Raw genomic sequence first — 108,459 nt, forward strand, 5'->3', positions numbered from 1 at the left:
CATTTCAAAAGAGTGCTAATGAGCCAACTCTTTATGTTAAAATTCATGGGGACGATATCTTAGTTGTTTGTTTATATGTGGATGATATGATATACATTGGGAGTTTTCTTGATATGATTAAGAAATTTAAAGAAAGCATGTTGAAAAATTTTTAAATGTCAGACTTGGGTCTATAGCATTATTTCCCTTGGAATTGAAGTAATTCAAGGATCTAATGGGATTTTCATATGTTAGAAAAAGTATGCTTTGGATTTATTGAAAAAATTTAGAATGGAAAATTGTGCACCTACAAAAACACCTATGAATACTAATGAGAAACTTACTTTGCAAGATGGAGTTGAAAAGACAGGTGAGAAGAATTTTAGAAGCATTGTTGGTGGTTTGATTTATCTAACTCGTACAAGGCCAGATATTATGTTTGCAGTTAACATTATTTTCAGGTTTATGCACTGTCCAATCAAGCATTATTTTGGGGCGGGAAAGAGAATTATGAGATTCATCCAAGGCACAATCAATTTTGGTAATGTGTACACAAAAGTCACTAACTCTAAATTGGTTTGTGATGCAACCCCAACTCATGTGACCGACAAATTTGAAGCACACATGAACCATCCCAAGCAAGTGAGAAGATCAGCCTGCATTCAAGCCCAACACAAGGCCCAAGCCCAACTTGAATCCACAAAGCATAAAGGCCAATTCCAGCCCAAGATCATGGACACTCCAATTCAGGCCTAATCCAGTTGTATTTCCATCATAATGATTCTGGTCATTTTTGAAACACATTTTTGGACCTCTAGATGGACGAATCAGAGAAAATGCTTAACGAAAAAGTTGTCGGTCTTTGAATTATCTTTCCAATGGATATTCATGGTATTAATTTGGCCCAGTGGTTGAAGAGTTATGGCTATTTTGGTAGACTGTGTTTGCTAGCTTTGACTAGTTAATGTGTTTAGAGTTCCTAAGCTATTAATGATGTATGTGAGTCCCTAAACTAGTTAGTGGACTAGTTTGAACAAATTTTCTCATGTATTTCTCTACTTAAAGAGTATCAAACATATGTAATGGAGTTAGTTGAATATTTGAATGAAAATTTGCTTAGTGCATTTTCCCTTGAACCTTGAAGAGTTCTTCCTTGAAACCTAGAAGAGACTCACTCCTTCCTTGAAGAGTATGAGCTTTTACCTATTGTTTGCATCCTTGAAGAGTTGCAACCATCAATCTAGAAGAATTGATGTTACCTATCTTCCTTGGCAACCTAGAAGAGTAGCCATTGAAGTTATCTTTCCCTATTTTGCCCCACTCTATTTCCAGAAACCTGTCCATTCGCTTTCATCCACTTCCATCACCATTTCGAGCTATTTCTAGTATTTTTCTAAGCAAACTTTTGTAGCAAAGTTTTAGATCTTTGAGTCCTTGAAATTTTGGCTTTTGAATCAAGTCATTCCGACTTATGTCGTGGGAGATACGCTCATTTTACCGAGCTTGCGCAAATCTGTTTTCTTGATTCCGAATTCTTGAGCAATTGAGTGTTTGTTTGTCACTCTCCCGATCCTTAGTCCAAGAAGTCTAGGAGAGGCTTGCATCATTTTGGTAACAAAGCTTTGGAGGAGAGGACAATGCCTCCAAGACAAACACGACGTCGAGGTGGTAGAACAATCCCCTTGGATGAAGTACACACACTTGCTGAAAACTTGTAGCAGCATATGCAACAACAAATCAATGATTTGACTCTAAAAGTTGAACGTCTTTGTGCTGAAGCAAACAATCCTCCACCCCATTCCAGATCCGGAAGAACCAATGGTGATTCTTCTTCTTTAGAAAGTGTTCAATCTTTGCGACAAGGAAGGCGCCCCCAACTCCACACACAAGGTGTTCGAGAATCGGATTGGGAAAAGGAAATCAAGAGAGACATTCCAGAATTTCTAGGATCTGATTCCCCTGATGAAATCATTGATTGGTTAACACTTGTGAATGAAGTTTTTTATCATAGAAATGTCACAGAAGAGCGTCGTGTTGGCATCATTGCCATGCGATTCCGAGACAAGGCCATAGCTTGGTGGAGACGTGAGAAGCAAACCCGCCACTCCGCCGGTAAGGATCCTATCACTCGATGGAGAAAGATGGAGGACAAGATCCGCAAGTACTTCCTTCCATAAGAGGGATCTGTATCAACGGTACCAAAATTTGAGGCTAAGTACACGATCGGTGGAACAATACACTAATGAATTCAATGAGTTGGTAATTCGCAACAATATTCAAGATCCGGAGGAGATGCTCGTGAACAAGTATTTGGGAGGCCTTGAACTTCATATCCAAGACACCCTTCATGTTCCTGACATCTGGGATTTGGGAGATGCACACCAAAGAGCTCTCAAGGTGGAGCGTTCACGCTCTCGAAAGCAACAATCCACATCCTTCACAAATCGAGCAGTTCAAAGTTCGGTTGGCACCACCAAAGCTGGAAACACAAGTGCATAGACCAATAGCATCAACAAAGCCTCTGCCCCGCCCAAGGGTTCTAATCAGCCCCCTCCTAGCGGTCAAAGCTCTACAACCGGTATGCGTTGTCATTCATGTGGTGAGATAGGACATCGTGCTAGCAATTGTCGGAAGAGACAAGCGGGTAAAGCATTACTTGTGAAAAATGAATCTGATGATCCGGGTGAGGAAGACACTGATATTGACCCAAAGGATGATGAAAGTAACTTGAAGAATGAGCAAGTGCTTAATGCCGATATGGGTGAGTTCTTTATGATGCGAAAAAAATTTCTAACTCCAAAACAAGAAGCTGGAAATCGTTGGTTGCGCAACAACATTTTCCACTCGACATGCACCGTTTCTGGAAAGGTATGTCGATTAATCATTGATTCCGGATGTTATGAAAATGTAATTGCTGAGGCGGCGGCAAGCAAGCTGAAATTGGAGTTGAAAGAACATCCAACCCCTTACAAGATGTCTTGGTTAAAGCGAGGTATGGAGGTAACCGTTTCCAAACGTTGTCTTGTCAATCTTTCTATTCCTTCCATCTACTTTGAGAAGATATGGTGTGATGTTATACCTATGGATTGTAGTCATATCATCCTTGGCCGTCCATGGCAATTTGATAAGAAAACAATCCATGATGGGTATCACAACACTTACTCTTTTGACTATGGAGGAAAGAAGATTACTTTAGCACCTATTAAAGAGCCAATTCAAACTCCTTTGGTTGAAAACTCCCCATCCTCTAATTTTCTTGTGATGAAAGATGTAAAGAGTGCTATGGTAGGGGTTAGTGTTATATACATCTTACTTAACAAGTCCGATATTGGAGATGTGGTTGCACCAATCATTCTGAACCAAGTCAAGCCTCTTTTGGAAGAATTTAAAGATATATTTCCATTAGACCTTCCTTCTGGCCTTCCCTCCATGAGAGACATTCAGCACCAAATTGAGTTGCTGCCCGGTGCATCTTTACCCAACCTAGCTCACTATCGGATGAGTCCGGTGGAGCATGAAGAACTACAACGGCAAATCATGGAACTATTGAATAAAGGTTTCATAAGGGAGAACCTCAGCCCATGTGCCATTCCAGCCCTTTTGGTGCTGAAGAAAAATGGCACTTGGAGAATGTGTGTTGATAGTAGAGCCATAAACAAAATCACCATCAAATACCGCTTTCCGATCCCTCGTCTTGATGATCTATTGGACCAACTTTCCGGTGCCACCATCTTCTCAAAGTTGGACTTAAAGAGTGGATATCATCAAATCCGAATCAAGCCCGGAGATGAATGGAAGACGGCGTTCAAGACCAAAGATGGACTATTTGAGTGGCTAGTCATGCCATTTGGATTGTCTAATGCACCTTCCACCTTCATGAGGTTCATGACACAAGTTCTAAAGCCATATCTTGGACGTTTTGTGGTTGTTTATTTTGATGATATTTTGATTTTTAGTAAGACTACTAATGAGCACTTGCAGCACCTTCAAGATGTGTTACGCTTGCTAAGGCAAGCACGCTTATTTGCAGCCCCTGAAAAGTGATACTTCATGGTGCCACAAATCCTATTCCTTGGATTTAACATTTCAAGAGAAGGGATTTCAGTTGATGATGCCAAGATCCAAGAATGGCCAACCCCAACAAATGTGCATGAAGTTCGAAGTTTTCATGGCCTAGCTTCCTTCTACGGACGATTCATTGCACACTTCAGTTCTATTGCTGCCCCTCTCACTTCTTGTATGAAGATTGGTGTTTTTTAGTGGACTATTGAAGCCCAAAGAAGCTTTGAGCAGCTCAAGGAGGAGTTCTAAGTCAAGGAGGACGTCCCATTGCATTCTTTAGTGAGAAGTTGAATGGTGCCAAACTCAAATATAGTACCTATGATTTGGAGTTTTATGCCTTGTTTCGCACACTTGAGCAATGGAGGCAATACCTAATCCATAGAGAATTTATTTTGTACACTGACCATGAAGCATTGAAGTACATTTCAGGTCAACAAAAGCCAAATTCTCGGCATGCAAAATGGGCAGAATATCTTCAAGATTTCACCTTCAACATCAAGCACAAAGCGGGTGTACAAAATCAGGTTGTCGATGCTCTTAGCCGAAAGAAAAGCTTGCTCAATACCATGCGTACTACTGTGCTCGGCTTTGACTCCTTCCAACAACTATACATGGAGGATGAATACTTTTCCAAACTCATATCAGATGCTCAAGATAAGAAGCTTGCTGATTTCACATTATGTGATGGTTTTCTCTTCAAAGGAAATCGCTTATGTGTACCGGATTGCTCTCTTCGGCAAAAGGTGATTGGTGAGATACATAATGAAGGTCATTTCGGTCGTGACAAAACTCTCGAACTTGTTTCAGCAAAGTACTTTTGGCCACATCAGAAACGGGATGTACATCGTTATGTTATGAGATGCAGAAATTGCCAAATTTGTAAGGGACAAACTACAAATGCCGGTCTCTACTTGCCCTTGCCTATACCACATGCACCATGGGAGGATATATCTATGGATTTTGTCCTTGGACTGCTCCGGACCCACAGATGAATGGATTCCATATTTGTGGTCGTTGATAGATTTTTCAAAATGGCACATTTCATACCTTGTCGAAAGACTATGGATGCCTCGCGCATTGCTAGCTTATTTTTCAAAGAAATCTTCAGAATGCATGGAGTACCAAATACCATCATTTTCGACAGAGACACGAAGTTCCTTAGCCCTTTTGGCATCAATTATGGAAGAGTATTGGGACCACACTGCAGTATAGTACTGTGTTCCACCCTCAAGCTGATGGGCAAACCGAAGTTGTAAACCGATCATTGGGAAATTTGTTGAGAACCTTGATCGATGACAATCCCTGTTCTTGGGAAGATCGCCTATCACTTGGAGAATTTGCTTACAACAGTTCGATGAACCATTCTACAGGTTGCAGCCCTTTCTTGGTTATCTATGGGCGACAACCCAAGTCAACACTAGATCTTGCACCTATTCCATTTGCTGAAAAGCCCATTACTCAAGTTGAAGATTTTGTATCTCAAATGAAGCTTATACATGAAGATGTTCATCGTAAGCTGGAAAGTAAATCTGAGACCTATAAGAAGGTTGTTGATAAGAAGCATCGTGAACTCATATTTGAACCCGGAGAGTTTGTTTGGGCGTACTTGCCACAGGAACGTCACCCCGTTGGAAGCTACAACAAGCTTAGTGATAGAAAGCTTGGTCCACTTGAAGTACTTGAACGCATCAATCCCAATACGTATCGTCTCAAGCTTCCTTCCCAAATGAAGATACATGAAGTGTTTAACGTCCGCCATTTGACACCTTATATGGGAGATTCCACTGATGATGATACCTCGAATTCAGAGATGAATTCTTTCAAACAAGGGGGGATGATGCAACCCCAACTCATGTGATCGACAAATTTGAAGCACACATGAACCATCCCAAGCAAGTGAGAAGATCAGCCCGCATTCAAGCCAAACACAAGACCCAAGCCCAACTTGAATACACAAAGCATAAAGGCCAATTCCAGCCCAAGATCATGGACACTCCAATTCAAGCCTAATCCAATTGTATTTTCGTCATAATGATTCTGGTCAGTTTTGAAGCACATTTTTGGACCTCTAGATGGACGAATCAGAGAAAATGCATAACTAAGAAGTTGTAGGTCTTTGAATTATCTTTCCAATGGATATTCATGGTCTTAATTTGGCCTAGTGGTTGAACCGTTATGGCTATTTTGGTAGACTGTATTTGCTAGCTTTGACTAGTTAATGTGTTTAGAATTCCTAAGCTATTAATGATGTATGTGAGTCTCTAAACTAGTTAGTGGACTAGTTTGAACGAATTTTCTCATGTATTTCTCTACTTAAAGTGTATCAAACATATGTAATGGAGTTAGTTGAATATTTGAATGAAACTTTGCTTAGTGCATTTTTCCTTGAACCTTGAAGAGTTCTTCCTTGAAACCTAGAAGAGTTCCACTCCTTCCTTGAAGAGTAGGAGCTTTTTCCTATTGTTTGCATCCTTGAAGAGTTGCAACCATCAATCTAGAAGAATTGACGTTACCTATCTTCCTTGGGAACCTAGAAGAGTAGCCATTGAAGCTATCTTTCCCTATTTTGCCCCACTCTATTTTTAGAAACCTGTCCATTCGCTTTCATCCACTTCCATCACCATTTCGAGCTATTTCCAGTATTTTTCTGAGCAAACTTTTGTCAGCAAAGTTGTAGATCTCTGAGTCCTTGAAAGTTTGGCTTTTGAATCAAGTCATTCCGACCTATGTCAAGGGAGATACGCTCATTTTACCGAGCTTGCGCAAATCTGTTTTCTTGAATCCGAATTCTTGAGCAATTGAGTGTTTGTTTGTCACTCTCCCGATCCTTAGTTTAAGAAGTCTAGGAGAGGCTTGCATCAGTTTATTTTTCCGATAGTGATTGGGCAGGTTTCATAGATGATCGAAAGAGCACAACAGGCTATTGTTTTAGCCTTAGATCGAGTGTCATAGCATAGGCATCCAAGAAGCAACTTACTACGGCACTCTCAAGCACTGAAGCCGAGTATATTGCTGCTACAACTACTGCTTGTTAAGCAATTTGGCTGCGAAGGATTTTGGGTAATTTGAAGGAAAAACAAAGCGGGCCTACGTGAATATTTTGTGACAGCAAATCCACAATTGCCTTAACAAAGAATCCAGTTCATCAAGGAAGGACGAAGCACATTGAGATTCGTCACCATTTCAGTAGAGAAGTCACTGCCAAAGGAGAAGTTGATTGAAGCATTGCAACACTGAAGATCAAGTGGCGGATATTTTTACCAAAGCTTTGCCAGAAGAAAATTTCAAGAAATTTCGTTAGATGATGGGAGTACAATCATTCACCTAGTTTGAATTAGGGGGGCGAGTTGGAAAGTAATTCAAACGGTACCTAGTGGGGCCCACATAAAGACATGCCTATTTTGTATCTTTTAGAAAATTAGAGTGTTGGTGAATTAAGTTTTTACTTTCTATTTTAATAATAGTATCTTGCTAAAGTGTAATAGCTACTTTATAGGAAACTTTCTCTCAAAGAAAGTTGTTTTAGTTTTTTAGTAGGTTGTAAAATTAGGAAAGTGTGGAACATTTCTATGAAATGTGTGTTTCCTTTTTGTGGCCGAGAGTGACAACTATATAAGTAGTGTTTGGGTCTTTTATTTGATACATGGAATAAAAAAAGTGACGTTCTTCTTCTGTCAGTGGTAAATCCTCTTATATTCTTCTTCGTTTATTATTTCTTCTTAATTAAATTCTACATCTCTCGCCTCATATCTTCAACGATGGGAACAATGGGTTAGTAATGATCCAACCAACCCTCTCATTTGGTCCTATGAGTACCATGTACTCAACATACATCTCTCCCAAAAGAAGATTTGCTATGTTGTGATGTAGCTGATAGACCCTGCCAAAACATGTCTGTGGAAGTATGGCTGGGCAACAATATGCGATACATCCTCTGTTGTTCGCATCAAAAGTACTCTACTGAAGCTAGGATGCATAGAGTGTAACAACCATGACACCACGATAAGATTTTAAGATTATCACTTCTCATAATGGGGATAATCTTCCTTCAACTCTTTTATCTGACCATTTATATATCCAAATTTAGATCTCCTCTCAACAAATATTTTTCCAGACCATTTAAGGTGGTTTGACTTGTCTAGTTTGATGGTTATTTGGACTCCAAGCAGTCCATATGACTACTTCTATGTGTTTGAGATGCATTTGAATGTCTCACAAAAATGACAAAACTATCTGATGCCTTTGTTTCAGACATTGATTCAATCTCAAACAAAACAATCACCATCCCTTGGTTTCATACTAGTTTTTATCATAAAAAACCATTTCTGGCAACAAAAAAAAGAAAAACAGACAACTTTCACTACAATAGTAGTCTTTAAACAATCACCCCAGCACTTTCAATCTTCGCCCGAAAAGGATGAGACCATTCCCATCCTTCTGCTACCAAAAACGATGGAAAAGAGAATTATTCGACAAAGGACATCTAGTACTAAAAGATTAGATGGGTTAGCAAAAATATCAAAATATGGTTGTGCTGATATAATTTCCCTTTGACAAAATAAACTGTTTTCTATGAGTATATGAGGTCAAAAATGTCCAGATCTATTCTCTAGAACTTAAGAAACTTGAAAATAAAAAATCTTCACATTTACTCTTCAAAACAAGTCAAATATACAGGAAAAAATATATACAAATAACTCGAAAGTGGCCTACATCAAATCATTGAGTTCTTGCTAATATCTCAGAGGTGTGGAGACAATGATGTTAGTCATATGGCCTAGAAAAACGAGAAAGTGTAAGACTACTTTCCACTACCAAATGACAAAAACATACCATCTCAACAACATCCAGTGTCGAAAGCCCGGAACCAGCAAGCTTGTTAGTGGGTTGAAAATCTTCGTGTGTATCAGGGTCACCAGTAACACTTGCTGAAAAGTTTTGCCGGTTGCATGATCTCGACATCACCTGTTAACAACAAATTACAACCAGACATAAAAAAAATCCAATGAATGAAATTCAATCAAGAATAACAAATAATATGGAATCACTCGAAAAAAAAATAAAACAGAATAAAATAAACCAATTACTTGCAAGGTGGGTGGTCACAACTTGGAACAAATGAAATTTAACTTAAATGCAAGTGAATTATAATTTTATAGATGTCAGTCTGACACAATTTCTAGTCCATGTATTGAGAATACGTTAAGCAATTAAGACTCGGAACATAAGAAATTTAACTTCAATGCAAGTGAATTAGAATTTTTATAAATGTTAACTCAAAAGCAATTATAATGTAAACTCAAAAGCTGAACCCAACTAGTTTGGGACAAAGGCTTAGTTGAGTTGAGTAACTCAAAAGCAATTAAGACTCGGAACATATGAAATTTAACTTCAACGCAGGTGAATTAGAATTTTATAGATGTCAGTCTTAAACAATTTCTAGTCCATGTCTTCAGTATTTGTTAACTCAAAAGCAATTAAGATTGCATGAATAGCAATTATTAGAAACATATAAATTTGAATTCCAGCCATTTCTCATTCATTCGAATACCAATTCATACATGGAAATACCCACTTCACATGAATTTCCAAGCCTTGCACACAATATTTTCAAACAATTTTGAAAATGCTTTCTCAAACTAGGAATGATTGAAAGAAATAATTTATGAGAAAAGGCGGGGAAGAAAGTGATGGGAATGGGGAAAATGGTCTATACAAGGCATGATGAACAAGGGGGGAGAGAGAATATTTAGACTAGGGAACCAGGGAATAAAATCGAAGGAAACCTTCTACAAATATTGGTTGGGGAACCAGAGAGAGTTTTTAGGCGAGCGAGAGCCTTAGCAAAGAGAACATTGAGGAAGAAGGATAGGAAAATATTCAAATGACAAAGAAGGATAGGAAAATATTCAAATGACAAAGAAGAATAGGAAAACATCCATAGCAACCTTCCTAGATCACTATTTCATCTCCCAAAATTTTCCACGATCTGATGTCCACTCCCATGTTCTTCCAAGACTACCATCCTGATCTTCGCAAACTTTAAAAATTGTTTTAGTATTGTAATTTTGTTTGTCCTACTAATTATAGATGGACTTTGGAGTGATTTGAAAGCCCTATTACAGATATATTATATTATATAGAGTTTTTCTGGTTTGTAAATGCATTCTCAAGCAATCAACAAAGATTATTAATGAGAAACAAAACCATTTGTTTTTATTCAATACGTGTAGGAGGCAACTTTTGCTAGACATGAACAGTCAGCTATCACCGGGCAAGGTTACAGGTTTCAGTTTCGGTTGCGACAGAAATAGAAACATGCCGGCTTTGGAGGAAAATTTTAGAAAAAAATTCTGTAAAATCATGAAAACGTATGGCAACATATGCAAATGATGAATATTTAATACGAAACTTTAGGAAGTACTAGAATGAACACAAATACACATTCAAAAACCATCACATAAGCAAATAAACCTACGCATAAAAATACTTGCTTCCAAACAGTTTTAGTGGATAGGTGTTAACTTGACCAAGGTTTGCTGGAATTCTATTAAATCACAAAAAATAAAACTATAACAAGTTAATCACTATAGTGATTGTTCTTATCGTTGTTCTCCAGGAATGAATCGATGGAAACCTCGCAATCCCTTTCAAGATTATATCAGACAATTACCTAGCCATCCTAGTAGAGATGGAAAAAACACGTGCTTCAGCCTGGCAATTACAACAGGATGGATGTCACGCCCCAAACCCCACCCTAGGCGTAGGACGTGGTACGTCGTACACCTGCAAGATAAGTCTCACAAATGTATAAGGCTGCAATGCAAATAACAGAAATAACCGGGCATTCCATAACTAAATATCAAAGTTCAATTTAATGCGGACTCATCAGAGTCAAATCAAATCTCAATTCTCCCCCAAGGGTCAAAGCAAAAATAAACAATACTATCTTTACATCTTATTCAAAGTACTCACTTCCTAATGAACTGAAAACAAATAAGCTAATCTCTGAGTCAAAATCCAAATTCCAAAACTAAGCGTCCTGCTCCTCGTTAACCCCACGAGGGTCAAAATCTGAAAATAGTTTATAACCACAGTCAGCTGAAGAGCTCAGTATATAATAAAATACTACTCTAAGTACAGTCTAAGCATGCCAAGGTTTAATATGGTTCAAATATTATAGTCAAAGCAGAAGATTGAGTTTATAGCTGAATAACAGGCACAAGGTAAATATGTGTACATGTCAAATATGGTTCTGAATTAAAGTGCAATAAGCAATTCAATATCTAAGTTCTGATCAAAGTCAAAGGTTTTCAGAATTCGAATGCTATGGTCAAAGCCATATGGTGTTCAGAGTTCAAATACAATTCAGAATCATCGGCACGGCCATAAGACATGTTATTGTTTATCCACCGACAGTCCCCGGTGTCAGAAGACATGTTATTGCTTATCCACCGACAGTCCACTGTGTCAGAACTAGTTCCTCAAGTTCAGATACAAGTCGACATGGCCAGCGTTTTATCCCACTGACGGGCCAGAAGTTCCAGTGTACTACCCCCACGGTGGGTCCAGAGTTGCCAAATATTTTACCCCCATATGGCAGGGTCAAGAAATCATCCAAGCCTCCACAGAAGTGTTCAGAAGGTATTAAGGGTTCATGTTCAGATAATTTAATTATTCAAATAGTTCCAATGATTCAAAGTTCTAAACAGTAGTTTCGAAAGTTCAAAATTTAGAACAGATATTCATAACAGTTATTTCAAAGATTTAGGGTTCAGAACAATTATTCCAAAGGTTCGGAGTTCAGAACAGTTATTTCAAAGGTTCAGAGGTCAGAACAGTTATTCCAAAGGTTCAAAGTTCTGAACAGTTATTTCAGAGGTTCTGATACCTCTAAATATTCAAATAGTTCTGAAGATTCAAAATTCAAAACGATGGTTCCAAAGGTCTAAAGTCCAGACAGATATTCATACAGTTGTTCCAAATGTTCTAAAGTAGCAGTGGGTGAAACAAAATGGCATGCTAGACTTAAAGCAAATCCCGAGGTTCAAAGGCATCAATACAGGTTTCCAAAGTCAATAGTGATTCAAATAAGAAGGGTTTATAATACCCAAAGTAGTACGTTATTACGTACCTCAATGACGAAAACTTTTCATTTTTCTTAATCACTTTAGTTTCCTGCAATTAAGAATATGGATATTCTCCATGAGTTTCATTATTAATTTCTCTCCTATCGGACATATATGTCCTCATACTGACATATATGTCCTCATACTGACATAAGCCACCCTTTGGTGTCCCTTCGGAAACGAATCGGTAAACCATCCTAGGGTTCTTTTAGTATTTTTGAAATTTTTATCATTTAAGAGTTCCAAAAGTTTTTGAATCTATTTTTTACAAAAAGTACTGATTTCTGGCATATCCGTAGAGTACAAGAGCGTCGAAAACGGACAAGAAACGAATAAGTTATGAATTTCTAAAGTTTGGGGAAAAATTATCGCGCCGGATGTCCGGGAATCCATTTGTTGCCAAACTTGGTAGATACGGACGTCCGCCATTTTTCTAGACGTTCACCCCATGCGCGGAACCAGGGTTTTCCGAAACGCGATTTTCACTATTTTTTGTCACTAAAACGACCATAACTCCTTCGTTTGGGGTTCAAATTGCGCGAGATCGGATCCGATGGATTCGTATCGATGAGAAGAATCCATCAAACTTGACTTCACGCTCCGAATTCGAACACATGATTTAAGAAAAATTGATAAAGATTCTTATTCGAATCTCCATAACAGAAATTTCAGAATTCAGATTCTTATTAATCGACTTTGAGTTCGTTGGAATCGTAAATCAATATCGGATCCAAGAAAACTCAAGATCAACCGAAAGATTCTTGTTTCTAATTCATATTAATCAAAGTTCATATTTCTTTTCTCTTTTCAAACCCTTGTTTTAGGGTTCCTATATGTTCATATCGTTCTTAGATCGAAAATATTACCTTGGTTCGCGGCTTCGGCTTCGAAATCGCGATCTCCTCGGTTTTCTCCTTCTCTTTCTCTGATTTCTATCTCTCGGGCTTAACAAAACGTTTATGGTTTGTTTAGCCACAAAAAGATGTATTTATAGGCTTTATTAGGAAGCCCTAATCTGAGTCAACTTCAAACGGACAAAAACGCCCCTCTTTAAAAGAGGGGGACGAAAATTTAAAAGGGGGGTATTTTGGGTATTTACATTCTACCCACCTTACAAAAATTTTATCCTCGAAATTTACTTATCGCGTACCTGAATTCTCAAATAGGAACGGATATTTCGATCTCATTTTCTCTTCCAGCTCCCAGGTGGCTTCACGTTCTGAGTGGTTCCGCCACTGAACTTTCACATATGGAATAGCCCTTCGCTTGAGAACCTGGTCCTTACGATCCACAATATGGACAAGTTGTTCTTCAAATGACAAATCTTCTCTCAGATTCAGAGGTTCCAATTCAATCACATGATTCGGATCTGATATGTACTTTCGTAATATAGACACATGGAACACATTGTGCACTCCAGACAATGATGGAGGTAAAGCCAATCGATAAGCCACTTTTTCAATCTTTTCTAATATTTCATATGGTCCCACAAATCTTGGGCTGAGTTTTCCTCTAACTCCAAACCGCTTCATTCCCTTGGTGGGTGATACTTTCAAAAGCACCTTATCTCTGATCTGAAATTCTAATTCTCTTCGTCTGACATCTGCATAGCTCTTCTGTCGGCTTTGTGCCGCACAAAGATGCTCTCTAATCAATTGGATTTTGTCCACAGCTTGCTGAACCAAGTCCGAGCCTAAGAGTTTTCTTTCACCTACATCATCCCAACATATGGGTGATCTACATCTCCTCCCATAAAGGGCCTCAAAAGGTGCCATTTTAATACTGGCCTGATAACTGTTATTGTAGGAGAATTCAATCAAAGGAAGGTGGTCATCCCAAGATCCTTTCATATCCATAACGCAAGCTCTGAGCATATCTTCTAAAATTTGAATAGTTCTTCCAGATTGTCCATCTGTCTGAGGATGGAATGCTATACTGAATTTAAGGGAAGATCCCATTGCTGAATGCAAGCTATTCCAAAACTGAGATACAAAACGAGTGTCTCTATCTGATACAATGGTTTTAGGCACACCATGATACTTAACTATCTGATCAACATACAATCTGGCCAACTTTTCAGGTGTCAAGTCAGTTCTAATGGGTACGAAATGAGCTGTCTTAGTCAATATATCCACAATCACCCATGCAGAATCATTCCCTGAAGGAGTACGAGGTAACGCCGACACAAAGTCCATCGTAATCACCTCCCACTTCCATTCTGGAATAGGAAGTGGTTGCAGTGTTCCAGGTGGTCTCTGATATTCTGCCTTAATCACCTGACAAGTCACACACTGAGATACATACTGAGCTATTTCTCTTTTCATTTTATTCCACCAGAAATTCCCTTTTAAGTCCTTATACATTTTAGTACTTCCAGGGTCTACAGAATATCGCGAGCTGTGTGCTTCCTTCAAAATTTCATTTTTCAAAACAGAGTCATTCGAAACCCAAATGCAGTTACCAAATATCAGGTACCGTCATTGTGAATTCAAAATTCAGATTCAAATCCTTCTTCTAACTTATTTCTTATTTTACAAAGTTCTGGGTCAGATTCTTGAGCTATTTTGATTCTTCCTTGCAATGTGGGCCGTACTTGAAGTGCTGCCATCAGTACGCCAAAGTCTGGACTACAAATTTCTATTTCTGATCTTTGGAGGTCTTCTAAAATATACTTCTGAGAAGTAATCAAAGTTGCCAAATTCGCAGACGACTTCCGACTTAGAGCATCAGCTACCACGTGGCCTTTCCAGGGTGATAGCTTATGGTTAAGTTGTAGTCCTTCAACAGTTCTAGCCAACGCCTCTGCCTCATGTTCAATTCTTTCTAAGTAAAAATATACTTCAGACTCTAATAATCAGTGAAGATTTCACACGGTTCCCCATATAGATAATGCCTCCAAATTTTCAAAGCAAACACGACGGCTGCCAATTCCAAATCATGAGTCGGATAGTTCTCTTCATAAGGTTTCAACTGGCGTGAAGCATACGCAATCACTTTACCATTCTGCATCAACACACATCCTAAGCCTTTCTTCGAGGCATCACTGTAAATCACAAATCCTGTTCCGCTAACAGGTAAAGTTAGGATGGGAGCAAAAACTAGCCTTTGTTTTAATTCCTGAAAGCTCTTTTCAAAATCTTCAGACCAAATAAATTTTGTCCCTTTCCGTGTCAAACGGGTCAAAGGGGCAGCCAAACGTGAAAAGTCCTGAACAAAACGACGGTAGTATCCTGCCAAGCCCAGGAAACTATGAATCTCCGAAACATTATTCGGTCTATTCCATAATGTTACTGGCTCAATCTTCTTTGGGTCCACTGATACACCGTCTTTAGGGACCACAAGACCCAGAAAGGAGATTGAGTCGAGCCAGAATTCATATTTCTTCAGTTTTTCATATAGCTTCTCTTTCCTTAAGGTTTCTAAGACAACTCTCAAATGATGCTCGTGGTCAGACTGACTTCTAGAGTATATCAAAATGTCATCAATGAACACAACCACGAACGGGTCTAATAGTGGTCTGAATATCCTATTCATTAGGTCCATAAAAGCTGCAGGGGCATTGGTTAAACCAAATGGCATAACAAGAAACTCATAATGGCCATACCGAGTAAGGAAGGCCGTTTTCGGAATGTCTTCTTATTTGATTCTCAACTGATGATATCACGATCGAAGGTCGATCTTGAAAAACACACATGCCCCTTGCAATTGATCAAACAAATCATCTATCCGTGGAAGCGGATATTTATTCTTTATAGTAACCTTATTCAATTCTTTGTAATCTATAATGAGCATTCTTATGGCCTCCAATCTTGCTACTGGTGCAAATGTTTCATCATAATCTATCCCCTCTTCTTGATTATACCCCTGAGTTACTAGTCTAGCTTTATTTCTTTGAATATCACCATGTTCGTCTAACTTGTTTTTGAAGACCCATTTACTTCCTATAATGGGGTGATCCTTTGGTCTTGGAACAAGTTTCCATACTTTGTTTCTTTCAAATTGGTTTAACTCTTCTTGCATAGCTATCATCCAGAATTCATCTTGCTCAGCTTATTCTATGGTTTTGGGTTCTATTTGTGAGATAAAAGCCGACTGCTTGCACATATTTCTGTAGTGCGATCTTGTCTTCATTCCCTCTGAGGGTTCTCCAATTATTTGGGAGCTTGGATGACTATCCATTATTTTCCACACTCTCCCTTCTCCTTGAGCTTCTGTTTCATTTTCTTCATTTTGATCGTTTAGTCTTTCTAGGGAATCTTCTTCAATATTTTCAGTTAATTGTTCTTTTTGCTTTTCAAGTGGGTTTACAATTGTTTGATCATCATCATCAAATTGAATAGTTACTTGTTTTTCATTTTTCATTTCATCGAATTTTACATGCACAGCTTCTTCTACCATTAAAGTTCTTTGATTAAACACTCTATAGGATTTGCTTCTGTTTGAATAACCTAAAAAGATTCCCTCATCTGCTTTAGGATCAAGCTTGTGCAGATTATCTTTTATGTAACATTTACACCCAAATATATTTAAGTGACTTATATTTGGTTTTCTTCCTTTCCACAGTTCATATGGAGTTTTATTTGTATCAGGTCTTATTAAAATTCCATTCATTACATAGCAAGCCGTATTTACGGCTTCGGCCCAAAAAAATTTTGAAAAATTATTATCATGAAGCATTGTTCTTGTTATTTCTTGTAAAGCTCTGTTCTTTCTTTCTACCACTCCATTTTGTTGTGGTGTTCTCGGAGTTGAGAAATTGTGATTGATTCCAAATTTAGTGCAATATTCATCAAACTGGTAATTCTCAAACTCTGTTCCATGATCACTTCTTATTTGAGTTATATGCCATCCTTTGTCTTTTTGTAATTGGTTACACAATTTATAAAACATTTTAAAGGTCTCATCTTTTGATGCCAAGAAAATAACCCATGTAAACCTAGAATAGTCATCAACTATTACGAACACTTACTTTTTCCCACCTAAGCTACTTGTCTTTATAGGACCAAAGAGGTCCATGTGAATTAGTTGCAGTGGCTTTGAGGTTGAGATTATATTTTTTGTTTTGAAAGACTCTTTTATTTGTTTTCCAAGTTGGCATGCTCTACAAGTGTGATCTTTCTGAAAGTTTAACTTAGGCAAACCATCTACAAGTTCTTTTCTTGATAATTTAGAAATCAGTTCCATATTTGAATGACCTAATCTTCTATGCCAAGTCCAGGAGTCATTCTCAAAAGAGGTCAAGCAGGTAACACTTTGTTCATTTAATTCTTCTAGTAAAATAGTATAAACATTACCTTCTCTAGTAGCAACGAATTTAATTTTATTATCATGCTCAAACTTAACTATGCATTTTTCACTCTTAAAAACAACATCATGACCATTATCACATAATTGACTAATGCTTAGTAAGTTGTGAACCAAACCATCAACTAGTAGAACATTATTAATCGTGATATTCTTAAATTTAATCGTACCTTCTCCGATGATTTTACCTTTAGCGTTGTCTCCGAAGGTCACACTTCCTTGCTCTTTTCTTGTAAGAATGAGAACTTTGAAGGATCAATTGTCATATGTCTTGAGCACCCGCTGTCAAGATACCATTTGTCTCGGGCAGATCCACTTTTCAAGCACATCTACGTCACAGAGTTTTAGACCTTTGATTTAGGTACCCAGATCTTTTTAGGTCCTTCATTGTTAGTATCATAAAGCTTGTCTTTTCTGATCCACACATAATTTGGAGATTTCTTAATTTTGCATTCAAAGATAAGATGTCCAACTATTCCACAATAGTGACATGTAGGTGTGGATTTACTTGAACTAGCTCGTGAAGTGCTAGCGTGGTAGTGATTTTGAGAGAGGTTTTCTGTCCTTTCCTTATAGGTTTGCTTCTTATGAAAACTTTGGTACCCAAGACCTTCCTTTCCATAAGGTACATTCCTATCAAGGATTTCATCCAGAACATTTTTTCCACGAGCGAATTTCAAACTGAACTTTTCTTTATCCCATTTTAGGTCTTTGTTTTCTAACTGCAGTTGTTCAAGATCATGCATTAATTTATTGTTTTCTTTTAAGCATTCTTGACTCAAGGAATCTAATTCTTTAACCTTTTCAAGTAATAGTTTGTTTTCATTTTTATACAGTTCGCATTCCTTTCTACTTGACTCAAGGTCTTTGGACAATTTGTCCAAATTTTTAGTCAATTTTTATTTTTTTGAAACTTCAAGAAGTAGACCTTGTTGAAATTTCTCGCATGCATCATATAGTTCTTCATAAGTGAAGGATAATTCATCATTTAATTCACAAGCGTTACCTCATCTGAATCTTCGTGAGTTTCAAATCCCATGAAAGCTTTGTGAAAACTCTTCCTTGGAACCATGTTCTTTCTCGGAATGCAGAGCTTTTCTTCATTGATTGTCTCTTGTTCAGAGGAATATCTATCAGTTACGAAGGCGGTGTTTGACTCTTCTTCATCACTTGAGTCACTTCCAGATGAGCAGCTCAAGCCGTCAGTTGTTGCGCTGAAGCTCTTTTTCTTGAATCCTTCTTTCCCTTTCTTCTTGTACCGATCTCCAACTTTGTATTTCTCATCAAGCTTGTTGAGTGGGCAGTCGGTCCGGATGTGTCCGAGTTTGTGGCATCGGAGGCATCGAGGTTGCTCTCCTTCTTTGTCATTCTTTGGTCCTTTCTCCTTCTTGAACTTCCTATTAAACTTTGATAAGCGTTTAAATTTTCTGGTGAGAAGTGCAAGTCCTTCTCCAAGTACTTTCGTGCTCTCTTCTTCACTTTCATTACTATCATCCTCCAGGTTCCCTTTGAACGCTATTCCTTTTCTTTTCACATCTTCTTTAAGATTCTCAATTTCTTCGGACTCTCTCTTCTTCAACTTCATCTCATAGGTAATTAGAGATCCAACAAGTTCTTCCAACTTGATTTGATCAAGTTGTTTGGATTCCTAAATAGCTTCTGTCTTGGCATCTCAGGACTTTGGGAGGGATCTGAGAATCTTGTTGACCAGGTCTTCGTTGGGAAATATTTTACCTAGACCTTTCAACTCATTTATAATGTAAGTGAATCTAGTATACATGCTGGAAACAGTTTCATCTTTTTTCATACGAAAAGATTCTAGATCACTTAGTAAAAGATTTATTTTTGTCTTTTTCACTTGATTGGTTCCTTCATGAGTTACCTCCAAAGTATCCCACATTTCTTTGGCGGTCTTAAGGGTAGAAACCCTATTGAACTCTTCTGAAGAGAGAGCGCAAATAAGGGCATTCATAGCCTTATAGTTCAAGGCGAAGGTTGCCTTTTCTTCAGTTTTCCATTCATCATAATCAGTGGTAGATTCTTTATATCCTTTCTCTATTATCTTCCAAATGCCAAATTCTTGGCCCTTGAGATAGATCTTCATTCTAGACTTCCAATATCCATAGTTGGATCCATCGAAATACGGTGGTCTAGTTGAAGATTGTCCCTCAATGGTGTGGGAAGATGAGGAAGAGCTTGACATGGATCTTTTTCTCTTTTAGATTTTTAGAAAAACCTATATATAAGAGCCTGTTGCTCTGATACCAATTGAAATCCTATTTGGCAACCCAAGAGGGGGGTGAATTGGGTTTCTTTTTAAATTTTTGGATTTTTAATTTATAAAACTAGGTTTTTGTATTTTGTCTTGAAAGTATAAAATAAAAAGGAAGAGTTTTACGGATCACCAAGAGAAGGAAGAGAAAGATGCAATCTACACAACACACGCGATTTATAGTGGTTCGGTCTCCCGCATCGAGAACCTACGTCCACTTTGCCAAGTTTGTCTCCCTGGCTTTCTCCACTAAAAATCTCTGAATTCACACCAAGCCCAATTCGGAAAGGCTTACAGCACCAATAGAGAACTCGTCTCTCACCACACCATCACACTACAAGTGTTTTGATTAACGGGGTAAAGAACTCTCTAGCCTCTTTTTAGGCTTTATACAACTCTCAAGGCTTTCTCACTAAAGGGGTATTACAATAAATGAACCTATGATCTCTCAATTGACAAGAATCAAAAGCTAGGGCACATCAAGGTAAGAGATCATCAATGCAAAGATATTTTCAAGGGTTTTTCAAAAGCTTAAGATAATGATAATGAAGGCATGAAACCCTTTTTATAGAAATCAAAGAGGATTTGCCCGTTTTACTTTCCAAACAAAGAAGATTTATCAAATCCTGTGATTTAGAAAATCAATTTTAAGTTTCAAAATTCAAATCATGACGTTCAAGGACGGCCGGAAGTTTTGCGGACGTCCAGAATAACGGATGACCTCATATTGCGGTCGTCCGAGATTCTTAGTGGAATTTTTTTTATAAAACTTCTCTGGTAAAACAGTACACTCCGCAGACATCCATTTTTTAGGGTCGTCCGTCTGAGACAAAAACATGGTTTTTAAGATTGTTTTGAAAAACCACTTTGTGCCCAAACAAGAATACAAGTCATAAGAGATCTTGTACATACTATTTGGAAATAAACTTGGCCCTAGCCTATTTGTCTAAGTTCTAGTCTTCGAATCTCCAGATCTTCAAGAATTCGTTTGCTTGGGCTCCTCATGGCTTCATTCTCACTTGACTTCCTTTTGCTCTTCATGCTTGATTGCTGCTTATGATTAATGGCTAGCCACCATAACTATGATTCTCTTGACCTGCTAGATACACACATCTTTGCGAACAAGTGATTAGTCCATTTTATTTCAATCAATATAGGTTTGTGATCTATCAAAACTGGGTACATGTGAAGCTCTTAGGCTAACACTATACTTTATTTGTACACTTCTCTAATTGAACTAAGCCTGACAGTTGTTAAACTCAACAATCAGATAAGGTTTGATATCATGCAACCCAAACAGGGCCTTGTATCAATCTTATTGATTTTCCAATGAAGTTTTAGTACATAAATACTACTAATATGCCTCCTAACATTTACCCAATAATATAAAATTTTAAAACTCAATTTAGAACCAAAATAGCAAAAAATATGAAACCCATAACATGTAAAAGTGGTAATAAGTTCATGTAATTAAATCATGTGTTGTTTAAGACTCTTTAACTTGTGCATATAGAAAACATTAGTTATTATATAAATCTCATTTTGGTCAGTAGAAGTCTATGTCCAGAATCATAGCAATGTGATATCTCTTTATATGGCTCCACCTTAAGGTGGGTAATTTAAATGCAAATTATAGTAAATTTGCAGCTTTCTATGATTGTTTTTCGTGTTAGCTTTTGTTAATGAATAAGTTATCCAAATCTGTCGTTAAACCTTTTAGTCATAAAATTGGTTCCATATTTAGAGAATATTTTTGTTAGCTGTGTACTAAAGTCTGCCTATGGTGGCTGGTGGCTTGTTTAAATTTTAGGTCCTAAAACCTTCTACCTAAGAGAAATCATTATTGGATTGGAAGAAAGACATTTCCGATGAAAAAAACTTTCTTTAGAAAATGTTTTCTTTTCATGATTTAAAGGGGAGCAATAATAGATACAAGAGAGCCCTTGCATAAAGAGCCAAAAGAGGGCTCTAGATTGGATCACGTCATCAAATGTAACTGACTTTACTTTTTCAACCAATTTTAAATTGTAACTGAAAATGATGTGGATCCAGTGAAGAGCCCTTTTTTGGCTTTTTATGCAAGGGCTCCTTTGTATCTATCATTGCTCTTTAAAGGGAAATGATATGACTATGGTTAAATAGAGTGATGTCATCATAAATTGAAGGTTCCTCCAAATAAAAATTAAATAGGGTTGATTCCTGATACTCCTTTATTGGATTGCAAGCATTTTTTATGAAGAAATTTTCTTGGGGGAAGGGGGTGATTTTTTTTGTCCATGTTGTGTATTAAAGTCCGATTCATATTGGTTGGTCTCAACTTTAGGTCCTAAAAACTTTTACTGAAGAGAATTCTTTATTGGACTGGAAGAAAAACATTTCCTATGGGAAAAAAATATTTAGGCAAATGTATTTTTTTCAAAAAGTACTGTATGGCTCACATCGCAGGATGATCCAAAACGTCCATTTGATGGGCCATAATGTAAGTAGGTTGTGTGCCAAAATCCATTTCTATAGGATAATTACAACCCTCCAATCATGTTTCCTAAATATGTCGTTCCTCTATAGACTACAGGGCTAGGATCATCGTATGGAAATGTGTTTTTTGTGTTTTTTGGGAACATCCTATTTACGTTGTGGCCCATCAAATGGACGGTTTGGATCGTCCTATGGTGTAAGTTATACAGTACTATCATGTTTCCTAAATATGCCGTTCCTCTATAGACTACAGGGCTAGGATCATCGTATGGAAATGTGTTTTTTGGGAACATCCTATTAACGTTGTGGCCCATCAAATGGACGGTTTGGATCGTCCTATGGTGTAAGTTATACAGTACTTCTTCTTTTTTTAATAGGGTGTGTAAGAAATATTTTTTGGTTTGCTAGTTTTGTCACAAAATTCTTGTTAGAATAAATAAAGTGTAAGCCCACGTAGTGAAGTATTTTTTAATAAGTCGGTAGGGGTCCCCACAAAACCCCAGCTTACCTATTAAGAAAGAAAAAAAATGTAGCGAATATTTTACAACCTACACCATAGGATGATCCAGACCGTCCATTTGATCATTCCCATATGATGATCGCATCCCTACAATCTAGAGAGGAATGACATATTTTGGAAACCTCGTCAGTGGTTTGGGATCATCCTATGGAAATGATTTTTGGCATACAACCTATGGCGTAAGTCCGTACAGTCAAGTATTTTTTTAAAGTATCGTACTCCCTATCCCATAGGATGATCCAAACCGTCCATTTAATGGGCCACAATATAAATTGGTTGTTCCCAAAAAAAATCATTTTCATATGATGATCCTAGTCCTACAATCTATAGACTAAGGGCATATTTTGGAAACCTCTATAGATCGAAGGGTTGGGATCATCATGTGGAAATGAGGTTTGCCACACAACCTACTTATTGAGTGGGCGTAGAAACTTCTAGGTATTGTGTGCCCACATCTTTATCCGATGTTTCTCTTGACACGCAAGAGGCTTGAGTGCCCCGTTCTAAAATGAGGAAAAGGAGACAGCTGGTGTTTTTTTTGGATGTATTTGCAAGGGCAAGAAGGACATTAAAATGACGGAAAACCAATAGGCACCAAGTAGATTTACAAACGAATATGCGGGATATAAGGAGAATTTCAGTAAAAGAACGTGCCGAAGAATATAAGATTCTCGCTTTTAGTAGAGTAAGGAAAGGATAAGGATTAACATTGGTTTTTTTAAATGACTACATTTCCACCCCTTCTGTTCGTCTTTCCCTGATAATAGAGTTAGTTTAGGAAAAGACAGACAAAAGGGTGGAAATTCAAGGAAAGGGGTAGAAGAGAGATTATGTGATGCGTGGACATACAAACCCATATTTTTCAAAATGTACGGTATGGCCCACTCCATAGGATGATCCAAACCGTCCATTTGTTGGGCCACAACGTAAATAAGTTGTGCATCAAAAATCAATTCCATGATCCTAACCCTCTGATATATATATATATATATATATATATATATATATATATATATATATATATATATATATATATAGAGAGAGAGAGAGAGAGAGAGGGAGAGAGAGAGAGAGAGAGAAAAAAGTGTAGCTACACATACATGTAGCTAACTTAGCTACACCGACGGCTTAAAATACAGTGGGCCCCACATTGTCTGGGTGATGCAAACCATTCATTTGATGGGCCCTCACATAGATAGGGTGTGCCCAAAAAATCAGCTCCATAGGATCATCCCAACCCTACGATTTGTGGAGGTAAAAATGGATGTGTAAAAACCTTCATAAATCTGTCCATTTTTGCCTCCACAGTTTGAAGGGTTGAGATCATCCAATGGAGCTGTTTTTTGGGCACACCCTATCAATGCGAGGTCCTATCAAATGAATGGTTTGGATCACCCAAATAATGTGGGCCCACTGTATTTTAAGCCGTCGGTGTAGCTAAGTTAGCTACACGTATGTGTAGCTTCACTTAACTCACACACACACATATATATATATATATATATATATATATATATATATATATATATATATATATACGAGTTGGTGCCACATCGTTTGGGTGATCCAAAGCATTCATTTGATGGGCCCTCACATAGATAGGGTGTGCCCAAAAAATCAGCTCGATAGGATCATCCTAACCCTATGAACTGTGGAGGCAAAAATGGACATGTATAAACCTGCACAAATCTGTCCATTTTTTGCCCCCACAGTTCATAAGGTTAGGATGATCCTATCGAGCTGATTTTTTGGGCACACCCTATCTATGTGAGGGCCCATCAAATGAATGTTTTGGATCACCCAAACGATGTGGCCCCAACTGTTATTTTAAGGTAGGGAGTAGATAAGTTATCTACTCCAGGGTGTACGCTCTCTTTTCTTTATATATATATATATATATATATATATATATATATATATATATATATATATATACATATGAGGAAAGTGAAGCTACACCGCCCGTATAGCTAACTTAGCTACACCGCCGGCTTAAAATACAATGGGCCCACATTGTTTTGGTGATCCAAAGAATTCATTTGATTGGCCCTCACATAGATAGGGTGTCCACCAAAAATCAGCTCCATAGGATCATCCCAACCCTACGATTTGTGGAGGCAAAAATGAACGTGTAAAAACCTTCACAAATTTGTCCATTTTTGCCTCCACAGTTTGAAGGGTTGGGATGATCCTATGGAGCTGATTTTTGGTGGACACCCTATCTATGTGAGGGCCAATCAAATGAATGGTTTGGATCACCAAAACAATGTGGGCCCATTGTATTTTAAGCCGGCGGTGTAGCTAAGTTAGCTACACGGGCGGTGTAGCTTCACTTTCCTCTATATATATATATATAAGAAAACTGTTGGTGCGCTTAAGCTCACCAACAGCTCTCTCTCTCTCTCTCTCTCTCTCTCTCTCTCTCTCTCTCTCTCTCTCTCTATATATATATATATATATATATATATATATATAGAGAGAGAGAGAGAGAGAGAGAGGAACTACAAATTATGGAAACTTCGATAGATCAGAGGGTTTTGGATCATCTTATGGATGATCTATAGAAGGACTGCACATTATGGAAACTTCAATAGACAGGAAGGCTTAGGATCATCCTACGAATCAGAGGGTTAGGCTCATGGAATTGATTTTTGGGGCACAACCATTCTACGTTGTGGCCCAACAAATGGACGGTTTGGATGATCCTATGGAGTGGGCCTTTCCATTAATTTTGAAAAAGACTGGCCACCCATCACATAATATTAATTAATTTTTCAGAGGTACAAAACTAGAAATATCATTTCCTTCGCATAAAAAATGGAAAATAATGACGATAAATTTTTGGTACATTTGTTTTACTTGGTACAACCCTTATGACTCCTCTCTTACACTAAAGTGGGCTGTCCCCAAGTAATAAAAGGGTCGAATATATCATTCCCTATATTTGAAACCCGAAATTCCTCGTTTAGGCACAAAAACGGCATCCTCTTATTAAGCCTACACACACTATTGAGCTAATTTTTGGTCTAGAGAAAAGAAAAATTATTCGAACTCCTAAATTGGACCTTTCCATTGTAAGCTAATCCCCTTCACTCAGGGGATTCAAAATGTCAATTTGTTGTATAAATATATACGTTCCATCAGCAAGAGAGTAGCAGATCCTCCCATATTTTCAGGTTTTAGAAATCATAGGATGTAGGAGAGATTTTTAAAACCTGAATTTCGTGCTTAAAATCCAAGCAACACTACCAGGATAGCATCCAGCAGCTTGATTCATACCCTCTTTTACAATGTTTTCAAACTAAAAACCTAGATTCTAAAATCCGTGTATCCAAACGGCCCTTAAATGTATTGGATTTATGGATTTGCTAGGGTCTATCTCCCAAGAAAATGATACAAGAAAGACAATTATTTCTTGTCAGGTTTGAATTCCTAAGTTGGTCTATGATCACTAGTTAGTAAGGCGCACATACTCTTCTCTTGTGCTACAAATCTACAACTCTCTTTTCAGAGTGAGTCCATCCATATCCCTATTAGTGGTTATTCTGATTTTTCCATTCTATGATTTTAATGACCGTTTCAACTGGGCCCATGTTAGAAACAGTTTTCAGTCTCGATCAAGATAGGTCTGGGCACATGGGAATGGTAACTGATTAATTAGTCTTATTCAAAATTCCAATCATGTAGGAACATGGTTTAAATCTCTCAGTATCTTAAGATGACTCAGTTGCATACATCACTGTGCGTCTAATTGATACCTATTGTGACTTGCGAGTTACGAGGAGGTAGAGCCGATTGAAAGCATTCTACTATTGGGACAATCAAATAAAAAAATATCTCGGCCTAGCTCAGCCATGTATGACACGAATTATTCTCTCTTGAACCTTTTTGAGTGTTAGTGGGGGGCCATGAAGAGACCAGAGCCGGGCCTCTGACACACACCTTATACGTGGGCTAGACCGAGTCCTAGCCTCATCTTTTAACCCCAACATGATCTTCGTCCCCTCCCGAACAAATATCTCATGCCTAAGACAAAGGTTAATTACCTAAACAACATTTAGGCCCCGTTCGTTTTAGATTGTGACAACAATTGGTTGGGGCCCTCACCATCGGTTGCCACAATCTTAAACGAACAGGGTCATAGTCAGATGCATGCTTGTAGTATGGACCAACCGATGCGATCACATATATCAGGCAAAAGAGCGGCCCAATAAGTAGGGCTGCAACTTGGGTCGGGTTTTACCCGACCCGCATCGACCCGGCCCGAAAATAACATGGATCGGGTTTAGAAATCATGAGTCTTGGATAGGGTAGGGTTTTAAAATGGAAAACCCGACTCAATCCTGGGTAGGGTAGGGTTTTAAATTGGAAAACCCGACTCAATCTTGGGTAGGGTTGGGTTTAAAGAAAAAAAACCCGTAACGCGACTCGACTCATATGGGTGTACTATGACTTTCTTAAATATCTCTTGAATAACAAAGAAAATTATTTTCCAATATATTGATACAATTGTTTTCATGACTGTTATGTGAAAATAGAGTGTCCTCCTTAAATTTATAAACTCGATGACATAAATCTAGAGATTTTTGTTGTGAAGATTTGTTTTTTTTTTCCACAATCTTTAAAATTAGTCACTATCCTACTTTAAAAAATGAAAACCTGACCCAACCCGAGAAACTAACTTAGGTAGGGTCGGGTTTATGAATCTCGGGTTTTCCTATAAAAAATTAGATCCGGCAATTCTCGGGTAGGGTAGGGTTTTGGAAAATCAGACCCCCCTCACCCAAGTTGCACCCCTACCAATAAGTATAGTCTTTTAGGAAGGAGCATAACAACCCCCTTTCATTTTATCATTTTCCTTTTAACAATGAGAACCGCTACGCTGAAAGTCACAATCACAATCAGCAGAAAAAGGTCATTTGTTGGTATGCCCTTGTTTGGATTGCAGGAAAAGCATATCTTGAGAAAAAAAAATTTCCTAGCAAAATTGTTTTGTCTCTACAACTTAGAGGGAAATGATAAATTTTAGGGCCATCATTATCAATTAAAGGTCCCTGTAAATAAAACCTGAAGTGCCATGGTTGAACTTACTTTTTAGAAGAAGAAAAAAGTTATTTTCCAAACTTCTCCAAAAAAATCCTGCAATCCAAATAGGGCAGAAGGGAATCATATATATGTAATTAATTTTTGGAGGGTTAGGATCATGGAATTCCCAAAGAAAATAATACAAGAAAGACAACTCAAAATTTGCTAAGTTTGAATTCCCAAAGAAAAGCTTTTCCAAAATTTCATGCTTTTTCGTTGTTTGACTACATATGAAAAAAGTGACTTGAACCACCCAAGTTCAAGTTTTATCTACAGAGACATTTAATTTAGGCGGCTGATATTCACAGTACCATGCTTCTGCACTAACTCACCTTGTCTATTAGTATTTAACCAACTGTCTACACTAACTACTTTGCCTTATAGTAGTTAAATAACTGTTAAAGGTTATCACAATTCCCAAAAAAAAACTCTCAAATCAAATTAAGAAAGAAAAGACAAGATGAGTTAGTGCAATTATTAAAACATGGAAGTGCCAGTAGTATCAGTAGCCTTAATTTCTATTGATATCCCTAGAATTTATCATGTCCCTAAAATATTGTGGAGAGAAAACATTTTCCTAGGAAAAAAATTTCCTCGGGAAATATTTTTACAGTAAGTGTTAATGCAATTAACAAAACATGGCAGTGCCAATATCAGTAGCCTTAATTTATACTGATATACCTGGAATTTATCATTTCCCACTAAATTAGATAGAGAAAACTTTTCCTAGGAAAAAATTTTCCTCAAGAAATGTTTTTACAGTAAATTTCAATTAGTGACTCTAAATTTGCCAACAATCTTAACCTCCTTAAGCCTAGATAGGTCTTTTCTCCTCTTATCTCTAAGTCTCTAACTACAAAAATCCCCAATTCTACACATTCCAACCATTCATTTTACAACCAAAGAAGAAAAGAAAGGAAAAACAAAAAGCAAACCAACATGGAGTTCTTTTCTCTTCAATCTTTCTTCTTCTTCCTTCTCTCCATCTTTCTCTTCATCATCTTCTGGGACCAAAACTCTTCGAAGAAAGTCAAGGGAGTTAGAACCTACCCAGTCCTCGGAATCCTTCCGGAATTTATCAAAAACCGCCACCGATTCCTCGACTGGTCGACCGAATTCCTTGAAAAACACCCAACAAACACCATCACTTTCCGACGCCCCGGAAAAATTCAAGGAGTCATCACGGCCAATCCGATAAACGTCGAATACATGCTGAAAACTAACTTCGAAAACTATCCGAAAGGCGATCGATTCATCGGTCTGTTAGAAGACTTTCTTGGCCGAGGAATCTTCAATTCAGACGGCCACCTATGGAAGGTATGGTGTTAAGTGCCACTAATTCAGTAACATGTCTTCTTTCATTTGTGGTAGTTTTTCAAGAAGAAAAAAGAAGGAAATAAAAAGGACCCAGAAGAGAATAGTTGATGATATACCAAGTTAGGAATGGTTATTCACAAATTATTAGTAGGGAAATGATATAGTTGCCCCCTTTTGTTCCCTGGTCCATCCCCTTCTAGTGTAAAAAAGTAATCATAAACAAGGTTTAAAATTTCGGTTTCGCTACCGGTTTCGGACCTTCAAATTTTGAAATTTGGGTCGAAATCTGGTACAGAAATCAAAACCCAACCCATATTTTATTTAATATTAAATTTCGGCCAAAATTTCGGTAATTTTGGTCGAAATTTCGGTTAAATATTAAATTAATTAAAAACAAACAGATTTTTGGGTCAAATTTCGGAAAAACCGAAATTTCGACCGAAATTCCGAAATTTTGGCCGAAATAAGTGACCATTTCATTTATTGGTGATTTCGGTGTCGGTCGGATTTCGGTCCAAAATTTCGGATTTCGGTCGAAATTTTAAAACCATGCTCATAAATACACTAAATGAAATGGAATGGGGCAGAAGTGGGGGCAAATATATCACTTACCTTATTAGTATAATATTTTTATACTAATTAGTATAATAGTTTTGCATATAATCGTATATGCATATGGTTTCACAAGTTATATATGAAAAAATGAAGGAAATAAAAAAGACCCAGAAATGAAGAGTCGATGATAGATCAAGTTAGGTATGATTATTCACAAATTATTATCATCATAGCTTTATAATAATCCCTAATGGGAACTTGCTAGCATCCATCACAAAGGGCATTTCACGGATGGTCTGGTGCATGTGATGATAAATTCGCACCCTGTAGGATGACTCACACCACATCAAGGTGAATTGACATAAAGAGCATTAAACTTTAATATAATGCTTTTTGATGTCAATTCACTTTTAATGCTTTTTTATGTCAATTCACCTTGATGGGGCCGGTGTGAGTGATATGCTCACCCTCATTTCTTCCTGGGTCACCCCTCGTAGTGTAAATATGCTACATGGGGTGGGCTCGCTGCTGCTTGTAGTATAATTCACCCGCTTTTCTGCCCAGGGCCACCTCCTTTATTCATAAATGCATATCCATCAGAGGAGGGGGGGATATCACTACGCATTTTAATTTGATTTTATTAGCAAATGGGCCATTAAGGACACTTTACAAACCATTAACTATAAAATATCTAAACCTACACGAGGTGGCTGGTCTGAATTGTGACAGACCAGCCGCTAAAAGCCTTTGGAGATGGAGCTTAGCAAATCCCAAAGATCAGTGGTTAGCATTTCTGCATGAAACACTAAACAAGGGGGTTCCACCAGTTTTATAACATTTTTCTGTAGAGAAAGGAGGGTTGGTATCTGATGAGATTTTCATAAAGGAGGTCAATGTTGAAGTTTCTTACTATAGGTGATTAAACGTAGAGGGTTTCTATGACTACGTTCTTTAACCCTTCTCCCGAGCACTTCTTAAACTCTTTTCTAGGAGTGCCTCTGTGCCTTTTTCAATGGCTAAGAATGGACTTTAAGTTTTATATTGACCATAAAAACATATTTTACATGACTTTCTCTCTAGCAATTTCTACAAATCACTAGATAAAGGCGGTCAAAAAATTAGAATTTCTGGAAGGAAGTTGGAATTGGAAGTAAAAAACTATTGAAGAATGCAACCGAACACACTCCCCATGGATGGGTTAATTAAACAAGATTAATGATTCTTGATTAATTCTTAATCCTTTCATTCAATGTGAAATACACGTTTAGGACTGATTAATTAGTATATGAATTTTTGCTCAATGGTGGGCTACATTAGATGACTGACTTAAATTGACATAAATTTAATTTGAACTCTTCTCCTCATTGGCTCTGGGGCTTTTCTTTTTCTTTTTCTTTTTCTTTTTTGAAATGCGGCTGACTGTCGGATTTTTTCTTATTCATGCTTTAAATTATTTTAGTTGATTCTCTTCTATCCCTTCAACTTGGCAGTTGCAAAGAAAGACGGCGAGCTTTGAATTCAACACGAAATCTCTACGAAATTTCGTTATGGAGAATGTCCAACAAGAGATACGGAATCGCTTACTTCCATTTCTACGTAGGGCCGCAAAAAACAGCGAAATAATCGACTTACAAGACATTCTCGAACGCTTCGCATTCGACAATGTATGCAAAGTTGCCTTCAATGAAGATCCTGCATGCCTCAACGCCGGTGAATTATGTAATTCCGGCGAGCTCTCGCCGGAATTCGCCAAAGCCTTCGAGGATGCCACGAACCTTTCCGCCGGCCGCTTCATGTATGCATTGCCCTACCTATGGAAGATCAAGAAAGTTTTCAACCTGGGTTCTGAGAGAAGATTGAGAGAATCAATCACAACCGTCCATGAATTCGCCACAAAGATCATACGAGCAAGGAAGAAAGAGAATACACGCCAAGATAGTGATCTTCTTTCACGATTCATTTCAAATGAGGATAATAATTCAGAGGAATTCCTCCGAGATATCGTCGTAAGCTTCATCCTCGCTGGCCGTGACACGACATCATCCTCTCTAGCCTGGTTCTTCTGGCTACTCGCCTCGAGACCAGACATAGAGAAAAATATATTAGAAGAGCTCAAATCAATACGTAATAATAAGGCAGGCGAAAACCACCAAGAACATGAGTGGAACAAAAGTTCTAATGAAACTTTTAGTTTCGAAGAATTACGAGATATGCATTATCTTCATGCCTCGATTTCTGAGGCTTTGAGACTTTACCCTCCTGTGCCTGTGGACACTAAAGCTTGCTTAGAAGATGATGTCATGCCCGATGGAACCTTTGTTGGAAAAGGTTGGTTTGTTTCCTATCAAGCGTATGCGATGGGGAGAATGAAGAGTATATGGGGAGAAAATTGTAGGAGTTTCATGCCAGAAAGGTGGTTGGAAAATGGTGTGTTTCGGCCGGAGAACCCTTTCCGGTTCCCGGTTTTCCATGCGGGTCCGAGGATGTGTTTAGGGAAGGAGATGGCGTATATACAGATGAAGTCGATTGCGGCTTGCGTGATTGAGAGATTTGAGATTGAGGTTGAAGGTAAGGGTCATTGTCCTGAGCAGATATTGTCTTTGACTCTAAGGATGAAAGGAGGTTTGCCGTTGAAGGTGAAAGAGAGATCTATGAAGAAGGAAGATTGATGGTATGTAGTTAGATTGAAGTATATAGTTTTCGATACATAGAACTGAACACACTGAGCTTATGAGTATAGTTTAAATAATTAAATACAAGATCGTTGTTCTATTACCATTACTTCTTCTTCTTAAGGGTTTGTAAAGTTGAAATGATTCTATCAAAGACTGGTAAACTTTTATGTATTTTTATCTTCTAATCTCTGTAATTTTTTACTTGGTTTTTATATTGAGATGCTTTATAAGAGTAGGAAGGTAGATAGAGTTGTTTGGCATTTCTCAAAAAAAAAAATTGTTTCCCTTTGGAATGGAAACACGGAATGTTTCAAGGACCATTCCTCCTTACCCAACGTATCTCATCTCCTTTTTCCCGGTGTTTGAATTTCACAAGTCTAGGTCACTTGGTGTTTGGAGATGTTAGGAATTGGGATATATATGATAAGATTTTCTTCATTTCTTTATTAATTTACTGTCTTTATCTAGTGGGAGTCAAGTACAAGTAGGAGCCTAAGTCAAGTACTAGCAAGAGTCTTTGGATTTACTATCTATGTAAAGAATCACTATGCAATGAAGGATTCACGTTTGGGCTACTATTTTTCTTTATTTTATTCTTGAGGAGGAAAGTGGAGGCTCTTCACAAATAGAGCTTAATTCTTCATGTTCAAGGTTGGGCGAATATAGAAAAGGGACCGCATCAATCTGATATCAAAGCAGTACGATCTAATAGCCGAGGGAACAAAATTAAATCAATGAATGACTGGGTGCTGACATTTTAGTTGGCACTAGGGACCTTGAAGGATCCACTTATTATTCTCAAGATCGATCATATGTAGTGTACCTTGGGGTAGTAGCGCACCATGGGGCAGTGATAAATCCATTGGAGTTAACTGCAACATCCAAACTCGATCCATGTGTTTGGATTTCCCTCGCTTCGACGTATCCCAACGGGTGGATCGTCAAGGCGGAACATTACTTTAGGTACCATCACGTACTGATGGAACAATGGTTAATAGTGGACCATCTCAATATGAAAGGTGATGCTCTCGTGTGGTATGATTGGTACATCGATCATAAGCTAGATGCGACAGCATATTTAAGTTGGGGCCCAACAATTGAACGGTCTGAATCATCAAACCTCGTGGGTCCGGCCCACTGTATTTTTGAAAAAAAAAAAAAAAATACGTGCAAGCAATGCATGTGTATCCCAAAATGAAGTAAGATCACTCATATTTAACACATGGGCTGCACTTTTAGACCAAAATAATCCAATAACATTAACCAATAAACATTTTTCTAGGGCTAATTGTATATAACCAACTAATATTAAGAGAAAACTCCAATTTATCCCAAAAAATAAAACGTCAACCTATAAATCCGAATCCATTTAAAAAACACAAAATCATCTTTACAATTATTTTATATTCACCCGTCCCACCAAAGAGGCCAAAAGATAAAAATGTCATAAAATAGAGAAAAGAATAAGAAAAATGAGTGACACGAATCTCAAGATTAGGGTTGCAACTTGGGTCGGGTTTTTCGGAACCCTTCTCTACCCGAAAAACTCTCTCATGTTAATTAGGTTGGGTATGGATTTTTATACAAAAAATCCAAGATTCAAAAACCCTGTCCTACTTTGAGATAGTTTCTTAGGTTGGGTTGGGTTTTTTCAGATGCACTCATTTTACCTTGAGAATGTGTGGTGTGAATGGTGTGCCATTAAGCGACAGTGCAAGCAAGCATTCAACTAACGGTTTGGGGTTTGGAAATAGTTGACCTATGAAGAGATCTTTGATATAACTAACGGTTTTCACTTTAGGGGCTGTTTGGATATATGGATTTTAGAATTTTGGATTTCCTCAAAATAGTAGATGAGAGACGAGAGAAAAAGGAGACCAGCCGCCATTTTCTGATTTCCCGCCCTTCTTTCCGTGAGCAAGAGAGTAGGAGATCATCCCATGTTTCCAGGTTTTAGAATTCTTAGGATTGGGGGGGTTTTAAAACCTGGATTTCTAACTTAAAATCCAAGATTCTAAAGAGAAGCAAAACGGACGGTCTTCTTCTTCTCTTGTCTCCCATCCAGGATTTTAAAGAAATCCAAAATTCTAAAATCCGCGTATCCAAACGGCTTAGAGTTTGGAGTAATGAAGGAGACCGAAGTAAGTGGAGGGTGTCAATCATTTAGTTCATTGGGTAAGAGAGGAATGTTAATGTGTTAGGACTTTATCTTTAAGCTTTAATGATGAAGTGGAGGAATTTTGTTATGTTATGAAGCTTTTGTTACTTTTTTTCATACCAACCCTATCCGAATTGGCTTGTAATTTTAACCTTGAAAACCAACCCAACCCAAAGACCGGTGATAATTTTGAGTCGGGTTGATGTGGTTTGGGTTCAACTTACAACCTTAATCAAGTTGAAAGATGAAAGCTAATAAAATCCAACTGCTAAACTGAAGAACAATATCTTGTCCACCAGCAAAAACTCTAGCTCAGACTACAACCCAAAGTTCTAGAAAAGAAAATGGAAGAAAAAATAAATAAAAGTTTGCAATGGAAATAGATGAAAATAAAACGAGATTAGGCGAGAAAACATACAAGTTTATGAAATAACAGGACAATGTGCACCTAGAAGCAGTGCCTTTGGAACATCCTACAAGATATGCACTAACGTTTTTGCAGGAAAACAGCTAATGTTGGGCCTATCTTGATTTGATAATTACACTAACCAACGTTGTCTTTTTCTTTCTTAATCGGCTTTCGAGAGCTTTTAGGAAGAATAATGATATGGTAAGTTGGTAACCGAATTGGGAACCGACAATGAAACCAAACAAATAGCTCCTTCTCACATTACCGACAATTTCCTCCCAGGGTGATGATAAATTCGCACCCCTGTAGGATGATTCACTACCCTGTAACATGAATTGACGTCAAAAAAGTGTTAAAGTCTGACGTTTTTTTACGCTCTTTAACGTCAATTCATATTAAAGGGGAGCGAATCATCCTACGGTGGTGCGAATTTATCATCTCCCTACCTCCTATTATTTTTCATTTTTTCTCAAAAGAGCAAAACTACCGTCCGTGGCTTCGTGTGTGAGATTTTGTTCGGTTCGTTGTCTCGTTAGCAGCACTAATCCCTTCACCCCGGGTTAGGGGTGTAAACGAGCCGAGCTTGGCCAGGCTCGGCTTGGCTAGTTAAGCTCAAAAGCCAGGCTCGGCTCGGGCTGGAACCAGGCTCGGCTCGGCTCGGCCAGGCTCGCGAGCCTGATCGAGCTCGCGAGCCTTATCGAGCTCGAATTATATTAATTTTACACCCCTCATTTTCCCTGGACAACCCTATCTAGTGTTTTTTTACTACTCTTTTTACACTAGGGGGTGGTCCAAGTAACAAATGGAGTTCCAAAAAAGAAATGACATATTTTACCTCCCCCTTTCACTCCCTAGACAACCCTTTTAGTGTATATATTAATATATAATATATATATATTTAAATATATTAAATTCTTAACGAGCCTTAGCGAGCCGAGCCGAGCCGAGCCGAGCCTGGCCTAACTCGGGCTCGGCTCGTTAAGCTTAACGAGCCGGCTCGGCTCGGCTCGTTAAGGATTCGAGCTGAGCTTTTTTCGAGCGAGCTTCCGAGCTCGAGCCAAAATTGACACCCTTACCCCGGGTATTGTAATCACTTTAGACAACCCATTAAATGATAAAAGACAAGATGAGTTAGTGAAATTATCAAAGCATGGTAGTGCCAATATCAGTAGCGAAACCAAAAAAACGATTGCAAGTTTGCAACTTACCGTGCAATTTATAGGCTAAACCCGTATTGCAGCTTAAGAATATAAAAAGGGTAATGAGAAATTCGCACCCCCAGTAGGATAATTCGCACCACTGTAAAGAAGAATACGTAGCAGACTTGAAAACGAACAATACATACTTCCGCAGCTCCTCCTTCCATAGGGTTTCTCTGCTCTACAGGTACCGTTTCTATTTTTCCTTATTATTTCTATCAAAGTATCAAAACCCTTCTTCGTAATTTTTCTCAACATCCCATCAAAATGTTATTAGCTGTAAATCTTCATCGATAACTTTTTTTTGGCAAATCTCATGCATTTGATTTGCGGGTTACTCCTATCATCGTCTTTTCCTTTTTTACAGATTTCTTTTTCTTTTTCTTTGGTTGGACTTATTGGTCTTTTTCTCATCAACATTTATTAAAATTTCCATTAATATATGAAGTTTTTTTTATTGATACGGAGTTCAATGAATCAGAAACTTCCCATGAGATCAGCTGGAAAAGTTAATTGGATTCCAATTGCGGCTATATGTTGGGTGTTTTTATAAATAAATCGAATATGGCCCCATTGTGTTGTTGAATTGATCCCCAATTGGGTATCATTCAAAAAAAAAAAAAAAATGATCCCAATTGGGTAATATGGCCCCATTGTGTTGTGGAATTGATCCCCAATTGGGTATCATTCAAAAGAAAAATATGATTCCCAATTGGGAATATGGCCCCATTGTGTTGTTGAATTGATCCCCAATTGGGTATCATTCAAAAAAAAAAAAAAAAGATTCCCAATTGGGTAATAGGCCCCATTGTGTTGTTGAATTGATCCCCAATTGGGTATCATTCAAAAAAAAAAAAAAATTGATCCCCAATCGGGTAATATGGCCCCATTGTGTTGTTGAATTGATCCTCAATTGGGTATTGCTAACTTGATGTTGAACAATCCTCTTGGAAAATGTACATTCTTGATGATAGATCATAGATGTACTCTATGAAAAGTTCATCCTTTGCTAGTGTCTCCATGAATTTTGTCTTGAATGAAGTGTGATGTGCATTGATGTGCTTGATTACTGCGTGGAAGATGGGTCGTGTTGCATTTTGGTCAGGGTGGATTGTTTGTGCTTTCCCAATCTGTTATGAATCCGAATCAGTTCGCAACGTGATTGATCTTCCTAGAGGGAAAATCAGCCTCTCGACCCACTTCGTGGGAAGGGTCAGTCCTCCTTTGTGTCCAAGAACACAATTTTCAAGATAAATTTCTTCATTCCTTTGAAAAAAGACTACTTACATGTTATTTATACCAAATGGAAAATCCACTTACCACTTCCTATAAGACTCTACCCAAGCCAATCTAGATAACCCTTATCTCTAAGACTCCTATCCATACCAAAAACTAGAGAGAAAATTCCACAAGCTAAACTAATTTATTCTACCCTCAGTGGGACCAAGGTTACTTGGAACGCCGTTTGTTCCGGTACGCGGTACGGGAACGAGTACGGGGTATGATGGCAAACTAGTACAGGGTACGATGAGGGTAGGCAAATTTGGTTCGCTATATGGGGTCGCAGGTCGGTTTGGAGCGCTAATCTGGGTAGTTCTGGTGCTTTCTCTCTATCTAGTTTAATGTTATGCCAAGAGATGCTAAAACATTATTAGGCCTTATCTTAAATATGACACTCAAGCATATCAACTAGTGGCGGTTAACAGTTTTTGGGAAAGGTAATCACATTTGACAGCCGTTTAAAAAAGAGATTAAAACTTGTAGTGCCTATATTAGTTTTTGGGAAAGGCAATAACATTTGACAGCTATTTAAAAAAGAGATTAAAATTTGTAGTGCCTATATCAGTTTTTGGGAAAGGCAATAACATTTGACGATTGTTTAAAAAATAGGTTAAAACTTGTAGTTCGAATATCAGTAGTCTTGTGGTCGGATTTTTTGTTTAGGGTTTTTAAGTGGCCGCATGCCTTCCACGGTATCCATTTTCCCTCCTCTCTTATGCCATTTACATACCCCCCTCTCCCTGCAAAAGCAAGGAAGCAATGAAGGAGGTTTTATAATACTGTACATAGATTGTATTCCGATTGTCGATCTTCAATGGAGGTTTATGTTGGAACAACATTTGTTTCAAGTTAAGTCTCTTTACCTCTTCTCGGTTTCTTTTTTTTTGCCTCCAATGAGGTATGATTAGATTAAAGGTGGGAAGGAGAGTTGTTTGTTGCTCTCTCTCTCTCTCTCTCTCTCTCTCTCTCTCTCTCTCTCTCTCTCTCTCTCTCTCTCTCTCTCTCCTGCGGGTCACCCGGGTCGCCATTTTTTGTGATCAAGGTCGAAAACGACCCACGTTTGGGGTCGACAACCCCGGATTGCGGGTCGGAGGGTGGGAGGGCGATCCCGGTAACATTGAGTGGGACCCATCTAGGCACATAACACAATCCTTGTTCAAGTTGTCATGAGCTTTCCGGTGATGCCATTGTTTTGGTGATTCTTTTAATGCTAATTGTTCTTGCATTGGTAACATAGCTTTGCTTTCCGTATGCACGTCGTAACGACCTTGTTTGTAATTGTATTATGAAGTATTAATCTTGGATGTTGGCCACTATGTTTCTTTGGTCCTTTGTTTCTTCCTCTTTCTCCTTCACGTAGTATTCTTGTACATGTAGAAAACAATTCTGGCTGATTTATAGTTTGGTGGGGCTTCATTAATGGTGGAGCTTAACTTGTTTGTTGTTTCCTTTTTGTTTTATTTCAATTGCTAATTTCAAATGGTATGTGAGGAATTTTAAAATGTTGTGGTGCTCTATTTTAGAACCTTGAGATCGTCAGTTCGACACTAACCCTTCCACAATGCTCAAAGATGTTAGCTTAATTCATTGTTGTTTATAGCATAATAGCTTTAATCCTTCATCTAATGGTTGATGAAAATATTGCTAAAATATAAACTATCGTGTGCCATTGTTGAGTGTATCTAAAATAGTTTTTGTCTCATCTGGTCTAGTTTTTAAATTTATGTCTAATAAGTTTTCTTGGATAATTCATGCATTGATTGTTTTTCTTCTTCTTTTTTTTTTTTTTTTGCAGCCAACACATTGTAATAGGAATTCCATCCTATTGTAATTGCAAGGCTGAAGCACGTGTTTTTTCCATCTCTACTAGCATGGCTAGGTCATTGTCTGATATAATCTTGAAAGGGATTGTAAGGTTTCCATCTACTCATTCCTGGAGAACAACGGTAAGAACAATCACTATATTGATTAACTTGTTATAATTTTATTTTTTGTGATTTAATAGAATTCCAGCAAACCTTCGTCAAGTTAACACTTATCCACTAAAACTGTTTGGAAGCAAGTATTTTTATGGCGTTTATTTGCTTATGTGATGGTTTTTTAATCTGTATTTGTGCTCATTCTAGTAGTACTTCCTAAAGTTTTGCATTAAAGATTCATCATTTGCATATATGTTTCCATAGGTTTTCATGAATTTACAGAATTTTTTCTAAATTTTTCCTCCGAAACCGGCATGTTTCTATTTCTGTCACAACCGAAACTGAAACCTGTAACCTTGCCGGTGATAGCCGACTGTTCATGTCTAGCAAAAGTTGCCTCCTACACATATTGAATAAAAAACAAGTGGTTTTGTTTGTCATTAATAATCTTTATTGATTGCTTGAGAATGCATTTAGAAACCAGAAAAACTTTATATAATATAATATATCTGTAATAGGGCTTTCAAATCTCTCCAAAGTCCATCTATAATTAGTAGGACAAACAAAATTACAATACTAAAACAATTTTTAAAGTTTGCCAAGATCAAAAAGAGATCACCGTAAAACATTGGCTTGACAATTCAACGTCAAAATGCATTTCTTCAAACAGAATGGTAGGCTGGAAGAACATGGGAGCGGACATCAGATCATGGAAAATTTTGGGAGATGAAATAGTGTTCTAGAAAGGTTGCTATGGATGTTTTCCTATTCTTTTTTCTCATTTGAATATTTTCATATCCTTTTTTTTTAAATGGATATTTTCATATCCTTCTTCCTCAATGTTCTCTTTGCTAAGGTTTTCGCTCGCCTAAAAATTCTCTCTAGTTCCCAGACTAATGTTCTTGTTTCTAGAAGGTTTCCTTCGATTTTTTCCCTGGTTCCCTGGTCTAAATGTTCTCTCTCTCCCCCCTTGTTCATCATGCCTTGTATAGACCATTTTCCACATTCCCTTCACTTTGCTCCCCGCCTTTTCTCGTCAATTATTTCTCTTCAATCATTCCTAGTGTGAGAAGGTATTTTCAAAATTCTTTGAAAATACTGTGTGCAAGGCTTGGAAATTCATGTGAAGTGCGTATTTCCTATGATGAATTGGTATTTGAAGGAATGAGAAATGGCTGGCATTCAAATTTATATATTTCTAATAATTGCTATTCATGCATCTTAATTGCTGTTGAGTTAACATATACTCAAGATATGGACTAGAAATTGTGTGAGACTGACATCTATAAAATTCTAATTCACTTGCGTTGAAGTTAAATTTCGTATGTTCTGAATCTTAATTGCTTTTGAGTTAACATTATAAAATTCTAATTCACTTGCATTGAAGTTAAATTTCATATGTTTTGAGTCTTAATTGCTTAACATATTCTCAATACATGGACTAGAAATTGTGTCAGACTGATATCTATAAAATTATAATTCACTTGCATTTAAGTTAAATTTCATTTGTTCCAAGTTGTGACCACACCTTGCAAGTAATTGGTTTATTTTATTCTGTTTTATTTTTTGTTCAAGTGATTCCATATTATTTGTTATTGTTGATTGAATTTCAATCATTGATCTTTTTTTTTGTCTGATTGTAATTTGCTCATAGCAGGTGACGTCGGGATCATGCTACTGGCAAAACTTTTCAACAAGTGTTACTGGTGACCTTGATACACACGAAGATTTTCAACCCACTAACAAGCTTGCTGGTTCCGGGCTTTCTACACTGGATGTTGTTGAGAGGGTACTTTTTTGTCATTTTGGTAGTGGGAAGTAGTCTTACACTTTCTGATCTCTGTTCTTCATTTATGAATTGTGGTTAATTTTTGGTGTAGGATGTTAAGGAAAACCCCATCATGATTTATATGAAGGGAGTTCCTGATGCCCCTCGTTGTGGATTCAGCGCACTGGCAGTGAGAGTCCTTAAGGAATATGGTAAGCGTTTGCATGCTTGATTTATATTGATAATTTCTCTTTGGCATTGTTGAAGTGATAATTTAGATGGAATTTTATGTTCTATCTGTTTTTTGGAGATTCCATCGTTGGAAAACTCTCGTGTCAGATTGTCCACTTGACTTTCTGTCATTATGTAGATTCAAGAGTAAAGAAGAGAGAGCGTTCAGAGGAGATTCACTTTTTTCTAGGCCATATGGCTAACATCATTGTCTCCACACCTCTGAGATATTAGCAAGAACTCATTGATTTGATGTAGGCCACCTTCGAGTTATTTGTATATATTTTTTCCTGTATATTTGACTTGTTTTGAAGAGTAAATGTGAAGATTTTTTATTTTCAAGTTTCTGAAGTTCTAGAGAACAGATCTGGACATTTTTGACCTCATATACTCATAGAAAACAGTTTATTTTGTCAAAGGGAAATTATATCAGCACAACCATATTTTGATATTTTTGCTAACCCATCTAATCTTTCAGTACTAGATGTCCTTTGTCGAATAATTCTCTTTTCCATCGTTTTTGGTAGCAGAACGATGGGAATGGTCTCATCCTTTTCCGGCGAAGATTGAAAGTGTTGGGGTGATTGTTTAAAGACTACTATTGTAGTGAAAGTTGTCTGTATTCTATTTTTTATTTTTTTTTGCCAGAAATGGTTTTTTATGAGAAAAACTAGTATGAAACCAAGGGATGGTGATCGTTTGGTTTGAGATTGGATCAATGTCTGAAACAAAGGTGTCAGATAGTTTTGTCATTTTGTGAGACATTCAAATGCATCTCAAACACATAGAAGTAGTTATATGGACCGCTTGGAGTCCAAATAACCATCTAACTAGACAGGTCAACCCACCTTAAATGGTCTGGAAAAATATTTGTTGAGAGCAGATCTAAATTTGGATATTTGAATGGTCAGATAAAAGAATTGAAGGAAGATTATCCTCATTATGAGAAGTGATAATCTTAAAATCTTATCGTGGTGCATGGTTGTTACACTCTATGCATCCTAGCTTCAGTAGAGTACTTTTATGCGAACAACAGAGGAAGTATAGGATATTGTTGCCCAGTCATTCTTCAACGGACTTGTTTTGCCAGGGTCTGTCTCACAACATAGCAAATCTTCTTTGGGGGAGATGTATGTTGAGTACATGGTACTCATAGGACCAAATGAGAGGGTTGGTTGGATCATTACCAACCCATTGTTCCCATCGTTGACGATATATGAGAGAGAGAGAGAGAGAGAGAGAGAGAGAGAGAGAGAGAGAGAGAGAGAGAGCAAAGCAGATTTTTTTAATTTTTTTAATTTTTAGCTGGATTGAAAATACAACTTGAGCTATATAAGGTTCAAGTACTTGGGAAAGAGTGAAAGACACTCTTTTTTCTTGAAGTTTACAATTACATCAAGGGAAAAGCTAGCAGACAGGCACATGTAACATCTCAAAGGAAGCATTTCACAGCTTCAGCGATCATCCTTGGTTTCGGATTGGAGAGGTGCTAGATTTGGTGGTAGCACTAGTTGAAGGGAAGGTTTATTGTCCATATTGCTACTACTGAGGAGCCCATGATACCTCTTCACATTATGCCTATGGTAATTCTTCCTTGGATCCTAGAGACTAAGACATTGATGATCTTCATAAGAGACCTGTTGCTGTTGAGACATCGTTTAGATCCATTATTGCTACCTTGATTCATTGTTATATCCCTCTGCCTCTTGGATAAGTGATTCAGGAGCTTCTTATAATATGACTGCTAACTGCTAAGGCTGAAAATTTTCTTTTCTTTCTTTTTTCTAGTATAGATAATGTTAAGATAGTTGATGGATTCATTACCTCTATTTTAGGCCCTGTTTGTTTTAGATTATGACAACCAATTGTGGAGTCCCCAACCATTTGTTGGACCAAAATTGCACTAAATTTGAGTCCAATAATCGGTTGGGGACTACACAATCGTTTATCATAATCTAAAACAAACAGGCCCTTAGAAAGGGAAGCATTAAAGTTTCTCTCTCAACATTATCATTTGTTCTGCACTCTCTTGTAGCCAATATCTTTACCAAAACGATTGTGAGAGCTCATCTTCATGGTATGTTGGGCAAGCTGGACATCTTGGCATCTGTGCTCCATCTTGGGGGGGAGGGGGGGTGTTAGTGTAGAAGAATTGGATGGGGTCCACTATACTAAATGTTGAAGTCAGGTTTAAGAACAGTGCGTTCTCTCTCTCTCTCTCTCTCTCTCTCTCTCTCTCTCTTTGAAAGGGAGTGCTAAATCTCTTAATTTTCTTTTTCTTTTTTGTTATTATCTATATAGTTTTAATTTTATTTCTGTTTGTCTAGATTAATTTTTCTATTTTTGTGTTTTTGAGAATTAAAATTTCTTTACATCATTAGACTGTACAGATATGTCATCATTGGTTTTCCAATTTATTTGCCTAAAGCTAAGACATGTGGTTAACTTAGATAGCTTCCATCACACTTGTGGTTGTGCTATTATAAGTTAAACTCTATTCTTGAATGACGTTGTTTGAGCATGAGGAAGTTTTTGAGGAGAAAAGTAGTCCAATATGTCTCTTCCTGTAAAGTATAAATTTTGGGCATTCAATCCCTAAGTTGTGATAATACTGGCACTCTAGTAGTATGTGACAAAATAATGGTTTCTATTCTACTTTTAAGAATATGTTGTAGATTTCAAGAATTTTAAGGAAGCATGTATTGATTATCAACATAGTCTGGATTAAAGAACTTTGCTTTTATGCTGCTACATATCATTAGATGAGTGTTCTTTCTTGATTCCTTGATTTGTCACCTAGTTGATTCCTTGATTTGTTAGCTTGGTATTACATGGCTACCTTTTTCTGGTAAGTATTTTCTCTGAAGAAAGCATCCTGAGTTTATCATATATTTTATTGTGGATGTTGCATCAGGTGTTCCTCTGAGTGCGAGAAACATTTTGGAAGACCCCGAGCTGAAAAATGGTGTAAAATCCTTCAGGTGAATCAACTGTTCTGTCTGTTAACTCATATCATTACATTTTGCTTTCAGCAGCATATTCGAGGTTTCTTTTTTTTTTGTGTGGTTCTTTTAGAAGTTACCATTGTCGAATCCTCCGTCAATGTTTGTGTTTATACAAAGATCATTATTTTGAATGGTAGACGTAACTTTATGACTTTATGCCATTTTATATAAAATAAGAAAACGAAAGACTTCCAACGACCTAAGTAGTGAAATTTGTGTTCTCATTAATATGAATATTGTTGTGTTCATGAACTAGAATTTTATCTCACAACTCAATATGCAAAAATAGACCATAAATATTTTTCCAACAAAAAGGTTTTTAGACCATAATTACTCAAATGAAATGTAGATTCATGAGCTATATCATTTATAATCTAGAACTTACAATGGCAAAATTAAGGGGTTATCATCCCGGTCTATCCAGAACTCTGATATGTTCATCATATAAATAGACTATATGTGTGGTATATTCGACTTGTACTGAAATATGGTTATTTATTTGTGCAGCAATTGGCCCACTTTTCCGCAAATATTCATTAAAGGGGAGTTTATTGGAGGATCTGACATCATTCTCAACATGCACCAGGTAAGATCTAGCAAATGTTGTGATGTTGTCCCTTATTCGAAGAAAAAATGGGGAAAAAAATCAAACCTGGATGCAATAACTAAAGAAAAAGCCCTTCATTGAATGTTGAAGTAAAGAAAACAAGGAAAGATGGTCTGATTTCACAAAGGAAAAACACTCACAAGCTTGATCTACAATCGTACTGCACCTTCCCACCTTTTCTTCCTAGTTTCCACTCCCCCACAAAAAAAAAAACTTTTCTTAGACTTAAAAAAACATGCCCCTAGGTAGCGCAGTAAAGTTTATTTTTGCCCCCTTTTCCCGTTATGTTTAGGGCTGATATGGGATCATCCGTTGGCATTTGTTTGGACGATTCGGGCCGCATCAACCTCTCTAATAGGTGGGAATCTAGCTCAGAGGAATGAGCTTACTTGTATTATTGATGATTGATTCTATAAGGAGGAAGAAGAATGAGGGAGAGGACCACCTGGGTAATTGATCTAGCCTAAGACCTACAAACCCTTTGCTACAGGCCATGCTCGCAAAGCCCATTCAGGGCCCACTAGAGTCTCCCGGCAATGCATGAGAATGCCCAAGAAATAGGGTCCAGCATTGAGCAGGCCCCATATGTTTGTTTCTATATACCTTTGGGTGGTCCCTGCTAGCCAGGAATGATTGAATTTGGAAATCCCTGGTTTACAAAGGATCTTAGTTCGAAGTAACAATAACTGACTTTCAGATTCCCTAATTCTATCAAACAAATAATGTTTAATCGTAAGAGTACAATACAAAGGCAAGACCACACTACTCTTACAAAGAAGTTACAAGCATACCCAATAAAATGGGCATCTCGTCCCAAACTTTTAACTCACTACAATTGATCCCATGATTTGCTAATATTTGTGCCCTACCATTTCCGTCACAATGAATGTAGATGGAAGAAATCTTAGGGCAACTTAACAAATAGGGTTTAGTCTCAATAAATAATTTCCTCCGTCTCCATGGATGCTTGTTATCTCCTTTTAACCAGGATATTGTATTGAGGGAATCGCCCTCAACCCATAATTTAGTATTTGGGAATCTCCCCAACTGATTAATTCTCATCCAAGCCGCCACAACCTTAGCCTCAATAGGTTGATGGACCTATAAAAGCCAGCACTATGCATCCATTTGAGTTCTGAGATTGCTCCCAATTCATGCCAACTGAGATTCCACGAAACCAACCATTGAAATCTTGCTACTACCTCCAAATTTGGCTTAATCCAGTCGACGGGTGGAACAACCCAAACATTGACTACTTGTAGAGGCTCCTTTCGAGACTTCCTTAATTACTTTGTTAATTATTTCCCCCATACTATTTTTAATTCCTATAAAATTTAATGATTTTTGTTCCTTCCAAATGAGTTATACTGTAGATGGGAGCAAAATACAAGATTTCCTAGTGACCTACTTCACCAAATCCAAGGATCCAGTAATGAAGTGCAATTGTTCATGTTGTTAAAAGTTAAAGATGTTGATAAGATAGTTCCATATGTGGATGGTCCATGGACAACAAATAAAGATATGTGTTGGGTTTCCTCCTAGGTACCCGTAAAAATTACAATCAACAGAATCATTTCTAAATAATTGATGCCGTGTTAAAATTATTCCATTCATCACAGACCAAAGAAAGGTGATAGCTCTAGGAGAAGCAGGATTATTCCAAATGTTAGGTTAGTTAAATCCTGACGCCTAGAAAGAGACGATAGAAGGATTGATCAAGTGTTCTGCTCAGGACCTCATCCATTTGATTTTGTCATCTTCTCCATAGTACAAAATTGGTTCTCATTGAGCCTCTCGGATTTGTTCCCAAAAATGGTCTTGCAATCTATTACTGTGGCCTTAGGATTAGTTGCCTTCACACATAGATTAGGGTAGCAAATTTCTTCTTTTGTTAAAGATCTTAGTTTGAAAAGATTGTGCTTACAAATTTTCATATTAGGAAGATTGTTTTGATCAGCAATAGAATTCTATATGAAGGCCACTACAGTAGGCTGTATTGGAAGGCTGACTTTTGATATAAATATTAAATTGATTTCTTATTATGTTTGGACCCATTCATTGTTTTTCTTCTCAATCTAGGTCTAGAGAAACCTCGACTATTCTCTTTCCTTTCGACCTTTCTATGTTTCAGGCTGTTCCTGTTCTCAGTAGGTGGCAACTGTAATTTCATATTGTTGTCCTGCGTGTGTTAGTATGGTATCAGAGCAAGTGTGGGTGAGGTGTTAGTTAACAAGAGAATCTTGATCTCTTTCTTAATTCACCCTTAGTGTAAAGAGTGAAGAAAAATTTATGGTGTGACATTGTCCCTATGGACAGATCTCATATTTCTTGAGGTCATGACAATACTTTTCAGATTCCTTTTTCTTAACAAATAACTCACTGAAGGCGAAGGAAAATTATACAAGTAATGTTTAAAAACTCCCGAGTCTAATTGACTCGCCCGAGTCAACTTCTTTCTACCATGGTTGAGTTCTCGTCTGGTTCTAATTTTTCCCTACCAAGTCAATCAAAAACTACTCCGGAGTTAATAAAAAGTTGATCACGTCAATCATTAACTTGACCACGTTGGCTCTTTTTTTATCTTGATCGAGTTCTCATTCGAGTTTTCTCAATATTGGATTCAAGTGATAGCTGCCCAAAAAAAAGGAAAAAAGAAAAATAAAATGGATCACAACTCTACCATATATAGTGCCAGACTACAAAATCTGTACAAAGAACCCCAAAATTAGCTGCTTTATCAACCTTGTGTTGCCTTCATGACGAATACGAGTAAAAGAACACTCATCAAAACTCAACAAAAGTTCTTTCACTTCTTTACAAATTTTTTATTTATATTTTTTTTTTTGAAAAGAAAAGATATTTTGGTTCTTATGGTGTTGAGGAATCTCCTTTAATCCATATTTTGGTTCCACTATTCATCACCAACTGCTTTATCCATAACATTTATCAAAGATAGACTTTGTTGCTCCCGTCAAAGTTGGGTTTAAGCCAACCCAAACCCATAGGGTGTTGTCCAAACATCTAGAGATCTAATAGACGGACTGTTATCCATTCAATGAGAGTTCCAACCGTTAATAATTTTCTGAAGGAGAATCCCAGCAAAGAAGCGTGCATGTCTTGAGTCATCCCATCCATCCGATGATCTATAGGCCCTTTTGACTCTCCGTTGCTTAAAATAATCATTATGTATGTTTCTAGGATTATTCTTCCATGCCCCACTTTGGTAGTATCCACCACAAGCATGATTCTTCCTTGCCATGGTTATCAACAAAAGCCTATGAATTAGTTCTAGGGTTATTCTTCATTGTTTATGATCCAAGGATGACATTTATGAATCCCCTGTGAATTAGTTCCAATAAAGCGGCTGTAGTTGTAGGATGGCGTTGCTTTAGTTTTGTTTTTTCCATCGAGATTGGGAAATGAGCTCTCAACTACTAGGGATGGTCGTTCGCTTCTATCCATTGTCTTATGCGGGCAGGAAGGACTATCTCTGAGACTAACTATGATGTAGCCTTGAAAATACCTTTAGGGCCTGTTTGGTTACCTCATATTTTGTATTTGGATTTGGAATTGAGTTTTGAGTACAAAATGAATAGATCCGCCAGCTCATGTTGAGGGAGACAGAGAGGGAAGGGGGTACTTCCTACTGGAGGGGAGACGTTGACAAGCAAAGAGGGTGTGAAGGAAACCGCCACATCTGTGGATTTCCAATTACTTATTTGCACAGCATATGTGGAAATCTGATTTTTTTCACTGTCAGTCGCTGATTTGGAAATCCAAGGATTTAATCCGGATCCAAATCACAATGCAAAAAGGGCTGCAAATACCAGAAATCCAAGTCAAAATTTTCTCGGCATCCTTGGATACCTCATATTTTGTATTTGGATTTGGAATTGAGTTTTGAATATAAAATGAATAGATCCGCCAGCTCATGTTGAGGGAGAGAGAGATGGAAGGGGGTACTTCCTACTGGTTGAGGAGCAACGAGGGTGAAGGAAACTGCAAGATCTGTGGATTTCCAATTACTTATTTCCACAGCATATTTGGAAATTGGATTTTTTTCACTGTCAGTCGCTAATTTGGAAATCCAAGGATTTGATCCGGATCAAAATCACAATGCAAAAAGGGCTTCAAATGTTAGAAATCAAAATCAAAATCTTCTCGGCATCCAAACGGGCCCTTGTTGAATTTCCAAATAGAGATAGAAAGAAATTAACACTGATTTCATGGAAGAAATATACTCAAACTCACAAGCTTACTACACCCGCCCACCCTTTATAGTTTCAACCTCTCGAAAAAATCACAATAGATGTATTAAAAAGGAAAATGATATAAGTGAATCGTTTTACATAAGAGGTAAAACAATTCTTTCCAATTGAATCAAATCTATCAACTATTATTATCTAATTTCATCAAATCTGCAACCTTTACAAATCTCCCATTTCAACAAATATGTCAAAATCCAGCAATCTAGAGGATAAGCTTTGCATACAAGTAATATGAGCCAACCCATACAAATCTCTATATGCTGGTATATGCAAACATCAATAAAAGAGATTTTTTTCTCCTTATCCTTTTCTATGAAGGAGATGATATGTAACCATCCTCGACCCGTGCCTGGAGGGTTTGGTGGCTCCATCACTTTGTACTAAATTTTGTGGTATAATCTTGTTTAATTCAAATTTTATGTCTTTTTTCAGACTGGAGAACTGAAGGAAAAGCTTGAGGATGTAACTGGTGAAACCAACCAGGAAAAGGCAGGATGAAGCTTTACTTATCTAAAGACAAGGGCAATAGGTTGTGTGCGTGGTGATTAGTCATTTAGTATGTTTGTATCAAGATAAAGAGTATGGTGGCATTAGAAGGTAACATTTTGTTTTCCTTTTTAGCCAATTCAGCCTAACAAGCATGAATTACTAATTTAGATATGGTAAATAATGATTGCTTCACACGGGTGATTTTCATTTTCTGTTCTCCTGTTGATAATATGCTCAGTTGGGGGATAAAGAGATGGAATTCAACGTCACACACTTTTTATCTATGGGATTGGATCTTCCCTCTTCACTGTTCTTTTAAACAAATTGTATGTCTTTTTCCCTACTACTTTTGTTAGGCCTGGTAGTTATTTTGGATGACTGTGTTTACTTCGATTAGGAAAAAAGAACTTCCAAAACGGGATTTTGTTTGTAAGCTAAAGACAGTGAAATTGACCAACAATTTGGTAATTTCAAGTGTTTTTTTTTTGGGATTCGAGCTCACTTTCTTGCTCATGTGTCATAACCTGGGCCTTAGTCTTCATTTTACAAACGAAATCCCGTTTTGCTAGCAGCCCTCCTTCGATTAAGGGGGCCATAAGGGCATGTTTGGCTATCATGAATTTGGTTCATGATAAATCGGTATCTTCGAAGGTGAAGTTGCTAAAAATGAGGAAACAAAATCTAGGAAACTAGTTTTTCCATTTTCCAGGGATGAGATGTGGCTAAAAATCAGGAATCAACAAACTCTACTCAAAATCTGATCAATCTTTTCTGCTTCGTTTGGTTGCACAAAAGTTTGGCAACTGCGGAATTTGGTTTGGTTGCTAAAATGCATTGGACTCCCATTGATTCCCTTGGATTTCTCTCATGTAATGATTGCTTGTCTCTTTCCTGTCCCCTTGTTCCAAAAGCAAAGAATTATGTTGAACTTTCTAGGGAATGATGTTCTCTCTCTCTCTCTCTCTCTCTCTCTCTCTCTCTCTCTCTCCATATATTGGTAATGATACCCCCTACTTTTTCTCCTACTCTCCCATTATGTGCTGCGCAGCCGAACACTACTACACAATTTTCTGAGGTAATTCTAGACAAATCAAAATTCTTGTCTCTTCCCTTTGACTTCCTTTTCGGTTTCTTGGATTTTGTTTCTTAATGTTTAGGGATTTCACCCTCATCTCCACTTGGAGACACCGATTAATCATGAAAAAAAGGTTCCTTTTGTGGGCTACATTTGAAGAGGGGAGCCAAACCATATGCCTTTTTTAGACCCAAATAATTCTTTTGTGCATGTTGGTGGGTTTATATTGTTGAGCACTGCTAGGAAAGTGGGGATCCGTTTTGAAAAAAAAACAGGCATCAACCATTGGAGCCACGTTCGCTAAAGACAAATGAAGGGAGCTCAAATCCCCATAAAAGCAATAAATACACCTTGAAGAGGGTCAAATCAATGGTCATGTGACTTCCTTTGTATTTTCCATATGGAATCCCGTTTTCAAAGTGTTTTCCTTTCATAAGTTGTTCCTTTGTATTTTCCATATGGAATCCCGTTTTCAAAGTGTTTTCCTTTCATAAGTTGTTTGATCGTTGGTGGAATAGCTAACCCCTCAAACTACAAAGTATCATTCAGGCCCATTTGGCTGGGCTTTGTCAGGAAGCCTTGGCATCCGGCTTCCTAGCTCTATGCTCCAGACTTCCCCTAAGCGTGAAGTCCCACCAAAGTGCATTGTAGCTGGTGTTTTGGAGCCGACTTGAGGGCTTCCTTTCGGTGGCCTAAAGGAGCCCAAACTAGCTTCCCAGGTCCTCTAGCTTTTGAAAAGCTGACTTCTAGAGGCCATTGGGACACGCGGATTTTTGAATCTTTGATTTTCTCCAAATCATAGTTGGGAGACGAGAGAAGGAGGAGACCAGCCGTTTTTTCTGTTTTCTCGCCCTTCTTTCCGTCAGCAACATAGTAGGAGATCATCCCATGTTTCTAGGTTTTAGAAATCTCAAGATGTGGGAGAGATTTCTAAAGCCTGGATTTCTTACATAAAATCCAAGATTCTAAAGAGAAGTAAAGCAGTCGGTCTCCCAAGTACTATTTTGAGGAAATCCAAGATTCTAAAATCCATGGCCCCCTAGGCTTCCCAGAAAGCCAGCTTTCCATAGAAGGTGATGTGCCAAACTTAATGGGGCTGCCCTTTGGAAGCAGCGTCCGGTGACTCCCGTCCTCAATAAGCTCAAACAAATGGGGCCTAAAATAAAAAGATTTATTAGGGGTTTTTGTATTCTTATATGCTTTTCTCCATAGAAAATTTTCCTCCTCCTCAGCCATTTAATAGCATTGAATGTAATCTCTGCTACAATTACTAAATCAGCATCTGATTCAAGCGATTTGCTTGGCAAATTCACATAAAGCCACTCACTTTTGCATGAGAGAAGAACCACCTCATATGAAGTAAATGAAAAAGACAAAATCTGCAAAAAAGGGAGAGCATGTGTAGCTGTTCTCTCCTGCACAATTGAGTATGGCTTTATGGGAAATTGCCTAGCAAATTACTTTATCTTAATAGCCATTGCCTCTTCTATTAAGTCGCCTCAAAATAAAAAGATCTAGGGCTTCTGTTTTTCTTACTTGGTATATGCAATGTTAACTCCAGTCGGGTTGGGTCAACCCGACCCGACCCGACCGGGGAACTCTTTTTTTCCAACCCGACTAGGTTTGACCCAACCCAACCCGAGGAACCCTTTTTTCCAACCCGAACCCAACTTCAACCCGAGTTCAACTCGACCCAACCTGAGGTTTTATGCTTACATAAAGAATTTTTCATAAAAAATGTTGGGTTTCACTCGGGTCGGGTTGCCCAAACCCTCAACCCGAACCCGAACTGAACCTAGGTTTCGAAAACTTACCCCGACCCGACCCGACTCTTTTTGGGGATGAACCAGACCCTAGTCATACCCGTACTAGTATTCTGTGAGGTAAGTTCCGGGTGAATCCAAGACTCGTCTCCTCCCTGTTGACTGCTTACACCACCACTCTACGAAGTAAATACCAACAACCAAACAGCAAACTTATAAAAAGAGTAGGGGGTATTTTGGTCAGTGAAACCGGCTACCAAATATCTGTAACAAAGATACCGGCTAAAACCCGTAACCACCCAACAGTAACCGGTCTCCTCGCACTATAAAGTGAACCCTAGATACTTTCCCACTCTTCTCTAGCTCACACCACCACCAACAAAGAAAATAGAGCTCACACTTTCTTCTGTTCATAAAGGTAGGGTTTCTCTAAACATCAAAACCCTCCACCATCTGTTGTAAATCTCAATCAATAACTCTTTAATTTTATTGACAAATCTCATACATATACATATGATCTTCAATTCCTAGTTTTTCCATTCACTTTTTCCCTTGATTTGTTCAGATTTCTTTTTGTGTGGCTTTAATCTCTTTTTTCCCCAGGATCTTTAACAAACAGTTTCTTTAACGTATTGGAAACCATTCAATTCAATGTTTAAAAACTCGTTGATTCGACTCGCAACTCACCCGAGTCGACTCCCTTTTACCTTGGCCGCTTTCCGCGTTGCACCTCATCCGCATTTCGCTTTTTGCCCTACAGAGTCTAAAAAAAACTCCTTTGATTCTCCCGAGTTATGACAGTGTCAACCGTACTCAGCCGTGTCAACTGTGTTCTTGGCCACGTACAAGAATTTTTCTTGGCCGCGCTCCGTGTCACATCAGTGATTCAATTCTTCACCCAATTCACTTGATCACATTTCTAGTTCATGAGTTTCCATCTGTTGAAGGGATGGATGGCAGATTTCAAAGTTTATATTATGTAAAGCTTTTTCAAAAAAAGAAAAGAAAAAGAGAGGTTATATTGTTCAAGTCTTGATTGTTTAGTACAAACCATGGTTTTAAATTTCGACAGACCGACACCGAAATCGATCAAAACCGAAACGGTCATTTATTTGGGTCGAAATCTGACCCAAAAAATCTGTTTTTTTTTTTATATTAATTTAATATTTCACCGAAATTTCGGTCGAAATTTCGAGATTTCGGTCCAAATTTCAAAATTTCAGGGTCCGAAACCAGTACTGAAACCGAAATTTTAAACCTTGGTACAAACATGCCAGGTCCAATATATTCTTGGCCTTATGGAGTTATGATCTCTAGTGACCAAAAAATAAAACTCACAGCCATCATAAAAATCTGCTTGAGCTCTTAAGCCATCTTGTCTAGATGTGTCATTGATTATTTCCATTCATTGCAATTTGTATTTGCTCTTAGTATTTACTCAACAAAACATGTCTGATTTATTACACTTTGTTTTTTAATTCTGCGGCGATAAAATTTCATCTCACCTGTCTATACTTTTATCAACTGTCATTTTTTCTGCAGTAACTGAGGCATGCTAGAATTACTTACATACCACTTCAATTTGTACGTGGTATATGTTTGATCATTAGTTCTGCATTTTCTTTCACAGACAATCCACAAATGGCAGGTAGAAATCGTGGACCTCGCCGTGTTTTTAATGATGGTTGGAATGGTTATCCTGACATTCCTGAAGGTCCTCCATTCCTTCGGAGTCCTATACCTCGACCACCCCATCCTGCATTATTGGAGGAAGAGCTTCAAATCCAGCATGTGGAGATCCGGAGGCTTGCGGGTGAAAACCGGAGGCTTTCTGAAGATCGTTTGGGTATGCAGCGGGAACTTGTTATGGCAAAGGAGGAACTCCATCGCATGAATATGGCCATTGCAGACATTCAAGCAGATAGAGAAGCTCATTCTAGGCAGTTGATTGAGAAAGGGTTAAAGCTAGAGGCTGATCTACGATCAACCGAGCCTTTGAGAAGTGAGGTTGTACTGCTGCGCTCAGAAGTTGAGAAATTAAACGGCGTAAAACAAGAAATGGCTGGGAAAATTCAGTCTCTTTCTCAAGAACTGACAAGGTTACAATCTGATAATCAGCAAATTCCTCTTTGGAGGTCGGAGATTGACGGTTTACACCAGGAGCTTGTGCGCGCTAGGTTATATTATTTTCTATATTGAGATCATTTCTTCAGTTTTTTGTTTTTTTTAATGTTTTAAGAATTAAGATTGACGCTTTTGCAAATATTCAAAAAAAAGAGTGACCCTTTTGCACTGCATAGCATTTGCTATAAAAAGCAGTTAAGTGGTGATATTAAACACTTTGACACTTCAAATTCTGAAAATTTTTCTTTTGCAGGACTGCTTTTGAGTTTGAAAAGAAAGCAAATGTTGAATTGATGGAACAGAGGCAAGCAATGGAGAAAAACTTGGTATCAATGGCTCGTGAAGTTGAAAAGCTGCGGGCTGACTATGCTAGCGCTGATGCTAGACCATGGGGTGCTGGTACTCTTTCCGTAACACATAGCTTGATAATTTTGTGTGGTTAATTTAATTATATTTCACAATAGCACCATGGCCTTCTGCTTTTATTTGATGTGGTTATCTACATATTTTTTACGAATGGGGTGGCTTCTGCTATTTTTTCATTCTATCGTAACTTTCAAATTGATTCTTCAAAAGAAAAATGTTTGATTTTCAAACCAGGAACGTTATGATTAGCTTAGTTGCATAATGCGAAGTGTGCCTATCTGAGAAACGATCTACACATACAATTGCATATGTCCCATTTTATTTTTATAAATGGCATGTTTCCCATGTTAACTATGGCTTATGTTATTTTTGTTCTTAATTCTTCTTGTTAACATTTACAAATAGTTTCCCTACTATTGTCTGCCATTTACCCGGCTATAAATAGAATGCACATCTGTATGTACATATAGACATATATAATAGATACAGGGAAATGATATCACCGCAACCATGTTTTGATTAGTGCACTAAGTAATCTCGTCTTTTATTATTTAAGGAGCTGTAAAAAATTATTACAGTTTCCAAATAGCTCTAAAAAGCTAATTAAAAAAGAAAAGACAAGCTGAGCTTGTGCAATTATTAAAACATGCTAGTGCCAGTATCAGTAGCCTAGATATAATCTCTCTCTCTCTCTCTCTCTCTCTCTCTCTATATATATATATATATATATATATATATATATATATATATATATATATATATATATAGGGTTTCATTTTTTGTGTTCTTTCTAAATTTCTTTTGTTGATGGATCTGTGGTGGAAGGTGGAGCTTATGGTATTAAACTCGGCAGCCCTGAAGAGGGATTTCCGTCTTCATATGGGGATGGATATGGGCTTCACTCGGTATGTCTGCTTTTGTGGTGTGTGTGTGTGTGTGTGGATATTTTCTGAGCTTAAATTTGGGTGTTGCTAACTCTAACCTTATCAGGGCGCTTATTTTATTGTTTAACTTATCATGTTTTACGTTGTTTATTGTCAGGGTGTTGCTGACAAGGGTCCTCTGTATGGCATGGGTTCTGGCTCATGGGGAGCATTTGAGAAGTCTCGCCTCTCACGTCGCTGAGTCCACTTGCTTATCTGTTTGAAATGCTGGGAGCATGCCCTTATTTTGAATGCTGCCACTTCAATATTCAAAGGGTTAGAAGTGTTAGATTTATGTGTGCGGCATTAGTGACCGAATCTTGTTAATTATCTAATCTAAACTTGGTTTAGAACTTCTTATGTAGCTTCACTTCTCTTTGATGAAGACATAAACACGTTTTGTAGTATTCAAAATTTGAAGTTAAAAACTTTATTTGATATATTTTTCTTGTATTTGTTTGAAGAGATAATATGCTTGTGAAAATTTGTTGCTGTTGTCGTTTTAGTGTTAGATTAAAGTATGTAGACGCTACTATTTTTTTGAAATTTCTCGTATTATAGGGTCGTTTTAGTGATAATACTGAGTGGATGTTCCAGTAAATACTTCGTTGCTGGTGAACAATGGAGATGGCTGTACTCTTATGGATTGGAATTATTTTATTATAGACTTGCACTGTGAAGGGCTGACATTAGGGGGTGATTTCCTGTAATTTTCACACTTTTAATACTTACTCAGATGTGGAGATAACTGGGACCACAATTAGTTTATGGTGAGCTGTCTTACATCGTATATAAAACCATATTGAAAGCAGGCATTTCACCCAGATTTTTTCAATATTAAAGGAAATCATGGGGCAATTTTTGGAGACAAAAGTGATCAGGCCTCAGTTGTAGACCAAATTTTGCAGAAGGATTGTCTTGGAGCATTGCATTGATATTTCGTCATTGGATCATATTCTTGGAGCATTTCTAGTATTCTTGAGTTGTCCAAGTTATTGCCGCTCCTATGCTTTTGATTCCAGTATCATTTCGAATGGAGGAATTGCAAGGATATTTAGAAATAGATGGATCTCGGCAACAATACTTCCTATTCCCGCTTATCTTTCAGGAGTATTTCTATGCAATTGCTCTTTTGTGGTATCAAGTTGCGAACTATGTAAGTCATATTGGGGCTTTTCCATTTTGTTAATGCCATACATGGGGCTTTTTCATTGGTCATCTGATTTAGAGGTTCTTCTAGCATGCAATCGAGTATGATCGTGCATACAGCATATATTGATTTTAAATTGATATTTTCTGATTTTTTTAGTTTTGTTAGTTTATGGGAAACTGGAAACTGGATTGAGATGTTCCCTTTTATCCCTTTATTTTGTGGATAGCACAGAAAATGTTTCTCAGTATGCTAAGGATCTAACTAGTTTTGTTGATCAGTGCTATATTGGAAGTATTGGATATTGTGGGTCCTTATTGGCATTTTATGGGGAGTTATCCGTGGCTGTTTTGTTCTACTTTCTAGGTTGCTCGTTTGTTCATTCTTGTTATTGGCATGGATTGGGATTTGGAAGATTAGATATACGATGAACTGAATTGAAGCTAAGAGTAACTCATGTATTAATAGAAGAGAATAAAAATAGTAGCGTGGATGAACTGAATTGAAGCTAAGAGTAACTCATGTATTAATTGAAGAGAACAAAAATAGTACTGTGGGTATGGATTAGGCTGATCAGGATCATATGAGATAGTAAATGGAGCTTTCTTGTAGTTTTTTGGGTTGGGATGACCAGCCAACCTTTGTCCTATTCAGCTAATACTTATGTAGTATCTCTAGGTTTAATTACTAATTACAATCTGTTTGATCTGTACCTTATGTTTTTTGCAATTCAGTGGTCGAAATAGTCTGGCCACCTACATGGGTAACAAGTTGCTTCTGCATGAAGATGATGACACATGCCACTTGGCGACTGGTTGACTATCAATGGTCAGAACTTTATAGGCAAGTTTTTCTTCTCTGTTTTTGCCCTTTTGTAATTTATATTTTGAGCTACAGCTTGTATACTGTATGCTTATTATTGTTCTGGTGTACTCTGGTTGATGTTTGGTTGACCGTCGGAAGGTCTTATTATATCCTTCTGGTATTTGCAAATTGGTCATTGTTAATCTTTTTTCATGATTCACATATGAACAATTAGTATAATGCCTCTTTCACTGCTCTCTGTCTGTAATTGTATGGCTCCCTGTAAAAGTTCTTATGGCTTAAAAGAACTTCATGTAAACATTATATGTTTCCTGGCTCTATCATGTGTTGCCCATGTTATGGGGATGGAATTCTTGCTAATCGAGGTTTGAGAAGTTGAACAGATAATCAAATTTTCTGCTCAGAGGCAGAATTTGTAGTTATATTAGCTATATTGCGGCATTGACGGACTTATTTTTAACCATTTATTTTCATTTTTTATTTATTTTCTGACCCACATGAGATTTAAGAGAACAGCATGATTATAAGATGGATCATTATAACCATTCAAAAAAAGAAAAAAAAGATGGATCATTATACTGTGAGATGATCATTTCTGGACGGTTGAGTCAGAAAGATCCGACTTCAAACTTCCACAGCCGTGAATGCAAGACTCAGAAATGCTGTTTAGGACGTCACATTGAAATGATAGTTTTTTATGGTGCTGCATGGATTTTTCATTATACAAAATGTAGTTAGTAGTTACTGATTTTATCTATGATATAAGTTATTGCCCTTGAAGTTACATACCTGGCTAGTGATGAAAAGATGTAGGTGTTTTTTTAGAACCCTGTTGTAGAATGTGCAATTCCCTTCCTTTCTAATGCTTGGGAGTTGGGGGCGCTGGGCTAGTTGAGAGAGGCATTGGGTTTGTAAGGAATATATTTAGGCTTCAGATAGACCTGCAAGGTATTTTTTTGAACTTGGAACAGAAGGTGGGTTCCATCAATGAGAAGAAGCTTACCAAAACTGAACTAGCTTGATGCCAACATTGGTTGATAGGAACTCCCTAAGGGTATGTTTGGTTGCTCGGGGGTGGCTCGGAGAGTAGTGGAATAAGAAGTCAAAAGGGAGGAGGCAAGCATTTTGATTTGTGTGGAATTACCTCAGAGAAGTGTAAGTAGTGGTTGGTTGCACGGCATATACTCGGAGAGTAGAAGAATAAATAGGGGTGTCATTACCAATATAGGGAGAGAGGAGAGAGAGATTGCATCATTCCCTAGAAAATTCAACCAACATTCCTTGCATTTGGAAGAATTTGATTTAAAAGTCATTAGGAGGGGACGAGGAATCCATGTCAGCAGACAAGCAATTATTAGAGACATCCAAGGGAGTTAAAAGGGAATCAAATGCTATTTTTGGCAACCAAACGTGGAATGGCATGCCAAATCCAAGCCAAATTCCATCGACTGCCGATCTTTTGTGCAACCAAACACACCCTAACTATGTGTACTTGAACAGAAGGTCGGTTTCTTTAATGTGGCGAAGGTTTACTAGGACTAAACCTGTTGTGGTGCCAAAATTGGTTGATAGTAATGCAATAGACAATCCAGGTTATAGAAATGTGTAATCATGCTACTTTAATTTTTTCCCGTTTCAAATCTTGTGATGATATCAGTTTCTTCATTGGCTGAATGGAATAATCAATTTACTGAATTTGGAACCTTTGTTGGAAACCAAAGGGATGTCTTTATGCTCTAAATATTGACTAGGTCAGGCCATTCTTCTTCTCGTGCAAACATTGGATTTTATTGTTTGCACTATTATAAGGAAAAAATGGAAACATGATATCATGATTTTTGTCTGAGATTGAGCCAGTGGTGAACTCTAACAAGGTTTTCTCAAAAAATAGTATGTGCACTGAAGGAAGTGGTGAACTCTAACAGGGTTTCTGTCTGAGATTGAGCGGGTGCTAATAGATTTTCTCAAAAAAAAAAAAAAGGTTGGTTTTGGGGTGAGCTATGTACTTTTGAGTTAGAGTAAATTCGATTCGCCTACTATACATAGTGCCAGTCGCCTTCCTGTGTTTTTTCCCATCTTTGCTTGATGTACTTCATGTATGCCAAAGTTCACATAACTGATAAATGCTGAGTGATATTTTCCTTATGGGTTTGGCAGTTGAAACTGTTTAAAAAAATTGATGTACAAAATCTTATCTCTACAAAGGCATGCAATCATTATTTTGTTACTGCTCTGCTGGTGTAACAATGTTTCATAAATTGACTATTATATAATGGGCAGAGATATACTGGCCATTATAAAATTTTAGTGCCCTCTCATGCTTCCTATTTCTTGCCAAGGCATGGATCTAATTCTTAGGAAGTTTGATGGATTTGTTCAATGAGACTTTGTTGTGTTGTAGTAGTGCTTGAGTGTAGTTTCGTTTATTTGAAGTGGCTATCTGTTTTCTCCATGCTTAAAATTGATGAATAGTTATGTCACCAAGATCAAAGAACTATCTTCACAATAATCTCTTGCTTTAGAAAAGAATGTAGATAGTTGATTACTGTTTCTTTTTTTACCTTAATCTCTGCTACTGATAATGATAATTGATATAAAACTCACTTGCTTTTTCTAATGTGATTAATGGTTTCTTTATGAGTTGCGTGTTACTCTGGGCTTTGGACAAGGGTGGCATGTTTATTTTGTCATAGCTGAGTGTGTTTAATTTATTTCAATCTTATTATTTCTGTATTTCTACTTTTATGGGCTTTATCATTGTGAAATTCAATTTCCCTTCACAAATTCTAATGAGTAATATTAAAATGGCTTGTTTTACCTTTTAACATTCTGGTCCGTGGTTAAACTTTAGTGGTTTAACACCAGGACATTTTGGACTAGCTACAATAGAAAAACGGTTTATTTTGCCTAATTGAAAATTTCATTATGAAATAAAGTAATAAACTATGGAACCAATGATGCCATTGGAACCCTAGAATCCCTATAGTACTTTCAATTCGTAAGCTCTGCATGATGAGATGTAGTTATTGAAATTGTGTTCATGGATGGGCACACATTCGGAGGAATCTCATCAACTAGTTACCAAAAGGGCTAGTAGAAAACAAATAGAAGCTAGTTAAGGCCCAAACATCCAGGAATCATACGAATCCAATGTGAGAATTTAAGCTATTTTAAGACCCAAAACATCTTGGAATCCAAAGAATCCATTTGATTCCTCCGCTCTCTCACTGATTTTGGATGGTAAGGTCAATGGGGTTTCTGTCGTTGTCAGGGACGAGCCTAGCTCGCAACCGAGCTAGTCTGTGGAGGAAAACGATGATGTGGTGGCTGACTCAACTGCTTTCAAATTTCGTCGTTGTCCCCAGTAAAGAAAGTGTAGGAAATATCATTTGGTAAATTGAAATGATGTCTATAACCCATTCAAAGAGGGTGGGATTGGCATTATAAGGCTTAAAGTAGTGAACAAAGCCCTTCTTGAGAAATAGCTCTGGAAATTTGGCAAAGCAGAGAATCTCTATGGAGAGCTGTGATAAATGTCAAATGCATGTCAAGCTTTGGTAGATGGACGTCGATAGATGAATACAGAGTTGCATGGGACAATGGTGTGGGGAGACAAGATTCTCACGGTAGACCTCCTCTGTCCTAGTTGTGAGATTATAGTTAATCGGTGTGCCCTTTGTCTTGGCAATGCCGAGTCTGTAAACCACTCAGTCTTACATTTTAGTTTGATCCGCGACTTTGGTTCTTCATTCTTGGTCTTTTTGTTTTTAGTTGGATTCTTCGTGGACACATTGCTGGACACTTTTAGTAGTGTATATTTGCTCCTTGGACCTATAGAGGTAGGATCTTGCCTAACCTATTCTGTGATGCCACTCTTTGGCTTGTACAGAAGGAAAGAAAGGGGAGAGTTTTCAAAGGAATATCAAAAGTCATGGAGTAATATTCTCTATGATTATGGAAGGCATCTAGCCTTGCCGAGTTCTGAGGGTTCTCTATGGTTATGGAGGGCATCTAGCCTTGCCGAATTCTGAGGTATTTCAGGGTCGTTGTACAAGTCTTGAGAGGTGATTAGACTAAGCAAGGTGCATATCAAGGGTCCTCGACCTAGGTGGAATCCTCATCATGGGAAGATGGAGCTGAACTTTGAGTAGTAGACTATATTATCATCGAGATGGGTGAGAGACAAGAACACTATCACATGGAGATTTGCAGATGCTTTAGAGTAGATCCATGATATATTAGAGGGTCACGACACAGAGGTCCAACACTTCTGGCGATCTGCTAACTTGGAAGTGGATTCTCCTGCTCGCTCGGGTCTTGACAGAGAGGCAATTTTGACTTTTGACTACATGCCTCCTTGAGGATGTTGTGCTGGTGGTTTTATTCTTTCTTTGTTTCTGTTATATGCTATATTATAGCTTTGTTCTGTGTTCTTTTTTACCACCTTAGTCATTGGACTTTTGCTCCTTTTTTAATCAAATTCCCAAAAAAAGAATCCAAAGTGAGACCAGTCAAAAAAAAAAAAATCCGAAGTGAGAGCATCACATTACCCTTCAAAAAAAAGTGAGAGCATCACATTTGTGTCGAAGAAGTATACATTGGATATATTATGAGTATTTCTATGATAATGCAATGCACATATTAGTAAATCTATCATATTCTTAGTAACACAAGCGTTGGCATATTAACAGATCAAGGTCATGGCAACTAGAATGCCATGTGCGATCCGTGAATTCGGTTGGATGCCCGCTGCTCAAAATCCCCAGGATGTGGAGGGAGCTGATATTGTCAAGAATATCTCTGGCCGCTTATATATGCCATTGTGAGAGTTGATCTTGAAAAAGCCTACGATCATGTGGATTGGAACTTCCTAGATCTCACACTCCTAAAAATGGGGTTCGGGGAGAGCTGGAGAGGATGGATAAAAGCTTCCTTATCTTTGGCAACCTTCTCGATTCTCATCAACGGATCACCGGCGGGATATTTCAAAAGTTCGCTAGGACTTAGACAGGGAGACCCACTCTCCCCGTATCTCTTCATTATTGTTGCCGAAGTTTTAAGTTTGCTTATATGGAAAGCTGAAGCTAAAGGGTACCTATCGGGGACTTCGACTAACGACTTAACCAAGGTTCGGGTTCGATATCTCACCTTCAATTCGCCGATGATACCCTGCTGCTTGTGGAAGAGGGTGTCAATGGCATGCGAAACATTAAGAGGCTTTTCAGGTGGTTCGAGATTATATCGGGTCTAAAAATCAACTTTGCCAAAAGCGTCGTAGCAGGTATCAATATTGAGGCGGAGCAGTTCATTTGACATGCTAATGCACTTGGTTGCCTAAAAGCTGCACTACCTATTAAATAGTTGGGACTACCACTGGGATTCGGGATTCCAAAGGCATCTCTATGGGATCCAGTTATCGAATTGGTTGAAAGGAGATTGGTGTCTTGGAAAAAAATATACCTATTATTCGGTGGTAGAATAACATTAATCAAAGCGGCCCTGGCGAATATGCCGGTATAATTCATGTCTCTATTCCGGATTCCGGCAACTGTAGCATCCCAAATCGAAAGAATTCAGAGGGACTTCCTCTGGGAAGGTAATGAGGTAAGGAAGAAAACAAAACACTTATTGAAATGGGAAGTGGTCTGTAAAGGCCAGGAAAAAGGGGGGGTTGGGGATTGGTAAAATCCGTCTTAGGAATCGGGTTCTGCTTGGAAAATGGCTATGGCTATTTGGGACGACGAAGAAAGAGGCGTTGTGGCATAATTTTCTCCGGACCAAATATGGCTGCGATTGGGGTGCGTGGGTATGTGGATCTCCTACTGCGGGAAAAGTGCTCTGGTGCGTGGAGGTCTATATGTTCGGCACAAGCTTCTTTCCTGCCACATCTCTGGTTCAAAGCCGGAAAAGGGGATTTTATTCTATTCTCGTCTGACCTTTGGATAGGTGATCAGAAGCTCCAAGATCTTTTCTCGGGGTCTGACTTCCCTCAAAGAAGCCGAAATTTCAAAACTATTTGGAAAGGAATGGTGATTGTGGAAGTGTATTCTGGGACATTAGACTTAGAAGAAATCTGAAGGATATGGAAATTTCAAGTCTCACGTCCCTCTTGAATCTCTTTTCGAACCATTATCTATCTCCGGTAGCTGATGATGAATGGATCTGGTGCCCTGATTCTCAAGGTATATTTTTCGTCTGCTCTTTTTTTAGAAAAATGAATGAAGGATCGGAACCTGATTATGATCTTGCTCTAGTTTGGCAAAACGTCGCTCGTCCACGTATCACAGCATTTGTGTGGACTGTGGCACATGGTTGTATTAACACCATCGACCGCCTGAAGTGTCGAGGTTTTTCTCTTGCAAGCAGGTGTGTTATGTGCCGTAACGAGGAAGAAACCCTCGACCATTTATTTTTCAATTGCCCCTCTGCTTACAGAATATGGACGGCTATATTCAGGGCTTTCGGTGTGTTGTGGGTGATGCATAATCGCATATCTACGACTATCACTCACTAGGGTGGTATATTTAATGGGTGTCTTGGACATCGTATGTGGTCGGCGATGCCCTATGCGATTTTGTGGCACATTTGGATTGAACGTAATTCTAGGACATTCAACGGCGAGGATAAATCATGGCGCTATATATTGTTGGAAATCAAATTAGCCATAATAGCCTGGGCCCGTAGAAACGGGGGAATCCCTTACTCAGTAGAATCCATACTCAGACATTGGAGCACGGTGTCTAAGGAGAAGAGGAAAAAACCTCTGGTCTCACCGAGATGGGATCCACCTCCGGAAGGCTGGTTCAAGATAAATTTTGACGGCAGTTCACTTGGGAATCTGGGGGGGCGGGCATCGGTGGGATTCTACGGAATTGTGACGGACACAGTATCATGACTTTCTCGGGTCCTGTTGGGATCTGTGATGCGAATGAGGCCAAGGCTAAATCCCTATTGGTTGGTCTTTAGATGGTATGCAAACTATAGACTGGGGGGGAGGAGGTGATCATTGAAGGTGATTCCACTAATGCTATTGGTTGGGCAAAGAATATTGGGGGCGGTCCATGGCGAATGCAGGCAATTATTGACGAGATTAGAGATCTGGTACGGGACCTCCATCCTATGCTTCAACGTCGGCGGAGATCCACTAATTCGAAGCAGATTATCTGCCTAAAGAGGAGGTTAATTTACCTGATACGCGATTCGTCACTCAGATTGAGTCGGGCATTGAACCCCTTTAGGGTGTTTTTTTGGCTGTTTAGCTCTGTAACTTTTTATTTGGGGACATCTTGTCCCCGCTTATGGTTGTATGGTGATTAATTTACCTGATATCCGATTCGTCACTCAGAGTCGGGCATTTTTTTATTTTTTTTTAAATTACTCAGAGTCAGACATTGAACCCCTTTAGGGTGATTTTTTGGCTGTTTAGCTCTGTAACTTTTTATTTGGGGACATCTTGTCCCCGTTTATGGTTGTATGGTAATTATCTATCAATAAATTCAAAAAAAAAAAACATAAAGTGACGAAAAACTATTACACCCAATAAGCTATTGAATTAATTTCACTAGGCACTAGTAACAATGCTATAACATTTTACTATCTGAATAGAGATGCAAGCAATCCATAGTCTAAACTATATTAGTTTTGTAAAACAATGGTTTACAACTAAAGTGCAAGTAAGCCTTTCAAAAAAAAAAAAAAAATTGAACTGCAAGTGAGTTATAGCTTGACTGTTAAGGTTGACTTAGTTATCTGATCACTGGTTTAGGTCAGGAGCCATGTCAGGAGAATTTTTTTTTTTCGAAATTTACATTTTATTTCCTCCTTTGTTGGAAACATATTATTGGCATTGTTTTTAATAAAACTTTAAAAATATAAAAATTCTTTTATAAATTCTTTAAAAAAAAAAAAAACTTCAAAGTTGAAAACAGTGTCAGGCTTTTAAAAGCTTACCCCTTGACTCTCTCTCTCTCTCTCTCTCTCTCTGGATTTGTTTTGTTCTTTAGTTTTTTTTAGCAAAATTGTTAATGTATTTAGAGAAATAAGGGCTTTTCAAACTCGGTCCGATGTCGGGTGAAATCTAATATCTATTGATCTGAGATCTAGTGTTGGATGTACAAAATAATATGGTTATATTGTCTGAATTAGTATCGACTTAGAAATAATTTAATTGATTATGTCCCAACTCCATGTGCGTCATATGGACTACCAAAATTGAGTTTGTCAATGGCCAACATTGATACCCTTTTGTCCATGTGAACACTCGATAACAATGTGTTGAGGAATAAATGAGTCATGGCGTATTATTCTAAATTTTAGTATTTGAGAGGTATTGACAACTATTTTAATATTTTGGGTGTATATAAACAAGTTTTTGGAAACATATTATTGGCATTGTTTTTAATAAATAAACTTTAAAAATATAAAATTTATTTTTATAAAATTACATTTTATTCATTTATTTTTTAAAGCTTCAAAGTTGAAAACAATATAGATTTTTAAAAGCCGCCCCCACCCCCCCCACCCCCCCTCTGGATTTGTTTTGGTCTTCTCTTTAGTTCTTTAGCGAACACTCGATAACAATGTGATGAGGAATAAATGAGTCATGGCGTATTATTTTCAATTTTAGTATTACATTTTATTCATTTTTTTTTTAAAAGCTTCGAAGTTGCAAACAATGTTGATTTTTAAAAGCTTACTCTCTCTCTCTCTCTCTCTCTCTCTCTCTCTATATATATATATATATATATATATATATATATATATATATATATATATATATATGGGAAAAGTGAGTATGAGTGGCCCCTCATACTCACTTATATGAGGTGACGGCTAGAAAAACGGTGGGCCCACATTTTTGGGGTGATCCAAACCATTCATTATATATATATATATATATATATATATATATATATATATATATATATATATAGTTCTTTAGCGAAATTGCTTATGTATTTAGGAAAATAAGGGCTTTCCAAACTTGGTCCGATGTCTGGGATGAAATGTAATATCTATTGATTTGAGATCTAGTGTTGGATGTACAAAATAATATGCTTAGATTGTCTGAATCAGTATCAACTTATAAATAACTTGATCGATTATGTCCGAACTCCATGTGCGTCATATGGACTACCAAAGTTGAGTTCTTTTTTTTTTGGGTCTTAGGTTGTCAATAGCCAACATTGATACCGCTTGATATCTTTTGTCGTGATACGTTTTGCTAACTATGGTCAGGTGTGAAATATAAATTCTTTAGCTAGTGATAGTATACTCCATGGTTTTAAAGTTCCCCGAAACGACCAAAATGTTTACAGTTTCATCTCCACTGAAATGAAATCTACATGTTTTCATTCCCCGCCATTATTTCCCCGAAATTTAGACTGAAATTCCCAAAATTTAACCAAACTGTTCGGAACGATAAAAAATGGGAAGATGCTATGATTTACATTTCATTTCATTTTATTAAGTGTAGAGAATGATATTTGGTAGGCAATATTCTTGAACTACACAACAAAGTAACTGTATCTTATTCATGAGATGTTAGATCGGCATAGGAATATTGTAATTCTTAGAGGGGAAACTGGGCATTGTAATTTTTTAACACTTCATTACATTGTAATTCTTTATTGACTTTATTGTTGCAGATGTACAACAACACGTCACTAGGTGTTTGGTGTTATTAGGACATTATGGATGGCTTTCTTGCTTTTGTGATGGTTTCCAAGTGTGTATTTGTGTTTATTCTAGCATATACCAAAGTTTCGTCTTAAAATTTCATCATTTGCATATGTTTCTATACATTTCCATGATTTTACAAAATTTCCACCAAAATTTCCAATCGAAACCAAATTGTTTCCGTTTCCGTGCCAACCGAAACTGAAACTGAAATTTAAAACCTTGGTATACTCAATCAGTGTTTAAAAACTCGTTGACACGATAAGGAACTCACCTGAGTCGACAAGGATTTTTCTTGGCCGCATTCCGAGTCACACCCCATCCGCATTCTGCGTTTTTCCCTACCGAGTCAATAAAAACTCCTTTGACTCTCCCGAGTTATTGCCGCGTCAACCGCATTCTTGGCCGCGTCTGCGCCGAGTTGTCAACGATTTTTGTTGGCCGCGTTCCGCGTCACATCCTTGTTTTTAAACATTGTACTCAATACAACTAAGTCTAAATAAAAGCACGAGTAGGGATGGAGTGGGGAGACTATACTCCAGGTCCTGGATGCTTGAGAGGGACGCCACTCATTTTAAACACTCCAGGTTTGTAAGGATCTAGGTATCATAATTGCCAGATGGCTATATAAGTTATGACCAACACTTATCAAGCAGGTGGCCCAGATTACAAGCTGATTGGGTTTGAAATAAAAATGTGCTGTTCGTTTGTCTTGAGTTTACATTCACTATCACCATTCTTTATTTTATTTGTCAGTCATTGCTTTTTAGTTTACCGTATGGATGGACCCAAGGATCCCAATACCATTCCAATACTGTTTGATGTTGATTTTTGCAACATTGATCATAGATGACTAGTGAATTCCTAGTGACAATGAAGTAAGCAAAAACTAGACAATAAAAGGCACTCTTACCTGTGGAAATATTGAATCGATACGTCATGTGGGTAGTGAGTAAAAGCTCAAATGTGAAAATGGTGGTATTTTCTTGGCTTTGGACTGCAAAGTTTTCACTATGCCAAACCCAGAAGGTTTAATTCACTGAGTTTTGTGGGACTATGAATTGGGTTGAGTATACTTTCAAACCCTTCGATACTCTCCACTGGCACCAATAAGAGCAAGCCTAGTTCTGATGTATCATGTGTTAGATGTGTACCATGTATCATGTAACATTTGTATGTCTTAATACTTCCATTTAGACACTAGGTACTTTCTATGTAATTCAGGAATCTTTTTTCGTTGCAGTTTTTTGTAGTTTACTTGTTAATCTTTGAAATTAGAATGATTGTTTTGATTATTATTATATTATATATTCTTTTATTTTCAATTCTTCATACAGCTAATCTGGATTCTTAATTGCTGTCTTTTTTTGTTTTTTCATCTCATGTAGTGTTCTTTGCAGGGGGCGAGGAACTCTGATGTTGTGAACACACGGCAAAGCCCTCAGGTATCTTTCATTGCTGATAATTTGGAAGTTTTAACATGAGGGGCTTGTTGATTGCTTGAAGGCCTAGGGAATTGGCCCTACTTTTGTCAGAAGGGTGAAAAAAGTGGAAACCTTTGCCTTAAAACGCAGGACAACAAAATTAGGGAATAGATTTAGGCTACTGATATCTGCACGAATCACAACCATGTTTTGATAATGGGGCAAACTCACCTTGTTTGACATTGTTTAACCAACTGTCAAAGGCTGTTAAAATTACCAAAAAATGCTCTCAGCACCCAACTAAATACTGTAACACAAGGTGAGTTCGTCCCAATATCAAAAAATCTGGTATCAGGCACCAAATCTTGAAAAATGTTAACAGTATAAAACACCTATAAGTAAGGTTTGCAGTAAGTAAATCTTTAATCACTGTATACCATAATGTTGCTACTTTATTGTATTGCTTACCAAATCTTCATAGTGTGGCCTGCCTCTGACTAAAGATTGAACTGCCATCAACAATTTGAACTATAGTTGATTTTTCTTGTAGGTGTTCCGTGTTGAGTACAATACATTTTTCGAGATTTAGAAGAATAATGAGAAATTTCTATCTTAAAAATAAATGGACCAAGTCACATGAAAATTTTGCACTATACCTGATTTCTGTTTTCAATTGCTCCGTGAGTTGTGTGAGTATTATGTGGCTTCATGAAATTTTTGTATCTTACCTGGTTTCTATTTTCAATTGCTCCATGAGTCTTTGGAGTTTATGTGGGTTGCATCAGCTGGATTCGAACCGAGTTTGGTGTTTATTATTGGCTTATCTTACAGGCCTGTAACAGATAAGCTGAATAAAAATTTTCATTAGTTTTGTCATGAAAAATGATTTTTCCGAGGTTTACTTATATTTTTTAGGACCTGATTATATGTGCGGAAAATGGAAAAACTATAATATTTAGAGGAATGCTAGACTCACAGGAGCCATTGTAAAAAATCAGGGAAAGGGTGCCTTATGCTCATCCTAAACTGATTTTGACCAATGAGGGCGCCCTTTCCCTGATTTTTTGCAAGGGTTCCTGTGAGTCTAGCATTCCTCTAATATTTATAAGAAAATTTACAAAGATAGCCATATATTTTGAAATGACAAAATATTATTATCTTCTGGTAAATAACAAATAATTCTATGTTGGGAAGAAGTAACTAAAGCCTAAAGGGCCTCTATCTCATTAAAAATCATCAAAATACCCTAATAAAAATGACTAATGAATTTCTCCCTTAGAAATGATCAATCCCTTAGTAAAATTACTTATGATGGGATTTGCTTGGGTTCGCTAGTCTATCGCATGTGACTTTTGTCTCCATTCACAAGGTGGCTGGTCTGACATGTCACAGATAAGCAGTGAAATGCCTTTTGCGATGGACTCTAGCAATTCCCTTTGGCTCTGTTCACTTGCGTTCTCGGGAAATCGAATCCCGGGAAAACACCCTTTTTTTTCCCAGAAAGCTAAAATGAGGGTGTTCACTTGTTTTCCTGGGAAAATAACATAGTCTAGGTGGAAAATGAAATAAACGGCAAATAATTACGTGGATATCTCTCTTTTCCCACAAGAGTGGGAAACCAAATCCCACTAATTTGGTGCGATTTGGTTTCCGAGGAAAAGAAACTCGTGTGTTGTGAAACAAGAAGGCGATAGAAAAAAAAATAACGGGCAAGAGGGACTCCTCCTGGCTTGTTTCAACGTGGGTTTTTTCCTCCTCGACCAGCGTGGGTTTCTTCCTCGAGAAAAAAAAAAAAAACTCGTGCGTCTTCTTCCTCGACCAGCGTGGGTTTCCTCCTCAGAATATCAAGTATGGGTTTCTTCTTCTTTTTTTAATTAATATGAGTTAGGGTTCTTGGGGATTTTTGGGTGGAAGAAGGAGATAATGGTGGGTTTAGAAATGGGTTTCTTGGCTGGAAAAGGAAGACAATAGTTGGGGTTTAGAAATGGGTTTCTTGGCTAAAAGAAGAAGATAATGGTTAGGGTTTAGAAATGGGTTTCATGGCTGGAAGAACAAGAGCATGGGTTTGATTTCAGTTTTTTAGAGTTATTGTCTTTTGCCTTATTCTTAGCAAAGATGGCAGAAGGGAAGCCCAAAAAAAATCTATGATTTCAGCTTATTCTCCATTGTAATGTAGCTAAGATGGCAGAAGGGAAGCCAAAAAATATAGAAGAGGAAGAAGACGATGGAGATTTCAGCTTTTTTTTTGGCTTTAGCTTCTATTCTGCTATCACAAATAATTTTCATGGTAGATGGAGGTTTTGATTTCGATTGGCCCTGTGAAGAAGGTTAGGAACCCAACCAATCGACACTGTAATTTGTGGAGTAAACACTGATTCTCTGAAAACCTGTACAACAATTTTTTTGAATGGCATAAAGCCCAATTTTTTTTTGAATGGCATAAAGCCCAGTTTGTTCACATTACTGTAATGTTGTGAATGAAAAACTTATTACTGAAACCATTTTCCAATTAATTTGTCTGTACACAAAAAGGGTCAATTGATTCAGGAATTTTAAGATATGTATCTATTCAATGATCATTTAACCCTCATTGATCAGTTGTGGTTACCCATGTTTTACTATCCTCACTTTTGTTGGGATGGGGACGACTCATCCCACACATGTATTACTTCAATCTAGCTCCACCCAATACAAACATGTAAAACACACACCAATCCAGGGTATCTGCCAATGTTTATGTTTATGTTTAAAATGATTTTTTATGTTTGTTTTTCTTACCAATGTTTAATTGGCAAGTGAACAGGCGGGGGAAACCATTTCCTGCACAGTTTTCCGAGATTTCCTGCACAAGTGAACAGGCGCGGGAAACCTTTTCCTGCACAGTTTCTTGGGCCACATCAGATTCTCGGGAAACCTTTTATTTTCCTTTCCCGGGAACACCAAGTGAACGGAGTCTTTGGAGAAAATAACCAAAGTACTACCCTAATTATGGGAAATGGCTAAAAGTATGCTGTCACGTGGGAAGTGACCAGAAAACGCATATCGCATTACAAATAACCAAATTACATCTCTCATGAAAAAATGACAGTAGTGTACATATCACATAGAAAATGACCAAAACATCCATTATGGAAAATGACAAGTACGCTGTTTTTTAGTGGTAAAATGACAAGTAACCTATCTTGTGAAAGATAGAACAAATACCCTTACCTAGAAGAAAATGGTAAGATTATTATCTTATGAAAACACTGTTGTTAGGGAGACCCCCTAAGACCCAAAATGGAACCGGCATTACAAACAAATAACTTAAGTGCCCTCTAGATTGGAAATAACCAAAGTATCTCACATGGGAAATAATCAAAGTACCCGTGCAAAATATAACCATAATTCCAATATGATATTGGCACAACCATGTTTTGATAAGTGCACTAACCTGACACAACCCCTACTTTGCACACATTAAGGTCCTCAAAAAGCATATTGCATTCTGAACTCATTTTACAACCTTTGACACAAATTATATTTAGCCAATGTCCAACTTTCCACCTTGAGAATGTATCTTTACTACCTTTTGATAACCATATTGCCTCAATATTTCCCCCCAAGAAATCATATGAAGGGGAGTGTAAACACTTAAAAGGTAGTACGACAGATGTAACACCATTGATATTTGATCCAAAAGCAGCTCACTTTTTGAGGAGCTGCTGCTGGATCAAATATCAAGGATGTCCCTTCATCATATAATCTCTCTTTTTCCCTTACCCTAAGGGCACTGCTAGTAAGTAGGAACTCAAATTGATTTTAGCTTGAGAAAAATACACTTAGACCCCCTGTGGTTTCTGACACATTCAACTTAACCCCTAAAGTTTAAAAAGTCACAAGTAGACCCCTGTGGTTCCATTGGGTTTTTTAAACTAGACGGAGCTGACGGCGTGGGGGAAAAGACCAAAATGCCCTCGCCTTTCCCAATTGAAAATTAGGATTTTCATACTTGAAAACTAAAAATTGAGGTTTGATTCAAACCCTTGTTGATCTATCAACATAAACCCTCCATTGAGGAGTTTTATTTGTCTTCATTCACATCATTATAATGATTTGCACAAAAAACCTAATGTTTTACAGCTTTATTTTTTGTTTTTATCAAAGTTTTTTTTCTTGAAATGTGGGTTTGATGTAGCCATGGGGTGAGGTTCGATTGTCTGTGGCGACGAAGGCCGGCGACGAAGGCGGTGGCCAGAGGGGTGGTGGAGGCAGAAAATGGCGTAACCCTAATCCCTCTGCAAATGAGGGTATTCCTGCCCTAAAAATATTAACCATGGTTAGTTTTAGTCTTTTCTTCAAGTTAAACTGACGTGGATAGATCACCCAGGTTCGGGTCCATAAGCAGTGACAATTGCCCTATGAAGACTCGCTTTCGCTACGGCTCCGGTCTGGACAAGTGTCTTGATACAGATACAAATAAATTCATTCAATTCAAATTATTTCTTTGGAGTTGACGGAGGAGGTATACTTGTCACGTTTTGAAACCACAGGACGTCTACTTGTAACTTTTTAAACTTTAGGGATTATGTTGAATGTGTCAGAAAGCACAGGGGTCTAAGTGTATTTTTCCCTTTTAACTTCGCTCTAAGCAATTCACAGTTTCACACATTCGAGTGTTTACTTTAATTGATGGGTTCTCTCAGCCTGCCACTTGAACATATGTACACAAGTCAGCACATGGGTACCATGATAATGGCATTCATGTTTGGTTCTAGCTTAGGGTAATGTAGGTTTCTTGTAATCTCTGTATTTTAAGCATACAAGGTAACGTGATAATGGCATATCAATACGGATATTATTGATATATTGGCATGTATTACAATATTTAAAGGAGAAGTGATATATTTGGCCCCTTTTCTTCCCTGGGTCACCCACTCTAGTGTATTCATAACAGCTCTAAAAAGGGGGTGGCCCAGGGAAGGAGAGGGGTGAATATATCATTTCCTATTTAAAATCATAAATATCATCAAGGGATAAAATTTAATTAAAAAATGGAATTATAATAACAAATCCCTAATTAGTAACATATTTTCTAACTAATCATTAAAACACATGTATTTCTCCTCCTACATAACTTCTTTGGTTTCTGCTTTTCCTGCTGCAACAACTTGTAGGAAAGAACAGAGCAGTACACACCCAAAGGGCCTTTGAATATCAGAACCACTCCCATCAGCATTCTTTGGATGGGATTTGCTTAGAGAATAATTTAGTCATTTACTAAAATTATAAGTTTTTAATGAAAAATGAAAGGAATTAGAAAAGCTGAAAAAATTCGGTGGGAATATCAAAAGATGCCTTCTAAGTAGTTACATGACGAGGAGCGGCACCTTTGATAGGAAGAACACAGGAGTATGTAACATACTTAACACTATCAAGGAGCACAACGACAAAGATCCGAGAAAGGGATTTGGTAGATATCATCCCATCAGCATCAACACCAGCCTCTTTAGGATCAACCAGCACAGACACAACCATAGACGGGGCAGATTTATTACCTCCGAAGTTGCTCTCCCCTGGTGGTTTTCTGGCATGTTCTTGTGACTTGTTGTGGACAGATGCGGGTAGTGGAATCGGTGGAGGGTATAAAATCCTTGCGCTTTTCATGTTGGCACGCCCGGAATGAGGAGGGCACTGTTCAGAAATGTTGGCAACTGAGGTTGCTGGAATGATGGCACCAGGATTGGCAACTTCAAACTGGAACAATTCAGTACACATGCCAGAACTAAATATGGGTCCTGCCGAAAAATTCAGAACAACACTGTGATTAGCAATTACCCACCAAGATGGGAAGTACTGGGGAAGTGAACAAATTATAAGCAATAGTTATGATCCAAGTTAATCCAACAGCTGCCATTCAAAAAAAAAAAAGTTAATCCAACAACTGATGAAAAACAGAGAAGATGAGACAAGGCCAAGTTATTCAATCCAACTCACCATTCAAAAAGAAAGTTATTCTCTTCGCTTATCACTGAGACATGTCTCTGGAGCAGTTACATTTACAACCCCTGAAATGGGGTTTCATTTTGTGCATGATACACTAATGGATAATCCTTTCAAGTGCATTTGTAGGTGAACCGTGAACCTCCATTAGCAACCACAAAATGATTCCAAGATTCACAATTCAACCAAGTGACAGACCTACATTTTGAGGCGCCGCATATGCACCCGGAGACACAAGCCAGCCACAAATGTACTAGAGAAGTACACAATTAAAGGGTAAAATAACTATCACCGATGAGGCTCGCCAATCCCCACTGGTGTAGCCATGGAGAAATAAGGCTGATGGAAGGAGCTAGCACAAAAAATGGCTCCAAAGTAGAGAACTAAATGGGATTATTATAGGTAAGGAGTAAGTAGGTTTGCAAATGAGGGATTATTTTAGGGATGATGGTTTGCAGACAAAGGCAAGGGTCTATGCAAATGATGGTATAGAGAATTAGAGATTCTACAACTGAATTACCATGGTATCGCCAGGGTTGAGGATGACGGCCTAGAAGGCAATTAAGGCAACTCAATTTGAAAAGATCACAATAGGCATTTAGTAACAAGTAACAGCACTACAAAAATAGTGAAGCTGGCCACAAGCACATAAATGCCAAATAGCCTTAGTTCTAAAATCCAGACCAATCTCGACCGGATCGATCTGAACAGAACATGTTTTTTGTCCCAGTTTGATCAGACTGCCCGCAATTGGCAAAAACCGAATGAACTGCCTGGTACGATGGTTGAACCTACTATATTTAATCTAATCAAAGCTTAGTGAAATTGTAAGAACATAAAAGTTCAAACCTCTCTTCATCTTGTCTCTTCTAACTTCCTAAAGCAGAATGAAAAATATCAGATAAGGGAGGACTTTCTCATCATCTCACCTCACCTCTCCCCCAATCTTACTTTTCTGTTTCTTTTTTTGTTACTTTATAATTTCCTGAAAATCTTATTATTAAACTTTATTTACTATGATATCAAGGTTCAATCCATTTCGCAGTCAAACAAGTTTGAACTGAACAGAGTACTTTTCTGGTCCAATCAACATTTTGGTTTTCAAAACACTGCAAATAGCAGTAGAAGCTGCAATATGAAGACCAAAACATCAAAGAACAGAAGGCATGAGCAAACTGATGGCATGAAGTACACGGATAGGTGCCAGAAGACCTCATAAAGCTCCCCAAGAATGATGGGAGCAATGACAAACAATTATGTTTATCTATGTAGGTAACCTTTGAGAGCAAATGTGTGGTCAACTTTGTCATCACTAACCATGGTCCTTGGAGCACAATTCAAAGCAACAACCTATGATCTGCAGTACAGGGTAAAATGCAGGAATGGAGAGTAGGGTTTGTCGAAGACAAGTGTCACGGGCATAATGTTTGAGCAGCGGAATAACCCGTGTGGCGCCCCAACAATCACGAATGCTAGGGCAAGCCTTCAATCATGCAAGGCTCTGAAGGCCCTACACGCTAATACCCCTTGATACTTCGAATGTGCACACAGTCTCTAAGCTGTTCAACATGCTACTTGGCTCAGATCTTGACATGCACTTCTAGATACCCACTCTCATGATCAGCCTGCATCACGAGTACATCGAACATCAGGCCTTGGAGCCCAATGCAAAGTCCATCAAGTACGAAGCATGACGATGCCAAGCACCAATCCGCCAAGCACTGGGGCTTGATCATCCAAGGAGCAAGATGCACAATGGATTGATCTGCAAGGTGTACACCTCACGAGGGAAACCGAGGTTGCCCCGACACAAACTCGTGGAAGACCTAGAGATTGGCCTGCCCACAAGACGCACCGAGGTGCAGAAGGCAAACAGTATAGCTAGCCCCCTGCACCGGTCCGAACGCGCAATGCATGTGGGAACCCAACCCAACATGCACTGTCTTTGGCCCCTATCCTCGACCAAAGAAACTGGAGCATCCCTGTGGATAACTCGCAGTCCGCACCCAAGGCTCCCTTAGGGAACGCCCACGAGTTGTAGTATGATTTCCTGCTGTGTGCGTCACATGCACAAGCAAGTCCTCTTGCAACCCATAAGCAAACCACCAAGGTTCCAGCCTACACCTGCTAGGCCTATCGGGGGAGGAGTTAGCATGTCACGGGGTCGACTCTTCCTATGGAGTTTGGCCTACCAACCCTCTCAATCAGGAGTGCCCACCAAAAGTGCTATTAGAGACTACTTTTGAGAACGCAACGAGACGAGGTGGGTTTGGATTTTAATACCGGTTGTGTCCCCGAACTGTTTCCTCATGACACTCCCCCACCTGATAACGCTGATGTCCTCGTCGACACTGAGCGCTCTGTGAAGATCAATTCCACAATAGCGACGACTTCTCAATCTTGAAAACAGCTGCCACTGGCACTTCGACAATCAGTGCATTCTGACTTCTACTGCATACCACACTGCCTCAAATTCTGCCAACCACTGCTTTATAGCTCTGCTAGAGTTATTTTCAACATCGAAGGATTTCTCGGACTCCATCAAACTAGATGAAGGTTTTCTGACGGTGCCTACAAACGCTGCGGAAGGTTTTGTGTCGATACCTACAAACGCTGAGAAGATGCCATCACTGCCGGCATGGCACTTGCCACTCGTTGGCCAAGTGCGGATAAGCTCCAGGAAGTAGCTTATGTTCCTAGGCGAGGAACCGTCATAGGTCCCGCCTCCTGGTGAGGCAATGGATCCCCTGGTGGGATCGACTGCTGCGGCAGCCACGCAAAGTGTGAACATTCGCGGGGAAACAGCTTATATCCATGGGTGAAAGGAACCACCATAGGTTCTGCCTCCTAGTGAGGCAAAGAATTCCCTGCTGGGATTGATCAGCACAGCGCACCCGTTACTCCTTCCGGGTATAAGATCATACGGCGAACCAACTACATCCCCAACTGTGATGCTTAGTCTTGCTTACTTTATTAGTCTTGCTTACTTTAGTCCAACGCCATAGTACTTGATTTGAACAATCAACCCTTATGCCACCAAAGGTCACCTTGGGCACTCGCGGCTAGTGCTCACACTGCTAACCACCCAAATCTTCCATCATTCAGATTGAGCTGCCCTTTCAGTTTCAACAAACACAGAAATTCTAAAGCAGTAAGAAACACACAAACTTACTATGTCGTCCCATACCAACACAGTCTGCCCATATGCCATCTGAGCTCACCACACTGTCCCATATCAGCACAACAAACCCATTGTTGATCTAAGTGGCATTGGCGTCCGTTCCAAGGTCTTTCGGAGGTGAGCATCTCGCATGTTCCATAATGATTGCGAACTGCCATCCAAGTACTCCAGTCATTGACCAGTTCTTCACCCTGAGCATGTCTGCTAGTTCGTCGAGGTCATGAACACCTTCACCCTGCTGGCCCCCAGTATCGCCACCCTTCTCATAGGTTGTACCTTGACCTTGGTTCGTCGGTGCTTCCTCTTCACCCTGAGAGCATACTGCTAGTTCGTCAAACTGTTTATGCCATCACACAGAGCAAGCAAATTCACTTCGGTGAGCACTTTGGTGCCGACACGTTCAGCACCTCATCTGGTAGGGGAAGGCTTCTAGTCTTCTACCAGCAAGCCAACCCTTTGTCATAGAGAGCCCTTAGGCCATATGCAAACACATCACTGTTTAGGCAACACTTCAACGGAGCATTCACAACTCCCCAATAGCCACTTCCGATCTCACACATCCGTGGGTCATCGAAACATGCCAACCCATTTGCTGATGGTTGCCGCTCTTACACTGTATCAAGCTTCGAGCAAATTCATTGAACAATGTTTAAACAAACACTGATGGTACGAATCTTTCCAAGCCATCGTTCCTCTGATGCGCGACTCAAGTAAAATAGGGGAGAGTTCAAACTTCCAAGCTGCCATACTTTGCCACTTTGTTTACTGAATTTACAAAGTAACCCATGCCACCAACACGACTCAATGAAGTCTCACACACAACACTGAGAAATCTTTGCGTCACTTTTCAGAAAGGAACATACCCAAGCAATTTCGGCTCTTCTTCGGCTAATTAATGAACTTTCAAAGTATTAGATTCAGAGACATCCGCGACTTGGCACACCAAGCTGCAACCACTTGGTTAACATTCAAGCTCTTTCCAACTCTGCCACAATTGAAAGCGTTTCCCGTTCTTTTGTGCATAGCAACATGCACTAGAGATGCACTAACCATAGCCGCAAACACTGCAACTTGCTGCAACTATGCCAGCACAGACACCAACTGTATCATAGCTATTTGACAAGCTCTTGCATTCACAACCTGCTTTGATCTGTCACTTGATACCATCTTATACCAGCTCTTAAAGCACACTTTGAATTCATAGCTTGGACATTTTGCTCTGATACCAACTATCACGGGCCTAATGTTTGAGCAGCGGAATAACCCGTGCGGCGCCCCAACATGCACGAATGCTAGGGCAAGCCTTCAATCGTGCAAAGCTCTGAAGGCCCTACACGCCAACACCCCTTGATACTTCGAATGTGCACACAGTCTCTAAAGTGTTCAACATGCTACTTGGCTCAGATCTTGACATGCACTTCTAGATACCCTCTCATGATCAGCCTGCATCACGAGTACATCGAACATCAGGCCTTGGAGCCCAATGCAAAGTCCATCGAATACAAGGCATGACGATGCCACGCACCAATCCGCCAAGCACTGGGGCTTGGTCATCCAAAGAGCAAGATGCACCATGGATTGATCCGCAAGGTGTACACCTCTAGAAAAGGAAAGCCCTTTCACCAATTGCTTCTTTATCATCACCTTCATCTTTGAATATCCAACATGTGCCAATCTCGCATGCCATAGATCCGCAGTTTCATTCTTTCGGGTTCTCTATACATACGCTTTCCTGAGCCGACATCACTTAGACCGAGTCTACTCTTCTTCCCTCCATAAGCAGAGTACCCGAAACATATAATTCCTTGAAGATCTTCACATCGTCGGGGCCGAAGAGAACATAATTGCATGCTCTCATAAACTGAGATACAGACATTAAGTTTCTCTTCATGTCTAGAATGTGGTAGACATCCTTCAATAAATCATGCTCTACATTGGACCGAGAAACATTACATATATGGGTAATAGGCAATTTTTTTATTATTCGTTATTACTACCATCCGACTGCCTTTGTATTCGATCTTTGTCACAAACTTCTGCTCATTCCTGGTCAAGTGATTCGAACATCCCGAATCAACTATCCAGCCTCTGGAAGTCTATTCAATCACCTTTGTTTGTGTTCGTCGAACTAGCTATATCCACAACCTATGTAGTAGTAAGAGCAAATTCACGCACATCGGCTTGCTCTTCTGTGAAGGAGAGAACACCACTCCTCGTCACTATCAACCTTCTGGAAATCTTCAAATGTTGCAGAATTACTTTCATCGTTCTTCTTTGGTGCACCGACAATCTATGGCAAAGCGGCCCGGCTTACCACAACTGTAACACGTCCATCTTTGTCCCTTGTTTTGAGTTCCATGACTGCTTGAGGCTGCCCCCTGAGCAGAATTTTCTTCCCTTTGATGTGATCTAGCCTTTAGCTTACCTTTCTGATTCTTGAAATTCTGAAACTTTCTTCCTCGCCCAACGAAGAGAACCTCCTCGTTTTCTTTTATCGTAGATCCATCCATCTGTTTGGCTAGACTTTCTTGGTTTGCCAAGAGACTCTCCAATTCCACTAGCGTTGGTTGAGTTGGCCATCCTTGGATTGCTGTGATGAAACCGTTGTACTCAGGTTTCAATCCTCGAATAATAACCCTCTGCATCCGTGTCTCCGAAATCTTAGATTCTTCGTCGAGTTGCGATATTTCATGACATATCTTCTTCACCTTCATGAAATACTCAGGAATCGTCATATTCCCTTAAAATACGGAGCCTATCTCATTTTCAAGCATCTGGACTCTTGCATCGTTTGTTTTTTAAAACAAAGTGGCACAAACATCCCATGCTACCTTCAGAGTCTTGGCCTCTCGAATATAATCGAGAAAATTCCTTTGGATGGTAGCTTTCAACATGAACGTAGTTTTACCTGCTTTGATCTTCCACTTCTTCAAAATCTCTGGCGATTCGGCACCTTTGTTAAGAGAAGTAGTTCTTTGCACCATTCACAATTTCTCATAAATCTTGCCCTTGGAGATACGACTCTATGCAAGACTTCCAATATGAATAATTTGTATTATTCAACTTCTCAATCCCGTTGACCGAATTGGCAATCTTCTCGATCGAGCTTCTTATGAGTGACAAACTAGTAGGATCCCTGATCTACAACTTCGACATTTGATCCCAGAGTACATACGTATCGGATCTCGTCCCTAAAGGCGTGATCTTCCATCGGCTACATACACCAGTACATGACCGATTGTCTGATCTTCTTCCTTTAGCTTTTGTTCACTAGTCCTAGACTAGTGGCTTCTTCGGCGATTGTTCACCAATCCTAGATCGGTGCCTTCGATGATGCCTTTGATGACCGTTCACCGGTCCCTAGCCGATGGCTCTGATACCACTTGTTAAAAACAAGAATCAAAGGCACAAAAGCTTTGATGCACTTGTTGAAAACAAGATCAAAGCAAAAGCAAAAGGGAAAAATACAGAATTTCTTTGTTTCTTTGTTCCTGTCCACCCCGTCACGTAGCAAGCATTATTGTAACGACCCGATTTCCCTCGTGTCGCTACGAGCAAAAGAAAGTAAAAATCATGGAAATATTTTTTTTTTTATACAAGCATCAACGACGATCCCGATAGAATCTTATTACAACTTAAAAATGATACATGACGTAAGACGTCAAAATGCAAGGACTCCAGGAACGAACTCTCTGATCACACAGTCCCTTATCCCATGGTTCCTTCATTTGCAAATGCTCCGCCATCTAATGCCTCAACCCCTGTGGTGGAGGAATCAACGTCAAAGCAGGGTCATCCAAAGACCGAGCAAAGTAAAAGAGACAATAATAACAGTGCATACAATAAAATCCACATTTCAATAATGTCTAGAATAAAGATTACAATGCCCATGGCAATATAAATCAAAGGAGTGACAATAATTTCAATGTATGCTATGTATGCATGTATGCAACAATTTTATAAAATGAGACAGCACATTCCCCAGGTACATCCGGCTTTTCCCCCATTTATTTTTCTGTCAGTTCTTTTCTGACTTTTTCATTTTCTTTTATTTTTTTCTGCCGGTGTCCTTGCCGCACGGCTAACCACTACCCCTGTCTGAAGGTAGTGACGTTATGGACTTGGATTACGGTCTCGCATTTGCCGAGCCGGGGATACTATCCCTCGGGGATACTTTCCCTTTTTGGTTGGTTTGCCAACGAAAGGCAGTACACGCTTCTCGCGTTGGCCTTTGGACCTTAGGTCCCAGGATGATTCCACCACACCCTTAAGTTCCCCTTCACTTTCCCCCATGTATGCAACATGTATGCAATTACTTACCTTTGCCTTTCTTCCTGCATTCATTTCAATTCATTTGATTCCAGCATTCATTTCAATTCATTTGATTCCAGGCAAGCGAGTATAAATTCACTAAGCAGGTATTTATCAGGCAATTTATAAGCAGAGCTACATTGCATAGACAATTATATTGAACACCATTACAAGACAAGGTCTAGCTGTCACCTGCCTTTTCTTATAGTCGCAGTAGGACGAGATGGCTCCTGTAGGCAAATAAGTGAAATAGGTCAACTTATTTTAGTCTAGGTCCTTTTAATATCACACAGACAACACTTGTCCTTTCTGTGTCCATTTATGTCCTAAAATAAGGTTCCCTGTGTTCACTATTCATGTGGGCCCCACATGCTACTATTCATGTGGGCCCCATCATGTCACTATTTATGTGGGCCCTGCATGTCACTATTTATGTGGGCCTCGCATGTTACTATTCATGTGGGCCCCGCATGTTATTATTCATGTGGGCCACCATTCTTTGGCTACTATGCTCAGCAGTTCGCCTTTCTTCGCCTTTCTTTCCTTACAGTTTACTTTACGGTTACTATGCTAGTATTTCACCGTTAAGTATATAGGTGGTAGAACCAACCATTACTTTATCCATATAGGTGGTAAAACCAACCATTACTTCAAATAAAATATAGGTAGGTGGTAGAACCAACCATGAAAGAGATCATTAAATAATTTAGGTGGTAGAACCAACCATTGAAAGAGATCATTAAATAATTTAGGTGGTAGAACCAACCATGAAAGAGAGACTATTATAAAAGACTTACTTGGTAGTGGATTTTCTTTTTCCTTCTTCTCTCTCTCTCTTCCTCTTTCTCTTTCTTCTCTTCTCTTCCTCTCTCTCTCTCTCTTCTCTTCTCTTCTCTTCTCTTCTCCTTTTCTTCTCCTCCTCCTCCTCTATTTATAGACATTTTTTTGCATAGTACTTTTTGCATAGTAAAGACTATTTACTATTTTAAATTATTATTTCTGTCGGTCAATAGTATTTTTGCATAGTACTTTTGCATAGTAAAAACTATTTACTATTTTAAATTATTATTTTCGTCGGTTAACAGTATTTTGCATAGTTAATAATATTTTTTTATTATTAATTTTGTCGGTCAATAGTATTTTTGCATTTTTTTATTATTATTTTCGTCGGTGCGATGATATTTTCGTTTCCACTAGGGATGGGTCCCGCTGGTGGTAGGACCCGCTGGTCGTGGGGCCCGCTCGTGTGGGACCTACTTGTGTGAGACCTACTTGTGTGGGGCCCGCTGATGTGGGGCCCGCTGATGTGGGACCTGCGGGTGTGGGGCCCGCTGATGTGGGACCTACTGATGGTGGGACTCGTTTGTAAATAGTACTCGGTGGGTCCTACTGTGAATAATACTTTTAAATAGTGTATCTCAATAGTGAACTTGCATAGTATTTCTGCATAGTAATCTCGCATAGTGACTATTGTGAATAGTGACTATTGGAAATTTTTAACATATATATATATCTATTCCGTTTTTGTTGACATCTGGGGCGGTGGCTTAGTGGTAGGAAGCCGTTCAATCTTAGCTTAGACTTGGGTTCGAATCGTGTACGCCCCATTATGCCAGATGTCCTCATGCCCGATTAACTTGGGGAAAATGAGTAATGGCCGATGATTACCCACCTATGAGGCCATTTTTATATTTATATATATATATATATTTTACCGGTTCTTACATTCTACCCCCCTTAAAAAAATTTCGTCCCCGAAATTCCTACGCCCATAACCTAGATATCTTGATAATCAGAATCTCGACACATGATAATTTAAGATCATCTCCTTTACTTTGTAAATCTTAATTTTGATTAGAAATTAACGTCTTGTGAAATCCATCATAATCTGCACTGCCTCTTAAATACTACTAATCTTCTATTCTAGGCAGACATTTTACTCCTATGAATTCCCTTGTTTCCCATAATCCAAAATTTATAAATAAGTTTTCTGACCTTCTGTTGCCCCATCCTGTACCTCGTTGTCATCGTTGATTAGGCCCCATCCTGTACCTCGTTGATTAGGGCGAAGAAACGCTTTTCAGTTCCTGGCTGTGCGTTCTTATCTTGGGTCAGAGGGCGGTACTGATTTCTTCTTCCCTGGTTCTGCTGATTTGTTTGCACCGGTTGATATTGTGGCGGAGGTGGGCGGTTTTGGATGAAGGCTGGTGCCTTAGGGCAATCCCTTCTTCTCCAGCATTGCCCAACGTGAATCCTTCCACAGTGGGGGCACAAGTTCTTTGATGGTGGACCAAAATTTTTTTTTTTTTTTTTTTTTTTTTTTTTTTTTTTTTCCAGTTTACCCTTGAAATGTGACACATCATATGTCACCTATTAGCTATCTAACCCTACTTAACGACACAACCCACAAGCACCAGGGTTTCCGTAAACCCGGGCTTTGATACCACAACTGTAACGACCCGATTTCCGTCGTGTCGCTACGAGCAAAAGAAAGTAAAAATCATGGAAATATTTTTTTTTTTATACAAGCATCAACGACGATCCCGATAGAATCTTATTACAACTTAAAAATGATACATGACGTAAGACGTCAAAATGCAAGGACTCCAGGAACGAACTCTCTGATCACACAGTCCCTTATCCCATGGTTCCTTCATTTGCAAATGCTCCGCCATCTAATGCCTCAACCCCTGTGGTGGAGGAATCAACGTCAAAGCAGGGTCATCCAAAGACCGAGCAAAGTAAAAGAGACAATAATAACAGTGCATACAATAAAATCCACATTTCAATAATGTCTAGAATAAAGATTACAATGCCCATGGCAATATAAATCAAAGGAGTGACAATAATTTCAATGTATGCTATGTATGCATGTATGCAACAATTTTATAAAATGAGACAGCACATTCCCCAGGTACATCCGGCTTTTCCCCCATTTATTTTTCTGTCAGTTCTTTTCTGACTTTTTCATTTTCTTTTATTTTTTTCTGCCGGTGTCCTTGCCGCACGGCTAACCACTACCCCTGTCTGAAGGTAGTGACGTTATGGACTTGGATTACGGTCTCGCATTTGCCGAGCCGGGGATACTATCCCTCGGAGATACTTTCCCTTTTTGGTTGGTTTGCCAACGAAAGGCAGTACACGCTTCTCGCGTTGGCCTTTGGACCTTAGGTCCCAGGATGATTCCACCACACCCTTAAGTTCCCCTTCACTTTCCCCCATGTATGCAACATGTATGCAATTACTTACCTTTGCCTTTCTTCCTGCATTCATTTCAATTCATTTGATTCCAGCATTCATTTCAATTCATTTGATTCCAGGCAAGCGAGTATAAATTCACTAAGCATGTATTTATCAGGCAATTTATAAGCAGAGCTACATTGCATAGACAATTATATTGAACACCATTACAAGACAAGGTCTAGCTGTCACCTGCCTTTTCTTATAGTCGCAGTAGGACGAGATGGCTCCTGTAGGCAAATAAGTGAAATAGGTCAACTTATTTTAGTCTAGGTCCTTTTAATATCACACAGACAACACTAGTCCTTTCTGTGTCCATTTATGTCCTAAAATAAGGTTCCCTGTGTTCACTATTCATGTGGGCCCCACATGCTACTATTCATGTGGGCCCCATCATGTCACTATTTATGTGGGCCCCGCATGTCACTATTTATGTGGGCCCCATCATGTCACTATTTATGTGGGCCCCATCATGTCACTATTCATTTCACCATAAGTTGATAAAGTTTACTTTACGGTTACTATGCTAGTATTTCACCGTTAAGTATATAGGTGGTAGAACCAACCATTACTTTATCCATATAGGTGGTAAAACCAACCATTACTTCAAATAAAATATAGGTAGGTGGTAGAACCAACCATGAAAGAGATCATTAAATAATTTAGGTGGTAGAACCAACCATTGAAAGAGATCATTAAATAATTTAGGTGGTAGAACCAACCATGAAAGAGAGACTATTATAAAAGACTTACTTGGTAGTGGATTTTCTTTTTCCTTCTTCTCTCTCTCTCTTCCTCTTTCTCTTTCTTCTCTTCTCTTCCTCTCTCTCTCTCTCTTCTCTTCTCTTCTCTTCTCTTCTCCTTTTCTTCTCCTCCTCCTCCTCTATTTATAGACATTTTTTTGCATAGTACTTTTTGCATAGTAAAGACTATTTACTATTTTAAATTATTATTTCTGTCGGTCAATAGTATTTTTGCATAGTACTTTTGCATAGTAAAAACTATTTACTATTTTAAATTATTATTTTCGTCGGTTAACAGTATTTTGCATAGTTAATAATATTTTTTTATTATTAATTTTGTCGGTCAATAGTATTTTTGCATTTTTTTATTATTATTTTCGTCGGTGCGATGATATTTTCGTTTCCACTAGGGATGGGTCCCGCTGGTGGTAGGACCCGCTGGTCGTGGGGCCCGCTCGTGTGGGACCTACTTGTGTGAGACCTACTTGTGTGGGGCCCGCTGATGTGGGGCCCGCTGATGTGGGACCTGCGGGTGTGGGGCCCGCTGATGTGGGACCTACTGATGGTGGGACTCGTTTGTAAATAGTACTCGGTGGGTCCTACTGTGAATAATACTTTTAAATAGTGTATCTCAATAGTGAACTTGCATAGTATTTCTGCATAGTAATCTCGCATAGTGACTATTGTGAATAGTGACTATTGGAAATTTTTAACATATATATATATCTATTCCGTTTTTGTTGACATCTGGGGCGGTGGCTTAGTGGTAGGAAGCCGTTCAATCTTAGCTTAGACTTGGGTTCGAATCGTGTACGCCCCATTATGCCAGATGTCCTCATGCCCGATTAACTTGGGGAAAATGAGTAATGGCCGATGATTACCCACCTATGAGGCCATTTTTATATTTATATATATATATATTTTACCGGTTCTTACAATTATTGAAAACTAAGGAGGTGTTGTTGATTACTTTGAAAAGTCCGAGTTATCGTTGAAATGTCAGAAAGTTGAGGGGGTGTATCTGTACTTTCCCCACAGCAAAAAACCCGCAAGAACACAAGCCACAAAGGAAGGAGAGAGTCGAGAGAGGAGAATACGTCAACAGTAGCAGAGAGGAGAAATGTGAGTGTACTGTTTGGCTTTAAATAAAATATTCAAATATTCTCTCTCCATCTCCTTTGATATTTCGTCTTTTGTGTGCTTTGTGGGTTTTGCTTCTTGATGTATCTCTTCAACAGCGTATCAATATCTCTTGTTTTCTACAAGTGGTATCAATGCAAGGTTCAGCTACTACCTACCAGAGTATAACTATTGGAGTGGTGTACGGACGTCGAATTCTTCAAACGTGCATACAGTGTTTCTCTGTCTGCAAACAGTTTGCACTTCTCTCGCTTTCACTCACGTTTTGGACCTCCCTCCTTTTTAAAAACAAAAAATCAAGAAATCCTATTCTAATACCAACTCCACCTCTAGCTAATCTTACGAATCCAAAACCAACTAAAACCCTAACGACTAACCAACTAGGACTTAATCAAAACAATATTCAAAATCCTATCAGGACCCTAACTCTACTAAACATAATAAACCTATTCGAATCGGACTCCACATGCACAAGTCCTCTTCCAAAAAAAACAAAATATGAGAATCCTAGTTTAACTAGGGTACCGGCTGCCCATGTGGGTCCACACGCGTTGATGCATACCGCACCGTGCCGACCCATACCCTCTGGCGTAATGTGTAGAGTCAGTGATGATTTTCAACACTCCACTCCAGCGCTGACTCTCTACAAGTCATGCCAAGCTCCTTTCGAAACTTCACAAACTTCTTGTAGTTCAGATCTCTGGTAAATATGTCGGCAACTTAATCATTTGAACAAATTGACATGAGAGAATTTTTTCGACAAAGCACCTCCTCTCTGACCACATGCTTCATTCTGCCATGAAACACTAGATTTACCACAAGCTTCATCGCACTCTCATTGTCACAATACAATCCCATCGTATAATCGGTATCTTAGTGTAGGTCTTCCATTAACTGAATTAACCACACACTCTCTTGTGACACATAGTCGCAGCACAATACTCTGCTTCGGTTATGGATAGAGAAACAGTCGGTTGTCGTTTACCACACCATGACAGGACTCCCAATCCCAAGCTAAAAACATACCATGTAGTAGATCTCCAGCGTAATCCACATCACAAAATCCCACAGCTTCACATTCACCACCTTTTCCATAGAAAATACCAAAATCCATTGTGCCTTTTACATACCACAATATTCGACGAATTGCAACAAGGTGTGGTTTCCTCGACTTCTGCATGAATCAACTCATGATACTGACCGATTGTGCTATATCAAGTAGTGAGAGTTAGATAAATAAAATTGCCCACTAGCTGGCGATACACTCTCTGACTTTCAAGTTCTTCTCCTTCTTCTGCTCGAAGCTTCATCCAAATCTCCATCAGACAGAGTGGCAATTGGATTGCACTCAGCTATCCCGAACCGCTTGTGTAGATCTCCGATATATTTCTGCTGACTTATAAATATCCCTCTCTGTTCCATCCATCTTAAGACCAAGAAAGTGACTAAGCTCTCACAGCTCCTTCACCTGAAAGCGTGTTCCAAGATTGACTAAGATAATATTCTTATGACCTCCTCCAAATCGTCTCCATTAACGATTAGATCATCAACATACACAATAGGGGTGGACATGGTTTCGGTTCGAACCGAGGAACCGAACCGAACCGGCACATATGGTTCGGTTCGGTTCGGTTCCATATGTATATGGTTCGGTTCCGGTTCAGAAATCCGGGAACCGGCGGAAAATCGGTTTGGTTCTGGGTTTGGGATTCCGGAACCGAGAACCGACCCTCACCTTTGCCACTCCTCATTTGATAAAATCACCCCTCTCCCATTTTAATTCACCCCCTGTAACTTATAAGTTTTAACTTAAAACTAAAAACTTAAAAAACCAAAATATATATTCACAAATCACAAATCACAAACCAAAAAGAAACCCTAGTTTTTTTTTCTCCACACCACCGCCTCCACTCCCGCCGCTCCCTCCTTCTCTCTGTCTCTCGGCTCTCTCGTTCTCTCGCCGTCTCCCACCGCTCCTTCTCTCCGACTCTCTTGCTCCGAGTCTCCGACGCTCCCGCAAGCCGCAAGGTATGATTCTCCTCTCTCTCTCTCTCTCTCTCTCTCTCTCTCTCTCTCTCTCTCTCTCGGGTTTTATCCCTCTCTCTCTCTATTTTCTTCTTTTTTCTAACCCTTTTTCTCTCTTCACTCTCTTTCCTAGTTAAAGAAGATTCGAACTTTCGAAGAAAGAAAGGAAAGAGCGAGAGAGAAGAGGGGTTTTTGGCTTTTCGGCGGCCGGATTTCTCCGATCGAGCTTCGAGTCATTTTTTTCCAGATCTCGGCCTCAGAGTGAGTTTAATTTCATCTATTTTCTCCAAAATTTTTTATTTATGTTTTTTTGGGGAAAACCCTATTTCGAGTTTCATTTTCCCTCTATTCCTCTCTCTCTCTCTCTCTCTCTCTCTCTCTCTCTGTTGGGTTTTTATTTCTCATGGCCTTGATTTCTTTTTTTTGTACAGATTTATAGATTTTAGGAATTTTTTTGGGGGGTTTCTGTTTTGCAGATTGGTTTTAGAAAGAGGGGAAAACCCTATTGGTTTTGCACATTATAGATTTGCAGATTTATAGATTTTCCAGCATTCCATCCCTTTTCCATATAACTTTTTTTTTCCAATTAGGCTATGTTTGGCTGCCATGAATTTTTTTATATATAAAATATGAGTCTGTCAGGTGCTGGGAAAGGCAAGGAGGGTGAGAGAGGGAAAGGACTGAGACAGCATGGGTGTGGAGACTGGAGAGGGTCAAAAGTGGCCAAAAAAACTGGGAAAAGTAAAACTCAATTCGAAATTTGAGTTTCCTTTGTCCATATTTTGCAGCCACTTGAGAGTGTTAGATACTTAGATTAGTATTTTTGACTCTATTGAGTAGTTTTTCTTTGTTACAAATTTTGATCCATTTAGCTTTGTTAGGGTTTAAACTTAAAGATTAGGGTTTAAACTTAAAGATTAAGGTTTTTGATTTTGTCCTTTGCAACATTAATTTTAGATAACTTTATTTTCTTAGAATTCTTATATTTTGTGAAAGTGCATAATTAATTAGGGTATTTTCTTCTGAAACCATTTTGCACGTTTTCTTGAGGCATTTAGATATTCTTGTTGGCAGCTTGTCTGAGTTCAAATCATATTCTTACATGCTGCTTTGATGCATCTCTCAAGAATTATTACTATTAGAATTTGAGTTCAATTCATATTCATATTATTGTCTGAGTTCAATTCATTTTATTGATGCAGCTTGTCTTAGAATTTCTTGTCACACCATCTAAGCATCTAACCATCCATATTCCATATCTTGTTTATCTTGTTAGATGTCGAGCACGGGAGACACCAACATTCCTAATGATGTACCTGTTGGAGGTTTAAGTCCTATTGAGGAAGGCACGTCTCAAAGTAAAGCAAAGGTATGCCAAACTAAGAAAAGGTCTTTTACATCTGGAGTGTGGGAGCATTTTGCTAGACTTAAAGATCCGGAAGGGGGGAAACTTGAAAATGCAACATGCAATTATTGCCAAAATTCTTATACTTATAGCAGTTCTTATGGTACTAGTATGTTATGGAAGCATATTAAAAATTGCACTAAGAATCCCAATTTTCAAGACACGAGGCAAACACTCCCTTCTTCATATCAATCATTGTCACAAGAAGGGGATAGTAGTCTTGCGGCATGGAAATTTGACCAAGAGTTGTGTAGGGAAGCGCTTAATAGGATGATTATTATCGATGAATTGCCTTTCAAGTTTGTAGAACGAGAGGGTTTTCGACATTTTTGTAGTGTCATGCAACCTAGATTTAAGTTGATTGGGCTGCGTACAGTGGGTAGGGATTGTTTGGCAATGTATGCAATTGAGAAAAAAAAATTGAAGGATTTGTTGCATAAAACAGACCAAAGAATTTCTCTAACAACAGATGCATGGACATCTTTACAAAACATTTCTTATATGTGCCTTACAGCTCACTTTATTGATCATGATTGGAAATTACATAAAAGAATAATAAACTTTTGTGTGATTTCTAGTCATAAGGGTGAGGCAATTGGACAAGCCGTCGAGTCATGCATGATAGAATGGGGTATAGAAAAGGTGTGCACAATTACAGTAGATAATGCAAGTTCAAACGATACTGTTGTTGGATACTTGAAGAAAAAAATTTCTAATAGGAACGGTTTCATTTTAGATGGGGAGTTTTTTCATATGAGGTGTTGTGCGCATATATTAAATTTGATTGTCAAAGACGGGATAAGTGAAGTTATCGATTCGATTTCTCGAATTCGTGGGGCTGTGAGGTACATTAGGAGTTCTCCATCAAGAGCACAAAGATTTAAGTTTAGTGTGGAGAAAGAGAGAATTACATGTAAGAGTTTACTTTGCCTAGATGTTCCAACTCGATGGAACTCTACTTATCTTATGTTGGAAATTGCATTGAAATTTCAAAAAGCTTTTGAACGGTTTGGAGAGGAAGATGTACTTTTTATGGCAGAGTTGAAAGATGGGTGCCCTAATGATGATGATTGGGATAATGCTCGAGTATTGACTCAATTTTTGAAATCTTTCTATGAGGCTACTCTACGGTTATCCGGATCTTTATATGTTACCTCTAACTCATATTTTCATGAAATTTTCAAGATTGAACGTCTTTTGGATGAGTCGTCAAAAAGTGGAGATACTTATTTGAGCATTATGGCGTTCAAAATGAAAGAAAAATTTGACAAGTATTGGGGGAACATCGATAAAATTAATATGATGTTATTACTTGCCGTGGTGTTGGATCCTCGCTTTAAGTTGAAGTATATTAAATTTTGTTACTCTAAACTCTATGCTTCGGAAAAGGTTAGTGCACTCACTAATAGAGTATATGGAGTATTTCAACGTCTTTTTGTGCATTACCAATCTCTTGCCACATCGCCTCCCAATAAAGTTCAAAACTTAGATGAGATAGAGGTTGACAAGCAAAACCTAGACGCTTGTAAGCAAACTATAGATCTTGTTGATTCGGACTTTGTTGCATTTTTAGAAGAGGAGAGCGTGGATACTAAGTCTGAGGTGGATAAGTACTTAGAAGAAGGATGTGAAAAGCAAGACCCAAAATTTGAAATATTGGGTTGGTGGAAAGTGAATAGTTCTAGATACAAAATTCTTTCCAAAATAGCAAGAGATGTTCTAGCTATTCCCGTCTCTACTGTTGCCTCAGAGTCCGCTTTTAGCACCGGGGGTCGTATTCTTGATCAGTTTCGTAGTTCTCTAACCCCTAAATTAGTAGAGTGCTTGATTTGTGGACAAGATTGGTTACGGGCTTCGCCACTCCCTATTGAAGTAGAAGAAAAGCTAGATGAACTTGAAGAATTTGAATCAGGTAACATTTTATTTGTTTTTTTATTGTTGTCTTAATTCTTTTGTTATAATTAATTATTGTAACTTGTATGCCCACATTAATTGTTGTATACTTTTGCAGTTGTTACTTCTCTTGATTGACCTTGAAAGTCCAACTGTCACTTCACTCATGTTGAAGAGGATGATGCAAAGAAACGTGAACTTGGACATTGGAATGGAGGATTTGAATCATTTGATGGCATTCCTTTTTATTTACTTTTCTTTTCTATTTGGATGTTTTATGGCTTGGGATACTTGGATGTTATGTCAGGTTGAGGAACTTGACTTTTATATGCAACTTGACTTTGGAATTGTGTTGTGTTTTTTTTTGTAATGTTTCCCTTAATGAAGTTTAATACTATAAAATGTATGAAATGAACCAGTTAGTTCTTTCAATTATCCAATTGAGGTACTGTAAAATGGATGAAATGCTTTATTGGTTTTGAGGATCTAGCATTTTGGTTTCTTTGTTCCTTTTCACCCTTTTGTGTTGGGTGCATTAAGGATCATAAATAAACCCAGCCTTGAAAACTTGTATTGTTTTAGTGTTGTTGATCTTTCCATGCTCATTTTTTGGTTGGCTGGTGTTTGTGCACGGACCATTTCTATCCAACACTATACTCAGTTACTCACGTTATTTTGTTTGGCACTTTCCTCAAATGGGGTTTCTTTCTTAGGTTTCCAAGAATCAATATCATTGTGATGGATGTGGAATCTGCAGGTTTGAGATATTCCCACCATGATATCTCTTCTCTTTTTCTTTTCATAATTCAATTTTAGAGGATTTGTGTTCTATGTGGGGTCTTTATTTCTCACACACTTCTCTGACCTTGTTTGTTGATACAGAACTGGCGGTGAGGAGAACTATTTCCACTGTTATGAGTGTGGTAAGCTAAATTAGTCATGCTGCCATAAATTTCTGCTTTGTTCTCCTTTCGTTTTCAGTAGACTAACCACTGTTGGGGTTTCCAATTCTTTCATCAGGATGTTGCTATGGAAAGGCATTGAAGGACTCGCACCGTTGTGTGGAAAGAGCAATGCACCACAATTGCCCAGTTTGTTTCGAGGTAAAATAGCTTCCTCAAGCATCTGGCTAATCAGTCACTTTCATGGTTTTGCTTTTAGTTGTAGCTTTTCTCATAATTCAATGTCTATATAGACTCAAATTATAACTCTGTTATCCTCAGTATCTGTTTGATTCGACAAAAGACATTAGCGTGTTACGATGTGGGCATACATTGCATTTAGATTGCATGAAAGAGATGGAGCTCCATTTTCAGTAAGTATTCCTTAAAGATGAAAAGTTGATTGTAATATCTCTCTTAATCTTTCTATAATTTTCTTTGGATTCTTTGTTTGGGTCAACCATTGAGTTAAGATGGGTCGTATGTTCTTACAGATATGCTTGTCCTGTTTGCTCGAGGTCTTTCTGTGACATGTCCATGCTGTGGGAAAAGCTCGATCAGGAGGTATTGATGATAGTCAAACAACCCAATAGGCTATTCCCATATTGTTTGCTCACTCCTAAGATTCATTGCACTTGTCATCCCCACTAAATCTTATATTGAAATGAAATTCCAGGTTGCTTCGACACCCATGCCCGAAATGTACCAGAACAAGATGGTGTGGATCCTCTGTAATGACTGTGGGAGCCAGTCAGAGGTCCATTTCCACTTCATAGCACACAAGTGCCTGAGTTGCAATTCCTACAATACCAAGCAAACAAGAGGCAGCCCTGCTTCATGCTCCTCGAGCATTTGAGAGATGATGGCGATGATGAAGATGATGGGTACAATATTTAAATGTTTCTTTCCCCACCTATCAAGATGGGCTTCATATTTCAGATAGATTAGCTAAAACAGAAGTTCGCAGGGGATGGAGAAGGAATTATTTGGTGAAAGGGAGGAAAAATTATTTATTCATTAACCCATTTGGGCATTCCTGTGTAAATCTGTGGGTTGGGGGATTACTAATGGGTGAGATCTTAGTTTTGGTTGGAATCGTGGAATGCCATGTCGATAGAAAGCTACCAATTTGTACTAAACATGATCATGGTTTCATAGCCATTATCATCGAGGATGAAATCTCGATGAAATGAATCTGTCTTGACTGGTTTTTCTCAGTCATCATTCCTTTAACAAGAAAGTCAGGCAAGGGCTGGGGATGGAACAAAGGGAAGCTATGTGAAGGTTGGGTAAACCCAGAACCGAACCGAACCGATTATATATGGTTCTAGTTCGGTTCGGTTCCACACATATATGGTTCGGTTCTGGTTCCAATTTCAGGGAACCGATTATATATGGTTCGGTTCTGGGTTTAGCCCAAAACCGAACCGAACCGAACCATGTCCACCCCTAATACACAAGCACCACTGAAATTTTATTATCTGTGAACTTCTCAAACAAACTAGAATCTGACAACGCCATTGAGTAACCACTAGCAGCGAGAGACTCCGCTAGCTTACTATACCACGCTCTCGGAGCCTGCTTCAGGCCATATAAACCTTTCCGCAACTTGCTCACGTACTCTGGATTTTTGGTACTCTTGAACCCCCTGGGTTGCTCCATGAAAATTGCTTGATCCAATCCACTATGCAAGAATGCATTCTTCACGTCCATCTGCCACAACTTCCACCCTTTACAAGCAACAAGGGTAGTGAGCACGCGTACCGTAGTGATTTTGGCTACTGGACTAAACATCTCATCATAATCAAGCCCTTACTTCTAAAAGAATCCTCAAGCAACAAGTCTTGCCTCGAACCTTTCTGCCGAACAATCCGCTTTGGTCTTTACCTTGTACACCCACTTACACGAAATATGTGACACTCTAGTAGGTAGTGGAACTAGATCCCATGTTTCATTCTTCAAGCGAATACTCCAGTAGGTATCAGAGCCACGGATCTGGGACTGGTGTACGAAGATCGAATTCATCTGTTAGGAGGTGAACGATCGTCGAAGAAGCCGCTACTCTGGGACTAGTGAACGAAAGCCAAAGGAAGGAGATTTGACAACCGGTCAGGAACTGGTGTACATAGCCGATCGAAGGTTGATTAAGCCTTCAGGGACGAGATCCAAAACCTCTTCGCTCAAGGATTAGACGTCGAAGTTGTAGATCCGGGATCCGACTTCAAGTTCGCCACTCGTCAGAAGTTTGATTAAGGAGATGGATTTTGCAAATTCGGTCAACGGGATTGAGAAGTTGAATAATACAAATTATTCATATTGAAAATCTTGCATAGAGTCATATCTCCAATGGCAAGATTTATGGGAGATAATTAAAGGTGCAGAAACCACTTCCCTGACGGAGGTGTCGAAACCTCAGACATTTTGAGAAATTGGAAGAGCAAAGCCGACAATGCCATGTTCATGTTGAAGACTACCATTTCAGAGGGATTTTCTTAATTATATTCAGGAGGCTAAGACGTTAAAAGAAGCATGGGATGTTTTTTCCACTTTGTTTTCAAAGACAAACGACGTAAGCTCCAGATGCAAAAAATAAGATAGGATCCGTATCTCAAGGAAATATAACGATTCCCGAGTCTTTTATGAAGGTGAATAAGATCTGTCATGAAATATTGCAACTTGATGAAGAGTTGAGAATTTCAGAGACGCGGATGCGGAGGATTATTATCTGAGGATTAAAACCCGAATACAGTGGGTTCATCACATCGATCCAATGATGACCAACTCAACCAACGTTAGTGGAATTGGAGAGTCTCTTGGCAAATCAAGAGAGTCTAGCCAAGCAGATAGCTGGATTTACAATAAAAGAGAACAAGGAGGTTCTCTTCACTGGCCGAAGAAGGAAGTTTCAGAATTCCAAAAATCAGAAAGGTAAGAGGAAGGCCAAATCAGACCAAAGGCATGAAAGTTATGATCGAGGGGGAGCCTCAAATGGTCGTGGTTTTGAGAAACAAACTCGGAACTTGAGACAAAGATGGACGTGCTACAATTGTAGTAAGCTGGGCCACTTTGCTAGAGATTGTCGTGCACCAAAGAAGAAGAATGAGGAAAGTAATCCTGCAGCATTTGAAGACTCTCAGAAGGTTAATAGTGGAGAGGAGCGGTCTTCTCTTTTCTCCATCACAGAAGAGCAAGCCGATGTGTGTGAAGTTGCTCTTACGACTACAGAGGTTGTAGATATCACTAGTTTGATAGACACAAACAAATGTGACTGAATAGATTATTCCAGAGATTAGATAGTTGATTAGGGATGTTCGAATCACATGACCTAGAATGAGCAGAAGTTTGAATACAAAGACATCCGGATGGTGGTAACGGGGAATAATGCGAAATTGCCTATTACCCACATAGGTAATGTTTCTCTATCCAGTGGAGAGCGCAATTTTTTGAAGAATGTTTACCACGTTCAGGACATGAAGAGAAACTTAAATTCTGTATCTCAGTTTACGAAAGCAGAAAATTATGTTCTTTTTGGCTCGGACGAAGAGAAGATCTTCAAGGAATTACGTGTTTCGGGTACTCCTCTTATGGAAGGAAAAAGAGGCCTATGTGATGTCGGCTCAGGAAGCGTATGCACAGAGAACTCAAAAGAATGAGACTGCGGATTTGTGGCATGCAAGATTGGCACATGTTGGGTACTCAAAGCTGAAGGTGATGATGAAAAAGCAATTGGCGAAGGGACTTCCTGACTTAGAGGTTCAACATGACACGATGTGTGCGGGGTGTCAATTTGGAAAAGCGCATCTACTTCCATACACCGATTAAGCGTTTTAAGGGAAGAAGCCGCTCGAGCCAGTGCGCTTTGACGTTTTTTGGGAAAGTGAGAATACCATCCACTGGAGGTATGAATTATTTGCTGACATTCATTGATGATTTCTAACGTTTTGTTGGGTTTATTTTCTAAAAGAAAAATCAGAAGTTTTTGCAAAGTTCAAAGAGTTCCAAGAATAAGTGAGTGGTCTTGGTTGCGAGATCAAGTGTTTGAGAACTGATAATTGCGACGGGTATACATCGAAGCACAACTTACTTACGTAAACACATGATTCATAGGCAGCTCACGTGTTCTGATACACCTCAACAGAATGAGCCAAGAAAAAGAATCAGCACTTGACAGAAGTTTTGCTAAGTATGACGAATGCGAAGAATGTACTATCTGGGTTTTGGGCTGAGTGTATGAGAACTGCCCACTTATGTTACGAACCGTCTTCCATAGCCGAAGCTTGGGTTTATCTTACCATATGAGAAGTTGTAAGGTACCAAACCAGCTGTATGTCATTTAAGAGTTTCTGGTTTAGTTTGTTATGTGTTTGTGCGTGACCATCCTCGCAACAAGTTTGACAAAAAGGCACTTCGGTGTGTCTTTATTGGGTACGACCCTGAAAGAAAGGGCTGAAGAAGTGTGAACCTAGAAATTGGACATATGCACGTTTCAAGAAACGTGGTATTTGACGAAGCTTCATCATAATGGTCATTTGATCGAGTTATTCTTCCGGATAGTCCAGAGCTAGAGACTAATCTGCAAGAGAAGTTAAAGCCGGACGTAGTAGTAAAAAAACCTATGATCTGCGGTGTTGTAAAGATCCAATACAACACATATTGACCATGTAATCCCATTGACAACTAATTGCAGATTCGCCAAGAGAAGGGGGGAAATTTTTCCAGTTAAGATTGAACTCGGTCACAGGAATTTCATCCTAAGTAGCTTTCTACAAGCCTGTGCTAGCATTCTGATTCTTCTTGTCAATAAGGGGAACTGGCCGCGGTGAAAATAACAACTGCTTACAAAGTGTCTCACTCATTATAACATGGAAACATCTTTTACAACTTCAATTTAGAGCAAAGACATCAACTGCTTATGACCTTCAAGGTTGGCCGTTCAAAAAGACCAAGGTCAGCACTGGGGCATTTGATAATCATTGGCATGGTTCACATTGCTTTTGAACCATAAGTATTGCCCCTATGAATAATGGAGGAAAACGGGATTATGAGTTAGCTATTTCACCTAGCTTAGACATGAAGCCAGTGCTAGTAATGGTGAGCCAACAAATGCCCAACCCAAACTGCCTCTTCTATTTGGTTCGAGTGGAAAACCTACGAGGATATTCACATCACTGTCTGTTTGCAATGTGTGAACTACAAATAGTAAACTTGCATTCCCATATAGAGAACATTGCCCAACCAAACCACAAGTATTGTTGTCCTCCGAACCATGAGTATGTCCAAACATCACCCGCAACCAACACAAGCGACTAGAGTACTCGGAGAGGGCGGACACAGCAAAAGATCTCTTTGGTAATTCAAGGCTTCTAACTCACTGTATACACAATCCCAGAAAAAAAAAATGCAACCTCTTCTGATAAGCCGGAGACATCTTACCGAAGTTCAAACAGGGTATAAAAGGTTTTAAGTTAAAAAGGCTTAAGCAAAAAATTGTAGGACAGCAGAATTAAGCTAAAGTTAGGATTGCACTTGGAATGGTAACGAAGGATATAAACAAATGAATACAGTTGACAGCAATAAAGACTCAAGAAAAAAGGAGTGAGCGCTAAACAAAGAGAATGAAAAAAGAAAATGAGGACTTGCAGAAACAAAACTGCACACGGCTGTGCTAAACTCTTTCATCACGCTCATATCACAAATTGATTACAGAAAGAAAACAAAAAAGGCCTCACCATAGTAGCGTCAGATGCATCATATTCTTATGCGATTGGCCGAGCAGTTAAGGGATTATGAAGAAGAAAAACAGGATGATTAGAGACTCAAAACCCTGAGGACAAAAGAATTATACATTATCCAGCAATGACTACAATGATACAGGCATGGTTTCAAATTTCGGTTTCGGAATGTGTTTCGGTCCCCACCGAAACCGAAATTTCGTTAAAAATTTCAAAATTTCGGGAAAATATTAATTAATGAACAAAATTGAGATTTTTGTTTCGGGGGAAAATGAAATTTTGACCAAAATTTGTAACATTTCGGGTATACCAAATTTCAGATTTCGGTCGAAATTTAAAACCATGGATACAGGCAGCTAAGTTATTTTGGAGACTTTGTTAGCCTTCACAATGACCACAACAAGAATAAAATCATCTTAGACCATTTTTAAAGTTTGTGATATATGATGTCACTATGGTTTTCTTATCTATGTGATAGCTCGGTATTGGGACAGTGGAGTTATAAATTTTGTAATTTTTAGCTGTATACAATCGTACCTGATGAGTGGTGAGTCAGTGACCGACGACTACTATGCTCACTTTACATGTCACTTTGCAACTGAGACTATTACTGAAAAGTAGTAGATGTGGTACATCTGAAGGAAGCCTAGTCATGAATATGTGATTCAAGATGACTAGAGAGTTCGTTAGAGAAAGTGACAGCATAATATGAATTGAACAAAATTTTAATTTCAAGTATTTTTCAGTATCCTTGGTTCCATGGTATAATATGGTTCATTACGCATTATCTAATCAACAACAGTTTCAGACACATCTAGAAATAAATGATGTCTTCTTGATTTATTGTGATTTTACTAGCATTCCTACATTCTATTTTTTATTTTCCTTTTTATACTTTTTGGAACCTATGCTGGATTAACCTTCTGGTTCCGACACAAAGCACCATCCAAGTAAGATAAAGGCTCATACCCTCTTATTTATTTATTTATTTATTTTCTTCAGTAGCAAACAAAATCATCTTTTTCTGTCCACTCAGTATGACAAAATTGAGCGCAATCTAGTACTCCCCCAGCATGCTCTTCGGATCAGACAGTGGGCGAGCCATAAATTTCGGAACCTTAAATTCTATCAGAGGGAAGGGTTTCCTACTGTCACAAGCAAAATGATATACATGCACCAAAAAGTGTGGAACATTGAATGCATATAAAAAAATTTGAGTGATTGCATGCATATGCAAGAATTAATAAAGGTATGAATAACTTAAGCACTGTCAATTGCAACAGTGAAGCAATCATCCATACCTGCAAGTCCTTCACGGAACCATTGCTGCAACGGTCCATCAGTGGCAGCTGATTTCAGATTATTCTCGTAAGCATCCCCAGAACCTGAAGGAAGTGCTTTCAGGCCTTCCGCTGGGCTTCTGTACAACTGTGAATGCTTCTCTTCATCCCTTCCATCTTTAGAAAGAGCCAATGCTGAGGCCACATTACCAGCTACTGCGAGACCAGTCTTTCCAGCAACTGTATCCGTAGGCATAGTGGCCTTGTCACCCTTCAGTGCAGACATCGCTGGCGAAGACGCAACAGCTTTTTCGCTAGCAAGGACAGATTGAATTATCAAATTGCCATCAATCTTCACAAGCTTATCATTTCTCGGCACATAGAGTGAAGCAACCAGAGGCTCACTATCATTCCGATGAATACTAAATTCATCTGAAAAAGGTAAAGACCCTGATTCCCGGTGTTCCTTCTGTTTAACTTCACATTCCATTACACCATCCCCACCTCTCTTACTACCAGCTCGTTCAAGCTTACCTTTTCCAAATTCCATTTTCCCAGAATATAAGCCAGATCCATCACTATGATCCGAACCATTTAAACGCCCAGTAACCAATATAACCTCTCCTTGGGACTGACTCCCAAACCCACTGTTAACAAAATCAAATGTACCAGAAGCCATATCTCTACTTCCTCCAAAAATAAACTTCACAACTGGAACTAACCCCCCAAAAATAAGCAAGAAAAACAACAAACCCAAGAAACTCACACTCGCAACCTTCTTAGTCTTCCCTTCAACCTTCTTGCTCTTGGCTTTCGAGGTCGACACGGGTTGTTTTGGTTTCAATCTAGGGATTGGAAGTAAAGGAACTTGAGATCCTTGAGGTTTCAATGCATAAGAACCAGGAACCCATGGGTAATGCATAGTAGGAATCGGAGGCGGCGGATACATGCCTGGAGGCGGACCTCCACCACCTAATTGTTGGCGTAAGCTCGCATTCTCAGCCATGAAAAACAAAATCTTACTATTTAAATCAGTTATGGTAGAACGCATTAATCTTACCTTGTCTTCAAGTTCTTCAACATAATGCTTCTTCCTTTGTCTAGAAAGCTGTGCGCTTTCCTTATTCCTCAATAGCCTCGTTTTTTTCTTCTCCTCCTCTTCGTTCCCTGCTTGGAAAACATACTGTGAGTTCGCGTTAACGTCATCCGAACAAATCGACCTGTGAAACTTACTACTTCTAGGGTTAGGGTTTCCATCTTCCTTTTCTTTCTTCCTCTTCAAAAACGATGCATTACTTTCTTCCTCGGATTTTAACTTCTGATCGGCAGAGTTGTTAGAATCCAAGGAAGATGATATTGATCCAGAAAAACATTGGCCCGAATTACCGGAATCTGGAGAGTGTGAATTCAAAGTCCTAGTGGCATCAAAAGTACTGGGTAATGGCGAATTCAAAACCCTAATAACGTCAGAGCTCCGAGCTACAGGTGCCGAACATTCTCGATTGGAGTTACCGGATTCCGAAGAGTGTGAATTCAAAACCCTAATGGCATCAATAGTAACTGGTTCCTGTGAATTCAAAAACCTAACAACATCCGAGCTCCGATCGCCAGGTAGAGATGCGGAAAATTCTCGATCGGAATTACCCGATATCGATCCAGACAAGCATTGGTTGGAATTACATGATTTCGAAGAGTGTGAATTCAAAACCCTAGCGGCATCAAAAGTACCTGGTTGCGGCGAATTCGAAACCCAGGCGGCATCAAAAGTACCTGGTTGCGGCGAATTCGAAACCCTAGCGGCATCAAAAGTACCTGATTGCGGCGAATTCGAAACCCTAGCGGCATCAAAAGTACCAGATTCAGGCGAATTCGAAACCCTAGCGGCATCAAAAGTACCTGATTGCGGCGAATTCGAAACCCTAGCGGGATCAAAAGTACAAGATTCCAGCGAATTCGAAACCCTAACTAAATCCTCACTCCGATCACCAGATCCAAAGGCAGGAAACTCCCAATCAATATTACCGGAAGAAATCGAACTCAAAACCACAAGATCTGAGCTTCGATTGCCAGAAACCTGAGAAATATCAGAAACACCAGATCCAACCTTGAAAGCAGAATCCGATGAGGATGAATTTGGAAACTCATCTTGTAACAAAAACTGATCGTTTTCTGAAGGTAGAATGAGATCATCGAGAGAGAAATCAAAGTCATCATCGAAGTTAAGATCGGACATAAAACCTTCAGGGAAGGTGAGATCAGTGGAGAGATCATTGGGGAAAAGGGAATCGAGAGGAGGGAGTGGGAGATTTTCGAAGGCTTTGGTGAAATTAGGGTTTGAAAGATCCGTTTCGGGGAGAAACGGAGTGGTAGAAACGGGGTCTTGAAACGGGGGTGTAGCCATGGATCATTCCTCTCTAGAAAAACCAAGAAGAGAGATTTGCTAAAAAAAAGGTCGCTCGTCAATTGAGGGAAGAATTCTTTCCCGCTATTGTAGGTATAAGGAAACTTCTTTTGTAAGGATTTTCTTTTTCTTTTTCTTTTTTTTCATTTTTTCTTTTTTTCTTTTTTTTTTTTTTTTTTTTTTGGATTTTCTTAGGGTGTCAAAGGATTCACTTCGGAATATCATGGTTTTAAATTTCGACCGAAATCGAAATCACACATACCCGAAAAGGTATATGTTTCGGTCGAAATTTTGTTTTTTTCCAAAATTTCACCCGAAATTTTAGGATATTCAACCAGAAATCTCGATTTTTTTAATTTTTTGATATACTGGTAGTCTTTCCTTTGGATATAGTGGTTGTCATGAGTCATGACGGCGGGAAAAAAGAGTTTTTAATTATTTACTATTTTTTCGGCCGAAATTCGGTATGGAATAAAATATAATTTTTAATGATTTCGTCATATTTAGGCCTAAATTTCGGTCTCGGTGGTGAGGGTGGTGAGGACTGAAACACATTTCGAAACCAAAATTTGAAACCATGTTTCAGATAGATCCACCTATATCTTAGTCAGGATCCATTCAAATCTCTTATCAGGATTCGAATTGTTCTTTGGATCATACTTCCCTTATCTCCATCACCCATTTCAGATTGGACCTTCAGAGTGTCCTAGTAGGTCCTACTTGCGTTTTACAAAATTAAAATTCTTAAATGAGGACGAGGGAGAGGGCGAGCATGAGCGGTAGCTATGAGGGTGAGCCGAAGCGACGATGCACTGGGCAAGGGACTTATGGTCAATGCTTAGAGAATGAAGAGAAGAGGATAACTCAAGACTTTAAGAGAGATGAATGAAAAAAATACAAAAAGTAAGAATTATTCAAAAAAACGTATGACTTATTTTTACTAAAATACCCTCAAATAGTACTATAAGTTATAAATTTTAGATGGTAATTTCATAAAATAATATAATAAAATAGGATTGAGGACTAGCCTGCGGTTTTAGTTGTCGATCCGATCGGTAATAATTTCGAATACTATGATACTATGTAGGGCTGCAACACGGTCGAGTTGGATCGGGCTTTTCAAAACCCTAGCTCAACCTTGGATCCCATTATCTCGGCCCTAACCCGCCCTGACCGTGAGTCAGGGCCGAAAAACCTCAACCCATTACCCGCCTTACAGGGCTCAGTGCTAGCCCTGGCCCGCCCTGATTGGCCCTGATTGAGCAGGGCCGGGCCGTCCCTAATTGACCCTAGTGCAAATACCTGTTAAGAGTGCCAAAAATAAAGCAACCACTTATCATATGGAACAAAATGATCAATAAACAGAGAAAGGGAACAAAATAAGACAATATGAATTCAACAACATGACGGGCAACAGAGACAATTAATAATAGGGATAATTACATTTACACCCTCTCTCGTTTCTGACACATCCACTTCCACCCCTATAGTTTAAAACGTAACAAATACACCCCTGTAGTTTCAATTTGTTTAAGGTTTGCCCCCTCAGCTAAAGGTCCGTCCATAGATTAAAAGGTTAGGATGATCCGATGGAGCTGATTTTTTGGGCACACCCTATCTATGTCAGGACCCATCAAATGAACGGTTTGGATCATCCAAATAATGTGGGCCCATACCCGAATCCAAACACTACCAAAAAATCATCCAAATAATGTGGACTCCCTGTCCTCGATGTAGAAGAACATGTTCTTTCATAGGTGTATAGAAGAGGAAATGCCAGTGATCATTTTCACCTCCGGGCGCTGGCTAATGTAAATTCAACCCCCGTCCTTATGCCTCTTCAAGTGCGCACACGGCGGAACAAAGGCACAGACAAACTTTTCTGAAGCCGGCCCTGGACGAGGTATATGAACCCGGTCAGCGTCCTCCATGAGTTCGGCGCAACCTGAGCAGGAACCAGCCCGTAATATTGAAGGACCGCGGTGAAGAATGGGTGCAGAGAGAACCTGAGCCCGGACCTTAATGACTCATTGTATAGACAGACGTCGGAGCTCTCGTTGCAAGCCCTATCCCCCTCTATCGCGGCCCTCAGCCCAAACCTTGGGGGAATGCAGTACCTATCCCTAATGTCCCCCATCCTGGACTCATCAAAGATATTCTCCTCGTAGAGAGCCCGTACGTTGTATTGAGGATTGGCGTCCATCCGAGCCCTAGCTACGACCTCAACGGCCCAGCCCGGGAGAAATGTTGTGGACGCCTCGGCGGCGTCACTACCAACACTCGCCTCTGCTCGGAGATAACTATCCGTGGGGGCCGAGGTGGTGTTCAGATCCAAAATCACCTCGTCCTCACTATCTACGACTTCTACACTAACACCAGGACTTGCCATATGCGGCCCAGGAGTCCTGGTCGGATTACTTTGGGTCCTTCTTGACGAACTAGACCCTGAGCTACTGGAAGAGGACTTCCCTGAACCGGACTCAGAGCTAGAGTTACTACAGGACATGAGCGCAGGAAAAGAAACGAATAAAAGACGCGCTCAAGAAAATTACCGGACCTAACAAAAAAGAGCTCCTAAATACGCAGACGATCACAACCTCGAGCTAACCAAGCTGAGCATGCAGAGTAAGAAAGAAAGAAAAAGGGAAGAGAGCGAAAGTAAAAGTGAAATGTGAAAAGTAAAAACCCCCTTTTATAGACCATGGCTAAGGCGGTTCGCATTTAATGAAGAGCACGCGCTTTGAGGGCCCTTACATGGGTGCCACGTGTCTCTCACTAATGACGGACACAGATTTCAAGGCAAGGACGTGAGTAAATACGCGCATATCTCCAAAGGGCTAAGGGACATCCTTAAGGTGCTCGTGTACGGGATAACTTTTAAAGCGATTGTGCCCGACAGGAAAATCAGTCCAACCCAAGCCGGACAGGATATGGCGTATTCGCTAAACGACAAAAATCAATCCGGCCCAAGCCGGACAAGATATGGCGCATTCGCGAAGCGACAAAAATCAGTCCGGCCCAAGCCGGACAGGATATGGCGCAATCGCTAAACGACAAAAATCAGTCCGGCCCAAGCCGGACAGAATACGCTACGCGACAAAAATCAGTCCGCCCAAGCCGGACAGGATATGGTACATTCGCCACACGACAAAACTCTGTCCGGCCCAAGCCGGACAGAATATGGCGCATTCGCTAAACGACAAAAATCAGTTCGGCCCAAGCCGGACAGAATACGCTATGCGACAAAAATCAGTCCGGCTCAAGCCGGACAGGATATGGCGCATTCGCTACACGACAAAAATCTGTCCGGCCCCGGCCCAAGCCGGACAGAATATGGCGCATCCGCTACGCAACAAAAATCTGTCCGGCCCAAGCCGGACAGACCAAATTTCCGGACTGATTTCCTGGCCGGACAGACAAAAATTCCGGACTGATTTCTTTGCCGAATAGACAGAATTTCCGGACTGATTTCCTGGCCGGATAGACAAAAATTCCGGACTGATTTCCTGGCCGGACAGACCAAATTTCCGGATTGATTTCCTGGCCGGACAGACCGAATTTCCAGACTGATCTCCAGGCCGGACAGACAGAATTTCCGGACAGATTTTCCTGACAGACTCCCCCCGTTCAGGAATATAACTCGTCACACTTCCCCAAATCACTACAATGACTTGGAGAACTGGGGGGCAACTGATGGGGAATGAAAAACAGCATCCAATTAGTTGTCGACACGTGGCTCCAGGATGGCCCACCACAAATCCAGTGTCGGCCCAGGGGTAGTTTGGTAATTACCGAAGAGTAGGTAAGCTTAAACTCGTAAGAGGCCGACACCTGTCCTGGGGTAGGTAATCCAACCACCCCAACCCTCCCTCTATAAAAGGCTTTTCAGGGTTCAGACCAAAGGGTAATAACTTCCCAACCACCACTCTTAAACTCGCTCTGCACTCCTACTCATACTGACTTGAGTGTCGAAGGGCCTGTCCAGAGTAAAGACTCCGGGTTGGTCTTCTGACCTCGTGTGCTTCTTGTGCAAAACTCAACTCGTTCACTTCGGCTCCTCGGATCCTCCAGCTCAGCTCTTACGTCACTACCGTATCTGTTACCGATTTTAGGCCTAACAACATGCTTGAAATAATGTGGTGCACACAATACAACACAACCAAAGCCTGAAATAATGTAATGTTGTTTTTTTTTTTTGGATTAAATATATTATATTATTTTGCCCCCCTTATGTATAAATCCTGGCTCCACCACTGGGTTGATCCTAACACTCCGATCTATAGAAGGGACTGAATATTAGAGGGTTGATCCTAACCTGCAATATATCGGAAGGTTAAGATCAACCTATGGAAATGATTTTTGGGGCACAACCTATTTAGGCTATGGCCCATCTAATAGACGGTTTGGATCATTCTATAGTGAGGGCCATACCGTACCTTTTAATAATGTGGGGGGAGTGCCATCGTCAAAATACAGTAGTGGTGATATCATTTCCCCAGTTTGAATCCTATTTCCAAATGCATTTCAGTTACTTAGACATTCAGAAATTCCAAGCTCGGATTTTGGAACTTCCAAGCTCTGATCTGCCACCCAACCACCACTGAACCTGTCCGCCCATTTATGGAATTGATGCCTACTGATTTGACTCATGATGTATAGTGGGGTAAAGGCCAAAGAAGCTCAGTTTGCTTCACTTGATTCCGGACAGAAATTCCAAGCTCCTATTTCTCAGATGATAAAATCAGAGGTTCCAAAATACTGTCATATCATGGGCATATTTTTCCAAGGAAAAATTGGGGCACCTAGAAGTGATAATGGGGCCCACTTTGCTATGGATTTTGATGCATTTCCTATCCATATCAAGGCCTGACAGATAAATGCTTTTGATCATTGGGTGAGGACCAAAACTGATACGTTCTGAAGCCGGAGAAATTTTATGATGCCCGACCGTCTAGTTCCAACCACCTCAAAGGTACCACTTTTGATATTTCATCCAACAGCAGCTTCTTAAAAAGTGGTCTGCTTTGGATCAAATATCAAAGTGGTACGCTTCTTTAAAAGTGGTGCTTTGGATCAAATATCAAGGTGGTACCGTTTCGACGGTACTTGACCGTCCGGCACCATATCGAAATTCTCGATTTTGGTAAATA

General features: G+C 38.9%; 7 protein-coding genes across 11 annotated transcripts; 5 read left to right on the forward strand and 2 right to left on the reverse strand.

Moving 5' to 3' along the window:
- Window positions 1-2,559: 2,559 nt before the first annotated feature.
- LOC143889958 (uncharacterized) lies at window positions 2,560-4,023 on the forward strand. Its single transcript, XM_077394380.1, has one exon. It carries the CDS (start codon window positions 2,560-2,562, stop codon window positions 4,021-4,023), a length of 1,464 nt encoding a protein of 487 aa, XP_077250495.1.
- Window positions 4,024-19,146: 15,123 nt separating this feature from the next.
- On the reverse strand, window positions 19,147-19,677 carry LOC143889967 (uncharacterized). The gene has a single exon (XM_077394404.1). The coding sequence runs from the start codon at window positions 19,675-19,677 to the stop codon at window positions 19,147-19,149; it is 531 nt and encodes a 176-aa protein (XP_077250519.1).
- An 8,999-nt stretch (window positions 19,678-28,676) lies between these two features.
- Window positions 28,677-32,560, forward strand: LOC143846722 (cytochrome P450 CYP94D108-like). The gene is made up of 2 exons (XM_077355279.1): window positions 28,677-29,143; window positions 31,189-32,560. Exons 1-2 carry the CDS (start codon window positions 28,766-28,768, stop codon window positions 32,365-32,367), a joined length of 1,557 nt encoding a protein of 518 aa, XP_077211394.1. The 5' UTR covers window positions 28,677-28,765; the 3' UTR covers window positions 32,368-32,560.
- A 3,610-nt stretch (window positions 32,561-36,170) lies between these two features.
- Window positions 36,171-50,014, forward strand: GRX4 (glutaredoxin 4). 2 transcript variants are annotated; one of them, XM_077386571.1, is made up of 7 exons: window positions 36,171-36,326; window positions 39,216-39,366; window positions 40,994-41,128; window positions 41,220-41,319; window positions 44,253-44,319; window positions 44,851-44,929; window positions 49,651-50,014. In XM_077386571.1, exons 2-7 carry the CDS (start codon window positions 39,292-39,294, stop codon window positions 49,714-49,716), a joined length of 522 nt encoding a protein of 173 aa, XP_077242686.1. In that variant the 5' UTR covers window positions 36,171-36,326; window positions 39,216-39,291; the 3' UTR covers window positions 49,717-50,014. The 2 variants fall into 2 exon arrangements, with proteins under 2 accessions (XP_077242686.1, XP_077242679.1); XM_077386564.1 differs by having other exon boundaries at window positions 40,997-41,128.
- A 2,862-nt stretch (window positions 50,015-52,876) lies between these two features.
- Window positions 52,877-93,041, forward strand: LOC143846870 (protein FLX-like 3). Of its 4 annotated transcripts, XR_013234906.1 has the most exons (7): window positions 52,877-52,963; window positions 54,176-54,722; window positions 54,923-55,068; window positions 55,861-55,940; window positions 56,077-56,234; window positions 69,012-69,056; window positions 69,586-69,688. XR_013234906.1 is itself a non-coding variant. In XM_077355606.1 (5 exons), the coding sequence occupies exons 2-5, from the start codon at window positions 54,187-54,189 to the stop codon at window positions 56,158-56,160; spliced, it is 846 nt and encodes a 281-aa protein (XP_077211721.1). In that variant the 5' UTR covers window positions 52,877-52,963; window positions 54,176-54,186; the 3' UTR covers window positions 56,161-56,411. The 4 variants fall into 4 exon arrangements, 2 of the variants coding, with proteins under 2 accessions (XP_077211721.1, XP_077211612.1); XR_013234884.1 differs by having other exon boundaries at window positions 69,012-69,688; XM_077355606.1 differs by lacking the exons at window positions 69,012-69,056; window positions 69,586-69,688 and having other exon boundaries at window positions 56,077-56,411.
- On the reverse strand, window positions 74,052-103,488 carry LOC143846792 (bZIP transcription factor 17-like). The gene is made up of 2 exons (XM_077355388.1): window positions 100,930-103,488; window positions 74,052-74,812 (listed from the first exon to the last, which is right to left on the reverse strand). The coding sequence occupies exons 1-2, from the start codon at window positions 103,307-103,309 to the stop codon at window positions 74,376-74,378; spliced, it is 2,817 nt and encodes a 938-aa protein (XP_077211503.1). The 5' UTR covers window positions 103,310-103,488; the 3' UTR covers window positions 74,052-74,375.
- On the forward strand, window positions 93,939-94,991 carry LOC143847047 (E3 ubiquitin-protein ligase RZFP34-like). The gene is made up of 4 exons (XM_077355750.1): window positions 93,939-94,058; window positions 94,179-94,270; window positions 94,391-94,460; window positions 94,573-94,991. The coding sequence occupies exons 1-4, from the start codon at window positions 94,029-94,031 to the stop codon at window positions 94,750-94,752; spliced, it is 372 nt and encodes a 123-aa protein (XP_077211865.1). The 5' UTR covers window positions 93,939-94,028; the 3' UTR covers window positions 94,753-94,991.
- Window positions 103,489-108,459: the final 4,971 nt, after the last annotated feature.

Source organism: Tasmannia lanceolata, unplaced genomic scaffold, assembly GCF_043159265.1.
Source record: "Tasmannia lanceolata isolate RefF3 unplaced genomic scaffold, GAP_Taslan_0.1 ptg000002l, whole genome shotgun sequence".
In the NCBI taxonomy this organism is placed as follows: Eukaryota; Viridiplantae; Streptophyta; class Magnoliopsida; order Canellales; family Winteraceae; genus Tasmannia; species Tasmannia lanceolata.

Excerpts from the sequence above, each read along its gene's own strand:
- LOC143847047 (XM_077355750.1), top strand. The coding sequence starts at position 94,029 with ATGCACCACAATTGCCCAGTTTGTTTCGAG. Across the intron at positions 94,059-94,178 it reads ATTGCCCAGTTTGTTTCGAG|TATCTGTTTGATTCGACAAA; the intron begins GTAAAATAGCTT and ends TGTTATCCTCAG. Across the intron at positions 94,271-94,390 it reads GAGATGGAGCTCCATTTTCA|ATATGCTTGTCCTGTTTGCT; the intron begins GTAAGTATTCCT and ends ATGTTCTTACAG.
- LOC143889967 (XM_077394404.1), bottom strand. The coding sequence starts at position 19,677 with ATGTCAAGCTCTTCCTCATCTTCCCACACCATTGAGGGACAATCTTCA.
- LOC143846722 (XM_077355279.1), top strand. The coding sequence starts at position 28,766 with ATGGAGTTCTTTTCTCTTCAATCTTTCTTCTTCTTCCTTCTCTCCATC. Across the intron at positions 29,144-31,188 it reads CAGACGGCCACCTATGGAAG|TTGCAAAGAAAGACGGCGAG; the intron begins GTATGGTGTTAA and ends TCAACTTGGCAG.
- LOC143846792 (XM_077355388.1), bottom strand. The coding sequence starts at position 103,309 with ATGGCTACACCCCCGTTTCAAGACCCCGTTTCTACCACTCCGTTTCTC. Across the intron at positions 74,813-100,929 it reads GTTCCGTGAAGGACTTGCAG|GACCCATATTTAGTTCTGGC; the intron begins GTATGGATGATT and ends ATTTTTCGGCAG.
- LOC143846870 (XM_077355497.1), top strand. The coding sequence starts at position 56,184 with ATGCTGGGAGCATGCCCTTATTTTGAATGCTGCCACTTCAATATTCAA. Across the intron at positions 56,235-69,011 it reads GCCACTTCAATATTCAAAGG|GGGGCGAGGAACTCTGATGT; the intron begins GTTAGAAGTGTT and ends TGTTCTTTGCAG. Across the intron at positions 69,057-90,933 it reads ACACACGGCAAAGCCCTCAG|ATGTCGAGCACGGGAGACAC; the intron begins GTATCTTTCATT and ends TTATCTTGTTAG.
- GRX4 (XM_077386571.1), top strand. The coding sequence starts at position 39,292 with ATGGCTAGGTCATTGTCTGATATAATCTTGAAAGGGATTGTAAGGTTT. Across the intron at positions 41,320-44,252 it reads GAGAGTCCTTAAGGAATATG|GTGTTCCTCTGAGTGCGAGA; the intron begins GTAAGCGTTTGC and ends ATGTTGCATCAG. Across the intron at positions 44,930-49,650 it reads TCATTCTCAACATGCACCAG|ACTGGAGAACTGAAGGAAAA; the intron begins GTAAGATCTAGC and ends GTCTTTTTTCAG.
- LOC143889958 (XM_077394380.1), top strand. The coding sequence starts at position 2,560 with ATGCGTTGTCATTCATGTGGTGAGATAGGACATCGTGCTAGCAATTGT.